General features: G+C 38.8%; 1 protein-coding gene and 1 non-coding gene across 2 annotated transcripts; both read left to right on the top strand.

The window, feature by feature from the left end:
* The first annotated feature begins 32,152 nt into the window (after positions 1-32,152).
* On the top strand, positions 32,153-32,226 carry TRNAI-AAU (transfer RNA isoleucine (anticodon AAU)). The gene has a single exon. It is a non-coding gene; the product is annotated as a tRNA-Ile (tRNA).
* A 3,002-nt stretch (positions 32,227-35,228) lies between these two features.
* Positions 35,229-142,488, top strand: Dip-B (Dipeptidase B). The gene is made up of 13 exons (XM_067151664.2): positions 35,229-35,352; positions 35,726-35,861; positions 51,698-51,843; positions 52,416-52,524; positions 58,049-58,173; positions 68,431-68,606; positions 70,803-70,993; positions 82,974-83,156; positions 97,369-97,464; positions 109,228-109,354; positions 113,843-113,955; positions 118,762-118,912; positions 142,329-142,488. The coding sequence occupies exons 1-12, from the start codon at positions 35,339-35,341 to the stop codon at positions 118,897-118,899; spliced, it is 1,554 nt and encodes a 517-aa protein (XP_067007765.2). The 5' UTR covers positions 35,229-35,338; the 3' UTR covers positions 118,900-118,912; positions 142,329-142,488.
* The last annotated feature ends 1,691 nt before the right edge of the window (positions 142,489-144,179 follow it).

The following is a 144,179-nucleotide window of genomic DNA, read 5'->3' as shown; positions in this document are numbered from 1 at the left end:
TTCTTGCTTCAATGCAAGCATGGCATCGTCGCACAAAGTCCTGTCGTACTCGTTCGAACATCCCCGGTGTCGTCTGAACAGCGTCGCAGGCAGCGAGAATTCTTGCCAAGAGATCCTCTTCAATCTCGATAGGTGTCTCATACACAAGGCTTTTCACATGGGCTCACAAGAAGAAATCAAGTGGAGTGAGATCAGGCGAACGAGCGGGCCGCAGTGGTATAGTGGAAACGGCGTTGGTCTACTAATCCCAAGTTAACGGGTTCAAATCCGACTGAGGTCGGTGGCTTTTAAGGGTGTTTAAAGGAGACAACCCCATGCTGTTGGCTTCCGGCACGTTAAGGAACTACTGCGGGACGAAATTCCGTCACCCTGTTAAGAACGGACGGACGTTAAACAACTTGGACTATTAATAACTTTTGACTCGAACGTTTTCGGAATACGGTTCCTTATCTCAAACTGATCCATTTGCTGTCATCCATCATCCCTGAATGTTTGTAACATCATCACGGATACATCCTGTATAGCCAAAGAGTTTGGCCTTTTAACGCATAACTGTGGCTTTTTTTTTTGTAAAAAAATTAAGTGGTTTCATTTCAAGGCGACATGGTGCATTTCATTTTTCGAAAAGGCTAACCGTTATCCGTTATTTTATTCGTTTCGTCACGGATCACAGCCAAAAACACAAGAAAATTGAATTTTCTCGAAAACTATTAGAGTTACGAAGAAAATGCATATGACGTTTCTTGTAGAAAATTTAGTTTCAAGGCCACACTTTGCACTTCGTTTTTCAATAAGGCCAACCGTTATCCGTTATTTTAGTTGATGTAGTTCAAAAATTGCCCGAATTTGGGACATACCCCTGTACAATCCCCCAGTAGTTCGAAACGGTGAAATATATTACAATCAAAAGTATCGCTTGTGTGACTCAGGATTTTAAGCTATAACCATGTCAAATTTCAGCTCAATTGGTCTAGTAATTTTCTAGTCAATCCGGAACAAACAATCAGACGCCATATCATTTTTATTAATAGAATACAGAAGGAGATTAGAGCATTATTATCTGTTTGTATACTGACAGACTGCTTTCAGACTTCAAATATGGACTTTATTACTTACCCTGTTTCATATCACTTTCTTCATGTCCACGTGGGTAGAAAACTATCGCGTAACATGTAATCGGTGTAAATGTAACGGTTCGATACACGGACACAGAAGATAAGATAAACAGTCGAGATAAGTTAGTTACATATAAGAAGGCTGTGATAATGTTAACGATAGGATGATGGTGGTGTGGGGATTGTATGAGTAGACATCGAACTTATATGCTGTATAAATCACCAATATAAGCGTGCAACTATGCTACAAAAAGTGGTGAAATATGCATTTAAGCATGCACTTATTTTCATACTATTAAACCCTTGTATGAAATGCAGACGTAATACTCTTTTACTACACACTCGCGGTTCACTCACACCAATACATAAAATCATGATCGTGATGAAACAACTGAATAAAAAATAAAAAATCACACTAACAGTTGCGGCTCTTCTACTAGTATAAACAATCCGTGCATAATTTGTGAGATGCATCAGTCTACCAGCGATCACTGTTAAAATACGTCTCCTAGATAAGACATAGTGTGTTAACTAATACACATGATAAATCAATAATTAGTAAGGTTGTAGGAAAACCGTGTAAAAAATACACTTAATACTCTTAAATACGCCCGAATTTTGTTTACGGACATCACGGTATTATGTTTGCAGACGGAGTCCGAGCTTTCCTGGGATACGTGCTTCTAGCTTCTTGATTGATTCTCGTATGATATGGAATGTGTCTTGATAGTTGGTAGCTTCTTTTCAACCGTTTCATTGCCGAAAATGTTCACGGCATTAATTACTGAACATGTTCTTCAAGACTGCTTGTAAAGCACGTTAAAATATGTATAATCAAAGTAGAAAACATGCACAATAAATCTCAACAAGCCGCTTTCGAAGATCTCAAATTAGCCCTGTGTAATGCCCCTGTTCTTGCCATGCCTGATTTCTCGAGGAAATTCATCGTCCAAACCGACGCGTCGTCGTCGGCGGTAGCTGCAGTCCTTCTTCAAGAGACTGAACTAGGGAGGCGACCCATCGCCTATGCGTCTAGAACTTTATCGGCTCAAGAAGCCAAGTATTCTATTTATGAACTTGAAGGTTTGGCAGTCTTATTTGCTCTAGAAAAGTTCCGCCTCTATCTGAAATATGTCAAATTCGACTTGGAGACACATAACCAAGCCTTAAGTTGGGTCTTAGGTAGGCCGCGTCGCACTGGTCGCATAGGCCGCTGGGCCATCAGAATTTCTGCCTTCCAGTTTGATATTAGGCATATAAGAGGCTCTGAAAATGTTGTTGCTGACGGACTAAGCCGTATGTTTTCCAATGAGGTAGAGCCCCTTGAACAGGAAGACAGTTCTTCACTTCCCGAGTCCTTATCTCCTTGTGTAAATGCCATTCTAACAGATGCTCCCATGTTGCTTCGGGATATCGAAAAATATCAACGTGAATATCCGACGCTGGCCCCGATCATGGAAACCCTTTCTTCTGGGGAACATGTAGTCCCTTATGTGCTGAGGAGTGGTGTTTTATGTTGCCCGTCTAGGCATGATGAGAAGATGAAAGCTGTGGTTCCAGCTGTTCTTGTACCTATGATCTTCAAGTATTACCATGAGACCCCATTAGGGGGGAATTTAGGCATCTTCAAAACTCGAGAAAAGATCCGAGAAATGTTCATTTGGAAAGGTATGGACAGTGAAATTCGTGAATTGATAAAAGCTTGTAAAACTTGTTGGCTGAGTAATCCTACCATGTCCACTAAGCTAGGTTTATTGTCTTCTCACCAAGCGTCGTGCCCCATGGAACGTCTTTACATCGACTACGTAGGACCCTTCCCCCAATCTAAGGGGAACACCAACAAATTCATCCTTGTGTGTGTAGATGGTTTCACAAGATTTTCCTGGTTATTTCCGACTAAGCTGGCTACCGCTCAGTCCAGCATTTCGTGTTTAAATTCGCTTCTTTTGGTCCGTGTCAATATATTGTTTCTGACAATGCTAAAGCTTTCACCTCCAATCTCTTCCGTAAATTCTGTTTGGATCTGTCCATCTCTCGTGTGACTACTTCTGCATACTATCCTCAACCATCTCTAGCTGAACGGGTCAATCGTAATCTTAGGTCGGCTCTAATTGCCTATCATCATGATGATCATTCTAGTTGGGACACGTCCTTGCATTGGTTAGCTTTCGCTTTGAATTCGGCGGTTCATGAATCTCATAAGTTTACTCCAGCTTCCTTGATGTTTAAGTTTGTACCCAACACGCCGCTCTCTAACCTTTGGTCTCTTAGTGATATTCTACCTGAGATAATAGATCCTGATAGTATTAGAGATCTTTGGAAGAAGGCTAAGGCCAACCTTAAAATTTCTCATGAAAAGGTTAGGGAAAGATATGATCGTGGACGGAGGCCCACCAATTTAAAGGTAGGAGACCAAGTTATGGTCAAAAACTTTGTTCCCGCGGGCAAGCTTGCCCGCAGATTTCATGGGCCGTGCACCGTTTTGGATTTCTTAACCCCGGTGACATTATTAGTAAGCAATCCAGCCACTGAGAGGATCTTTAGGGTTCACCTGTCTCAGGTGAAACCTGTGTAATGTAATGGCTAACTTGCCATCTGTGTCTTCCAACGGTGTAAAGGTTATATCTTCTATTAATGTTAGGCCTTCTGCCCTTTGTTCCTTCATCTACATTGTATATGTATGTAAAACCTTACCCGCCGGTTATTCTGCTGTCCTTTCCCGTACGGCCATTACCAAGCTCCCGTCTCCTGCTAAACCATACCAGTGGTTTAAATAAATACATTTTCTACGCCGCTGGCCCCTCAGCCTCTCCTCCAAGATACTACTCTAAAGCACTAGTTCCAACAACAATTCTGCCGCCGAGATTTTATTGTTTGAGCGCCCCGCAGCTCTTCGGCGCCTTACCGCCACAGTGGTGGGGTAAGGGCCCACTCCACTACCGTGATGACCTTCTGCGTACGGCGCGCCGGAGTCTATCTCCCGGCACAGGCTGAAGTGCGGCGCACCAACGGCAAGCTTATCTGGGTACTGTAAACAAACTTCACATCTGCAGCGCCCTTCACCACGACTACCCGTCTCATAGTGCGGGAGAGAGGTATCTCAGGGTACTTGAGGGGTCCGGGCGACCTCGACTGGACATTGGCAGCGTCAACTGGTCTGGCCGTCCAAATTAGCAACATGTTCTTGGCAGCATACAACAAGAAAGACACTCTAAGTCTGGAATTTATCTAGTCATCCACTAAATGGACCATAAAAAAAGTTTTCTTTCTTCAAAATTCTTCTTCTATGAAACATTAAGAAACTTTTTCATCTATTAATCTATTAATGTTTCTTCTTCGAACCTACTATCTCCCGAATACTGGATACTGGCCGCACTTAAGCGACTGCAGCCATCGAGCTCGGTGATTGAAAGATTGAGAGCGGGTCAGCTCTTTTGGGTATTTGGAAAGGTGCCTCTGGGAGGCGTGACATTTGATACCTGGGAGCAAGTGCTCCATTGCATTGAGGGAATTTCTGCCCTTTTCTAAAATATGTGTTTGTGAGCTGAGAGATCAGACCTTGCAAAACTTGGGGCTCGGAGCCCAGAACTTGTTAATACCCGAAACTCTTGTTTTCGTTTGTAAAATTAGCCTATACCTTGTACCTGATTAGTGGATAGCTGTTGATCATTCTTGTTAATTTTTTTTTGAATTCTATGTAAAAATTGTTAAGTTTTGAAAATATAACCTTTATTGAAATTTTAATTCATCTTTCGGCCTTGTAGTTGGACCCATTCCAGCCCGCACCTTCTTTCACCTCTGCTGATCCACCAAAATACGGTAACATTTATTATTATTATTATTATTATTATTATTATTATTATTATTATTATTATTATTATTATTATTATTATTATTATTATTATTATTCCTTTATTTCCATGGCATGACTAAGGCTATGAAGCCTACTATTCTGACAAATCATGTCTTATAATGTAGGCTACATACGCTAACAATAGACTACACGCACACACTATAATACTAAACAGTACGCATAGTTATAAAACACATTAAAAGAAAGAAAAAGGAAACGTATATAAAATAACTCAGAATAAAGAAAATTGTCCTGATGCATCAATGAAAACAAATTTGCTAAAACTTGGTGACACACGGAATGAAATAACAAAACAGGAAAACAAAATTCATGTATTTACACTTAACGCTCCAACATTTCTTTTTAAATACCTGTTCAGATAGGGTGTCCCTCAGGCCATTGGGCAACGAATTCCATGTTCGAATTGTACAGACAACAAAATAATTATTGTAGAGAGTGGAACTGTGATTTGGTATTTAGAGGGTTAGGTTAGCTGCAATTCTGGTCGGGATGTTATGAGTGGTTGAGAGCAACTGGAAATAATCTATTAGATAACAGAGTGTCCGCTTGTATATACAATCAATCAATCAATCAATCAATCAATCAATCAATCAATCAATCAATCAATCAATCAATCAATCAATCAATCAATCAATCAATCAATTAATCAATCAATCAATCGATACTAATCTCCATTTAGAAATGTCGCCCAGATGGCATATTCCCTATCTGTTGTTTCCCTAGCCTTTTCTTAAATGATTTCAAAGAAATTGGATATTTATTGAACATCCCCCTAGGTAAGTTGTTCCAATCCCTAACTCCCCTTCCTATAAACGAATATTTGCCCCAGTTTGTCCTCTTGAATTCCAACTTTATCTTCATATTGCGATCTTTCCTACTTTTAAAGACACCACTCAAACTTATTCGTCTACTAATGTCATTCCACGCCATCTCTCCGCTGACAGCTCGGAACATACCACTTAGACGAGCAGCTCGTCTTCTTTCTGCTAAGTCTTCCAACTCAAACTTTGCATCATTTTTTTAACACTACTCTTTAGTCGTAAATCACCCAGAACAAATCGAGCTGATTTTCTATGGATTTTTCTTCCAGTTTTTGAATCAAGTAATCTTGGTGAGGGTCCCATACACCGGAACCATACTCTAGTTGGGGTCTTAGAAAAGACTTATATGCCCTCTCCTTCACATCTTTACTACAACCCCGAAACACCCTCATAACCATGTTCAGAGATCTGTACAATGTATTTACAATCCCATTTATGTGATTACCCCAATGAAGAAGAAGCAACAAATGATAGCTACGACGCTGGTTTAGTTTAAGCCAATTCAGCTCATGGAATGGAGGAGTTAAATGATGGCATTTTCGAATGTTCGTTATAAAAACAGACGCATCCTTCCTAGTGCATCTCATTATGATGCCGTCTTTGGTTTCTGCGGTTTCCCCATGGCCACATAACCATTGGTGGTACTGTTTGAGGATCCAACCAGCCTCAAGGCTGAAGACTTCCCAGACAAATGGAAAAGTTCGTCCTTGAGGTTACTCGGTTGTCAAGTAAGGGATCTGGAATGAAGCTGCTATCAGCAGGGATAAACAATCTAATAATTGTTTGTCAAGTTGAATGTTCCTTTATCAGTAAACCAAGGCAGTAAATATCAACTACGTAACTTCATCCAGTGACACTCTCGTATCTCTAACCAGCAAATATAACATAGACGAACAAGTTATACAGCCGAAATTGGTTATAATGACCCTGAAGAGACCGCCAATCAACGGTCGTTATAAGCGATAGTCGTACTAACCGGTTTATGTTGTTGTAAATGTCATATCTGTAGTTTTAGGCTGCACACTTACATGGTTAATTTTTTCTTTCTTAATCTACTTACCTTCCAAGGTTGGTTTTTCCCTCTGACTCAGCGAGGTATCCCACCTCTACCGCCTCAAGGGCAGTGTCCTGGAGCGTGAGACATTGGGTCAGGGGATACAACTGGGGAGGATGACCAGTATCTCGCCCAGGCGGCCTCACCTGCTATGCTGAACAGGGGCCTTGCGTGGGGATCGGGAGATTGGAAAGGATAGACAAGAAAGAGGAAGGAAACGGCCGTGGCCTTACGATAGGTACCATCCCGGCATTTGCCTGGAGGAGAAGTGGGAAACCACGGAAAACCACTTCCAGGATGGCTGAGGTGGGAATCGAATCCACCTCTACTCATTTGACCTCCCGAGGATGAGTGGACCTCGTTCCAGCCCTCGTACCACTTTTCAAATTTCGTGGCAAAGCCGGGAATCGAACCCGGGCATCCAGGAGTGGCAGCCAATCACACTAACCACTACACCACAGAGGCGGACACATGGTTGATTAACATAATTAATTTAAAACTTCAAGAAACGCCCTGGCAACCGAAATAAGTACTGTATTTACATTTTACAGTACAGTATTAGTGGAGCCTGGAGCGCAACTGCGAAGAATTTCACTGATTTTCGCTTGAAGAATAGGTAGGTCCATTGGTCGGCACATCATTTGTTCTTTGCTGCTTAAACCATATAAGTAAAGATTCTTCAATATCTTTGTGTTCAGATGATTTGGCAATCTTTTCTTAACACAAATCAGAAGAGATAAAACGAGAGAGCAGCACTTCAATGAATGGAGCACCGGCAAATGGAACGGAGAGACCACAAAGAACTAGAAATTTAAAGACTCCCTAAGTCCTGGCGGTGGTGATGATTATTGTTTTAAGTGTCAGTAGAAGTGGGCAACCATCTTGTCTTAATGCTCATCAGAAGAGAAAAAAAAGAGAGAACCGATCTTTCGAAAAATGAAGGTAACGTCAAAAGAAAGACAAGGTTCACGAAGGGTGAGAAAATGAAAGACGACCTAGCCTTCACAAACCTAATACCGTCGGGGTCGGAAGAGAACAAGGGTTGATCAAGGAAGGTCGGATAAGAAGGACGACAGGTTCGGGATACCATGGACGTATAGTGTGGCCCCACGCATAAGGGAGAAACCTAGCGGACCACGACTAAAAATCTCTTCGTACTTCGGGTTATAAAGGCTGCCAAGTAGTTCTGAATGAAGAAAACTATCTACATAGAAATAATGGTACTGAATCGCCCATCTCTCCATCAGGTCCCGGTGAGGTTGCAGATCTGAATCATCTAATATTGGCTTGTAGAAACTAATCATAACAGCAAGAAAATTTGTACCAAGCCCTCACAAAATTACATGTACCCCTCCCCTGCCTTTTAAGTACTGACACTAAAATATACCGTCACATAATTCAGTTTTTTATCGAGGCCAACCTCAACTTGTAAACCGTTTACCCTGTTAGTTTTGTCGAAACCATCCTCAATAATCATTATCTCTCTTCACCGTGGCCTTCCGTCCAGTAGAGAAACTCGCCATGATAGGACCCATGACGTAAGAATCCCACCTTTTCCTGAATTTTTCGACAGAGCTGGCAGCATGTTCCTTCGGACCGAATGACAATTTTAAAAGAAATGGAAACAGTAGACTAAATTTTCTCTCTTGATTTGAAGTTCCTTGTGTGTCTTTCTGTTTGCATACTTTTTTGAAAAGCACCTGACTTGCTGGCGATGAGTTGTTCAGTCGTAATAAATGTTCTGTAATAAACATGGTTACTGCACCATCACTATATTATTTAAACGTTTAATTTCTGTAGTCAATGTTTAGAGCTCACGAAACATTTGCCCCATTTTCTCAAAAAGATTTATAAAGTGCCCATCCTCATCATCAAGTATTCTGCCCAAAGTCTGGTCTGTTGTCACGAGGTGATTCGAGGTCATACGATCACTAACAACCTTCATTACTACAGTAGATAGCCGCTTGCACCGATGTTTTGAAATGCTTGTCTGTAGATGTAGAATGATACCCTCGGTCTGCAGCCAGGCCGTTTGCCGTCAATAGAACCCTCAGCAATAGCTGCCATTATCTGGGAATGACGTAAAACGTGGCCCCATCAAGGGTTTTTTTTTTTTTTTTTTTTTTTTTTTGCTAGGGGCTTTACGTCGCACCGACACAGATAGGTCTTATGGCGACGATGGGATAGGAAAGGCTTAGGAGTTGGAAGGAAGCGGCCGTGGCCTTAATTAAGGTACAGCCCCAGCATTTGCCTGGTGTGAAAATGGGAAACCACGGAAAACCATTTTCAGGGCTGCCGATAGTGGGATTCGAACCTACTATCTCCCGGATGCAAGCTCACAGCCGCGCGCCTCTACGCGCACGGCCAACTCGCCCGGTGCCCCATCAAGTAAGACGTCCTCTATATATTCATTTTCCAAGAGATCTACTATGTTTTACGCGACGTAGAACTTCGGCGTTTGTGTCTTATCTCTCCACGTCACTTCAATCCAGGGCATCTCCAATGCCCAAAATCTCATGCGTGCAAAACTCGGCTCGGTTCGGATCGGACCAGCGTTTTGTCTTGGGGCGACTCGGCTAAGCTCGGCTCAACTCGGCTCCGATTGTTGAGCGCTGCAGAACGAATGAAGAAGGGGGAAACAGGGTGAAAGAGACAGGCGAAGGGAAAGAGAGAGATAGAGCTATTGCTCAAAATCGAGGGGTGGGGGATCTGCACTCTGGTCAACCTAGCGAAGTTGCCTTATGCACATTGCGCCGCGCAATGCACCCGTGTATGCCCCTTGAGAGGCCCTGCTTTAAACTCCACATCTAAACAGCCTCAAAGAATCATTATCAGGCTTTTTGAGGCTTACAGTCAAACAGTCCAACAAATGCATGCATAATTATAAATAAATAAATAAATAAATAAATAAATAAATAAATAAATAAATCACAATATCCTTTCACGTCGCACCGGTAGAGATAGGTCTTAAGGCGACGATGGGTTAGGAAAAGCCTAGGAGTGGGAAGGAAGCGGCCGTGGCTTTGATTAAGGTACAGCCCCAGCATTCATCTGGTGTGAAAATAGGAAACCACGGAAAACCATCTTCAGGGCTGCGACAGTGGGGCTCGACCCCGTTATCTCCTGGATGAAAACTCACAGCTGAGTGCCCCTAACCGCGTCGCCAACTCGCACGGTATGTTTCTTAGCAGCACATCTAAGTCTAAATCTAATTCTAACGCACAGCCCACTCACCTGGTATCAATCAATCAATCACCACTGATCTGCACTTAGGGCAGTCGCCCAGGTGGCAGATTCCCTATCTGTTGTTTACCTAGACTTTTCTTAAATCATTGCAAAGAATTTGTACATTTTTTGACATCTCCCTTGGTAAATTAAGTCAGTCCCTAACTCCCCTTCCTATAAATGAATATTTGCCCCTATTTGTCCTTTTAAATTCCATCATTATCTTCATATTGTGATCTTTCCTACTTTTAAAAACACCACCCAAACTTATTCGTCTACTAATGTCGTTCCACGCCATCTCTCCGCTGACAACTCGGAACATACACTTGGTCGATCTCTTCGCTTCATTTCTCCCGAGTCTTCAGAGCCGAAGCTTTGCAACATTTTCGTAATGCTACTCTTTTGTCGGAAATCAGAAAAAAATGAACTGCTTTTCTTTGTATTCTTTCCTGTTCTATAATCAAGTAGGCCTAATCCTAATGAGGGTCCCATACACTGGACCCTTACTCTAGTTGGGGTCTTATATGTCCTCTCCTTTACGTCAGAGGAACAATCTATAAAAACCCTCATTCTCATACAGAACAAGAGTGGTGGTGATTATTGTTTTAAGAGGAAGTACAACTGGGCAACCATCCTCTATTAATACTAATCAGAAGGTAAAAAGAAGGTTTGACAATTCGAAGAATGAAGGTATCAGCTAAAGAGAGGGAAGGGCCGCGAAGGGCGTCGGGGTCGAAAAAAGAGTTGGCCTAGGCAGATCTGATAGGAAAAGTGAAAGTAAGAAGCCTAGCACAAGTAAGTGGAAGGAATGCTAGACTCAGCTAGGGAACCGGTGGTCGTCAACTCACGCTCCGAAATTCAGAATTCCCCTTCCGGCAGGCGGGAGAATATATTCTACAGCCCCACCTGAGGAAAGATAAAACCAGTCTTAGCTTATGCAATCCTGCTCTTGATTTCAGTTGTGCGTCTTGAAATCCGAGTTCTTTTCTGGCCTTAGTAATACACTAATGTTCACAAAAAACAGAACACCTTGAAAGACAAGAGATAGGAAGTTCATATTCACAGGACATGTTCATTACTATGTTCTGAAGAAACTATTAGCATTCCAGTCACCTAGGTTCAGCATGTGTCCTGTTGTCTAGTAGGCACCTGGTCCTCCATGGATACTGATAACTTGTTCCATGCGTTATGGCATCGACGCCAATGGCAGCAGATAGTGTTTTCTGACGAATCCAGGTTCTGTTTGAAAATGATGGCCGCATTTTGGTTCGCCGCAGACAGAGGGAGAGGCATCACAATGACTGCATTAGTACGAGACATACAGTGAAAACATTATCTGCTGCCATTCCTGTCCCCAGTCACGTCGTTCCATACACCATTGAAGTCTAGCAAGTTTATGCACATTAGTCAAAGGTAGGCAAAGAAGTGGACGACGCGCCGGTAACCCAGGCCGTAATAAACGGCGACGGACTGTTACTCCTGATAGTGTACGATGTGTTACACTGTTTCACTGTTGCGCCAGTACCGAGGAAGACGCAGATCTATCCTGCAATGCAATTCGGACGAGGTGTTGACCTTCTCGGGGGTGGGGGTGGGGTCTGGGTGGTGCGACCAGACCCATCTCGTCATGTTCTACGGCCTTCTGTGAACCATTCTGCACACACCCGTTGCACTGCCGACACACTTCGTCCCATACGAGCAGCAATTTCCCGAATGGATGCATCACGTTCTCTCATGTGAGCCCTCTTTCAAAATCACTCATTTGACGGTCGGTTCTCGCATACGTTTGCGAGGCATCCTGCACGTATGCTCAAGTCACACTGATCCACTACCATCGGTTTACAGCGACAACGAGAGCCGCAGGCACATTTTACCAGTCGGTGGTGATGCGCCGAGACATCGATGTGGACCTTGAACCTGAGGACCGACATAGTTCAAATGCTAATCATTTCTTCAGAACATACTAACGCATATGTTCTGTGAATATGAACTTCCTATCTCTAGTCTTTCAAAGTGTCCTGGTTTTTATGAACATGATTGTAGATAATCTTCTGTTCTACTGTGGAATTATTTATCTTCAAAGAACTTCAAAAGGTATTAAATGTAATTGATGTAATAATCAACAGCTTGCCGATAACATTGTTTTACGCCCTTCCCCTTGCTGGGAGGTATTAAGGTTATTAACTTCGAATAATTTGTTCCTCACATGTTTTCATCTTATGAGTCGTAGGCCTGTGTATGCGGGGCCCAGTTAAGGCAGCATTGCTTTCAATTACTATGGTCGTAATATTGAAAGATGCGTTCTGACAATTCTTAGGGGAAGGTCCATTTACCCCCTGTCTGGTTGGAGACAAGGGAGTAGTGGTTAGGGTTGCCATAGAAACGTGGACGGATCCACTGCGGTTGCCATGGAGATAAACCTGTTGGCAGACCCTGCTGCTTGGAGTTGCCAAACCTCTCACTTCTAAGTTACGTACAACACGGCGGTCTGAACGGAATAAGAAGTGAGCTAGAAGTGGGGGAAATGAGAAAGGAATGTAGGAATGTGACAACACCGTGCTCTGGCACGTGCAATGTTCCTCCCTAAAGCCCTATCTGTCAAAACGCTTCCTTTATATTACGGATATAGTGCCAGATATCTCCCTGCTGTGGTGATCACTGTTGCTTTATGGGGACGTCATAATCTTCTCTGTTTTACCGTCGTTGGTCAAATATTTTCTTGTCTAATTCCGACGGTATTAGATTACCAAGGCCCGGGAACTTCTCATTTTCATATCTTTGTACTTCCTTAGCTGATATCCTTACTCTTTTACAGGCTGGAGCCCTTTCGTTTCCCATCATTAATATGAAAATGATCGACAGTTTGTTCCTGTAGGACTATACAATGTATGTATGTATGTATGTATGTATGTATGTATGTATGTATGTATGTATGTATGTATGTATGTATGTATGTATGTATGTTCAGTCTTCAGCCCTAAGGCTGGTTGGATCCTCAACAGCTCCGCCATCAGCTGTCATAGATGGCCTAGGCATCACTGAAGAGGCGTACTAGGGAAATGAGGAGTGAGGTAGTTTCCCGTTGCTTTCCTCGCCGAACCAGAAGTTGCTATTACATATCAGTCTGCCAAGCCCACTGAAGTGCGTGTACCAACCGACCCTATGAGCAACATTTTCACACCTTTCATAGCAGGGACTGGCTGCAGAAGGAATAGCATTAGCTCATACCTCAGTCGCTTTCATATTGTCAAAGCCAAGTATAAGACAAGAGACAGATCAATGAAAGTAACAAAATTACTCTAGCCCATACCAGAAGACATAGTGCACTGTAAACACTAGGTCCTGCCAGCAAAGGCAAGGCCTAGACAAATACTATTTAAATTAAGTTTTGTGAAACTTGTCTGAAAACCTTTGTTCCTTCTCTTTGCGGATGATAGTAAAATCTTTAAGCAGATCGATTCTCTCACAGACACAATCTACTTGCAAAATGCTTTTGATTCACTGTCAAATTGGTATACTATATGGCGTCTTAAACCTCATCCCTCCAAGTTTTCCACCATGTCGTTCATACTTCGTAAATCCCCCGTATTTCATGAACATCACCTGATGAACCAACCAGTTTCAATTGTTGATAATCAAAAAGACTTGGAGTGCATTTTAACAGTAAATTGTTGTTTGTTTCACACATAAACAGGGTCACCTCACTCTACAAGTTTTCTGGCATCACAAGTATAAATGCCATCAGAGCATTTCACGTTTCCTATATCTTACCGACTGTCGAATACGCCTCTCCAGTCTAGTCAATTTCTTCTTCTTCTTCTTCTTCTTCTTCTTCTTCTTCTTCTTCTTCTTCTTCTTCTTCTTCTTCTTCAAATCTCAGCAACCTTGACTGAGTGCAATCTTTCTTCTGTGCAATCGTCAGAGCCAGGGTGTCTTTCTGTCGCATTTGAGCACGAACCAAGTGCTTAGACACTGTGAAGCTCTTAGGCAGTCCTCAATTTCAAAAGAGGAGGCTAAACATCTGACTCCAAGGGACGCACTGCCACCAAGATTATATAGACTACCAAAAATCCATAAAGAAAACGCTTCCCAAACCAATAGTGCAATAGGTTCTCATACGTATGCTCTGGCTAAATATCTAAGCAAATTGCTTCAGCCACATATAGGACGCACTGAATCATACGTTAGGGACTCTCTGTATTCGTTAATAAGTTGTCAACCATAACCTTTCAACAGAATGCACTTCTGGTGTGTTTTGGTATGGAGTACTTGTTCACTAAAGTGTCGATCGACACGGTCTTGTCTCTCATTGAACATCTGTTCCCTGACGACATTATTAAGCTATTTCACCACTGTATGACTTCCAGCTATTTCTTGTGAGATGGGCGATTTTACGAACAGACGGATGGTGTGGCTATGGGAAGTCCACTTTCACCAGTAGTAGCTAATATCTTTATGAAGGATTCTGAGGAGGAGGGTATTGGTTCGACGCCTGTCAAACCGATGATTTGGTGGAGTTATGTTGACGATACATTTGTGGTCCGGACAGAAGGTCCTGAGAAACTTCACCTATTTCTAAACCACCTAAATCAGCAGCATCCTTCAATTAAATTCATTATGGGGGTGGAGTCAGACGGATGCCTTTTTTCTTGGATGTTCTAGTAAGAGAGAAAATGGACGGATCCTTATGGCACACCATCTATAGTAAGCCTACCCACACAAATCGCTATCTCCATGCAAATTCTCACCACTACTCAGCACAAGAACAAGGAATTCCCACGTCACTCACCACGAGGGTGAAAGAAATCTGTGAGCCGTCAAATATCCAGGAGGAGATGGACACACTCAAAGTCACGTTCAAGGGTAACGGTTACATCGATGTACAGATTCATAGAGGCCTGCATTCCAGAGGGACGACTAAGCAAAATTCACATAATGAAGAAGTGAAAGGAACTGCCTAACTTCCTTTCATACACAAAACCAGGATCGAATTGCCGAGGTCCTCCGCAAACACAATATAAAAACCGTGTTTGGCACCATCACAAACATTGCTCAAAGTTTAGGCAAATACGAGGATAAAATTGGCCCCACTATTACATTCTGGGGTGTAAAAAATTCCCTGTACTTGCGGCAAGGTATACATTGGCCAAACATGTCGGTCCATTGGTACTCACATAAAAGAACACCAACGAATTACCGCCTCAACCAGCCAGAAAAGTGAGCAATAGCTGAGCACGCCTTATCAGTGAGTGGGTCAAGATGCCGTGTTCCAAGACATACGAGCTCTTCCCCGCACTAAACACTACAGGTGGGAAGCTATGGAAGTACGTGAAAATACTAACAATTTCAACAGGGAAATTGGCTATCAATGAAGTAATACGTGGTTGCCAACCATTAGGTTTAGAAAAGGTTATTACACTGAAGCTCAACTTCTAGGATTCCAGCAAATATAGCAGATATCTTGAATTCAGGAGGTCAAATGGACTGTATCGCGATTGACCTGTCTAAAGTATTTGACAGGGTGGATCGTGGGAGACTACTGGCGAAAATGAGTGCAATTGGACTAGACAAAAGAGTGACTGAATGGGTTGCTATATTTCTAGAAAATAGATCTCAGAAAATTAGAGTAGGCGAAGCTTTATCTGACCCAGTAATAACTAAGAGGGGAATTCCTCAAGGCAGTATTATTGGACCATTATGTTTTCTTATATATATAAATGATATTCTGAGAAACAAGTAGAATCAGAGGTAAGGCTTTTTGCGGATGATGTTATTCTGTACAGAGTAATAAATAAGTTACAAGATTGTGAGCAACTGCAGCGTGACCTCGATAATATAGTGAGATGGTCAGCAGGCAATGGTATGTTGATAAACGAGGTTAAAAGTCAGGTTGTGAGTTTCACAAATAGGAAAAGTCCTCTTAGTTTTAATTACTGCGTTGATGAGGTGAAAGTTCCTTTTGCGGATCATTGTAAGTACTTAGGTGTTAATATAAGGAAAGATCTTCATTGGGGTAATCACATAAATGGGAAGGTAAATAAAGAAAGCAGATCTCTGCACATGGTTATGAGGGTGTTTAATGGTTGTAGTAAGGATGTAAAGGAGAGGGCATATAAGTCTCTGGTAAGACCCCAACTAGAGTATGGTTCCAGCGTATGGGACCCTCGCCAGGATTACTTGATTCAAGAACTGGAAAAAATCCAAAGAAAAGCAACTCGATTTGTTCTGGGTGATTTCCGACAAAAGAGTAGCGTTACAAAAATGTTGCATAGTTTGGGCTGGGAAAAACTGAGAGAAAGAAGGCGAGCTGCTCGACTAAGTGGTATGTTCCGAGCTGTCAGCGGAGAGATGGCGTGGAATGACATTAGTAGACGAATGAGTTTGAGTGGCGTCTTTAAAAGTAGGAAAGATCGCAATATGAAGATGAAGTTGGAATTCAAGAGGACAAATTGGGGTAAATATTCATTTAAAGGAAGGGGAGTTAGGGATTGGAATAACTTACCAATGGAGATGTTCAATAAATTTCGAATTTCTTTGAAAAGGCTAGGAAAACAACAGATAGGGAATCTGCCACCTGGGCGACTGCCCTAAATGCAGATCAGTATTGATTGATTGATTGATTGATTGATTGATTGATTGATTGATTGATTGATTAAGAATATACGTAGGTACTTCTCTCCCCTATCCTTTCACTACTGTTATTGCTGTTCGGTGTTATCCAAATGCGTACTCTCCTCATCACGAGTCGGTTCATTCTGCGCCCAGTGAGCCATCTAGTGACGAATGAGAGTACCATTTATTACAGACCAACGGTAAAGCATTCTTAAATTCAAAACTTCAATATTAGAGAAGTCTTGCTCGTGAACAGACGAGCTTTTCTTCTGAAGATGTGGAGCAAAGTTCTCTGCGAAATGTAAAGAATTTTACCTTCTTTTCTGTCACAGCAAAAGGCCAAAAGCTAATTACCATGTCTACATTTCAAGGATGGCTAACGATAGGTTTGGCATTTTGCTCTTTATTTACTACATGCACTGTAACCAATGTCGGAGTGAGTCTCGGCCACAGACATGTGGTCTCGGTCCATAAGTGACCACGGCTGGTCCGTGATCCAACAGCTTTGCACTCTGACCGGCCACCCGAGAAGAGGAGGGGTGGCCACGCCTCTACCGTGGCTCTACGCCTCTGTATTCGGGAGACGGGTTAAGGGCTGGACCTCACGGTTGGTCCCCACCGTCGGCTGTCGTGAGAACAGTTTTCCGTGGTTTTCCGTTCTTCTGCACTAAGGTGAACGCCAGAACGGTTCCTAGAATAGGCCACGGCCACCAACCCCCTCACCTTCAACGAGCATCCCTTCACCGTCACAAATCTCCCGGCATGAGAGACGGCTTTACCGTTCAAAAGGCCCGCCTCCCCCTTCAGGGGAGGAATGAAAACATTTTAGTAGCAGTAGTAGTAATAACCAACGCTGAGCTAGTTTAAACGCGGTGAGCTATCGTGCTCAGTCATTCGCTGTTTTGTAAAACTTGACTAAAGACATCATTTGTATTGTGACCTTATCGGTCATGTACATATTTATTTATTAATTATTTGGCAGTGAAAAACCTTTGTAAAGCTCCCTCGTACTTGTTACAAAAAGTTGCATTAGGTTGCACATGCTTACACAACCTTTGTAACCTGCTAAACACCACTCCGTCTTAACTAAAAGGATACACAGATAGAGAGAGAGGGAAGAAAATCTCAAGCCAGAAAAATCGATAATGATACCGTCACCCGTTGAAAAACTGGCCGAACACGATGTTGCCAGCTCGCGAATCGCATTATTATGATGAGATTTCGAGACATGCATAATATTTAATATGGGAAAACTCGGGATGTGATATGATTTAATTATAGACATCTGCCAAAATTCTAATTCTTTATAATATATTAACGTGTGGAAGAATACGCAATCGTTGCATTATATAACAAGCTAAGCGTCCCTTGTACGCAGCACCTTCATGGAAGACATTGTTGGGGCATTATTTTGATAATTAATTTTGAATAAATGGCCGAACATTTCAGGTTCCGCACATAACCAGACTACTTAAGAATCTGAGTCACACGTTTGAGTGTATTACCGATGTCATACGACACGTGGAACTATTAATTAAAAAAAGTAGTGGGGACTATCCATTGTCTCTTGCATGGAAGGGGGAAAGTTTATAAAAGGAACCGCGATGATGACAACCCATTCCACTTCACGCGAAAGATCCAAAGCAGAACCACGGTTTGATGGTGTTCTGATCTATTTAGTATTTCAGACTGTAAATGTACTGTTTATATCTTCGAGAATATTGTAATTGTCTACAAACAATAGTATTTTAAAAAGGTTGAAGTTATGTGATCGCAAGAACGGTATAATTGTAAATTTTTAAGTGATACAACAAGTATTTTCATTATAGTGTAATAATTGTATGTTTTGTGTTAAAGTGACGCAACAAGTCTTAATCTCATAAAAACTGTTATAAGTGTAGAAGATAACCATTGGAATATGAACGAGCTCAGCGGGAGTAGCAACGGACATGAACCCGTGACCAACGTCAACACCATGGAAGCTTAAAAGGAAAGAATGAGGGTCTTACCCGGGACCCGAACCTTGGATTGTTACGGCATGATGATAAGTACTAAAATGAAATAATTTTTTAATAAATGCGCGGTTATTCATTATGCAGATCACGTAAATTAGGTTAGACATGTAAATTGCATTTATTTCTTTTTAATTAGAAAGAGAACTTGTGAGTGGTCTTCATATTCATTTATGTTCATTTCATGGAATTTATAGTCTACTCCATGGGGTTAAATATATATATAATTAACGTAATGCATGTATTTGACGTGATGATAAAATATTAGTTAGTCAGAGTGCTTAGATTAGGTAAATGTAATAGATAGTGGATTTGTTTTTTGGCACTGAGCCGAGCCGTAATTTTGTATAATTTATTTACGTGATATCCAAGCTTATAATCATAATGCATGGTGATTACGCTTGTAAAAATGGATTATCGACTGTTAACATTAGGATAGCAAGGCACTCTTATTTTCATGTAATTCGCATGATGATATATTTGTAGATGGCTGTATTAATTATATGCGTAACTTGTGACATGCCTTGACATCGAACAGACGCCTTCCTATTGAGATTAGCGTTTTCCTTTAATGTCGAATAATTTCCCTTTCTGAATATGAGAATATCCTTATGGATATGTTTAAAATCCATATTTGATTTTATTGATTTGATTTTAAAATGTAGGAAAAACCTAGGCTGTATTCTGTAATCGGATGGAATCGAAGCTGGCCATTCTGTGTTGATGGATGTGAATATGAGACAATGAACAGTGGATTGATATTGTATTATATAATTGTGGCAGGACAGTGAATTTATAAGCCAGTGGAGCTTTGGAAATATGATATGAGAATATATAATGAAATAAGATTATTTAACAAATATGTGTTCCAAGGGAAACGATTTGCTTTCACCTTGAGATGTTGAAAGGATATTTCTGCCACACCGAGCCATTATTAGCCGGGCTTTGACGTCCAGAGATTTACGATGAGGAGAGAGTGAAAAAGGGCTTGGCTCTTGTAGAGGGTTACTGTATGCTGTATTGTTCGAGCTATTCCACTTAGAATGAAGGCCGTGCGACACTGATTATTGTTTAAAGGGTTCTTTGACTTTTTCATGTATGATCTTATAATAATATTTAACTAACTGGAACGCCAGTATTATCATTTATTTGTTGACCATATGATTAATTAAGAAAGGCAGTTTTATTAGTCCCGTTTGTCGATGCCATCTTGGATATCATTGGTTCGAGTTCTGAGGCAACCATGGATTTTTGTTGTCACATTTTTTTTAATATACAGCCAATTGCATGTGTATATTGTTATTGATTATTTTCATATTGTGTACATATTTTCTTTTTTTTTATACATTCTTTTAGTCGTATTTCACTCTTTATGTGGATGACAAATCGAGTTTTATTTTCGTAATTTTTGTCATTGGATTCATTGGATGTGGGTTCGATTTCTGGACCCGACATCAGTCATTTTATTTTGATTAGGATTATATCGACTAGCATTCATTTATTCTTTGTTTATTTTTGTAATATAATTAATTTAGCTAGGTGACCACTTCAAGTTATCTTCAATTTAATTTGTTGTATAAATAATTGCTTCTTCTGATAGTGAAGAAAGTTATTAATGATAACCGTCGCATTTATAAGGATATTTCTGACTTTTTAAAAAAAATGTATGTTATACAAATTATAATGTAATATTTATCATCATGTCGGGAAGAAGAAAGAGGTAAAGGAGAAATAATTTTTTTTGACACTTTACAATTTGTATTTAGTCCATTGGACATTGCATATTCAACATTGATATACTATAAATATTCAGGATCAACCTTTAATTAATTTGATTTATCAAGGCTCAATAAATAGGTATTTAAATTTTTGTCTGCCTGTCATTTTGCCGAATAACATTGTATCCCAGGTTTCCTTCCGTTCTTTTATGCCTTTAAGCTAGTTATGTGATATTTTCTTTGATCTTCTGCCGCGAACGCACCATGGCCTTGGGAGGTCGGTGGTTTGATTCTTTGGAACGGAAGGGTGCAGTAGACCCTTGCACGGTCGGAAGAGCATTTGCTCACCCATCATTATGAAATTTTTTGTTCCTTCCTGATGAGGTGGCATTTGATTCTAGACTAAAAAGGTCCCTTTCCATCAGGCGCTTTGACGTATGGTGCTATATGGCGGTATCCCGATTTTTTTTAGGGATTATCATGCAGTCATTTGGTTCTATGCGGCAAACGGCGTGGGGTGGAAAGGTAGCATTATGGATGGAAAATTTTAACATATGCAAAAGTAACTGATAAATATTCATCTTGCAGGTGCATTTGGTGAGCCCATCTCTAAAAAAAACCCAGAAAGTAATAATATTATCATACCAATATAATAAGGAATGTCAACAGCTCTTCATTACATCCTGTTTAGACTCAACGACCACGCTAGGGAATAACCACAGTATCACTCTCTCGATATCTGGTCCCCACCGTCGTCGGCTGTCCTGAGAATGGTTTTCAATTCTCCTGCACTAAGGCGAATGCCGGCACAGTTCCTAGTAGGAGAGGTGGCGTTATATAATTTCTAACCACTAGATTGCAAGCCAAAAGCCTGGATTAAATTCCCAACCTGTTGATGGTGATTATTCCGTCGGATGGGGACGTAAAGCATCGAACAGACCCCTTGACGTTTTTCGACAGGAGTAGGCTATTTGCCGGCACCGGGTTTCGCCGTCTCCCTTCGTATCATATATATCACGCCATTCATTTCATCTCATTAACTCCTCGGATGTGGTTGATGTCAGGAAGGGCATCCGGTCGTAAAACTCACTACGAAGATTCATCTCGCTTCATATCCGACCCCGCAGAGAAACGGGCCATGGGTTGGACATACATGCAATCTTTAGGTCTGTGCTATTTCTGGTCTATGTCCACCTACATGGACAAAATAATAATCCTAATTAGACATAGGGCCTAATTATGTTCAGAGATAGTGGTGGTGGTGGTGATGGCGGTGATTACTGTTTTAAGAGGAAGTACAACTGGGCAACGATCCTGTATTAACATTAATCTTAAGAGAAAAGGAAAACATGCGACCTTCGACAAATGAAAGGGAAAGACCACGAAGGACGTGAAATTGATAATAACTTACACTGAATTTGGTGGTGGTGGTGATGATTATTGTTTTAAGAGGAAGTACAACTAAGCAACCATCCTCTATTAACACTAACAAAAGTGAAAATATGAAGGTATCGGCCAAAGAAAGACAAAGGCCAGGAAGGACATAAAAATTAAAAATTCCCTAGGCCTCGGAAACCTAATGCCGCCGGGGTCTGAAGTGGATAAGAGTTGACCAAGGCAGGTCGGATAGGATAGGTTAAATTGAGAAGACTCGCACAAGAAAGATGAAACAATGCCAGATTCAGGTAGGGTCTCGTGGTCGCCAGCCCACCCTCCGTGGTTGAGAGCCACTGAGGCCCCTTTTAGTCTCCTCTTACGACGAGCAGCGGATGCCGCGGATGTATACTACTGTCCCCAATTACAGCGGCATAGTTAAGAGGAGTGTTCATCTCGTATTTCTTAATAAAACAAAAATCTTGATAAACAGATTTTTTGTGGTGGTGATTATTATTGTTTTACTAGGAAGTGCAACTGGGTAATCATCATCCCTTAACTGAGGTTTGAAGGAAGAATGAAGAATCGGCAAAAGAAAGGGAAGAGCCACGAAGGGCGTCCCTAGGCATCACAAACCCAACAACGTCGTGTTCGGAAGAGGACGAGAGTTGACCAAGGCAGGTCGGATAGGAAAAACTGGGGAGTCATGCGGAAGTTAGGGGATGTAATGCCAGACTCAGCTAGAGGACCATGGTTGTCAATCACGCCCCTAGATCAAAGTCCCTACGAATTAACCTTTTTAGTCGCTTAATGCGACAGATAGGGGATACCGGTTTTCCGGCGTGTAAGGCTACTCTGATGACTGTAACAGCAGCTGAAACTAAACATATTAAAATTCCCTTCATATTTCAAATATGGTTGTAATCCGCGAAGTGGTCTGAGTTTTGCACGCAAATAGGTAGCGACGATTTCTTTTTTCAGGCTGTGAAATAACTGGACTCTCTTATATAACCTACACGTAACGAAGAATTCTTGTTTAGTTAGACTTCAGGATCATCTTCTACTATGCTGAATTAGTGCTCACTCATGTTAGTTATAAACCCATTAATAGGCGAAGAGGTTAATGAAGACAATTGAAGGTCGCGGGTTGCGAAATATGACTCAAGACTGGAGTAACGTACAGTAGTGCATTATCAGTCACCGACATTAGAAACTAGCATTGGCACTTAGGCTACATTCTGGGATAAATTACTGGATGACACGCATTATGAAGTCAATTACAATTAAAAATAGTTAGTCATAAATTATAATGCTATTGTTTTCACGCCCCACTAACTGCTTTCGACGGTTTTCGAAGACGCCGAGGTGCCGGAATTTTGTCCCGCAGGAGTTCTTTTACGTGCCATTAAATCTACTGAAACGAGACTGACGTGTTGAACACCTTCAAATACCACCTGACTGAGCCAAGATCGAACCTGCCAAGTTAGGGTCAGAGGGTCAGAAAGCCAGCGCTTCAATCGGCAAATAATTACTAAGCATGCGTAAGGAAGAGGGACTGCCGAGCCGATGCGAAAAATGCTTGCTCGGTTCACTCGGAAGCACTTGGGTTCGAGTTCCCATGAGCAACTGGTAAATTTAGAAACGAAATTTCAATTTTTAGAAAGGTACATGCCCCTGAGGTTCACTCAACCTTCATGTAAAATAAGTACCAGCAGTGACGACCGGTCCCAGTGGAGCAAGGAGTGTTCGTGGCAGGTGTTTACAATTTTATAGCGCTGAAGACGCACATTGGCGTTCTCTTACCAATATGTGCGTTTAGGAACACTAGTTGATATATTTAGTTTCAGTACTGTTTAATTTTACCCAGATTTGCAGCCCTACCATTTTGCAAGTTGCTTTACGTCGCACCGACACAGATAGGTCTTATGGCGACGATGGGATAGGAAAGACCTAGGAGTCGGAAGGAAGCGGCTGTGGCCTTAATTAAGGTACAATCCCAGCATTTGCCTGGATTGAAAATGGGAAACCACGGAAAACCATCTTCAGGGTTACCGACAGTGGGATTCGAACCCACTATCCCCCGGATGCAAGCTAGCAGCCGCGCGCTCCTAACCGCACGGCCAACTCTACCGGTGGGGCATAGAGCTACCAGCTAACCACTCTTTCCCACTTACCCGAGGTTACGGATAATGGAAGCCTTTCCTTTGCCTTCTACTCCTCCAAGGTCCTCCATGTTCTGTATAGAGAAAGTTTTGCTGCATATGGGGAATAATGTTCTATGTGTGCTAATGATGTTGATGGTTACTCGAAATATATCTTCCCGATTTGAATTGGTAAGAGGAGAACGATTTGGCTAAATTTGACGAGAAGAAGAGAGAGAATTATAGGACACATCTCAAGACACCCAGGACTTGTTCAGTTGGTTTTTGAATGATGTGTAGGTGGTAAGAACGGTAGGGGTAGACCAAGGTATGACAAGCAGATTAGAGGATTCAAGTAGATGTATGATGCAGTAGTTACGTAGAAATGAAAAGGTTAGCACAGGATAGGGTGGCATGGAGCACTGCATCAAACCAGTCTATAGACTGATGACTCAAACAATAACAATCTCTTCATTTGTGATTCGATCTACCCATCTCACCTTCAGCGTAACACCACGTTTTAAAAGCTTCTATTCTCTTTCTCAGCTAGTTATCGTCCATGTTTCACTACCATACAACGCCACGCTCCAGACGAAAGTCCTCATAACATCTAATTCCTATGTCAATGTTCGAAGTGAGCAAATTTTTTTTCTTAAGTAGGTAAGACCTTCCTTGCTTTTCTAGTCTGCATTTTATGTCCTCCTTACTTCTGTCATCGTTAGTTATTTTACTATCCAAGAAATAATTTTCATGCGCGCGGCTGTGAACTTGCATCCGGGAGACAGTGGGTTCGAATCCCACTGTCGGCAGCCCTGAAGATTGTTTTCCGTGGTTTCCCATTTTCATACCAGGCAAATGCTGGGACTGTACCTTAATTAAGGCCACGGCCGCTTCCTTCCAACTCCTAGGCCTTTCCTATCGCATCCTCGCCATAAGACCTATCTGTGTCGGTGCGACGTAAAGCAAATAGCAAAAAAAAAAAAAAAAAATATTCATCTACTATAAGACTTAACTTCCTAATCTAATATTTTCTGCATCTTCTGACTTCGTTCGACTGCACTCCATTACTTTTGTTTCGGACTTATTATCGGCACACTTTTTCTGGATAGATTTACACCACATTTATACCCTAGCGCTGAATCGGTCGACCTCGGCAATCTTCGAGATTCGTACTGGCAAGCTTTGAAACACAAACTATGAATCGCGTATGCATCGCTGTGCGACATCTGGCGGACACTTTACGTACTAGTACTGTAGTTGTTTATACAGCAAAGCCAAACTGTAGAATTCATGCTAGGAATAAGATTCGCATCGAGAAATGTTATATAATGTGTGTGTGACACAGTCGTTGGCTTAAGACAATAACGGTTAAGAAACTTCATACCGATCGATCATATTATCGATTCAATTCAGATTTCATTTCCATTCAATTGGCAGCACTACCGGAACCGGGAGAGCTCCCTCCTTACTCCTCAAAACCGTTCACAAATCTATCCAGAAAAAGTGTGCCGATAATACTTATCTTGATCTTGTAAACCTTCCCCAAAGTTATGTCCATATAATTCAGCAATATCTCCAGATTTTTTGCAAACTCAGGTAAGGCAAATCTCAACGTTTTGATTTCCTGCCCTTGGCTTGTGGTTCCCTTTCCAAATTCATCGTTGATTTCCTTTACCGCCTGTTCTGTACAAACATAGAAAAGGAGGGAGAGGGGACAAACTGCAGCCTTGCTTCACTCCTTCCTGGATTGCTGCTTATTTTTCAAAGCCCTCGATTCTTACCACTGCAGGTCGATTTTTGTACAATTGTAGATAACAGATTCTTCTTTGTCGGTATCTGATCTCGATCACCTTCAGAATCTCAACATTATCGAATGCTTTTTCTATATCTACGAACGCCATGTACGTCCTTCTTAATTCGGTTCTCTAAGATCAGACGTACCTACCGAGCTCGATTGCTGCAGTTGCTAAAGTGCGGCCAGTATCCAGTATTCGGGAGATGGTGGGTTCGATTCGAACCCCACTGTCGGCACCCTGAAGATGGTTTTCCGTAGTTTCCCATTTTCACACACACCAGGCTGTGCCGTAATTAAGGCCACGGTCGCTTCCTTCCCGCTCCTAGCCCTTTACTGTCCCATCGTCGCCATAAGACCTATCTGTGTCGGTACGTCGTAAAGCAACTTGTAAAAAAAAAAAAAAAAAAAAAAAAAAAAAAAAAAAAAAAAAAGAAAGAAGGATTAGACGTTAAGTCAGGATTGTTTTACGTGTTCTTACATTTCTTCTGAATCCAAATATCTTCTCCCAACTCAACTTCAACTTGTCTTCCCATTCTTCTGTAAATAATGTGTTAAAATTTTGTAAGCGTGAGATACTAAACTAACGGTGCGGTAGTTGTAGTAGTTTACTTGTAGTACAGGAAAATCTGTTAAGCTTTATCTTCTAGAAGAAGAGGATAATGAGATGTAGTTGTTAGTGTGATCACTGCCTTCGTAATATATACAGGCCGTACTGTAGAAAGCGCGCCAAGCCCATCAACTGATCAATTGAGGCAAGCTAAGCGAATGGTACTTGTGAATGTAATCCATAAGGAATGGAGGCATTTTTTGGATAATTGTTACTGTGGAGAGACAGAAATTTATATTTAAGTATATTGCATGTTTTTTTCTTTAAATTTCTCCCATCAAGATTTACGTAAACAGCTGTTATTAAGATAATGAGACCTCAAACAATAACAATCTCTTCATTAGTTACCGGTATGGTATCTTTACACGGTGAGTAATGTACACTGACTGACAGAGCAAATGCAACACCAAGAAGGAGTGGTCAGAACTTTATGCCAATTGCAGGGTAGACTGACGTCACTGAGGTACGCTCATGATGTGAAATGCGCCGCTGTGCTGCGCACGTAGCGAACGATAAATGGGACACGGCGTTGGCGAATGGCCCACTTCGTACCGTGATTTCTCAGCCGACAGTCATTGTAGAACGTGTTGTCGTGTGCCACAGGACACGTGTATAGCTAAGAATGCCAGGCCGCCGTCAACGGAGGCATTTCCAGCAGACAGACGACTTTACGAGGGGTATGGTGATCGGGCTGAGAAGGGCAGGTTGGTCGCTTCGTCAAATCGCAGCCGATATCCATAGGGATGTGTCCACGGTGCAGCGCCTGTGGCGAAGATGGTTGGCGCAGGGACATGTGGCACGTGCGAGGGGTCCAGGCGCAGCCCGAGTGACGTCAGCACGCGAGGATCGGCGCATCCGCCGCCAAGCGGTGGCAGCCCCGCACGCCACGTCAACCGCCATTCTTCAGCATGTGCAAGACACCCTGGCTGTTCCAATATCGACCAGAACAATTTCCCGTCGATTGGTTGAAGGAGGCCTGCACTCCCGGCGTCCGCTCAGAAGACTACCATTGACTCCACAGCATAGACGTGCACGCCTGGCATGGTGCCGGGCTAGAGCGACTGGGATGAGGGAATGGCGGAACGTCGTGTTCTCCGATGAGTCACGCATCTGTTCTGTCAGTGACAGTCACCGCAGACGAGTGTGGCGTCGGCGTGGAGAAAGGTCAAATCCGGCAGTAACTGTGGAGCGCCCTACCGCTAGACAACGCGGCATCATGGTTTGGGGCGCTATTGCGTATGATTCCACGTCACCTCTAGTGCGTATTCAAGGCACGTTAAATGCCCACCGCTACGTGCAGCATGTGCTGCGGCCGGTGGCACTCCCGTACCTTCAGGGGCTGCCCAATGCTCTGTTTCAGCAGGATAATGCCCGCCCACACACTGCTCGCATCTCCCAACAGGCTCTACGAGGTGTACAGATGCTTCCGTGGCCAGCGTACTCTCCGGATCTCTCACCAATCGAACACGTGTGGGATCTCATTGGACGCCGTTTGCAAACTCTGCCCCAGTCTCGTACGGACGACCAACTGTGGCAAATGGTTGACAGAGAATGGAGAACCATCCCTCAGGACACCATCCGCACTCTTATTGACTCTGTACCTCGACGTGTTTCTGCGTGCATCGCCGCTCGCGGTGGTCCTACATCCTACTGAGTCGATGCCGTGCGCATTGTGTAACCTGCATATCGGTTTGAAATAAACATCAATTATTCATCCGTGCCGTCTCTGTTTTTTCCCCAACTTTCATCCCTTTCGAACCACTCCTTCTTGGTGTTGCATTTGCTCTGTCAGTCAGTGTAAATTCGGGCCGGTGACCTTAGATGTTAGGCCCCTTTAAGCAACAAGCATCAAGCAGTAATGTAAATTCAAGGGACGTAATACGTTACTTCTCGTGGAATGTATTCGTGTAACTGTTATCGTATAACACGTTTTTGTGGAAATATATAATATGCTACAAATTTAAAAACAGTGTGTGCAAGTTCGCAGTTGCCACAGTGATAAGAACTTGTGCGTACCACGGCGAAAATACAACTACACAAGTAAATATACGTTAATATTTTCATTTTCGTATGAGGGCAGGTTACCTTTATGAAAAACGAACATCCCAACCGAAAGAATACCTGTTACGAAGAATGAAGGAGTAGGCCCTATGTTTCACTCATTTTCCTGAACTGATGATGTGTTCTGCTTTTGACTTTCTTGTTACACAGATTTACAGCAGACCGTTTTATTGTTGTTACAGAACAAGCATAAAAGTGGACAGACCAATTGAACCTACATATGGTTATTTCTTTCTTTCTTAATCTGCTTACACTCCAGGGTTGGTTTTACCCTCGGATTCGGCGAGGATCCTACCTCTAGCGCCTCAAGGACAGTGTCCTGGAGCGTGAGACATTGGGTCTGGGGATACAACTGGGGAGGATGACCAGTACCTCGCCCAGGTGGCCTCACCAGCTATGCTGAACAGGGGCCTTGGTGGGGGATGGGAAGATTGGAAGGGATAGACAAGGAAGAGGGAAGGAAGCGGCCGTAGCCGTAAGTTAGGTACCATCACGGCATTTGCCTGGAGGAGAAGTGGTAAACCACGGAACCACTTTCAGGATGGCTGAGGTGGGAATTGAACCCACATCTACTCAGTTGACCTCCCGAGCCTGAGTGGACCCCTTTCCAGCTCTCGTACCACTTTTCAAATTTCGTGGCAGAGCCGGGAATCGAACCCGGGCCTCCGGGGGTGGCAGCTAATCACACTAACCACTACTCCGCAGAGGCAGCATATAGTTATTTCCTGGGTTTGTAATGTTGAGCTGCCTTTTCTCTCCAAAATGAATGCGAGTAAAAACAATTCCTCGGCAATTTCCGTGAATGTGGGAAGTAACTAATAGATCTTGCTGGTCACTGCATTAATATCTTGGAAAACATGGGTTATTCCGAAACAAAAAATGATACAAATGTTTGTGTGGAAGGAAGGGCCTCAAGAAAGTCCTCGAAGGATAGTATCAGGAGTGTAAAGGAAAAACCCCAACATCTAGAGGTATGGTAGTAAAGTTTATTATTATTATTATTATTATTATTATTATTATTATTATTATTATTATTATTATTATTATTATTGTACGTTTGTTGTCTCCATATTTGTATGAATGCATAATAATTATTTGTTGGGTGTAGGCCCTATTGCATAGATCGCACTTCAAACCTACTTCTCCTAAAATTGCATAGACCTGACTTCCGAGTTGAGATGCGTTTACAGATGTTAGTGATCTCACATGTAATATTAATACAATATTTGTGAACATTTCATAATTACAATGTACAGACGTATCATGTCCTAGCACTACACGAGTTGGACGGAGGAAACAGTTCGCCTCTTTGCGTGACGAGATCGGAGCTATAGTACGGCCAGTACATCAAGAAGGCAGTGTGTGATTAGCTGCTATCTCTGGAGCTGATTGCTCGGAACAGGGCAATGCTTGTGGTCTATGTTCGACGACGACCTTCGACGTAAATAAACCAAGACTTTTACGAAAATCCACTAATAATCCAAACATCGCAACCAAGACAAAACATTGAATGAATAATCGCTATTTCATGCCATGTAATCTATCATCTATATATTAAAAAGATTTATGAAAACTAAAGTCAGTCAGTCCAGCCATTCTATCCGGTCGATTTCCTTCATTTTTTTAACTGAAAGGTATTTATGCACAGATTTGTCATCAGTTACTATAAATCACTTAACTTCCGCCTTCCTCAAATTATTTGATTTTTTTCAATTTTTTGTCTCTTTGAAGCAATCATATCTTTGGTTCCAATTGAGGTACGGAGTTCGTTTCGGCCCAAGAACACTCAGTGGATTAAGCTCTTTCATTTCTGCTCTTAACTATTCAAATTGGTTGATTCTGAGGAAAGTTATGAGTGCACATTCTATCTGACATCTCATTTCTTCAACATTTTTTCCTCATTGAAGCAATCATATCTTTTGTTCTAATTGAGGTACGCAGTTCGTTTTGGTCTAAAAACACTCAGCGAATCAAGCGCTTTCTTTTGAGGTAAAGATCACCGAGGCTTATCCTGTGCGGAATGGAGAGAGGCCATCAAGATGACAGCGAATGTGTGCGCCGTTCGCTCCGTGCCAGGAAGGTCCCACGACAACACCCTCTGTCGGCGTTGCCACAGACAGCACGAAACTCTTGCCCACGTCCTGGGAGCCTGCCCTCACGGGGAGGTATTGAGAAATTCCCGCCATCATACAATACGACACATGATTGCGACCTCGCTGTGGGATCACGGTTTCACGGTGCACGAAGAGGTCTCTGGCCTAGCTACCGACGGGAGTAACAGTTGTATTGACATGATAGCCTTTCAGCCAGCTAGCAAGCAAGGACTAATCTTAGATCCCACAATACGCTTCGAGTCGCACGTTGGCCAGGCCGAAGAGGTGGACGCCGAAAAGAAGTCAATTTACCAGCCAACTGTAAACTACTATAAAGATAAATATCACCTAGACAATACTTCCGTCCATGGACTCATGATCGGAGCTCGAGGCACAATCCCTAATTTATTGTACAACTATGGAATTCTCTCGGCCTCAGCCGGACACGACTTCACGACATCGCTATCGCCGCAATACGAGATTCAGTGACCATACTCCGCAATCACCTATATAACATTTGAAGAACCATATTGCAAATTCATTTCTGAGATTTGTGGCGATTTTTCTACCTGGCACACTCGCAAAGTCAACAGTAACTTAGAAGACAAAATAGGTACTGTGTAGTCGACATACTTTGTCCTTGTGGCAGCCTCCGCATGGGGGAAGTTGTAATAATAATAATAATAATAATAATAATAATAATAATAATAATAATAATAATAATAATAATAATAATAATAAAAGTCCGCCTCTGTGGTGTAGTGATTAGCTGCCACCCCCGGAGGCCCGGGTTCGATTCCCGGCTCTGCCACGAAATTTGAAAAGTGGTATGAGGGCTGGAACGGGGTCCACTCAGCCTCGGGAGGTCAACTGAGTAGATGTGGGTTCGATTCCCACCTCAGCCATCCTGGAAGTGGTTTTCCGTGGTTTCCCACTTCTCCTCCAGGCGAATGCCGTGATGGTACCTAACATAAGGCCACGGCCGCTTCCTTCCCTCTTCCTTGCCTATCCGTTCCAATCTTCCCATCCCTCCACAAGGCCCCTGTTCAGCATAGCAGGTGAGGCCGCCTGGGCGAGGTACTGGTCATTCTCCCCAGTTGTATCCCCAGTCTGAAGCTCCAGGACACTGCCCTTGAGGCGGTAGAGGTGGGATCCCTCGCTGTGTCCGAGGGAAAAGCCGACCCTGGAGGGTAAACAGATGAATAATAATAATAATAATAATAATAATAATAATAATAATAATAATAATAATAATAATAACGACTTAAATTGGTAGATACGGTACTAAGAAAAATTATGAGTACATTACTTGTCTCAATGACGAAGATCTTTGAAGGACTTTTTAACAGTTCGGCGCGTAGTGTTGTTCCAAGGAACGTTTAATTCAATTTTTGTGTCTGATGTATTTTCAAGTGTTTTGTTGACATAATATTACATTCTATTACAGCAGATCATGTGCTTCTTTTTTCATTAACTCGAAAATTTGCAAATACATCCGTGAGGATTGTAACAAACAACACCATACTTTGTACATTGCGGGCGGAGCCAGCGGGAACCTGCTAGTATGGATTTTAAAATCTGGACTTACCGAGTTTTGGTTGTTCGTATGAACAGTTGTCAAATACTCTTTGCAAAACAGCGCGCAATATCGGCCCGTTAGCTCAGTTGGTTAGAGCGTCGTGCTAATAACGCGAAGGTCGTGGGTTCGATCCCCCCACGGGCCATACTTTTTTATCTCATTTTCTCCTTGACTGGAGAGAGAGAGAGAGAGAGAGAGAGTGTGTGTGTGTGCGTGTGCGTGCGCGCTTTGAAACTTTATGAGTTCTGCTAACAAACCGTAAATGTGCATCTGATATCATTTTCAGACACATAACTCCAATTCAAAGTAAGTCCATTCCACAGCCTAGGGATGAAGATCTGTTCATATTCTACCATCGGCTATGTCATTCAAACAATCTCATGTACACCTTACGACGAAATCGCTGCTACTTCGGGCATGTATTAGTGAGGGACGTTATCAATGTCATCACACCAATGCAGAAGGCATAAGATTTTGAATTCGATTGCCTAGGTCTCATAGTTAATTTCTAGTGGGAGTATAATGTTCATTTAATAGTAAATAATGGAAAGATCCGGTATTGATTGGTCCCTCACAACACAGCGCATGATTTGACATGATACTTCATTACTTCGAGGTTGTTATACCCAGGCTCAGTCCACTGTCCAACTGAGTTTCTGCTGTCGACAGCTGTAATAAAGAAACGGAATAGTTATGGATGCGGAAAAGTGAAAGGTTGCCTAGGTCTTGAAAACAATATATTATCTGAATAGAAAGAGTTGATCAAGGGAGGCCAGAAAGAATAACTAAAAGAGAAGAATCTGAATCAAGCAGGCCTAAGTGGAAACACTGCAAGGTATGGGCGCCCGCAGACAATTTTCTTGAATATAAAAACCAATATAACGTCAGCAACATTAAATTGTTTACAGCAATTTCCGATTATAACAGATGCTAGATGACTGTCAGAAAGTTCAGTTTATGAAATAATCTGGTATGATATTAAACAATATATTGAACATCAACCTTTTTAGAATTTCATGGGGAACGGGGGGGGCTTGTCCCCGTTGCGGGCGCCAATGCTGCACGGCTCAACTAGGGTCCCGGTTCTTACATAGATTTTGAACTCAGTAATAGGGAACAGAATATAGGGCTACAATGTTTCAGTTTGTTCGGTTTCGGAGGAGGAAGTGACACTGGAAAAGAGCGGGACGAATCAGACCGAAACTATGGTTGAGTTAACACCATTTAATTATTGTTTCGGACAACACGATTCTGTCCTACACGATCATAAATTAGTAAGAGCGAATTTTAATGAGCGACTCGTTTATAATCTCTGTGCAACTGATCATAAATTTGATGCTTGTTGTTTAAAGAGTGTAATGATCATAAATTTGTAAGAGAGAATTTTAATGAGCGACTGGTTTATAATCTGTATCCAACCGAGTGACTGTTTTTAAATGTCTTGAGTTCTAACAAAGAATGATAGACAGGAACTGATGGCCTTAACACAGGTAATAACAGCGAGGAACATTATCCAATCAATCAATCAATCAATCAATCAATCAATCAATCAATCAATCAATCAATCAATCAATCAATCAATCAATCAATCAATCAATCAATCAATCAATCAATCAATCAATCAATCAATCAATCAATCAATCAATCAATCAATCAATCAATCAATCAATCAATCAACCTGCAGTTAGGGCTGTCACCCAGGTAGCAGATTCCCTATCAGCTGTTTATCTAGTCTTTTCTTAAATGATTTCACAGAAGTTGGAAATGTATCGAACATCACCCTTGGTAATTTATTCCAGTCCCTAATTCTTCTTTCCATAAACGAATATCTGCCTCAATTTGTCCTCTTTAATTCCAACTTTATCCTCTTCACATTGTGATCTTTCCTACTTTTAAAAACTCCATTCAAGCTTATCTGTCCACTACTGTCATTCCGCGCCATCTCTCCACTGACAGCTCGGACATAGCGCGTAGTCGAGCTGTTTGTCTCCTTACTCGCAACTCTTCCCAGTCCGAATTTTGCCACATTTTCGTAACTCTATTCTTTTGTCGGAAATCACCCAGAACAAATTGTGGTGCGTTCCTTTGGATCTATTCCAGTTCTCGAATCAAGTACCTCGGTAATCTTGGTGTAGGTCCCTTACATTGGAACCATACTCTAACTGGGATCTTACCAGTGACTTATATGCCCTCTCTTTTGCATCCATACTACAACCTCTAAATACCGTCATAACCATATGAAGAGATTTGTAATCTTTATTTAGGCCTACAATTCCGTTTTTGTGATTACCCCAATGAAGATCTTTCCTTCTGTTAACACCTAGGTACCGGTACCGCTACTTAGTGTTCCACGAGATACCGTACTTCCACGTCATCAACACTGTAATTGAATCTGAGTCGACTTTTCCTATTAGTGAAACTTACAACCTGACTTTTCACCCCGTCTACCTTCATACCATTTTTTGCTGTCTATCTCACAACATTGTCGAGGCCCTTTTGTGGTCACTCACAAATCTGTATCGGTTCAAATACTGGCCAGTGCATGCAGGATTTTTGGAGGGCAACGTTACGACCTAACGCTTTCTATACCGATAAATAATAAAGAAAAGTTGCGGACAATGTACACGGATATAGTTGACATTCAGGCCAACGTCTCACTTCATAAAACTGTCACATATACTGTAGTTGATTTTTTGTTTGCTTTTCATTATTTGTAATTATGATACCTACCGTATTAAATGATTCTTCACGTAGTTTAAGCTTCATACGCACTGTTCGTCTGGTTGGTGTCTTTGCAGACTCTGTAGCAAATTTCGTGGACCGCAGAACGTGCCATATACTGCATGCCTTAGTTCGTAGCCATATTTCCTCCTCTTTTCCTGTAATTCTTGACCAGTTCAATGTTCTTGACTTCTTGTATAGTAGCGCATCTCGACAAGCTTCTAGTGTTAACAGGGACAATTCCTATCTTTCTATTAGACCTAATGAAGATTGAAAATGGGTTGAAAACTCATCTTGAGTAAATAATTTTCCTACAGCTCGCCGCTGAACATATTTTATCCTGAAAATGAAGTGTGGGTCATCAGACTCAATAACGTATGTAATTACACTTTTCAATGTTGGTCATGCTAGAGCTCCTTGCTGTACGCACTTTGTTGTGGTGGTAACTTATCTACTGTCATGATGTGCTGTACTGCCTCCTGGTATTGCCCGCGTGGTAGTTAGTCATTTAGTCGTACGCCCACAGTCCGGTAAGCATGTCAAACGAAACGTAAGTTCCAATGTTACGTAGCTTGGCCCCTTTGCCTTTTACCTTCCGTGTTTAGATTGCAGTAGGGATGTACTCTACGTTATTGTAGCGCATAAAGGTTATGAATGTCAAAAAATAAGTAGGCAACAAACCAATCACTTGACGATATTGTATACAACTCCTTTTTGCCATTCAGAATTCATTTTCTTTTCTCTGTCAGGAGTTATTTAAAATAATTGTGAAATAGGTTCACTTATTCCAGCATTTTTGAGGTTAACATGTTAATTTACCGTATTTTTTCCAGTTTGCCCGCATTTTTTGTTGAAATCATGTGAAGTTGTATAAAGATCATTCCTTACCTTAATGACACTTCAGTTTCTTTGATTTGCTTCAGGTTACCTTGTACTGTGAAGAGTGAATCAACCTTAAGTAGCAATGCCTATGATGGTATAGTGTTGGTGTCAAGTTCCCCTCCAAGCAGTGATAGGCATGAAGAACCTCTTAGATCATCTTTGAAGAGAGCTGCAAAGGTATGTGAAAGGGATTGATATACCATAATTGTATCATTAGACTCTAGCACTAAGCAAGTAAATAGTATGATCATTCACTGAATTTGGAAGATCCATCCGACCAGCTACGGTATTGTATGACAGGTGTATGTAAGCTGTATTAGACGAGCTCATTTGCTTCTGTGTTGTTGAGTAATGTCTGTGAAATTTAATTAAGAATTGGTGATATAATGAACAAGTATTAACAAAGACTGGTAATGATTGTTGTAGTAGTAGTACTGTAGTAGTAGTAGTAGTAGTAGTAGTCAACCGTCACCTTATTAACTTACAGAAATGTTTCTGTACTTATCTAAGCTGCTAATGAATAGTCTGTCATCTTCAACAACTTCAACAACTGTATTTATTAATATTTGTTTATAATATTACCAACTCTGGATCATGCAATGTAAAAAATAGTGTACATATATGTGCATGATTTGAAGTGATTTGATAGAATCTGAGGATGTTCTTGTAGAATGAAACATGTCATTTTTTTGTTTAAAAGTGTGAATTTTTACAGGTATGTTATAGTGTTATATGTGTTATAATTAGTATTTTCGGCAGACTGAAAAATTTTAAAGTTACATTAACTAAATTGACACTCGAAAATGTGGCTTCCTTCTTTACAACCCTGCATTCTTTTGAGAAAGTGTAGGGGCTTTTCCTTTTAGTATATGGCTTTTAGTGCTGGGAGTGTCTGAGGACATGTTTGGCTTGCCAGTTCTGTAGCTGCTTTTCTTGGTACATCATGGGGTAAGCCATATGTACTGCTGTGCGAGGGTGTTGTCTGTGGATGTAGGTGTAATTGTACAGGTTAGGAATGGGTAGGAAGCAGTTGTGGCCTTGAGAAAGGTACCACCCCTCCTTTTGCCTGGGGGTGAAATGGGAAACTATGTAAAACCACTTCGAGGACAGCCAATGGGGATTCGAACCCACTTGTCTGCCGAGTACAGAGGTAGCAGTCGTAATTGGCTGTGCTACATCGCACCGAACTAACCTGTTTGGTAGAAAGTGTAGTTATACCCTCATATTACTTGTGGTTCCTATACTGCAAAATACTAAAAATATATTATAACCTGTGTGTACATACAAACAAGCATCTGTTTACTTGGTACACGTCCTGCTCTTTCACACAGGAGAATGTTGCTGCTCTACGACATACAGTGGTAACCACAGTTTATGAATCTCATTTTCACAGTGGTCTGTATTGACGATGTATAATACACAAAATTCCTTTGAAAACGGAGAAAAAATTTTAAAATCCACTTTAGTTCACTATAGCCTATATTAGAAAACACTTAAAAGGTAATGATTATTTTATAACTTTACATAAACTTACCAATTATTGATATGTGTTGAAATGTCTGATGATAGATTTGATTCATCCAGCCTCACAATGGAATGCAGAATGGAATTTAAATTATTTTTTAACTTTACACCATACTTTTTCCATTCATTGTTTTATATGTGGCTGAAGAAGCCCTAGGTATTTGGCCGTAACATGTACCAAAGTTTTTAATCATGTCCTAAGTGTTTTCTAATATAGGCCAGGCCATGATAAATGTTTTTAAATCGAGGAGCCGGCATTCAAACCTAGGAGCCAGGTAATTTTTCTTGTACTCTAATCATTAAGACACTGGCGTCTAGCCTTCTGCCAAATAAAACATGGTAGTAATAGCAATACTCTAGGTATTGTGATTTTATAGTTTTATACACTACAACAGATTACTACAAAATGTAAAGACAGCAGGACACCAAGCTAAACAAGACGTGCCACTATGTATACAAATTTATGAAACTAGGCAATTGTTGCATACTTATATTTTAGCACTGTTCAAAGAAACTTTTAATTGTAAAATGTAAATAGCAAACTGAATATCTTCGCCAACAACACCAAATTGTGCAATTCCTTTGTATTTATTAGTCTGACATATTAAAGGATTAATAACATAAGGCTTAAACATTATATACCTATCTAAAAAAATATATATATATACAAAGAACAATGCATACTTTATAAGACATAATTATTGTGCTTTTTGTGTCCATGTTCAATATGCGGTTTATAATAGTTCAGTGGCACCAAACCGGGAATTAAATATATAAAGGGGGAGATTATATTCAGGTAAAAAAAGAAGGCGTCAAAGAAATAATTTTAGAAGCTATAGCGACCTGGCGACCAGTATTTGTCGTGCTCTATTTTGAATTATATTGATTGTCGATTTTTAAATTTTTCTCCTTTTTCAAAGGAATTTTGTATACTATACAGCAGTAATGCCAGTGAGCACTTTTGCTTCAGATTTATTAAGAAATTCATGTGAAATTCTGATATTCAAAACTTTGGTTTCTGACTGCATGAACTAGACTCTGTTATACAGCAGTTAGTATCAAATCATGTAATCCACAGGTGCTTAAAATTTGTGGGTGGAAAGAATGGCAGATTTTGTAATGAACATGGGTCACATTATTCAGGTTTTCATTCCTTCCCATTAACACTCAAATACATCAACACGCTTAGCACGAGTTGAGGGACTGCGATTGTGTGTCTGAACTGATGCAGGCTGGTCTTCCCCTCTCTTTGGGTACATGCCCTCTGCCCCTGGCCCCCCACCGTTTTCGTCTACGTTTTTCTTGACCCTTCCTGTTTTCCACACCAAAAATGTTATCTTACTAAATGAGGTTGTAGGGGTATTTCTGTAAGTCAGGGTACCGGTATTTAGATCACGAAGTCATATTACCCACTTCCCCCTTCTTCAGTAACCAATCAACCAACCGAACTTGCACACAGCTTTTCGGCAGTACAGACAATAACCTGACACAATACAGAACAAACTGAAAAAAGTAAACGATACTTTGTAAATTTAGATAAACCTACCAATTAGTGAGATGCCTGGGCCTTCACTTGAAGTGACAGTGTTGAAATGTCTGATGATAGATTTCACATATCCACCCTCAGAATGGAATGTTGTTCATCAGGGATGCAAGAATATTGTTTTGATTTTATAATCCTCATTCTTGAAAATGTTTGTTCACAAATGTGGGTACTGTACTTGCAAATGTACTCAAGCATTTTCTTGCAAATTTGATTAAAATCTGAAGCATTTCATTATTAAGTGCCTTGTGAAAGTGAATAAGATATATATATAATTTCGTGTGGCTATTTCTAGCTGGGTGCAGCCCTTGTAAGGCAGACCCTCCGATGAGGGTGGGCGGCATCTGCCATTTGTAGGTAACTGCGTGTTATTGTGGTGGAGGATAGTGTTATGTGTGGTGTGTGAGTTGCAGGGATGTTGGGGACAGCACAAACACCCAGTCCCCGAGCCATTGGAATTAACCAATTAAGGTTAAAATCCCCGACCCAGCCGGGAATCGAACCCGGGACCCTCTGAACCGAAGGCCAGTACGCTCACCATTCAGCCAATGAGTCGGACAGTGAATAAGATGTCTCTCTGTGACTTTGTCTTGTAACTGGGAACAACACTGAATATCAATTAATTTCAGCTGTAGTTGCGTAGGTGCATCACTGAAATCAACTGGAAATGGATATTCGAACAAACAAGTTTTCTTTACAATCACAGAAAAGTCTTTAAATCTTTTCCAAACTCGTTCTTCAGTCAGTTAACTTTATTAATTGGCACTGGACTCTTTGAGTTAGCCTCTTCATGCTCAGTACAACATAAAGTGTGTGGGAACTCTCCCTTCTGTAATAGCTTTCGAAATAATTTCAGTTGTTTTGGAACGGTAACACACAACTGTACACTAACATGTTAAAGCCTGTTTTTCCCCTGTAATCCCTTATTCAAAATATTTAAATGATGTGTAAAATATGTGAGTATTGCTAAATCCCTCATCCAAGTATTGTCTCCCAATTTTGCCACTTCTTTCTTTCATGGAATTAAAAAGAAGCATTTCAAAATATTACAATGACTAAGCTATGATAAATTAAGGCTACATCACCATATTCATAATCAATTTCAGCCAGAAATAATTGAAACGGCTGATGGTTGAGTCCATATGATCGAATATTATTAAATGTAGATCTCACTGTGCATCACATGTTGTAAATTCAATACTTTTTACACGTAGCACTTGTTGATGAATAATGCAGTGTAATTCAAGAGGCATATCAGTATTTTTGTTAGTATGTTTATTATTCTTCCAATAAATAATAATAATAATAATAATAATAATAATAATAATAATAATAATAATAATGGTAATAATAATAATTGTAGGGCCTCAGCTACCGTGTGCAGACATTTCAATTTGACACCATCTGGCTGTCTGCTCGTCAATTTCAACGTTCCGTTTTACTCTAGGCCCACTAGATGGCAGACTGAGTAAACCGAAACTCTTGGGCGTCTATGGCTGAGATTTAATGAATTTTGTCGGGTAAACACCAAATGTGTCACCAAAGATCTTTTACATGCCGACATCGTACGACATGGAATGTTGAATGGAGTTTTTTCCGCCCTTCAAAAATCCGACTACCTCTGCTGGGTTTGAACCCGCTATCTTGGGATTCGGAGGCCGACACTCTACCACTGATCCACAGAGGCAGCTATTCTTCCAATTATCTAATTGAATGAAAATGAAAACCTACAACCTGTTTTCCGGTCATTGACCGGGTCAGGGATGGAATGAATGAAGCAGATATAGGCTATTAGTACGATGGGGTCGCCACTCCCAAAGTGATTTATTAATGACTGATAAATGCTATGGGCCGGCCCCCGTGGTGTAGGGGTAGCGTGCCTGCTTCTTACCCGGAGGCCCCGGGTTCGATTCCCGACCAGGTCAAGGATTTTTACCTGGACCTGAGGGCTGGTTCGAGGTCCACTCAGCCTACGTGATTAGAATTGAGGAGCCATCTGACGGTGAGATGGCGGCCCCGGTCTAGAAAGCCAAGAATAACGGCAGAGAGGATTCGTCGTGCTGACCACATGACACCTCGTAATCTGCAGGCCTTCGGGCTGAGCAGCGGTCGCTTGGTAGGCCAAAGCCCTTCAAGGGCTGTAGTGCCATGGGGTTTGGTTTGGTTTTGATAGATGCTGTGAAATAAGAATGGAGAGTGTTGCTGGAATGAAAGATGACAGGGAAAACCGGAGTACCCGGAGAAAAACCTGTCCCGCCTCCGCTTTGTCCAGCACAAATCTCGCATGGAGTGACCGGGATTTGAACCACGGTATCCAGCGGTGAGAGGCTGACGTGCTGCCATCTGAGCCACGGAGGCTTCTATCTAATTGAATAATGCAGTGTAATTCAAGAGGAGTATCAGTATTTTTGTTAGTATGTGAATAAACTTGAAATAATTATTTTAGTATTGTGAAGTGGACTGTATTGCCATGAGGCTGGTTCTCTCACAGGATGCAAGAAGGGATAATATAAACAACGGTAAACTTCAGTAACTATATTAAACATTGTCATGTGAACAATCAATACATGCTGTAGGCCTATAGGTAGTTAATACACTGGTGCAGGATTAAGCTGCACAATGCAGGGCTACGCTGCCACTAACACTCAAGTAAACATAATGTCTCCGTCCCTTATGTCCAGGCCACGTCCACTCACCCTCCCTCTCCCTCTCACACCGAGCTGCCAGGGGACATCCGAAGGCCATCTGGTAGCGCCAGAGAGAAGTGCATCACACCAAAGGGAAGTGGTGCTACCTACAGGCTCCTGACATATATACATCACTCTAATATTACCCATCCTCCGCCCCGTTGAACCTGTTCAAAACATAATTATATGACAATGCACAGAGTTAAGGAGGAGGCAGAGGCACCAGCTTCGTGATAGCACGCCTTAAGATATTGGCATTGCATCTTACGTCGGCAACTCTTATTAAATTGTCCCTTCCTGGAAACACCTGCTCAATAATGCCCATCTTCCACTGCAAAGGTGGAAGATGATCTTCCTTCAGCAGAACAAGCGTGCCTGCTTGAAGATTCGGATGCGACGTGGACCATTTCTTCCTCTGTTGCAAAGTGTGAAGATAATCCTTGGACCATCGACGCCACCAGTGCTGCTGCATCTGCTGAAGGTGTTGCCAGCGTGACAGTCTGTTAGGATGAGACTCAGTCATATCAGGGTCAGGAATGGACATGAGTGGAGCTCCAATGAGAAAGTGACCAGGTGTGAGAATAGAAGGATCGCTAGGGTCATCGGATAATGCACACAATGGTCTAGAATTGAGGCAAGCTTCAATTTGCGTGAGTATGGTAACCAACTCTTCGTAGGTTAAAACTGTTTGACCCACAACCCGACGGAAGTGGAACTTCATCGCCTTCACTGCGGACTCCCATATTCCGCCAAAGTGTGGGGAACGTGCCGGAATGAAGTGCCATTTGAATTTTGATGCTGCAGCATGATTGCTCATTTCCTTGTTGAATTGTTCGTCCTTCAGCATTTGCTGCAGTTCCTTATTAGCCCCAACGAATGTTGTAGAATTATCACTGTAGAGATCTTGAATATGTCCACGACGGGAAACGAATCTTCTGAGGGCTGCGATGAATGCCTGAGATGTCAAACCTGTGACAGGTTCGATATGTACAGCTCTCGTGCTGAAGCAAACGAATATCGCAACATAGCATTTGTAGATCGATTTACCCTTCCTGGATCCTATTTTAACATCAACTGGCCCTGCAAAGTCAACACCTGAGGACAGGAATGGACGAGACATCTGGATGCGAGCCTTTGGCAGTTGGCCCATGAGTTGACTTGCATTCTTTGCCTTAAGCCTGAAGCACTGCATACATTTGTGGACGACTGATCGAATGGTTTGTCTTGCTCTAGGAATCCAGTACCTAGATCGTAAGGATGTGAGCAGTAGCTGAATCTCAGCGTGGAGAAGTCTGTGGTGCTCATATTGAATGAGTAGACGAGTGAAATGGTGATTAGGAGGGAGGATTATTTGATGCTTCCTATCGTAGTCTAGGTCTGAGTTGACAAGTCTTCCTCCAACTCTCAAAATTTGTATTTCATCCAGAAAAGGGCTTAGACATAAAATCTTGCTCTTATGGGAAATAGGCTGCCCCTTGCTTAAGGCTTCGATCTCACGTGGGTAGCTGACCTGCTGAATCAGTCTAATACAGGTCAGGCTTGCCTCTTCAAGCTCCGTTGAAGAGAGTGGTGTGATGTGTTTGTGTTGAGGGTTGCGGCAGTTTAGGACGAAGCGTTTGCAATAAGCAACTATTCGGACTAGTTTACTGTAAGAGGAGTATCTTTCAATTACATCTTCGGAGGCTCCTGAAGTGGTTAGCAGTGAGGTGACTGGTCGTACTTCGGGCAAGTCTTGAGGAAGGTCTCTGGGAGTTGAATTTAACCAGAATTCATTCTGTTCTTCGAGCCACTTCGGGCCCTTCCACCACAATGGCGTTGACTGAAGTGCTGCGGGATCTGTGCCCCTAGAGATTAGATCTGCTGGATTGTCGTGCGTGGATACATGTCTCCAGGATTCCATGTTGGTCTGCTGCTGAATCTGAGACACTCTGTTAGCTACAAAGGTCTTCCAGCGGGTGGGTGTGCCCATTATCCAGGCGAGCACAATCATAGAATCAGAGTATAAATGAATGCTATGGATGTCGAGTCCAACAACAGGAACTACCCTTTCAATTAATCTTGCGAGTAATGCTGCTCCACAGAGTTCCAGTCTGGGCAGAGTGATCCGTTTCACTGGAGCCACTCTTGATTTGGCGCATAATAGTTTGCTTGTGATTGTGCCGTGAACATCCATGGCACGAATGTAGAGGCAAGCTCCATATGCTCTTTCACTAGCGTCACAAAATCCATGAAGTTGTATATTGGAAGCGAGGTGAGGAACCACAAGCCGCTCAATTCTAATGTAGTTCAAGTGTTGTAGAAGGTTGACTAGGCTGAGCCACTTATCCTGCAATTCGTCTGAGAAAGGATCATCCCAGCCCAAACCAGAGCTCCATAAGTCTTGCAAGAACACCTTATATGTAATAACAACTGGGCTTATGAGTCCCAACGGATCAAATGTAGAAGCAACTATGGACGCGACCTCACGCTTAGTTATAAAGTGTCTTGCAGGGATCTTGTTATCCATCGTTCTTGAAATGCTTCTTATCAGGAAATGGTCTGTTGACGGGTTCCAAAGTAAGCCGAGGGTGTTGACACTATCATGTGTATCGAGTGAAATCAAATCTTGAGTTTCCTTACAGGTGGGTGGAATTCTTTCCAGAAGCTCGCTACGGTTGGCTGAAAACTTTCGAAGCTCAAACCCTCCCCTTTCGAGCAAGGCGATTAAATCATCTTGTAGTTGTACAGCTTCTTCAACCGTTCCAGTCGCGGTGATTAAGTCATCGACATAGAAGTCCCTCTTCAGGATTTGAGATGCTAATGGAAATTGTTTCATTTCGTCATCGGCTAGTTGTTGTAGAACACGTGTTGCAAGAAATGGTGCACAACTTGTACCGTACGTTACCGTTGTCAATTCATAGATTTTAATATTCTGATCTGGGCGTGATCTCCAGAGGATGCGCTGGAGTGGAGAGTCTAGCTGGTGCACGTAAACCTGTCTGTACATTTTGCAAATGTCAGCAGAAAATGCTACAGGCTGCATCCGGAAACGCAAACTAATGGAGTAAAGATCCTGTTGTATGTTGGGGCCCACCATTAATGTGTCGTTCAGTGAAAGTCCGTTGCTAGATCGCGCAGAACCATCGAACACTACTCGGGTTTTCGTGGTGCTACTTGTATCCTTGAAGACGGGGTGGTGCGGCAAGTAGAACACTTCTCTTTCGGAACTGCCATTGTCTGGAACTTCTGTCATGTGACCTAGTTGCTCATATTCCGACATGAATTCATTGTAGGCACGCCGAACATCTGGTTGTCTATGCAAACGACGTTCTAACTGTAGCAACCTCTGTTTTGCGTGTGAGCATGAGTCTCCCACCGGACCCACTTCTGAGCGACGAGGAAGGCGGACAATGTAGCGACCTGTAGAATCTCTCGTTGTGTTGTGAGTGAAGTGTTCTTCACATCTCATCTCTTCAATCGTTCGAGGTTTGTTTGGGAGGTCTTCTAGTTCCCAGAACCGTTGAAGCTGGTCATCCAATGAGGTTTCTCCGCGGATGAAGAATGAACGTTGCGGCTGTACAGTTGAAGACGGTGTGCTCGATGCATTTATTGTTCCGGACAGTATCCATCCAAGCTCTGTTTCTTGCAACACTGGATAGTTCCCTGGTTTGGTCATCTTCCCACGACGCAAAATTTCGAAAAAGATTTCGGCACCTAGAAGTAAATCTATTCCTCCTGGCTGATGGAAGTTAGGATCCGCGAGTTGGATGTCATCTGGGAGATTCCAATCATCATAGCAAAGCTTCACAGATGGCATGTCTCCCGTAATACGTGGTAGTACAGCGCAAGTGACTGTTACCTTGTAATTGCTTGCAGTAGACTCTAAGTGCAGACATACTGAGTGTTTCGACTCGGACATGACCTCATTAATCCCTTGGATTGGAAAAGATATGCGAGACTTCTTCAACCGGAGCTTCTGAACTAAGGATTCTGTGATGAAATTAGTTTGTGATGCAGAGTCTAGAAGAGCTCTGCATTTTTGAAGTTGTCCCAACTGATTACGGACCATGACAACGGCTGTAGCAAGCAATACATGAGCCGAAGCCTTAGGTTTAAAGGAACAATAGGAACCGAATCCTTCGTGTGAGTCTTGTGCCGAATCCGACTCCGTACTATTCTCGGCACTTACTGGCATGGCAGACTGTGTATGGTGCTGATGGACAAGTGTATGATGTGCCTTGCCACACTGACGACACACATTACCTGATGGACAATTAACAGCATTGTGCCCACTAGCCAAGCAATTGAAACACAGTTGATGTTCCTTAACAATGTCTAACCTTTCTTGAACACTAATGTCCCTAAATCTTCCACATTTATAGATAGGATGAGAGAGCTTACAGGCTACACATGCATTGTTAGTTGAAACGTAGCTGTGTTTAGTATCTCTGTTTAATTTAGGTTTTGTTTTCTCTTGTTGGATAGTGCTAGGCATGTTAGATTTAATTAATTCTAAGGCATGACACCTTTTTTCTAAGAATTGTAGAAATTCGTCGAGTGATGGAGATTGTTTTGCTGATAGCATGAGTTCCCAGTCCTTCCTAGTATTGGCATCAACCTTATCTAAATACAGCTGTGAAATGATTAGTTCATGTAGTGGAGTTGACAATTTTAGTGCTTCAATGGCATGTAAATGACCCTTACAATGACTTAATAAAATGCGTAGGGAATGTGGGCAATCCTTATTTGTTGCTGGCGGAGATAACAATGCCTTTATATGTGTACTGGCTACTAGGCGTGGATTGTCATATCTCTCACAGATCAGATTCCAGGCAATATCGAAATTGTCAGCAGTGACCGGCAAGTTCTCAATTAATTTATGTGCTTCACCTGATACTGCTGACAATAAATAATAATATTTCTGAATCTTATCTATAGTGTCATTATTGATCACCAAGGAATTGAATGTGTCATAAAAATGTCTGAAGTCAATAATATTGTTATTAAACACAGGCACCTTTATAGGCGGCAGTTTTACATTAGCCCTGCCTGAGCCCACAGAATGTAAACTTGGTGGAAAATTACTGCCCTCTTGATCTTCGATTAATCTCGTCATATGAGCCTGCAGATCATAATACACCTCTGAGAATTGTTCCCTATCCCTCTCATGATGTTGGGAGTCGTCATCTTCTATTTCTAGTTGATCTTGCACGACAGTATAGTCCTGCCACGCTTGTTGTAAAGCATCAAGTCTAACCTTGACACTGAATTTATCAATATGACCAGTTAAAGAATCGGTATATTTCTTTATGTTGGTTACCTTCGATTTCGCGATTCCACGCTTCTTTATTAATGACTTTCTAATATCGGGATCCATTGTGTGCAAGGATTTGACAAATGAAAGGAAGTATATGAACTGAGCTTACCAATTGTTGATTCTGCTGATGAACTCGCAATGGTGCTGGATCCAGTGTCAGCGCAATGAATGTGACGTCACGCCGCAAGATGGCTGCTTACAACACACGTTCGAACGACTGGCCGATATGCACAAGCGTATATTGTATCACAGTCACAACACTCTCGAAACTACATTTAGTTCACAGTATGCACAATCCGTTAATTTTAAAGTACACCTTCTATGCATCCGGCCCGTGATGGCCATGAATAAACTTGAAATAATTATTTTAGTATTGTGAAGTGGACTGTATTGCCATGAGGCTGGTTCTCTCACAGGATGCAAGAAGGGATAATATAAACAACGGTAAACTTCAGTAACTATATTAAACATTGTCATGTGAACAATCAATACATGCTGTAGGCCTATAGGTAGTTAATACACTGGTGCAGGATTAAGCTGCACAATGCAGGGCTACGCTGCCACTAACACTCAAGTAAACATAATGTCTCCGTCCCTTATGTCCAGGCCACGTCCACTCACCCTCCCTCTCCCTCTCACACCGAGCTGCCAGGGGACATCCGAAGGCCATCTGGTAGCGCCAGAGAGAAGTGCATCACACCAAAGGGAAGTGGTGCTACCTACAGGCTCCTGACATATATACATCACTCTAATATTACCCAGTATGTTTTCTTATTCTTCTAATTATCCATTTTTGCACCACTCATATTCTTTGCTTCATGTGTTGTAGATTCTTCACTGTTTCACTCAGTTGCAGAAATAAATCCTTGCTTGTTTTAGTTTCATGGATGCTTCTTACAGATGACAGCTCCTCAGAAATTTCACACACTTTGTTAATGCCACAAATAAAAATTAAAAGTTTTGCTGTATAGCAAACGTCATTAATTTCGTCCAAAGCCAACGAAAAGCACTCAAATGATTTTGATATTCTTGTACAGTTTTTAGCACAAATTGGCCATAGGTTTTTCTGGTCATTGTGCTTCATGATAAGTTGACCGAATTTATGGGTGTTTCTTTTCAGAATACATTTCTTCTATTACAGAAAACATACAGGTTTTTGCAAACTCATTAGAAAATGGTTTTCTATCATGGCTAATAAATGTGCAACTGTAGCTGTATTTTCCTCTGTATGCTTCATGAACATTTATTTTTGAGCAGTGAGACCTTTCATTAAATGTGAAATATTTTCCTTCTAACATAATATATTTGATATTGCTTTGGGATACTTCTTGGAGGAAAAAAGAAAGGAACTGTAAGTTCCAAGCTGTACGGTATATCTCTGGTAATTGAATATGAACAGTAATTTTGTCCCTTAATTAACAGCATTTAAGAGCGTCTACAGATAAGTCAATATAAATGGTCCGTTATTGGACATTATAAATTTTCCAGCTAGCTCATTCTTGGTTGCCAGCGTTTCGCCCTCGTGTGCTAGGGTGGGCTCATCAGTTGGTACCTAGCACACCTACCAGTACGCTGGCTAGTGCATACCGCGGAGGCCACTGCGTAGGCTAACTGGAGCCACCGGCAGTGCCAGTGCACTAAGAGACTTTGTCTCATCACTAAAAATTGATGCCTGCTTGGCCATCAGATGATATAGATGTTGATTCCCATAGGGAATCTGAAATATTTGTCCTGAATGAGCAAATTTATAATACCAATATAAATGGTCCGTTATTGGACATTATAAATTTTCCAGCTAGCTCATTCTTGGTTGCCAGCGTTTCGCCCTCGTGTGCTAGGGTGGGCTCATCAGTTGGTACCTAGCACACCTTCCAATACGCTGGCTAGTGCATACCGTGGAGGCCACTGCGTAGGCTAACTGGAGCCACCGGCAGTGCCAATGCTCTAAGAGACTTTGTCTCATCACTAAACATTGATGCCTGCTTGGCCATCAGATGATATAGACGTTGATTCCCATAGGGAATCTGAAATATTTGTCCTGAATGAGCAAATTTATAATACCAATATAAATGGTCCGTTATTGGACATTATAAATTTTCCAGCTAGCTCATTCTTGGTTGCCAGCGTTTCGCCCTCGTGTGCTAGGGTGGGCTCATCAGTTGGTACCTAGCACACCTACCAATTAGCCTACGCGGTATGCACTAGCCAGCGTATTGGTAGGTGTGCTAGGTACCAACTGATGAGCCCACCCTAGCACACGAGGGTGAAACGCTGGCAACCAAGAATGAGCTAGCTGGAAAATTTATAATGTCCAATAACGGACCATTTATATTGGTATTATAAATTTGCTCATTCAGGACAAATATTTCAGATTCCCTATGGGAATCAACATCTATATCATACAGATAAGTCGTCAAAAGTTTTTACCAATACCAAACCTTCTCCATAGGCCATGCGGTGAGCTTGTATTCGGGAGATAGTGGATTCAAACCCAACTATTGGTGGCCCTGAAGAAGGTTTCTTTTGTTTCCCATTTTTCACACTAGGCAAATGCTGGGGCTGTATCTTAAGGCCGTAGCCGCTTCCTTCCCACTCCTAGCCCTTTCCTTTCCCATCATCGCAGTAAGACCTATCTGTGTCGGTGCGATGTAAAGCAAATAGTAAAAAAACATTGCGTACCGTAGTAATTGATTACATTGTATTATTGATTTGCAAGAAAAATAGCAAATATGTTGTCACAGGTCATTCAGATAAGAGAGAAAGAAAATTTAATAAGGGGAAAAATCTACTCCATACCAATTTGAACTTTAACATTCATATCATCATGAACCCAGTGTACCATCAAAAAGTTTTTCCTAAATCCATTAGGCCACAAAGATAGCTAATTCTGAATAAGAGTTTTTAACTCAATTGAAAAGAAAACTAAAGATGGTATGACATTCATTCAGACAGATAGAACGCAAAGGTCTTCAGCTGAATGGATGGTGGCACAGACCACCTTGGCTGTTACAAGAGTTGTCTCAATGGAAACGCAGCAACATTGACATCACTTCTTGAGGCTAGAAACTTCACTCAGCAAGTCGTGCATGTAGATTCCCTGGATCCTTTAAATGATGCTTAAAAATTCAGCTCATATGTGAAACTGCTATATGTTATGGCTTGGATTCTTCATTTGAATTTGAAACACTTCTTCATAGACATCATCCCACAGGTGAACTTCAGGGAGTGGAAATAACAGAAGCTTGTGACTACTGGATAAAAGCAGTTCAGATTTTTTTTCCTAGTGGCTTTACGTCGCACCGACACTGAACTGACACTGATAGGTTTTATGACGACGACAGTTCAGATTTAATGCTTCTGCACATAGCTTAAGGCTTTCATGTTAAACACTGCATTACCTGATGGGTTGAAAATCAAATATTTCAATCCGCTCCTGGATGAGGGACTACTAAGCCTGGGCGGCTGTTGATAATTTGTTGAACTGACTACCAACCAGTGCCACTCAGTTTTTGAGGATGGAGGTCATCACTTCACAAGGTTGTTGATGCAGTGTTTATTTCCATCACCTGGGAGTTTGAATTGTCCTTTCCCAACCATTTTGGATATTGCATGCACATCAGTCAATCAAGTAAAGTACTATATCACTGCTTCCATGTAAACAGCAAATTCTCATGGACAAGAAATAGAGGCTCCACTACCATTGCGGTGTGCAGTGTCCCCAAAACCATTCATTGTTGACTGTGCTGGGTCCTGCAATGAACAAGTGATACATCACCCTTTTCACCTGTGCAGCATAGCTGCCTGTACATTTATAATTGTGGTGATATGACAGCAGACACACTACTCCTGTCATTACAGAGGTTCATTGGTAGATGTGATATACCACACACAATCTGTAGTGACAACGTACAGCCATTCCATTCTGTGAACAGAGTGTTGGCAGACTTATGGACAGCTCTCTCAGCGATGAAGACAGACCAGTACCTGTCCCAGCAGCGAGGAAGTTCAATACACCACGTGCGGCTTAGTGGGGAGGATGGTTGGCTCTACAAAGCTATGTCTCTGGAATGTACTTGGGTATTCCACCATTGACAAGGAAGGATTACAGTCACACTAAACTCCTGGCCGGTGATGCGAGACGAAGACGGTGGTGGCAACTTACTGGCTCAGGCATATTTCCTGGTTGTCGATTGACTCACCACAATACTCAGTGGATCAGAACAAGCGAGGAGTGACCCTGTACAAAACTTCAGATTTTATGGCAACAACTGACTTGACGACTTATGGAAACACTGGAGTAAGGAGTACTTATTGCTGGTAGGGATTTTCCACCAGCTTCAACAGTCCTGAAAAGGTGGTACAAGGCTTAGTGTGACCTGGTGTTTCTACAAGAGGTCGTCTGATGGAATAAATTGGAATGTTAAAATTGACACGAAGGCAGCCTAAATGGCATCGAATAAAAATACCTGCACAATGTTGTTATTATTATTATTATTATTATTATTATTATTATTATTATTATTATTATTATAATAGACCTCCTATCTCCAACAGTGAAAGCACTACAGTGGATTGATAAGTTGGACATTCAGATATAAGAGATAACACTAATGCCTGAAGTGAATCAATGTTTTTTTGTTATTGTGTATATATTGTATATTATGTATATAATTTCCTTGCCATACGCTAATAATAATAATAATAAAATAATAAAATAATAATAATAATAATAATAATAATAATAATAATAATTATTATTATTATTATTATTATTTTGCAAACATAGAAATGAAAAATGTTTATTGAGGGAGACTTCATATAGAGATTATCTTGCGCTGTTCATTTTTATTAACTAATTATATTTTCACTGTACTCATTCATATGTTGTTTTATGTTTTCCTGTGTACTTTTCATCTCGTCTGATCATTGATTGTGATTTGTTGGGATTCATTTCTTTCCACAGCTTGATAATTCATTTGAAAGTGATGGAGGTGTTCTAGAAGTTCCACTTCCTGCTGGTCGTTTAATTTATGCACCTACAGGGCCTGTCAATAGAGATTATGATGATGTACGCAACTTTGGTGATGCTGCAAAGAAGGGCATTCAGAGGTAAGCAAGATAGTGAATAAATGCGATAATGTCTTTGTTATATAAAGGTTCGTAATAATAATAATAATAATAATAATAATAATAATAATAATAATAATAATAATAATAATAATAATAATAATAATAATAATATTGGTTTTATGTCTTGCTAACTACTTTTATGGTTTTTGGAGATGCTGAGGTGCCAGGATTTTGTCCCTCAGGAGTTCTTTTATGTGCTGGGAAAATGTACCGACACAAGGCTGTTACTCTTCAATTGCCTTCCTGTGTACCATTTGAATCATTTACCTTAATAACTATGAGGTCCATTCATATGGACATTCTGCAACTTTTTAGAAATCTGATGTCTTGTAGTGCAGATGAGGGTATTGACTCTGGTAGTAGTACCTCATTTTAAAATATTTTTACCTCTTACTGTTGCAGCTTCTGATCCCATAATTGGTTTTCATCAGCTTATCTGAGATATTTCTGGGATTTATGGAGCTGTCCTGGCTCATTTGCCCCCCGCCCCCAATTTAAGAACTAGCCTTTTGATGATAGAAAGTTCATTCTATGTTTTTTCGTTTTTGCAGGGCATTAAAGGCTGGTGTAGTAGCTCCACTCTTGGTAGTAACATCACATCCTCAGTATCCTCAGGCTGAATTGGTGACACTTCTGGGAGCATTAGAAGCCCTCTATGTAGTAAGTCTATTAAATTCAATTGAGTTGGGAAACTTACGTCTAACTGTACTCTCTTGCTTTTTATGGTCTGCCTATCCCTGTAATCCTTAAGAAGACCTGAAATATTATTTATTTTTCTGTATACAGGAAATGGTCTGTTGGTCAAAGAAGTAGAGAAAACAAAATCCAGTGAATGAAAGTTTGAAATTTTAATCATTCATTTATACAACCATGCAGCACCTGATTTAGTCCTGAAATTTCAAAAGGTCATTCAGACGATAAGAGATAAAAAAAATTTAATAAGGAGAAAAAAAAAATCTACTCCATACCAATTTGATATGGGTATAAATATATAATAACCTATATTCATTATCTATTTAATTTTTTTGTTAATAAGTTAAAGTATTTATTACCGGGCGAGTTGGCCGTGCGCGTAGAGGCGCGCGGCTGTGAGCTTGCATCCGGGAGATAGTAGGTTCGAATCCCACTATCGGCAGCCCTGAAAATGGTTTTCCGTGGTTTCCCATTTTCACACCAGGCAAATGCTGGGGCTGTACCTTAATTAAGGCCACGGCCGCTTCCTTCCAACTCCTAGGCCTTTCCTATCCCATCGTCGCCATAAGACCTATCTGTGTCGGTGCGACGTAAAGCCCCTAGCAAAAAAAATAAAGTATTTATTTTAAATATACATTTATATTAAATACACCTATTTAAGTGTATATTTCAAGATATATACCTAAAAATAAAAAAAATTCATTCTTGTACTTTCTTTCTTGTTACATTATTATTACTGTGCTTGCTCATGTATCGTATACAGTGAAACCTCGTTAGTGCATTCCTCATTAACATGTTTTCCCGCTTAGCTCGTCGTAAATTTTAAGCCGCGATTCTCGTCATATTAAATCTATACAAAAATACCTCTCTTATCGTGTCACGAATTTTCGCTATTGCCGCTTAGTAGATCACATTTTCCCTAACCCTGAAAATTGTATTTGTCATTCCTTGTGTAACAAACGTGATTTCCAAGTTGAGTAAGATCCGTCGCCACAGTTGCGTGATTATGAGAAAAGGCCTTAAATTCCTGAACTTCACAGGATAAGTTGCATGTTAGGGGAGCAAGGTGCTGGCCTCAGGAATGTTCAGTTTTGCTTGCTGGTTAGCAGCACGATTGCTGAATAACACAGTGAGTCTATTTGTGCTTTTATTTCGCATTCCATTCATAAGTTAGAAATTTATTTTGTGTTGAGTGGTACAGTGAAGTGTAGCGAATGTTTGTTGCGTGCTACGGTAGCCTATATCAGGATTAGGAATATATAAACATACATAATGCATCATGAATTTCTGCTATTACCGCTTACTATGAGTACGATCATATTTTTCCTAGCCCTGAAAATGTTATTTGTCACCCTTGTGAACGAAACGTGATTTACAACTCAGGTAAGAGCCGTCGCCATAGTTGCATGATTACGGAAAAAGTGAGCCTATTTGTGCTTGTGTCCCAGTCCAGGTTTCTTTCTCTAATACTGCATTGGATTGTGTCCTTCCAACTCAATCGTGGTCGTCCATGCCCTCTCATTCCTTGCATTTGCATTTCCATCACCTTTTCTTGGCATGCGCCCAAACCATCTTAATCGGCTCTTCTCTATTCTATCATTCATTTTTTCCACTACAATTTCTTCCCGGATTTTCTCATTCCTTATTTTGTCTCTTTTACTCTTCTGCCTATTTGTGCTTCTGCATCCTACTCCTCAAGACCTTCATTTCGGCTGCCTGTATTAGACTCTCATCCTTCTTTGTCATTGTCCAAGTTTTTTCTCCGTAAGTTATTGGTGCATAATAAATCTTGTACATAGTTTCCTTTGCTTCCATTGGCACATCTTTGTCCCATAACATGTTTCTTACACTATGATAGAAACCGCTTCCAGCTTGAATCCTCTTACTAATTTCAACATCCAGTTGAGCATTCTCCATTAATTCACTCCCCAGGTATTTGAACGTCTCCACTACTTCCAGGGCCTTGTCTGCAAGTCTAATCTGACCTTTCCCTTCTTTTCCCCCCTCTAGTCATAACAAGAGTTTTAGTCTTTTCTACACCTATTTTCAATCCACATTCTTCGAACTTCCATTCACCACATCAAACTGTTCTTGAACATTAATGTTCTCTTCTCCCCAAATCACAATATCATCTGCAAACAACATGTTCATTTCTCTTTCTCCATATGTTGCTTTTGCTGTTCTCATGATGTCATCCATTACTATTGTAAACAGGATTGGCAATAGAACACTTCCCTGCCTCAGCCCACTAGTGATTTTGAACCAACTTGTCCTGCCAACTTGTGTTTGCATGAAACAGCAACATTCCTTGTACATTGCCATGATCATTTTTATGCTAATGAACAATTGCACAGTAATTTAGGAATCCCTCAGGCATGTCAAATTCTTCTTCCAAGTTTATCAGCTAGACACACTGCGAATTCTTCAAATCAGGCATTTGACAATATAAATTCTTAGTGTCCACACTGTGGATGTCATTACTCCAGTTCCCGAGGGGTCAAAATACACATCAGCAGAGCTCATCCTGATATTCACCGTCAAAGTTTAGTTTCTAGAAATCGACAAGGGGTTGATTCCTCTCAAAATGTTAAACCAGTTGCTCAAGAAAGTGACCCTCATGCTAACATAGAAACTAATGGTGTCAACACTTTACCGCATGGATTTAAGCAGAAAATAATGCAGTGGCAAAGCAGATTTTTAAATAATTTGACAGACGAGCAATTTAACCATGAGATTAACATTTGGTGTGAGTTCTTGGCTTCTGCAATTGATCTATTCCCTGGCCCCAAACATCCATCACGGAAATACCAGTATAGGAAAAACAAACCAACCACAGACAACCAAAAGGAAATATAGACAGACAACCAATTCTGAACGGGCAACAAAAGTGGACCGAATAAAACACAGTGAAAGATACAAATATTAGCTTACCCAGTACCACTGTCACAGTCAGCACAGAAAGGCTATTAGGTCTGTTTTAAATTCCATTGCTGAAAATTGTAAAATTCCATCGGAATGAAATATTCCATTATTTCTCTGAAATTCTCAGGCAACCTAATGACATGATTTGATCCTAATATCCACCTCATACAAGTGATGTTGATGGGGAACAAATTGACATTTTATTTAATGACACTATAAGCCCAGATGAAATCAACGTTTTGTTATCAAAGACAGTATTACAGTCGACATAATATCTCGCATTGCTACATGTATGTTGAAAATTGGGGTTCCATAAAGGTGGAAATACACTCAGTATTAAGAACTGGAGACCTATCACAATCTGTTCAGTAATAAGAATAATAATTGAGCGGGTCCTTGACAGGCGTCTCCGTGAGCATGTTGTCTTAAACTCCAATCAACGAGGATTTACCAACTCCTCTGGAATGCATGTCAACACTGTGTTACTAGACTCTCTTCTCCGTCAAACAAGCCAATCTGACTACTATATTCTTAGATATACAGAAAGCCTTTGACAATGTTGGTCATACCCATTTAAATGAGACACTAAAGTCGTTACCAATTCCAACCAAACTTGCGAATTTAATCATGAATCTGCAAACAGGAAATGCCACACAAATTCAGACGCAGGGAGGCAAACCTCTCTTTATAAGCATGGGAGCTATGCAAGATTCTCCTGTCTCCAGTTCTGTTTAATCTCGCCATCGATCATATTCTGGATGACCTTAGCGAAACGTCGATATCTACCCAATATGGCTTTCAGTTGAGTCCAGATCGTGAAGCTCTAACACAGGGCCTCTCAGGAGGTGCATGCACTGTGCAAAAGACAACTTCCCTTGGTTGACCAGAGTGTAGACCCCATGCCTCGATTTGCAGCAAGAGCGCTCTCTCTCTTTCCCCACGCCTGTCTCGCTTGCTCCCCCTGCCTCCCTCTTCCTCACTTGCTTCGTAGCGCTCCAAATCCGAGCCGAGTTGAGCCGAGCTTAGCCGAGTAGTCTAAAGACGAAGCGTTGGTCCGAGCCGAGCAGGACCGATGCACAGTGCACGGAGCTCCTGCGCCTCGATTTTCATGCGTGAGATTTTGGTTTGAGAGGTCCTGCTCTAACAGTATTAAGTTTTGCTGATGTAGTTATTGTTGGAAAAGATTCTGAGTCAGCTTTATTACTTGCTCATGTGGCCATACATCAATTACAAGAAATTGGACGTAACATCAATATTGGAAAATATAAAGGAATATGCATCAATATGATCACCTATCAGAAGAAAGACCATTCACGGCAGATGAAAAACAGATACTATGTCTGAAAAAAAGGAGAATATGTTAAGTATTTGGGTGTAAATTTCTCCAATGACATTACTTTGCAGTCCGTCAAGGTCCTAAATAAGCTCAAAACCACCCTAGAGCTCCACATTTCTTCACCGCTTTTGCATTCTGATCAATAATTTGTAATCATGAATTCAGTCTGTCTCAGTTTGGTTTATAAATTTCAGACAGTACCACCACAGAAGATTCCAGTCAAATTTATAAATGATGCCGATAGTATGGTTAGGGAAGCATTAAAGGAAATTTTGCAACTTCCCATGGATGTCCCGAATGATATATATACGCTGAAATGAAATTTGAAGGCCTGGGTTTATTTTATGCATCATGGGAAATATATCTGCAACATCTTAATGCATGCAAAATTTTGAAATCTTCCAATAACGTTTTTTTACACTCAACGAGAAATGTCAAGAAATCAGCACGAGCCTTGCCGTATTGAATGTAGCAGAAACAAGAATCTATTCAAGACAAGAGAGATCAATGACAGTACCAATGGCGTTTGTCATGTTAGTGGAAGGCAGCAAGCAGATCAGGAGGAAGACCTAGGAACAGATGGCTGAAAGGAGTGGTGGAGTGGGTGAAGAAAATAGAGGAAGACTGGATCAAAGTGATTACAGAGTGAGTGGCTGGAAGCTGTGCAAGATGATGAGGATGATGATGATGATGATGATGATGATGATGATGATGATGATGATGATGTCAGATGCACCAAATTTAAAACTAAATAGAGTATGTGCAGTTTTATTATCTAAAACTAGCTGCTGTATGTGTTGTTGATGGGACAATCAGTTAACATGTGCATTTTCGTAAATTTTTGTAGATTGTTTATTGAGCATTTTATACAGAACTGAGACTTTGAAATATCCAGATTTTTTTAAATCTTCGTATTTCGAATGATGTTGTTGTGAATATGCTGCCTAGGCTATTATGTGTACATCAGAATTATATGGATAACATTTACTCACACAATGCTGAACAAAACTCTAAAGTATCTTCCCCTCATTTTGACTGAGATGCACAGATTATGTGATAGTGTAGGTTACTCAAGTAAGTAGGGTGCTTTTGTGGCTGTATTTTAAAACTTGCAGAGAACATAATGATGGTGACCAGGAAGTATTTCCTTAGTTAGATTATTTATTAAAGTTTGCTCATTAATGTACACAGAGCCTTTGTGCTATTGTTTTGATGTGTAAATATTATTTTTAGCCTCTTCAGTTACGTGAGGATGTGCCCTCCAAGAAGCGCAAGGTGGAGGTCCTTGGAGTGTGGTGTTCAGATGATGCAGTACTCGAACGAATCATTCCCTTGGCTCTTGCCTTGGAAAGTGGCAGGTATATATAACAAATATAGCTATGGATGAGATACAACACCACATAATTTGATATTGCTTTAATTGTCTTTGTTACGGGGTTACCCGTGGACCAGCAGAGGTGAAAGAAGGTGCCGGGGTGAATGGGTCTAACTACAATATCAAAGTAGATTTAAACTTTAACAAGGTTATATTTTCTTTTTTAGAAATTCATAATCAACAATTAACAATGTAACAGGTGCCGGTAGCAATAAACCGGTCTAGTAGAGACAAGATCCATGGTATAAACAGAACTGGGCTTCAAGCCCTCACTTTACAATTCCTGAGCTACACGCTCAAAATTACAAAGGTCACAACTTTACTTAAGGGCAGAAAACCCCTCAAAATATGGAGCACTTGCTCCCAACTAATAATATCAAGCCTCCCAGAGGCACTTTTACAACACTTAGAAGAGCTGACGCGCTCTCAGTTCTCCAAGCCTCTTCAAGGCAACATCAAATTACAAATTCCGGCCTCTGAAGGCACAACTTACAATGGGAAAAATGATTATACAGGGGTATTTACTACCCAACCTACGGGGCCTTCGTGTAAACAAAAAACTGTTAAATAAATGGCCCGAACACAAAATGAATGGAGGCGAAATCTTGCACTCCTAGATGAGAATTCTTAAGACCTAAGGGGCACTAGGCCGATGAAACAGGGGCTATTCCCAAACTATAGAGGTGACTTGTATAAGTATAAATTAAGACATTATTAAAGGGAAGAAAACCAGTTACAAAACGTAGTCAGCTCAAACCAATATGAAGGTGAGCTGGAGAGGGTAAATCACTCTCTATCCCTGGTTTACAGTTAAAGATTTGTGAAATTTTATGTGAGCTGAAAGGAGATTTACATTTTAGAGAAGTTAGTTACATAGTTAAGGTTTCAAACCTTTCCCTCGGGTTAAACTACAGAGCAAACTAGAAGTAAAGATGTTAATTGGCCATTACCTTGCTGAAGAACTGCTGCCTGATGAGAGGCACCTCCCGCCCCCTGCTAGACACACACACTTAGTTAGATGACGATGAAATGGCCAAGAGACATGAAAATCTGCAGTTTATAAACCCTCGGGGAAAGTTCGAGACCTTTCACGAATAAAACAGCCACACCCTCACAATTTTATTGGTGGATGAAAAAGTTACACTCAAAATCGAAGAAGAAATATGGGATTGGTTGAAAATTAATTACAGAAATTCTTGATTGGCTAAATTCAGAACTGGCGGAAAGAAAAGATAAATATGGTGAACCCAAAAATGAATGAACAAAATTTAGTAAAGAAAAAACATATGAATACCAAATTTCTTCAAAAAGGTTCTTTCACCGCACCAGGGTGCATGATCATAGTGTTTTGGCAGTGACATCTATGAGAGAATGTCCAAACTTCTTGATGAATGGAAACAAAAACAAGTAGAAATCCACACAGTACTGGAAACTTCAAAATAACAAAATTCCATCAAATTACTGTAGTGACATCTTCTGAGTAAATTTATAAGTTGGTCCAGTTTCAAATTCACTGTTCCTCCAGTAGAGGAGTTCTATTAGGCTTAAGATTTAAATGTGCGGCATAGAGGTGTACCTCCTGGTACAGTCTTCAAGAAGGAAAGTTTTTAAAATTTGAGGTTTAAGGAGGATTTCTCCTTGATATTTATATACAGTGGTACAGTTACCTGTTACATCTACCCTGTTTACATTTAAGTATTAAAAAAACCTTTTGTGAAGTAATATCTGTTTGTTATGGAATTCTTCATCCTTGTGCCAGCCAGCAAGTTTTGTAGGAAGATATAATAATAATAATAATAATAATAATAATAATAATAATAATAATAATAATAAACTTTTTACCACAATTTGGGTAGATTTGTTATCTTATAATTTATAAGTTCTTTGCAGTATAAAAATGGTCATAATATTTAAAGGATTGTTATAATTCCCCACACCCTGGAATCAGAGGCACTGTGCAATTATGTGATCTTGAGCTTGAGATTAGAATGGAAGATTTTGGTTATTCTGTAATGTTAAGCTGATATACTAACATTATCATATATTTTTCGAATATGCACATGTGGTTTCTAATAAGGATGTGAAGTGTTGTGTGTTAACTATTATTCCAGAGGCAGATTTAATCCTCAAATAGCACCACTGAAGGTTCATCCTCATTATATTCATCATCAATTCCCCTTCCAGCTGACACTGGGTGGGGGCAAATATGGTTCCTTTTAACTTCGCCCCGTCTCTCTACCATTCCTCATCCATCACTGTGTTCCCTTCCAGGTTATGTTGTCCTACACTTGATCTGGGGAAAGGATAAGGAGGTAAAACAACAGCTGAATGCACTTAATAGGAGTGAACAATTGTTGTCTTCACACAGCTGTAACAGTTATCCTATGTGTCAGGCTTTCCCAGAGTCCGTCCATCGTAATCTTTGTCGTCCTTGTCCTCTCTTCGCTGTCATCTGTCTTTCCAGTGCTTGTCTTGACAGTCTTTCATCCGCTTGACATGTCCAAACCACCTCAATGTGTTCTGTTCCAGTTTGTCATTTAGTTTTTGCACATTTGGTTCTTTTCATATGTCTTCATTTCTCGCTCTATTCCTCCTTGTCTTTTGTACCATACTCCTCAGGAATTTCATTTCAGCTACCTGTATTCTATTCTTATGTCTCTTGAGTCATTGTCCAGGTTTCTACTGCATATGTCATAATAGGTAAGTAATATCCCTTGTAAATTACTTCTTTAACCTTCATTGGTACATCTTTATTCCATATTAACCCCTCAGCGCCGACCTCTATACGTGGTATAGACCCATACATGGTTTCGCATTTACGGCTATAGCGCAGAGAGTTTTGGTGTTATGGATATGCAAATTGTTTTGTTTCCAAGAAGACATTTTTGGGTTTATCAGTGTTGTAAATAAGAATTGAAAATCGTTAAAGTGTAGTTGCTTTTGCAAGGATAAGTATTTGTCAATTATGTCTGAGCACCAATCCCTGCTTTTTTAATAGTCCGTTTGCTTCATTCTTTCCCACAGAATAAAATAAAGAAATGATGATCTGAGAAGTTTGTCTTTTCGTGTGATGTTCTTTGCTCTAATTCTGTATTAAGAGTGCGGTTTATTTATTATATTTGTCTTAATTTCTCAGCTTGTGGTCTTTTCGTAACTCTCCACGAGTGCTCTGTGTAGGCATCAGTTAGTGCTGCTTTCTGTCATAAGACACGAGAAGCAGTTGTGCATGGTATATATCTCGTTTGAAAGACGATGTATCGACCTTTTAATATGAAATATGTATCGAGTTGGCTAAATTCGTCATAAATGTTATTCCCCTCATTCAGTTTCGTCCTGCCGCTTTCGGTCCCGCTGCAGCTTCATCAGCTTGTGTGACGCACCGCGCTCAATGGCTAGCTCCTGCTGAGAGCAACGTGCTTGAAATATTGTATAATTCAAATGAAAGTTTAGTCGGAAGTAGTAGTGGCAGTATTGGCAGTAGTGATAATGAAATAGATGATGTGGCTGTGGCCGATGCAGTGGTAAATGATGAGAGTGACGATGAGGAGGAACCAGTACTTGGAAATTTCGTGTAGGAGACTATAGATACGCATACAGGTCAAAGGGAAGTTTTCAACAGTGAATTATGATTCCTAGATTCTCCAATAATATTTAGACAAGTCACAGGGACAAACATTGAGCAGTTATCTTATCAGTTTCAGCTGATGGAAGGTTTGTTTACGTAGTACAAAATACGCTTCTCGGGCGGGAAACGAAATATTCAAGGCCGGAGCGCATCAGATAATACAGTTCCAAGGTTGCAGGAAATACGTTTTATCAGGAAATTAGCACACAAGAGTGAGAAATCCAAACCTCAGACGTATCGCGTGTTCAAAACACGGTGAAAAGAAGACATCGGTGTACTGCTGCCAGGAGTGTGCCTTCGGTCTCTGTCTCGAAGAGTGCTTCGAACTCTATCACACGGAACAATTATGTAATTATCTTCATATACATAGTTCTACCATAAGGAATTCCAAATTTCGTGAATATCGGGCTACTTTTATACTAGTAGTAACGCTTTAGGTGAATCAATGTATTTCAGTCGCGCGTAGTTGAAATCTCATCCGGCCGTGGGGTAGGAAGCTCTTTAAACGGCTGCGACGCTGAGGGGTTAATCTCCGTAACTGGTGCTAAAAGGTACTCTTCAATTTTTTTTTATTAATTTTTTTTACGTCACACCGACACAGGTAGGTCTTATAGTGACGATGGGATGGGAAAAGCTTAGGAGTGGGAAGGAAGCGGCTTAGGCCTGGACAATGACTCAAGAGAGATAAGAATAGAATACAGGCAGCTGAAATGAAATTCCTGAGGAGTATGGTACAGAAGACAAGGAGGAATAGAGCGAGAAATGAAGACATATGAAAAGAACCAAATGTGCAAAAACTAAATGACAAACTGGAACAGAACACATTGTCTGGTGTGAAAATGGGAAACCACAGAAAACTATCTTCAGGGCTGCCGACAGTGGGGCTCGAACTTCCTATCTCCCGGATGCAAGTTCACATCTGCGCGCCCCTAACCGCACGGCCAGCTCGCCCGGTACTCTCGAGTTGTGCCCTACTAATTTCCATATCGAGTCTTCCATTTTCTGTCAGTTCACTTTCCAAGTACAGTATTTGAACTGTTCTACTATTTCCAGTTCCTTGTCTCCAATTTTGATATCTCCTTTTCTATTTTTACTTCCCCTTCTCATCACCACATTGATTCTCAAACCCATTGTTCAATCCTTCTATTCAGTACATTTTTATTTTTTATTTTTTATGCAAGTTGCTTTACGTCGCACCGACACAGATAGGTCTTATTGCGACGATGGGACAGGAAAGGGCTAGGAGTAGGAAGAAAGTGGCCGTGGCCTTAATTAAGGTACAGCCCCAGCATTTGCCTGGTGTGAAAATGGGAAACCACAGGAAATGATCTTCAGGGCTGCCGGCAGTGGGGTTCGAACCCACTATCTCCCGGCAATCAGCTTCATTTTCCGTATCAAATTCTAATCGCAGAGAGTTACAATAATTGAAAATCTTCCACCTTTTTGATACTGTACTTTTTGATACTGTATCAAAAAGGTGGAAGATTTTCAATTATTATAACTCTCTGTACTGGATACTGGCCGCATTTAAGCGACTGCAACTATTGAGCTCGGTATTCAGTACATTCAGCTGTTGTTTTGCCTCCTTATCTTTTCCCCAGATCACATCATCATCCGCAAACATCATTACATTCATTGTTTCTCCCTCTAATCTTCCCTTGCTGCCTTTACGATGTCATCCATCGTCATTATGAACAGTAAAGGTGACATCACACTCCCTTGTTTTAGCCCATTGTCGGTTCCAAACCATTCTGTTCTCTCCACTGTTGTCTTCACACAGCTGTAACAGAATTGATTATTTTCACCATGTTGGTCTGTATTGACTTATATTCAAATTTCTGTAAAATACTTTCACCGCCTTGTCAGTACTTATACATTTTATTTTATTTAATTACCGTACATGTACATGTTTCGAGAGCCACAGTCTCTTCTTCAGCGGTGCCAAACATTAATTGATCCTTGGACTATGGTACAATGGTATAATATAACAAGTATATATGAATTTTGAAAATTGTTACAAAATTTCTCTTAGTTTCACGTTTCCTATTTACTATGTCATTTGTTGCAGATTTTACTGGAAATTTCCTAACTAATGTAATCTATTAAATTAATCTCTATATGTTAATTTATGTCCTTATTTACATCTGAAAGAATAATTATTTCTTCTTGTCTAAATTTAACATTTACTTGTCATTTAGTGGAAATCCTTAAATAAATCAATTTGTAAAATAATAGATAACATCTATAAATAGTCTTTATCCTAAAATCGTAAAAACGTAAATAATAAATATCAATTCGTGACATAATAAATAACATCTATAAAATTAGTTATCCTTTAAAATGTTTCTGCTCTCTTCTTTCTTCTTAAAGTCTGCTATAATTTTCTAGACCTCTCATATCAGAATATCTTCTCTTAATCTCGTCCAATTCCTTAAATAAATAAACCAAAACAAACCAACTTTAGAGACCTTTTGCGAAAAAGACGGTTACTCAGATGTCTGGAGAAATTATTTAGGCCTACTTACTTCATTCCATCTAATTTATCCAAAAATTAAAATGTGATATTGGTCTGAACCCAAACAATATGTCCTCCTTCCTTCCTTCCTTCCTTCCTTCCTTGTTGTCAATCTGCTACTGTTACTGGTTACACGATGACCATGCTGGTCGCTTTCTAACCGTCAAACTCCTTTAAATAATAAACCAAAAACTAATCTTTAGCGACGTGTTTATAAAAGAACGATATCTCAGATATTTAGAGAAATTTGTATTTACTTACTTCAGCTCGACTGCTTGCCAAAATTTAACCTTGACCGAAGTATTCTTGTACTAGTTTGAATAAACAAACGTGTTCTGCTCTCTGCTGTCAATGACCTTGTTAGGCTCGCTGCTACCTGTCATTGTGCTACCGGTTATGTAATGTAGGGGATGGAGGGGGCGCGTACTTGTGACCGGAACTATTTCTTTCGCTCCTTCTTTCTCTCCCTTCTTATATGATTGTATGCCAATCGGTACATTGCATTTTCTTCATTCAGTGGTTCGTTTAAGTTATTTTCATTATCGTTTCTCTGATCAATATATATATTTATTTTCTCTAAAGCGTCCATTAATTTTCCTTTCGTTGTCGTGTGCAGTATTTCCATATCTTTGTCTATTTCCGTAAAATTATGTTTGTGTTCTTCCATGTGTTCTCCCATTGCTGAGAATCTCCTGTGTCTCACCGCATTCACGTGCTCCTTGTATCTCCTCTCTAAACTCCTCCCTGATTGTCCAATGTATTTTTTCCACAATTTTGGCATTTGATGCAATATACTCCTGATTTATTAAACCTGTTGGATCTATTAACCTTATGCAAATTAAATAAAATTCTCTTACTATTTTTTGTCTTAAACACCACGTCAATGCCCTTTTTATTAAATATCTTTTTTATTCCGTATGAGTGTCTATTATAAAATGTTATTGCCACTACATTCTTCCTTTCTTTTCCTTTCCAACGTTGATTTCTGTTTATTAATTTGTCCTTTATTTTATCTACGTATTTCTTCGTATATTCAGGGATTTTTACCTGGACCTGAGGGCTGGTTCGAGGTCCACTCAGCCTACGTGATTAGAATTGAGGAGCTATCTGACGGTGAGATAGCGGCCCCGGTCTAGAAAGCCAAGAATAACGGCCGAGAGGATCCGTCGTGCTAACCACACGACACCTTGTAATCTGCAGGCCTTCAGGCTGAGCAGCGGTCGCTTGGCAGGCCAAGGCCCTTCAAGGGCTGTAGGGCCATGGGGTTTGGTTTGGTTTGGTATTTCTTCGTATATCCATTTCTCTTCGCGATCTCATATATGGTGGTCATGTCTTTTTCGAACGCTTGTCTTTTTAAGGGAAATTTAAGTGCCCTGCTGATCATACTATAAAATGTTGCCTTCTTCTGTTGGCCTGGGTGATTGGAGTTCTTCCTAATAATAGTACTAGTGGTCGTTTCTTTCCTATAAACCTGATACTCTTAATTCTCTATCATTTCTCGATACTTTGACGTCCAGGTAGTTCAGTGAACCTCCTTCGTCTGATTCCATTGTGAATTTGATATCTTTGTCTATTTCATTCACCCTTCTTAATACTTCTATCGGGCTTAATTCTTTCTCATCTATGATAATGAACTCATCATCCACAAATCTCAATCATTTAATTAATCCTTTAATTTTCTCAATTATTTTATTTGTTTCCACATAGTCCATGTAAATATTCGCTAGAATACCTGACGCCGGGGAACCCATAGCCAATCCCTTTTCCTGTTTGTATATTTTGTTATTGTTTATTCATTAGACAAGAAGAAATAATTATTCTTTCAGATGTAAATAAGGACATAAATTAACATATAGAGATTAATTTAATAGATTACATTAGTTAGGAAATTTCCAGTAAAATCTGCAACAAATGACATAGTAAATAGGAAAGGTGAAACTAAGAGAAATCGTTGTAACAATTTTCAAAATTCATATATACTTGTTATATTATACCATTGTACCATAGTCCAAGGATCAATTAATGTTTGGCACCGCTGAAGCTCTCGAAACATGTACATGTACGGTAATTAAATAAAATAAAATGTATAAGTATTGACAAGGCGGTGAAAATATTTTACAGAAACAGCTGTAACAGTTATCATTTATTGCTTTTATCATTGTAATGCTCCTATGTGTCAGGCCTTCCCAAACTTTTGATCTAGGGATGTTGTCAAATGCTTCTTCTATTCTATAAAAGTCTTTCCCGTATTCCCAGCTCTTTTCCATGATCTGTCTCAGAATGAAAATGGTTTCTGCTATAGACCTTCCACTTCTGAATCCAAATTGTTTTCTTGTAATTGCCTTACCAGTTTTTCTCTATTCCTTCTTTTCAAATATCCTTTTCGTTATCTTGGAAACATCGGGGGTGATGGTGATTTCTCAGAAGTTGCTGCACATCCTCTTGTCTCCTTTCTTGAATATTGGTATTATAACCCCTTTTTCCCAGTCCTCGGTCACTTTTTCCTCTCTCCATACCCACTTGAGTATTCTATAAATCCACTGGTGTCCTGGTAGTCCTGCAGCCTTGATCATTTCTATGGCTAGTTAATCTCTTGTTGGCCGTGCGGTTAGGGGCGTGCAGCTGTGAGCTTGCATCCAGGAGATAGTGGATTCGAATCCCACTGTTGGCAGCCCCGAAGATGGTTTTCCGTGGTTTTCCATTTTTACACCAGGCAAATGCTGGGGCTGTACCCTAATTAAGGCAACGACCGCTTCCTTCCCACTCCTAGCCCTTTCCTATCCCATTGTCACCATAAGACTGTCTGTGTCAGTGCGACGTAAAGCCACTAGCAAAGAAGAAAAAGTTTCTCTTCCTACAACTTTTCCCCTCTTCATCTTTTTTAACTGCCCATTCCACCTCTTGTCATTGTAATGTCTGATTCCTTCTATGTTACTTCTTCTATTCCTGCTGCCTGGATACCTTTTCTACATGTCTGGTTTCTCAGATTCAGCAGTTCACTAAAATATTCTTTTAATCTGTCCATTATCTCTTCTGGTCTTGTCAGTATTACTTCTTTATTCTTTGCATATTTTGTGTTCATCATTTCATTCCTGCAGTTTCTTATAATTCCAAATAATATTATTTTCCCCCACAGTTCGGATATTCCTTTTCATCCTGGGTGAATGTTTCCCAACCTTTCTTTGGCCATGAGACTTAATTTTTCAGCTTTCATTTGGTTCACACCCCACTGTTAGCAGGCCAACAACAGCAACAGCAACAACAACAACAACATGTCTGCTCCCAGATCCAGGATCCCTTGGACCAAAGGCCAGCACAATAACTATTTAACCATGGAGCCAGATATATACAGTAATGGGATAAACACTGATAAGTCAGTGTGAGAAGAGAGAGGAACAGAAAGAGGAGGTGAGGATGAACATGAAAACACGAAAGGACAAGTACAATTTGCATATCTTCACATAGATGTGCGTTTCCTCATCAATTCAGTTTTTTAAAATCCATTTCTTTCAGTCCTCGACAAGCTCATACCTGCTTCTGAGCTTCATCAGGAGAACGGACTTGAAAACCCATTGAGGGGTCATTCTGACAGATCGTCGGTTTTATTGTAAGATGTGTAGGATAGTGAAAAGGCTAGATATAGTAAATACATGAAAATAAAACGCCACTTGTTTGTTCCTTTTGATAACTCTGTGTTTATTCCTATCTGCCTTCTTAACTTCATGTCTTTCATTGCAGATTTTTACATTTGTTTGTTACATTATACATACTGTATTAAAGAGCTGAATATTACAATGAAGCAAATTGAAAATAGAGAAGAAAAAAGGATTCTCAAGAACAAACAAATAAGATTGTCATTAAAAACTGTACAACACAAACAATATGTCATATCTGATGAAGAAAGGGCAGCCAGGTCAGCCAGAATGAAGAGGTTTTGGGAAAGGAAGATGATGATGATGCAAGCTAAATCTTCAGTTAATTCTTTAACATAAATGTATTTGGGTTTGATTTAAGTGCTCCTATGTGGGCGTAAACTATGTAAATAAATAAATAAATATTGTATTTAAGTGTGCAGTTATTGTTTATTATTTTGTTTAAAGGTTCGTGGCCCGGGACATTGGCGGTGGTGATCCAGAACGGATGACTCCTATTAAAGTAGAAGAATATGTTCGTAAATTGTTCGGTAATTCAAATATTGAAATGGAGGTGATTAGTGATCAGTTTCTTCTTGAGAGGGATTATCCACTATATTCAGCAGTGAATAGGGCAGCTAGTGGTGAGTTACTGATTTTCCATCTGTTAGAATAATTGAACTTCAAAGCAATTTAAATATGATCTCTTTTCATCTCCCCCCCAATCCCCATATTTTACTATTTTCAAGGGTCTAATGGGGAAAAAACAAATTTGCTAAAAAATGTATTCTGTGTGTTTTTACTCCCTATGTCCTTTAGCTAGTAGAATCTTGGTTACAGATGTGATGGAAGTGTACAAACTTATGTTTAAATACTGGAAACTAGAAACAAGTACAGGAACACTTATGATAAAACACAATGAGAGATTAGTGCTGGTAAAAGAAAAGAAAACCGGGGAACGAGGGTAAATTCATTTTCAAACTCCATGTGCATCTTCATAGGCACCATGAAGGGTGTGTAATTCACTTGAAATTAAGATGTTTTCTTTGTTTCTTCTTCCTAAGAATAAGCAAAAAATTGGGATATCATGAATTAACTGGATGAGAATGTGAAATACTTTGTTTAGGTACAAAAATTAACTGGAGCATAACTATACATTTGAGGAGGTTCCCCTTCCTTCTACTTTCTTTACCCTCTTCGTGACAGCAAGGTTGGATATCAGCTTGTACTAGAAAGTGCCCAGCCTCAATAAGAGATAATTGCTCTATCCATCAACATTTAGGTACTTAATAACTGGGAGGATCTGCTCTGCCAGTGATCATTATAATGTATATTTTGTACCTGTTTTGCAGTGTTTAATAACTTTAAATTAGTAAAGTTTCCTCTCTTAATTTTCCTTATTAAGTTATTTTATTTTTTATTCCATTACTTTGCCTTTGGTAATTGTGATTTTGATTTTGCCTATAGATTGATTTATATATTTATCAGGATTAATATAAACTATATTCATACTAAAGTTATATCGGTACAGAAGAAACCTAAGACTGGATGGTAGTGGTAACGATGATGATGATGATGATTGAAGATAAACAGGATATGGCTGAGCTGGGTATCACAAGAAACAAGATACTCAATAGAGCCATTTTCAGAAAAAGGATTAAGGAGAATTTTTTTTACAATTGGATTTACATCACACAGACATAGATAGGTCATAACAGACATTAAAGTAGTGGGAATGATTGCTGGTTGAAACAGGTGGAAACAATGCAGGAAGTTCCTTTGAATGAGGAGATAAAGCCTATGTTAGGAATGAGCTTGACTGTTGAAAGTGTGTGCGTAAACCTTTCATCGCCATGAGACCTATCTGTGTCGGTGCGACGTTAAGCCAATTTAAAAAAATCCTGCTTTGGTGATGGGGTCATGTGAGACGAATAGAAGAGGATAGTTTACCAAGGAGAATAATGGACCAAGGCAGTGATGATTAGTCAGCATTAGTGATTAAATAAGGCCATAAAGCTAGTTATAAATAATGGATTGTGGAGACATTTAGTTAATTTTCAGAGGCTTGTGTAAGAAGATGTACAATATTAGAAGGATCCACCTTTTCAATACTCCGTTGTAAGTTGAACTAAAAAGAAGTCACAACTTGTTTATTGGGACCGGTTTCGACACATTACAAGCGTCATCATCAGCAAAATAGTAAAATAGGGCAAGATATAAAGATCTCAAAACAACTAATACATTGAACACAGGCAAAAATTAACATTGATTCATATCGTAGCAATTCAGTGAATGTCCAAAACACAATGATCGCAGTCAAGAGAGTAAACAGAACATCGTCTTGCGCCGAAAACAAATATAGTTGAAGTTCACAAGCATACTTGACCTGCTTGTGAACGTCAACTATACAGTATTTGTTTTCGGCGCAAGACAATGATATTCTGTTTACTCTCTTGACTGCGATCATTGTGTTTTGGACATTCACTGAATTGCTACGATATGAATCAATGTTAATTTTTTGCCTGTGTTCAATGTATTAGTTGTTTTGAGATCTTTATATCTTGCCCTATTTTACTATTTTGCTGATGACGCTTGTAATGTGTCGAAACCGGTCCCAATAAACAAGTTGTGACTTCTTTTTAGTTCAACTTACAACGGAGTATTGAAAAGGTGGATCCTTCTAATATTGTACATCTTCTTATTTCTCTATTCAATACGGAACGATCATGAAGTTTTTAACTTTAAATGAGGCTTGTGTACTGAATGTTGAAAGGCATAACAGTTTATAATGAAGATGTACAGTGTATTGTACTTACTAATGTTGGTATTTTATGTTCTAGTGATTGAACGTCATAAGGGTCGCATCATTTACCTGACATATGGTGCTGCTGCACCTGTGGATAAGACATTATTTCTGGTGGGAAAAGGAGTGACTTACGACACGGGTGGTGCTGATATCAAGGCAGGTGGAGTTATGGCTGGTATGTCCAGAGATAAATGTGGTGCTGCAGCTGTAGCTGGCTTTATGCAGGTATATTGCTTATTTTCAGTTCCCTTTCTGAAAATGAAAATATTTACCATGTTGTTTACTTATGAATACCTAATGTTCATCCAGTAAGTTTCCAAATGTTCAAGGGGTATTTTATTTTTCAGGAAAAGTTTACTTTTGTTACAAAGCTGTTGCATCATCATCATCATCATCATCATCATCATCATTACAATAATTATAACTTCCTCTGTGAAGCAATCGTAGTGTTGGCCTCTATATCCTAAGATCGCGGGTTCAAACCTGGCAGATTCAGTCTGAGTTTTTAAAGGCAGAAGAATGTCCATTCAACACTGTCGTACAACGTTGGCATGTTAAAGATCTCTGGTGACACATTTGGTGTTTTCCTGGCAATATTAATTAAAATTCTGCTATAGATGCCCAAGAGAGGTTTGGTTTATTCGGTTTACTCTGCCATCTGTTAGGCCTAGAGAAAAATGGAACATCGAAATTGACAAGCAGGCAGCCGGATGGTGTCAGATAAAAATCCCTGCACACAGTAGCTGAGGCCGTATAATTATTTATTATATTTATCATCATCAAAATCAATTTCCCTTTCCCAGCTCCAGCCAGGACAGGTTGTTAATGGCACTCTCTTCTATACAACAACCATTGCTACTCCTCAGCAGTATTCCAATCAAAGTTCTTTTTTTTTATTATGCTGTTCTCGCTGGAGTCCAACAATGTTAGTCTGGGTGTTATCTTGTTCTTTTTCCATCAATCTTAGCCTCCTTCATCAGCTTTGGTATCCTTCCCTCTTCCATCCTCTTACAGTAACATGTCCAAACCATCTGTTTATTTCTTCTCCCCGAGTGTTCTAAAAGCATTTCTATTCTAATTTCCTTCCTGACATCCGCATTTCATACCCTGTCTTGCCTTATCTTTCCTATCATACTTATTATGGTCCCAAAGTTTGACATGTCATATTTTTAAATTTCTAAGTTTTGTTTGAAAACCTAAAACAAGCACATTTTAGTTAATTCTGATTAAAATAAAGGGGTATTTATCGGTCACATAGCATATTTTGACCTGTTTTTTTTAAAGGCTCTCGCTATACTTCCATAATTTTATAACATATTACAGAGGTGCCAACTATTACGGGTTGTCCGTAATTATTACGAATTTCACCTCACGATTACGGCATTATGGTCAAAGGGAAAATTATTACGGAAAAAGAGACATTATCACGAAAAAATACCGTATTTGCCCGAATAATCTCCGCCGTAGCATAATGCCCGCACCCTCATTTTGAAAAAAATTGGAATAAACTAAAATTTCTTCCATCGAAAGAGTAATGTAGGCATAAACAAACATTTCGTATCACTCCGCAAGGTCCACGTGGTCTTTACGCAAATATGAACATGTAAATTTACGGATATAGCTGCTTTGCCTGAGGTGATAAAATACATTATCACTGCCAGGAAATATATTTTCCAGACAGAGACAGAAGTATGACGTGCGGTGGTGCCAATTTGGCTACTCATACATCACGAAAGTTTAAACATTTTTTCTTCCAGTTATATCTTTAATTCCAAAGCGATGACCTACATTTTTCGTCGGCTTTAAAGTTTCCTGAAAGTCCAAATTAATTTTTAACATTAAACCCCGAGAAAGTGTTGAGGGAAATTTTCGAGATATTGAGGAAGGATGGGCCAGTTTCAATGCCGTAGAATATTCCCCGTTTTAATATATATCAAATATTGTTGTACGCAGACATTTTTATTGAAATCGAGGTCCGTCACTGGCTTCTTCCTCTTAGGGTTCTTCCCTGACGACCGGAACATTGCATTATTTTTATTTCCGTAGCTTGTTTTATCCTCTGTACAGTTCGCAGGCCGATACCACACGCGAGTGCTGTCTTGGTGAGGGGTGGGAACATGGCGTTCCTCACCTCCCCACCGCTGATCGCCTGCTGCTGCATGCTTACAAAATACACTCTAAATACTATTTCCCTCGCCTGTCGATGCAATACTTGTCTTTTTGCTCTTCCTGGATCCATCGTACAAACGCAAATAATTCCTAAATTCGTTGATTATGATATTTGCAAGTAAAACTCGAAACATTCACACGTGACCCGCACAAACAGGCACTTCTTACTGAAATGATTCTATTGGCTCAGCGGAAACACGTCATACTACAAAGCGCGCAAATATTAGTGCGCAACCCTCTTCAAACCGCCTACCCGGCTGCGTTCTACTCTATAGAATCCTCTCCTAAATTAAAAGTTTGTCACACTCCACGTTTAAAACACTTCTCCCATGCGGTCTCTTGTGCAGTGTAAACACTTGAAATAGACATACCGGCGAAATCTGATGTTAGTTTTGCGATACAGTAAAACCTTGTAAATTCAAAGTCTTTGTAATACAGAAATCGGACTTCCAATTATGTGATTTCAAATTAACAGCCATCTTGTAATTTAGAAATGCCAACCATCGCCAGTTTTCGCGGATTCTGCTCTTCTGCGTACTGCCTGCTACGTGATATTGTGGCATTCCTTAATACGCTGAATACAAAAGAATTACGATTTCACTCTATTTTCAACTATGAAACACACTATAGACACACCCAACTGAAACGGAAGTGCGGAAAGCTACCCCTGCACGTTCCAGAAGACACGTTCTATCGTGACGCGGAGAAATTTTCAATTTAAATTACTCTGTAAAATACGGTACTATTTAAAAAATGTAAAGTCAGTTTAGAATTAAAAGTCTGAATTGTTTTCCATTTAAATATGACATGGGGACAGTTCTCTTCCATCTACGGTTGCACAAAGCATAACTGTACACTCACCATCGAAAATTAGGTGAGCCAGGAGGGTATTGGCAACCTTGATGCAAATAAAACCCGCACCCCAATTTCGTGCCTCAAAATTTTTTTAAAATTATTCGCGTAAATACGGTAATTTTCTATGGAAAAAAAAAAGAAAGAAGGAAAGATGTTCAATCCTTTCCAGCATTTCTGATCAACCCTCCTTGTTTCAGTGTTTGTGAGTTGGCAACAGTACTTATTCGATCATCACTTCCTTTTGCTACCCATAAGCATTGTGAAATTTATTGTGTGAATGAAGGAGTTACTCTACTTTTCTTAAGTAATGTTCTATTTACAGAATTGAGAGCCACATTAAGCACATGTACACTAGAATCGTGTATGGTTCAGAGGACAAAAATGTCATCAGTCACAGGAGGAAGGATGTTTCGCAAATACCTACACTGAAAAGCATCTGCTCGATGCGAAACAAGTTACAAAGAATGTTTTATCACTGAATTAACAGGTAGTGTGCATATGTTGTTGTGTAATATGATGTACTTTAGAATAGATTGCTGTCAGGAAGGGTAAAAGGGGTATCATTATCGAGAAGTCCGCCTCCGTGGCGTAACGGTTAGGGTTATTAGCTGCCGTCCTCGGAGGCCCGGGGTTCGATTCCCAGTACTGTCAGAAATTTAAGACTAGCAGGAGGGCTGGTGTGTGGTTGAAATGGTACATGCAACTCATCTCGATTGGGGGCCCTGAAAAGAGCTGCACCACCTCGGGATGAGGACAAGTGTTTACCTTTTTTTTATTATCGAGAAGGGAGGAAGGCATGTTTGGACTTGACTCAAAACTTTTCTGAGGGGCGGAGGGTGATTACTTATAACCCACTTCAAAGGTTGGCACCTCTGTATTAGCAATACTTTATTCGTTTCTGAAGTATTTACCTTACCAGTTATCACACATGCCTGAAATTTTTCCTGAAGCTTCTCAGAATTATCCTTTAAATGAAAGAAGTTAACAAGGTTTCTGAAGTTTGAAGGAGGTGTAATAAATCTCCCTTTGTATTCTTAAATCTTAGAGGGCATAATTTAATACGAGGGGGTACCCAAAAATAACCGGAAAAACATTGCCGTGGGCCAAGCTTGTGCAGTACGCATTTCTGATGCTAGACTTGTATAGCGCAACTCATTGCCAGTTCAGTGCCGCCTGTGATGTTGACCTGGTTTGTTCTGTTCATCTGCAGTGATTGTTTTTGATAGCGCTGTTTTCTTGTTTCGTTAATGATGGCAAGTTTAAGTGAACAACATGCAAACCTTTTATTGGGAAGTTTTAAGAAGATTGCGGAACAGTGTTCGTCAAAAAAGACCCGTTTTGTGGCAGACAGGAGACTGGTTTGTGCACCTCGACAACGCACCGACACACACAGCCATCTCTGTTAGCTTCCGGCTAAAAATGGCATGGTTCCGCTGCCCCACACCTGACGTGGCTCTATGCGACTTTTTCGTATTTCCATGCATGAAAAAGGGCATGAATTGGACACAGATTTGACAACATTGAAGAGGTCAAGAAAAAAAACGAGGGAGGAGCTGAGTACACTAGCGTAAATGCAAGCAGGAGTAGAAGGGAGATGTCAACAGACTTACGTAAAATTTGATGAAGTTACCACTTGCTTATCACCAAAACTTGACTGTCACCATTTGACTGAGTCCTTGCTTACGTCTGTAGAATTACCCTACACTGGTAAAATCTACAAGCAATTCATGAATTCGAAAAAATTGGACGTTAAATATTTAAAGTACAACAAAATTCATAACCTATAATCAACAGTGTGCATCATTTTTGTCATTTTACGGACAAATGCACTATAATATGCACTATAATATTCACGCCTAAACTCATCTGTTTTGAGAGTGTGTTAAGATTTCATTTCCACATGGTACAACGTGTGGAAAAGCTCATGCCAATTGTAACAAAATGTTTTAATGTGTATTTCAACAAATAATTTTAAGACATTCAGCAATTTTAACAGATTGTAAATGTATTTATACAGAGACTAACTAATGGCATTGTATTTTAAATATTAGAATAAGGTTTTAAAGTTTCAAACTCAACAAATAGTCATATTGTTTTGAGTAAGACGATGTGATATATAAACGCTTTATATTCAAGAGGTTTTTTAATGTTTATTATGGATAAGTTTCTTAACGGCAAACCATAAGTGTAAGTTCTAGAATAATGTTACCGGTTTAACCTTGTAAGAATATTTATAGCTGAAGATGTTCAAAATATGAATGAAACATGTCCTTTGTTTTAACAATTAAAGCAATAAAATAAGGATGAGATCATAATTTTATAATTGCTTTTAATGCATTGAATAGGTAGAAATCAAAGTTTTATTGTTCTCCTTTAATTATCCGTTTTCCTGTGTTGTACGTTTTTTTTCGTGGTCCCTCCAAAAGCGGAGAACCCAGGTTCCACTGTACTAGGTATTATATACGCTGTTTACATTGTTATCAGTAGAGCCCGGATTTCCATGCACTGTCAAATCTCAAAATATGCATGCATTCATGCACTATAATATGGCAAAAATTGCACAATAAACTGGAAAATATGCACTATCATAATTCAGTTTCTTTTGAAATATTGTACAACTACTACCATAATTCCTCCCAATCATCAATTTAAGGTCATTCGTTTAACTGTAAGCATATTCTTAAACACAGGAAATGATCTTTCTACGTCACAAGAAGTGACAGGTGCACACTTAAATGAAGACATTTGGGACAAATTGAGGTCAAATTGTAGGTCTTTTGCATTTTTGCAACAATCCGTCTTGCATAAGCTTGACGAATTCAAAGTCATTATTTGAATGGATCATTTTGTTCGACCTACAATATCTCCAGCTGCCACAGCTACTTCTCCGTGCGATGACTGCACACACTTTTGAATGTGCTCAATAACTGGTAAGGATTGCCTGCTACGATAACAAAGACGTGTGACGATTAGAGAGTCCCAGGTAGGAAACTCCAGGATAACAACAGAAGAGGGTTCGGTGCAAAACCAAGGTTTGTAAGATGCTATCTCAGTAACGCGGCATCACAGAAGTGTGATACAAGAGGTACAACAAATGAGCCGTCAATGAGTAATGCACAATTTAAGGTTCAACTTATAGCAATGTATAACTGGGACACCTTATTCCTCAGAATTACAGAGATCGACATGGGGACTTCCGGCTTACGTCATTGTTTACTCAGGCAACAGATAAGAAAGTGCTAGGTTAATTGGATTATAGGACCTCTGCTGTATGTACTAACTTTGGTTGTCAGATAGGATGCCAGAAATACATTCTCTCTGTCTCTCGGTAAGATACGTACTGTATAACATGGAAAATGGTCCCAAATTCTGCACACCAGCGTTCATAAAAGGCACTATCATGCAAATTAACATTATATATGCACCGAAGTCAGAAGAAAAGTCATGTTATGCAATATAAACGTCCAAATATTCGCTATTAAATCCAAAATCTTCAAAATATGCATTATGTATGCATTCTCTCCTAAAAAGGTCAAAACATGCAAACATGCACGGAAAAAGAACGGTTATTTCGAATCGTTAAGCCATAAAAAGAATATCTGCAAAGTTTGAGAAGTGTAACTAGCTTATATAAAAACATGCATTTGCATGGAAATCCAGGCTCTAGTTATCAGTATTTACTATATGTACAAAAATTCATCCCTGTTTTCTCTCTTTCTTTTCAAAATTTCACCTCAGTGGCCTGGATTTTGTTCTGTATTTTCGTCAATGTCCAGGTCTCTACTGCATATGTCATGTAGGGCTGTAATATATATCACCTCTTTATAGTTCCTTGGTACTTCATTGTTCCAGATCAAATTAAAAAGCATTATCAATGTTGTAGCCTTTTACTGACCTAAGTCCAATCCAGCATCAGTTCACTTCCCGAATATTTGAAAGTTTCCACTGTTTCATGATCTTGGCCCCCAATTTTTACAGTACCTTTCTCTTCGTTCTCTTCTATTCAAATAATTGTATTGCTATTGTCCACACATATCATTATTTCATAATTACCACTACTCTCTCTTAGTAGTATGAGGAGTTATTTGCTTGCTGTCTCCATTGTTGGCAGTCTGAACATTCAAGAAGCTGGTGTTTGTTATTTGTAGTAATAAATAATATCCCTCTGTCTTCATCATTATCTCTACAATCTCTTACCTGGAGGCTCCAGGTTTGATTCCCAGCTGAGCTAGGAATTTTTCCTAGATCTGAGGGCTGGTTTGAGGTCCACTCAGCCTACATGTGAACAATTGAGAAGCATTCTGATGGTGAGATAGCGGCGGCAGGGTGGAAAGTCAAGAATAACAGCTGAGAGGATTCCGCACGCTGACGTGTCGCCTCGTAATTTGCGAGCGTTTAGGCTGATCAGCAGTTGTTTGGCAGACCAAGGCCTGGTGGGTCTGTAGTATCGCAGGTATTTTTTTTCCTTTAATTTCTGGATATTGGTGTCAACATCTTTCTCCCTGGGGATAGAATGCATTCAAAGTATTCCCTAACAGTTGTAACAAACTTCTACCAGGCGAGTTGGCCATGTGGTCAGGAGAGCGCAGCTGTGAGCTCGCATCCGGGAGATAGTGGGTTCGAATCCCACTCTCGGCAGCCCTGAAGATGGTTTTCCGTGGTTTCCCATTTTCACACCAGGCAAATGCTGGGGCTGTACCTTAATTAAGGCCATGGCCGCTTCCTTCCCATTCCTAGGCCTTTCCCTTCCCATCGTCGCCATAAAACCTATCTGTGTCGGTGCGATGTAAAGCAAATAGCTAAAACAAGCTTCTAAAAGGGGTGGTCTCTCCCTGGGGCTCTCAGCTTGCTGGTTTCACTTACATCTGCCAGGCATCTTGCTTTCTGATTTCCTAACAGACTTCGCTTTGCCAACTTTTGTTTTCTTCGAAGGATCAGATCTCTTCCAGTTAGAGTTAAAATGGGACAATTATATTTCCCTTAAAATAATAATTGCCACTGCTTTGTATATTTCACCTGTGTGTGGATGTATAATTGGAGCATACGACCTTTGTAATATGCTACTGTATTTACGCGTGTAAGTTGCACGCTCATTTTTTACTAACAACTTAGGAAAAAAATCAAGTTGCATAAATTATTCGTGTAATTCTGTTGCACAGAAAATTTATTTACAAAGAAAGGAAATAAATGTAAAAAAATTAAATATTTGAAATTAAAACATATAAACATATAAAATTAAAACATATAAATTGTTAATCATTTGGAGTAAAATTATTGCAATATTTGAAGCCATTTCTTTTCATTTTTACTCAGTTACAAAAATTATTGCATCTGTTTTCTTCTGAGCAGTTAGGAACATAAGCTTACATCTGGCAAGTTGAACATACGAATTTGAAGTAGGCTGTAGGTACTGGGAAGATGTTCTTCCAGTTTCAAGCTGGCAATACCACCTGAAGCAAAATAAATACAAATTAGCTAAGGATCAATCACATCAGTATATAATGACTAGAGCATGGATTATATGTAATATAAAAATGAGAAATATGTACATAAATATGTAGCTAAAATTGACAAAATATATAGTTAAATATGTAATAAATTAAAAAATGTGCAATTTAATACTAAGCTTTTTTGATGTATTCTTGTACACACAAAAAAAGGAAACAAAACCAAAAAAAGTTAAAAGTGCAGATGTTATTCAACCTCTAATTTTCATTTGGAGGTTCAATTAATAACTAAATATTTTTCAAATTTTCTGCAGTCATCGAATGCCTTCTGTCTGTTAGGATGTTCTTGTATATAGGAAAAACCTTTCAACTTCACATGAAGTTACTGGCGCGTATTTCAAATGATGAATGATACTGGTAGATACATTTTCATTCTAAGGGAGCTGCACAGACATACAGTATTTCCCTAGCCTCGCTCAATTCTCAATTTCCTTTTTAAATTTAAGCCTTCTTATATGAACGTCGTCTCCTTTACATGTTAATATGTTGTTCTGCTCTGGTTGAGTTGGTTTCTCCTGGAATTATTTTTGTAATAATAAATTTGTAACAATCTTGTATCTTTCATTCTTTTTCACCGCCTTCTTGATGTTATTTCTCGGCTTATCCCTGATGAAAATACAATCTGTTCAACATTTATGGTTAGATTTGCGTCTTGTTTCTAATGTTCCCGCGGCATATCATCCATTTTTGTTCCCCACGAACCTGCTACGCAGGCGTAGCAGGGGGAGAGGTGATACTCCCACGTGGCGCGTCCCAGGTGGCGGATAGGGGGGTCCTAACCGGCTTGCCGGCGGACTTGAGGGAAATAAAATACCTCTCGCGGACCAAACACACTACCCCCTGCGGGTGGGGGACGCACATGTAGAATACACCCACGGTATCCCCTGCCTGTCGTAAGAGGCGACTAAAAGGGGCGACCAAGGGCTGACTGAATTAGAACCATGAAACTAATTCTGAATCGTACCATCACGCGGGGAACACCATAGGTTGCCTGTACTTGCGAGTAGTACCACTAAATTCGGTACGAAATAGGTTTGTGATTAGTAGCAGTTAAAGCCTGGCCTGGTGGATTCCAGTACCCGTGCGTCGTACCCATGTGTGCAACTCCGCGGGTCTGGGCGTAGCCTGTGAGTTGTACCACTATATGAGCAGCACCGTGGGTCTGCGTTGCCTGTGATTAGTACCCACTATGTGAGGAACACCACGGGAATACCGGCGCCCGTGTTTAGTACACCTAGGTGGGGTACCTTCTCGGTTTGCGTTGACTCTGAGTTGGGCCATTGTGTGAGACACACCATAGGTCTGCGTTACTTGTACGTATTGCAATACTTGTGAGTAGTACCATTTTTGTGGAATACCGTGAGTCTTCGCTACTTCTGATTAATACCCCAACATGACACATACCATGGTTCTATTTTACTCGCGACATGTACCATTCTGTGGGGCCTTAGACGTGGATTTAACACCCCCTTTAGACACCAAGCATCATTGTGCTTTATAAGTGGTTCCTTGGTCGGTAATAATGTTATTTTCAATCTGTATTGAGTCTGATCCACTGGTTTTTGTTTGTTTGTTTTGTGTTTTGTTGAGTTCCTGTCCATCCATTCATTCTTCATGCCGTATTTTATTTTTATTTTGGTCAGTGGATGCCTTTGCAATTTTTGTTCTTTCATTTCGTACCATTAGGGGCCGATGACCTTCGATGTTAAGCCCCTTAAAACAACAATCAACATCATCATTTTTGTTCCAAGATGTTCATTACTAACATTGAAATGGCACACATGGTATGTTTTCAGTGGCCATTGCCATGGACAAATCTTTATAAATTCACTGGTAGAAGACGAAGAAGGTGCCAGTGCCCTTTGTGTAAGAACAACTTGTTTCTTCAATGGAGCACATTTTTTATTTCTCTCATGAAAATAAATTTTTAAATGCTGTTCTAATTGTGACTTCATCGAGCACCCGATACATTTATCACATACTCTGCTTAGCACGATTTTACCCTCACTTTTAAAGGCTTCATCAATTGAAATCCAATCATTTAACTTTGATGCTAGTTGGGATGCAACTGGTGCCATAGCGATTCACTAACTGTGACTCAGTACATGGTTCGAGCAAGTGTTTTCATTCATGGGTTTTTGTCAAGCGGTCATCCCTGCCACAGGGTAACTTTTACTTTGTGTCTTTCTCCGTAGTAGTAGCAGCAACATGTCATTGACCCACCCTTCACACTGTACCGTTAATTCTTAAGGGATGTACAGACCATCAACGTAGCTAAGGGATGCGATTCTTTGACAGAATACTTCACTTTAAATTATTAAATTATTTTTAGATGTTAGAGACGTACAGTCTTTTTAAACTGTTTTCCAGTGTTTAATTTAAAACTTAAATCAATGTAAAATTAGAGAAAAAGAATTGTTGTCTTTCATATGTGCAATATCCTTCAAAATATTTAAAATATGTAATATTTATCAAAATATGTAACTTTAAACTCATGGAATAATGGCTCTTTTAGTGTGATTTGCTGACATTTGAGCTTTTCTGAAGGTACATGTATGGGAACAGAATAAGTAATTACATATAATCCGGGCTGTAATAATGACATACCAGTAAAATAGAAGAAAATCTGTACCTTTGTATGCTGTGTGTCATTTATACTACAGGAAGAACTATTGTTGGCATCACCGCTTCCATCTTTCCAGAGCAAATAATCTTCACTCCCATCTAGTGTGTTCGAGATTCCAGTCTTCTTAAAACTGTTTTCAATTATCTGTGAAGAAGTAAGGTCCCAAATGTGTAGAAGTTCCACAGATCATTTCTGTTTTGACACTTGTTGGTACTTTGAAGTGCATTTTTCTATTTCCACCAGTACCTCACATTACACTTGGACGTTGAAAACTTACAACTTGCTGCCCTATTCCTATGAACCTCCGTGTGATTGATTGTGAGTTTATACAATGTAGTATTACTTGCATATTTGTTCATTGTGGATTTAATAACAAATAGTCGCAAGATCTCAGAACACATGCAAAGCACTCGTATAGAATATATATTTTCCTAACAGACTGCACAGAGCATTACTGCATCAGGTTAGCATTGACTCACACTGAAGTAGTTGAGCGTCACTGTTTGGAAATACCATGTTTCAAAATACAAAGTCTGCTACTAGCCACCTATATTTTGCAATGCTTATGGAACTGTACAGTAAATGTCTGAGAAAACAGTGTGTCTAATACGCAAAATAAAACTTTCCCCCATTTTGACCTTAAAATATTAGGGTGTGTAAATTTTGCAATAGTGAGAATTACACGAGTAAATATGGTATTACTGTGACGTTAGATCATTTTTAATACCATCTGTTATTAGATGAAGAAAATGAAACCGTGGATCCCTAGTGAAAATTTTTAGAGTTACACCACTACATTACCTTATACAGATACAGCTGGGTCAGAGCAAATATTATTCCTCCCCATTAACTTTCTCTCGGCCATTTCTTAACCTATCACAGTACTTCAAGTTCTGTTGTGTTAAAGTTCTTCTTAACCAAGTCTGTTCATCTGAACATTTCTCATCCTCTTTCATTCCATATTGTACTATTTCCATAATTTGTCTTATCATTCGTTCTTCGTTCATAGTTTAATTTTCACTCTTGCTCTTGTTCTGTTTTATTTTAGGTGCTGAATAAATTGAAACCAAAAGGTATAAAAGTGGTTGGAGCACTGAGCATGGTTCGCAATAGTGTTGGTGAGAATTCCTATGTTGCTGATGAAGTGATCACTGCTCGCAGTAAAGCCCGAGTGAGGGTTGGAAACACTGATGCAGAAGGAAGAATGATTATGGCAGATGTGCTTTGCAAGGTATGGTACTTAGTTGTATTTGAATATGGAGAGTAAAACAACAAATAAAGTTAAACCTCGTAATAAATTTACTTATTATTCGCAAAGGGAAAAGTTTCTTTTTTAATTTTATTAACCGTAGAGAGAACATATTATCCCCACTCAGTCCCTCGGGGCTTACCCTAGGCACTCGAGTGTATACTATTGAAAATAAAGTTCTTGGTTTCTTAGCTTAAATATCATTATTAGGTGTAGATAATTGTTTGTAATTGCATCTAACAGATGAGTGACAGTAGAAGAGAGAAAGCACACCTCAACTATCAGTAGTCAGTGTACTGTTACTGTAATTAGTATAGTGGAACTTCGATTCTCCGTTTTTGGAGGGATCACAGGAAAAAAAGCATACAACACGGGAAAACGGAAAATCCAGGAACGAATGAACCATCAACAATTTGACTAAACATCACAAAAATAAAATATGTATACTTATAATCTTACAAACACCCCTAAACCAAACCAAACCAAACTACAGCCCCAGTGGGCCTTCTGCCTACGAAGCGACCGCTGCTCAGTCCGAAGGCCTGCAGATTACGAGGTGACAGATGGTCAGTGTGACGAATCCTCTCGGCCGTTATTCCTGGCTCTCTTGACTGCGGGGCTGGCTTCAAACATTAATTACCGGTACGCGACTTAAAAATCTCAAAATTTAAGATTCAGTTTTACCCGGAAAAATTTGTCAGTTTCCTCTGAAAACTTCTTTCAGTTCAGCAACTTTGATCAGGCAAACTCTTCGAATAATCTAATACCTGTAATGCCAAGCCAAACCAAACAACAATTGACCACAATAGTTTTTAATTCTCTAACCTAATAATACAAAGCACATTAGATACCAAAGCGCCCAACATGATGGCGAAATCCCTTGATTTTTAAATCTTCCGTTGTAATTTGGTATACTGTTCGTAGTCAGTTTATGGAAATCTTGTACCGCGTAAATTAGGCCTACATCGACTTTTAAAGGTTATGTTGAACTCAAGGATATGGTTTCAAATGTAAGTATCGATCCTAAAGTTCTCGAATGCATTATACTCAGTTCTGCCTGTCACTAATCACAGTCAAATTGGAAAGAGAAAATAGCATTAACACTTCTGAAATGACGGTTATTCATGACCTTGAGCTCAGCTGGAAAGCACGCTCGCTGTACAAGTCGGTACAACTGCGAAATAATACATAGTTTCTAAATGTAACGTGCGCAAATAAAACGACTGCAGTTTTTATAACATTTTAACACAAAAACGTGAAATTCCTGGTCTTATATTAGGACGAAAACAATAATAGGCAATCCCAAAACCTCCCATGGCTTTATGTATATAAGGTACAACATTTGTTCTGGTACTATAATCTATCAGCTTCATTGTCCGTATTGGTGAATTAAGAATGCAAGTATGAAGAATGAGATTTCCACCTAATCAGTACTTTATTACAAAACTAGCTGATGTACCCGTGCTTCGCTACAGGATTCTCAGAAAGACTGACTTTGTGGTTTTCCTAACCGAAATCAACATAGGTCATTACAAAAACGTAAGTATGAATGTAGCGATTAAAAACAATGCTATCATATTAAATACTCGATCAAATGGAAAGCCGCACGTTTTATCACTTTTAACGAACAGTGCTGCGGTTAGATTGCGGTGCCAATCTAATAGTCCAAAGTTCCAGAGCTGGGATGACCAGGCCTCAGATTGCCATGAACACTCATCTGCCATTATTCCGTTAAGTATGCACACTGTTCATTCGAATCAGTGCCTCAGAGTAGGGATTGAATAGCCCGAATGCTATGATGATCCAGTGTGTTACGTACCAGTAGTATCAGAAAATTTATAAACCAGGGGAATGGCATGCTAAAGAAGAAAGTTATCTTACTCCCCAGCTACTTCCCATCAATATTCAGGCAGGCTGTTACACTCTGTACGACTGGGCGAGTTGACCGTGTGGTTAGCAGTGCGCAGCTGTGAGCTTGCATCCGAGAGATAGTGGATTCGAACCCCATTGTCGGCAGTGCTGAAGATGGTATTCTGTGGTTTCCCACTTTCACACCAGTCAAATGCTGGGCCTGTACCTTAATTAAGGCCTAAGACACTCCTAGCCCTTTCCTATCCCATCGTCGCCATAAAACCTATCTATGTTGGTGCGACGTAAATCAAATAAAAATACTCTGTACGCAGCAGTAATCCTATCTACCGGAGATGAGGGGCAACAGAAGACACAAAGCACGTCACGACAAACAATGGTCAATGAAATGGTATTGTTGATCAATGTTATGAGCTTTCTATATTGTAGGCCTTCACATTTAGTTTTCTTTCAACTCTGTGATTTGTAAAATATTTGATACCCTAAACTGTAGTTTCTTATTCTCTGACTTTACACACCGATTTTCATTAAATACTGTTTACCAATTATCTCGTTACTCAGTGCTGATATGGACTTAGTGACAAAATTCCAAATTCATGAATATCTTTGTGATCATAGCCAGTACGGTAACAATGTATAAGACATGAATAATAGGAAATTTAATATTATATAACCTTAGTTATGTAGCATTCATCGATTACACCTCTAATAAGAAATATTTGAGAATTACATTTTAGGCCTTCTCCTAAACTACCATTTCACTTAGCGTGAATAAAATAATTTACAGCCTAGACTATAGCGACTTATTTCCTGACTTTACATACCGATTTTCATCAGGATAGGACTACTAATAACAATATTTGAGAATTAAATTTTAGGCCTTCCCCTAAACTACCATTTTTCTCAGCGTGAATACAATTATTGATAGCCTAGATTGTAGCAGCTTATTCCCCAACTTTGAATACCCATTTTCTTTAAAGTACAACCCCTAATAACATAATTGTTGAGAATTCAATTTTAGGCCTTCCCCTAAACTACCATTTCACTCAGCGTGAGTAAAATTATTTATAGCCTAGATTGTAGAGGCTCATTCTCCAACTTCACATACCGATTTTCATTAGACCACTAATAACATAAATAGTTGAGAATTCAATTTTAGGCCTTCCCCTAAACTACCATTTCACTCAGTGTGAGTAAAATGATTTATAGCTTAGATTGTAGAGGCTCATCCCCCGACTTCACATACCGATTTTCATTAAATTCTCTTCAACCGTTTTCTCGTGATGCGTGTACATACATACATACAGACAGACAGACAGAAATTATGGAAAAGCAAAAAGTGCATTTTCTTGTTACTATGGACATGTCCGATACAGAAATACCATTATTTTCAAATTCAAAGCAATGTACAGACAAAACTCTTATTTTATATATATAGATGTTTAAAGTTATCTACATTAAAACAGTACCGGTTTCGACCTGTAAAAAGGACATCATCAGCTGTTGGTGTACCTGCTTAATAGGGATTGTACATAAAACATTACTAAAACTAATTTAACAAGAATGCCTCATTCTAATATAATATTACTATTAAGATATATACTTATGGTACAATATGGGGCTTAGACTCGTTGGAGTTCCATTCAAAAATCTGTGCTGTTGCCAACATTATGTCAAACAATATACATATATACATATGGTGCAATAAAGGGCTTTGGCTTGCTGGAGTCCCTTGAATGCCACACACTCCAAAAATTGTATAAAAGAGGTTGAAAATAAAGTTCCTATAGAATAGAGGATCACTGAGGTTTCGGTGTCAAGTTGAAACGTCTATGCAGCATGTCGGCACTGAGGCCAACCGTTGTGAATACACAATCAAGGTGCTTTGTTGGGCTGCAATTCGACTGAGGTTCTGTAGCTTGTTCATTCTTAGTGTATGATGTTGCTGATAAATACTAGTTTCCAGGTTCCTTGTTGAGGCATGTCATGCTATGGATGAAATTTTGAAATTAAAGAAAGGTTGATAGAGTTCCCCTCTTCACACTTGCATTTGTGCTCAGCTAAATTCAAAAATCTGAGAAAGAAAAAGGAAGTGGAATTAGAATAACTGATAGAGAGTGCCTGCTAAATGGAAGTAGGAATTAGAATAACTGATAGAGAGTGCCTGCTGAATGGTTTGTGTGCTATAGAGTGTGTGTTACTTACGTGTGGGCTGGATATGTCAAGTGTAGTCGGGAGTATGCTGCACCTTGTTGCGTGTGTGTCGTGTGGCTGTCGTAGTGTTCAGATTGAGAGGTGGTGGGGAGGGGGAAGCAGCTTCTGGAGGGGGTGGGGTGGAGTGGGTTGTGTCTTTTGGGTTTTGTGTGGGTTTGTGTCTGCTGATTCTTTTTAAATGTGTCTTTTAGAATGGGAATGGCTGTGTTGAAGAGGGTGTTAGTTTTATCTGTGATTTCATTTAAGTTGAGGTTGGGATTAGCGTATTGGTCCATATTGATATAAAAAACTTCCATTATGTTGAGCAGTGGGCCTGTGGGGCTCATATTTAAAATTTCCATATCGTTCTCGATATTAGTGAACTTCTGCTTGTGTTCTTCGACATGTTGCCCTATGGATGAAAAGCGGTTATATTTAATGGCATTGACGTGTTCGCTGTAGCGAATGGAAAAGCATCTGCCAGTTCGTCCGATGTAGCTGGCTTCAAAATCATTGCATTTCATGCGGTACACTCCTGAGTGGCTGTATTTGTTGTTTTCATTGACAGATTTAGTGTTATGTAAAATGGAAGCATTATTACGTGTGGTTCTGTAAGCTATTCTTAGATTGTCTTTTTTGAAAATATTAGTTATGGGGTGGATGTGGGTGTTGTTAAAGGTAAAAAGTGCGTAGTCTTTCTTAGGTTTGTTGTTTCTACTTAATTTGGATTTCGGTTGGTGTTTTATTTTGTGAATGATATTGTTTATCATGTTTCTACTGTATCCGTTATGCTCCGCCATTTCGTGAATTAGGTTTAGTTCCTTATTTAATTCTTCCTGGGACAGGGGAATGTTGAAAGCTCTGTATATCATACTGTAGTATGCTGCCTTCTTGTGTGCATTGGGGTGAGTGGAATCTAATTTTATGGTATTGGTATTGGAGGTTTGTGTAGGTTTTCTATAGATTTTGTATGTCAAGTGGTCTTCTGTTTTAGTGATGGATAAATCAAGATAATTCAGAGTGTGATTTTTCTCAGTTTCCATCGTAAATTTTATGTGTGGATCTATTTTGTTTAGCTGTTCGAATATGTTGTTTTCGTTTGTAAACCTGCAGTCTATAACAACGAAGATATCATCTACAAACTTATAATACCAATATAAATGGTCTGTTATTGGACATTATAAATTTTCCAGCTAACTCATTCTTGGTTGCCAGCGTTTCGCCCTCGTGTGCTAGGGTGGGCTCATCAGTTGGTACCTAGCACACCTACCAATACGCTGGCTAGTGCATACCGTGGAGGCCACTGCGTAGGCTAACTGGAGCCACCGGCAGTGCCAATGCACCAAGAGACTTTGTCTCATTATCAAAAATTGATGCCTGCTTGGCCATCAGATGATATAGATGTTGATTCCCATTCAGGACAAATATTTCAGATTCCCTATGGGAATCAACATCTATATCATCTACAAACTTGCACCAGAATGATATATTGTCAATTTTGCTAATTTCTGAGTGTTCTAAGTGGTCTATGTAGGATCTCGGCTAGTATTCCTGAAGCAGGTGAACCCATGGGAAGGCCTTGTTGTTTGTAGATAGTGTCGTGGAATCTAAAGTAATTATTAAATTGTTAGAAACCGAGTCTAACCATCGTCGTCTTGGTCTCCCTTTACTTCTCTAACCCTCTATAACAGAGTCCATTATTCTCCTAGGTAACCTATCCTCCTCCATTCCCCTCACATGACCCCACCACCAAAGCTGGTTTATGCGTACAGCTTCATCCATCAAGTTCATTCCTAAATTAGCCTTTATCTCCTCATTCCGAGTACCCACCTGCCGTTGTTCCCACCTGTTTGTACCAGCAATCATTCTCGCTACTTTCATGTCTGCTACTTCTAACTTATGAATAAGATATCCTGAGTCCACCCAGCTTTTGCCACCGTAAAGCAAAGTTGGTCTGAAAACAGACCGATGTAAAGATAGTTTCGTCTGGGAGCTGACTTCCTTCTTACAGAATACTGTTGATCGCAACTGCGAGCTCACTGCATTAGCTTTACTACACCTTGATTCAATCTCATTTACTATATTACCATCCTGGGAGAACACACAACCTAAATACTTGAAATTATCTAACTGTTCTAGTTTTGTATCACCAATCTGACATTCAGTTCAGTTGAATTTCTTACCTACTGACATCAATTTAGTCTTCAAGAGGCTAATTTTCATACCATACTCATTGCACCTATTTTCAAGTTCCAAGATATTAGACTGCAGGCTTTCGGCACAATCTGCCATTAAGACAAAGTCGTCAGCATAGGCCAAACTGCTTACTACATTTCCACCTAAGTGAATCCCTCCCTGCCACTTTATACCTTTCAGCAGATGATCCATGTAAACTACGAACAGCAAAGTTGAAAGATTACAGCCTTGTCTAACCCCTGTAAGTACCCTGAACCAAGAACTCATTCTACCATCAGTTCTCACTGAAGCCCAATTGTCAACATAAATGCGTTACTGTGTAAATAATATATGATGGTACAATTTATGTTAATACTGGCAAAGATCTCTGGAAAAGGTGTGCTTCCTACTGAAACCTCGATTTAAGGTAAACCCCCATTTAGGTTTAAAAAAATCAGGTCCCTGTAAAAACATTAAATAGGGGTGCTACTGTACATACTTCTCACTATTTAAGCCGCGTTTTGGATTCACTAAGGTTCGTTGCAGTTTTTATATTTTTGAGCACTGTCATATAAACTAGTAGGAAACACGTCTGACATAATGTGAAAGGATGACCTTGCTTTGTGTCCCAACAACCTATGGCTTATCAGTCTTGAATAGCTAAATCTGTCGTCAAGATCCGTCTTGTTACTTGTCAGTCTTGCTACAATATAAGACATTAATCTAAGATGCTACAGTTAATTGTTCAACTGCTTGATGATGGTTTTTGTTTGCTGTTTTTTTTTTTTTCCTATTTGTTTTACATTGCATAAACACAGATAGGTCTTATGGCGGCAATGGGATAGGAAATACCTAGGAATGGGAAGGAAGTGGCTGTGGCCTTAATTAAGGTACAGCCCCAGCATTTGCCTGGTGTGAATGAAATGTGGTATGGCTTTTTGTGCCGGGATATCCCAGGACGGGTTCGGCTCGCCAGGTGCAGGTCTTTCTATTTGACTCCTGTAGGCGACCTGCGCGTCGTGATGAGGATGAAATGATGATGGAAGAGAATACATACACCCAGCCCCCGTGCCATTGGAATTAACCAATTAAGGTTAAAATCCCCGACCCGGCCGGGAATCGAACCCGGGACCCTCTGAACCGAAGGCCAGTACGCTGACTGTTCAGCCAACGAGTCGGACACCTGGTGTGAAAATGGGTAACCATGGAAAACCATCATCAGGGCTGCCGACAGTGGGGTTCGAACCCACTATCTCCCGGATGCAAGCTCACAACTGCACGCCCCTAACCACATGGCCAACTCGCACGGTTTGTTTGCTGTTGGATCTGGGGAGGTTTTAATTCAGTATTTACAAAACACATAATTTTATGTGAAAGTCAATGGGAACCCATTGAGTGCTGAAAAGCTGTGGTGCGCTGAATCGTTGCCATCATAAGGAAATTGTTGTCATGCATCACTGACAGGGTCATGTTTTCTGAAGATACACAGGTTTTGGCACATGATAAGAGGTGGATGATTTGCTAGGTAATGTTGAATTGGATTGTATAAATATGGAAGCAAAGACCTCTGGGAGTATTTCTCAAAAGGTCCTGCCTTGTCTGAACCGTTTTGTGGACATTGTATCAAAGTGCGAAGTTGTGTCTTTGAGGAAGCAAAGACAAATTTTTCTGTAATTCTTGTTTAGCTCACTCCAATGTTGTCCATTTAATATATGCAGGGATCGTGACTTTTCAGTAAATGAAATCTTGAGATATCAAGTATTTCTACACTTGGTTGTTCCCATTTTTTGGTATATATAAAATATGACAACAGTGTAAAGAAGTGATGGATTAAGGTTTACAGTTGCAAATAATACTGGCATAATTCCCCTCCCCCCCTGCCCTCTTTTTTTTTCTTTCTCTTGAAATGAAGAGGACAAAAATTGAGGCTGAGAGTGTGTTAATTACACTTGTGATAAATAAGGTCAAACACTTCATTTGTCACTTTAACCCTTTGAGTGCCAAGGAACATGACTGAGCTGCTCCTGATTTGCTAAAATTGCTGGGAGTGTGATCACACTCTTCTTGCAAATAACCTAGTTAATCACTTGTTATGGAGTATTCTTTCACTGAGGGGTGTCAAGAGTAGTAGGACAAGAAAGGGGTGCGATTTCCATTATGTATTGTTTGTCACTATGATTTGTTCTGGAATTATCAGTGTTTGAAATTGACATATATACTTCACAAAATCTCTTTCTTGCTCATGAAATAGCAACAGAATATATGTTTATGAGTTAGTAGAGTATTTGAAAGCTTTAGACTTTACTGAGTGTGATTTGTGGGTGGAATGTTACAATAAGTATCAGTGGAATAACAGTGGTGAGGTTATGCTGGAAATGACTCCTGAAACTGCTCTGGTTTTATCTGTTATGTGTTACTGACTGAGGAAGTGTAAGTATGTATTTCCTGTGTAGATAGTGATATGAAATTTTCTTCAAATATACCTGGCTGAAAATTCCGGCTTTAGTTATAACCTTTTGCACTCCTATGTCGAGTGAGGCTCGACCTTAAAATATTAGACTTGTGCTCCGATGTCGAGATCAGTCCCACTTGACATGACAATAGCTTGTACTTGCAGTGTTCGTATGAAAACTGTGTTCTGTTTCAGTATTGTAGAGCTATCTAATGGTCTCTGAGAGAACATTTTCCCCTAATTACTAGGGCCCGGATGTTCATGACATGTCATATTTTGTTTCTTTATATTACTTCCATGGAAAATATAAGTTAAGCATGATTTTATCTATGGTGACTAAAATTATGCAATTTTTACAGATCATATAGTCATATTTTGGCTCTTTAAATGTTTTATGTCATTTTCCGGTAATTTTTCATATTATGGTCATATTTCCCCATGAATTTTCCTTTTTTGTCATATTTTTGGCTTTTTATTTCATTTTCACATTTCAAGTAGTCTCAAATGTGGATTTTTCACATCTCCTAATTGTGTCTATAATTTCTAACATTATCTTTCTTGGAAATATATATTTATGTGAATTAGTAGAGTAAGCTGTTTAGAAAGAGACAGATGCATATAAAACAACAGAATAGTGCGCCTCAATTGAACTCTAAATGATTTGACATATTTCAAATATGGCCCAGTGAAGTTCTGCGATGTTAAGCGGTCTTTTTCCTGTTACAAGTCAATGTTGCGTGTAAAGAGAAGATTGTTCCTTTTTGAACACTTTAAAATATATATAATTTGCTATTATAATTCTTTCTGATCGCCCATCAAAATGTGACATTTATTTCATTCTGTGCAGAGTTGAGAGACCTCTGGCATGAGTAATTAAATAAATCCAAAATATAATAATAAAATTAATATTATTACTTATTTATTATTATTGAATGTTCTAGATTTTAAAAGTATATTTTCAATATAATGTTAAATTTTGAAGATTTTACAAATGTGACCAAAATGTTTTAAAGTCATATTTATTGTTATATTTTAATACATGTTTAGGGCATAAATGCTTGCATATTTCTCACATTTTTATGTCATAAACATCTGGGCCCTACTTATTACTAAAGTTCGTGGGAATCGGTATGACTTTGTAACCTCTGTTATTCTCGAATGTTTACGAAAGTTTACTGATGATAAAGATTGAATGTAAACATGGCTTCTGCTTCGTCTCTTGCTTACAGAAGTTGATATTTTAGAAGAGTTAGTGGGCAATGATACTGGCATTCATGAAGCAACAACTGACTTGGATGAATTATTAGTGAATAATATAACTCAACGTGAACAGAGTGATAATGAAAGTGTAACTGGAGGTGGTGATATTTCTCTGAATCGATGGCACGATTGGAGAGCTGGTGATCCTGATTTACCTGCATTCTTATTGAGTGAAACAGTTTGTGGATATAAGACATCATATAGCAGCAATCCTTCTACATTGCAACTGTAAATATATTTCACATAACATAATTATATTTGTGTTCGACTGTTTTGCAGTGTCCACTTCCTATAGCTGTTCATAGTGCAGAAATTAATTAGAAGTGGAGCAGGAAGCATACGCTAAGAGTAATGGAGTTCATAAGTTTTCATCTCATTACAAATAACAAATCTTTCTTAGGTCAGTAATGAAATTTATTAGGTAACTTTTACAGGTCCAAATCTGAATAATTCTAATCTACTTCAGGTTAAATTTCTAGAAAATTTGTTTCCTTCGTCAAATTGTATTTTAGTTGACATCATTCGTTATCAGTATGACAGCCATCCTTTATAAACAATTTGGTGCTATCGTCAAATACCTGGCCTTTTAATCAGGGGAATTATGATTCTTCTTTTTGAGCCTTTCAAATTGGGCTGTACAATGGGTGGCATTCTTAGCATCGTCACTGTAAATGGGCAAGGCACTAAGAGGGTTAATATTTAATACCAAATAACTAAAATAACAAATTTAGAGCAGATTGTATTCACTTTCAGAAGCGGCAGCAAGAGGTTGGCAGTGGTGTTGATTATTGCTTTAAGAGGAGATACAACTAGGTAAACATCCCCTAAGATGGAAAATGGAAGAGGTCAGACACTTCGAAGACTGAGGTATCGACAAAGGAAAGGGAAGGGCTATGCAGGGCATGAAAACTAAAGACTCCCTAAGCCTTGCAAACCTGATACTAATGGGGTTGGAAGAGAAAAAGAGTTTACCAAAAGAGGTCGAACAGGATAAATGAAAGTGAAGAGCCTGGCAAAAGTAAGTGGAAGCAATGACAGGACTCAGCTAAGGGCCCTATGGTTGCCAACCCAACCCTCAGTTAAGGGCCCCTGCGGCATGCGGTGGTGAAACTGATAAGCCAATCCTAGCAACAAAACCGTTTGCAGACTTAAATGTCACACATACAGTGTGTGTATCAAAAGTAGCTCATTAATTGTGTAAATAAAAATCAGCACATTTGTATATTACTCGACAGCTTTCATCGAAATATGCATCAGTAAACAGATCATCTTCATTAGTAAAATCGTTGTTTGCATCCATGGCATCGTCCCATGCAACTCTCATCATCCGAGCCATCCACCGCATTAGATATCAAAAAGCTTTGTGATAATTATTTCCATAATCAGAGCCCATGCCCAAATAATCAAAAGAGCATACTTGTTCTATGCCAGGTCTCTCAATGGTGCCTCCTTTTGGTTGATCGTAGGAACCATATGCCATCCGTTCCCCATAAAATTGACAGACATAATTTTTGAATGGTTTATTAACTGAGATGTATTACTACTGTAAAACAGATGTAAGTCCGTCTGATGTTATGAATGGAACAGTGTTGGGATGGGACAGTTTATTTTTCACCGGATCTGCTTAATGGCCACAAAAACTGTTGAGAACAATCATAGCTCATTTACAAAGTAAAGCTGCAGGGCATTGATCCCTTACAAATTTCAGTCACTCTTTCATTAAATCAGCTGACCTATACCCTTTTTTCATGTACTCGCACAACACCAGCAGGAAGACTGCACTTTGGCAGAGTTTTCCTTTTAAAAATGACAAAGGTTTGTAGCATTTTACCATCTGCCATAGTTGCCAACTTTTTATGGTGTTTTTTTTTTTTTGCCCCTGCTGTTTTAATTAATACATTGGATGCATTCTTTGTACGCATTGTCATACTTTGTGATGTATAAAATAAACATTGGAGATTAGTCCATGTTTCCAGTTTGAGATTGAAGAAAATCCTTTTCTCAAACAAAACAGTAGCATTTCATACAATACAGCAATGTTGCCATATCTCTGTTCAACTATACAGTCAATCACCTCATTTCCATTCTACGAGCTAGGAATCGATCATCTCGTAGAATTTGCTTCCTGAATCCTTCAATAGCAAATTCATTTTAGTTCTGCTACAAACTCTCTTCTTGTGCATTTGACTCCTTTTATCTGAAGAATAAAAAACTTCCAAGTATAAACAGCACAGTATTACCCCCATTTTGCACTTCACTTTACATCACACTTCTATTGCTGTTTTGAGGGACTGAGTGCCGCTACTTGTTTCCTTATCTCTGGTCCTGCCTGGAGGGAGGAAGCGGTAGCAGGTAATTGGAAGGAATGGTTAATGACCTTGGATTTTCTGTGCTGAATGGTGTTTGTAGAGCCTCCGTGGCTCAAGTGGCAGCGTGCCAGCCTCTCACCGCTAGGTTGCGTGGTTCAGATCCCGGTCACTCCATGCGAGATTTGTGTTGTACAAAGTGGAGGTAGGACAGGTTTTTTTCTCCGGGTACTCCGGTTTTCCCTGTCATATTTAATTCCAGCAACACTCACCAATATCATTTCATTTAATCAGTTATTCATTAATCATTGCCCCAGAGGAGTGCGACAGGCTTCGGCAACCAGCACAATTCATATCCTCACCGCTAGATGGCGGCTTCAATCATTTCATTCCTTACCCGGTTGAATGACTGGAAACAGGCTGTGGGTTTTCATTTTCAATGGTATTTGTATAATTGTACAGTTCTTGGGATTGACAAACTATGATTTTTATGTGAAAAAGATGTCGAGGTTCTTGATGTAAGATGTGAGAAAAATATGATACAGAATTTGCCGTATCTTTATCCTAAAATCGAATGAGGGAAATTTAGGGAAGTGGGAAATTTCACATAAAAATTATATGGTGTAATGAAAGAATGAAATCTCAGGTCTGAGATCACTATCAACATTGATTGCATAAACAGTGGAACCTCGGATTGCGAGTAACTTGGTCTACGAGTGTTTTGCAAGACAAGCAATATTTTAAATAAATTGTAACTTGATAAGCGAGTGAGGTTTCGCAATACGAACGTCACGTGTACGTACGTTTCCACCTCTCCTGTGCCTTTTTTTTCCCCTCCCCCTGCCACTCTCTTTCCTGGGAAAGTGTGTGAAATCATTTCCCGCACTGGACTTCAGTTGGCGTGCCGCGCTCGCATAGTCAACACCATACGAGTGTACATGTTTTGTTTCTGTCATCTGTGATATAACTGTTCTGCAACGATGGGCCCTGTGAACAAAAAGAAGGCTAAAAAGGAATTCGGTCGGAAGAAGGAGATGATTACAGTGGATGAATCTGTTCAATGACAATGCAGTGTCACATTTTCGTGAAATCCTCAAAGAGAGGCAAAAGCAACAGTCATTGGACAGGTTCCTCGTTAAAGTTGCACGAAAAGAAAACACTTCCAATGAGCCAACCGATAGCAGTGATTCCGTTAGTGAAATTCGTGCTACACAGTAACTCTTCTCATGTCATCTCTAGTCTCCCCCACACCAACAATGGTTCTATTGTAAGGTAAAGTGCAGTTTAATTGTTTTATGTTATATTTTGTTTTAGAAATGTTATGCAAATAAATGTTTTTGTGTTGTGGACGAATCATCCGAGTTTCAATAGTTTCTTATGGGAAAATTTGCTTTGATATACGAGCGATTTGGATTACGAGCATGTTGCCGGAAGGAATTATGCTCGCGATCCAAGGTTCCACTGTATATATATGTGGATGTTCAGCATGCAGCATGCATGCAGGAGCCCACAGTCTTCATTATGCCTTACACTTTCTGTAACAAGATCGCGAGGAAACTTTCCTAGAATTTGAATTCAGGTGGTGGAGTGCTGGCCTTCTGAGCCCAAGTTTGTGGGTTCAGTTCCAGCTCAGTCCAATGGTGTTTGAATGTGCTCAGATTTTCCTGTCTCGTATCATTTGACTTACTGGCATGTCCTTAGGGACAAAATTCTCGTACCTTGGCATCTCTAAAATCCATTCCTATACTGGAAGATTCAGAATTTGTTCTTGTTCCTTTTATATTTTCATGGTAGTCCCTTGTCTCTTTCTGCTGTTTCTTCTCACATTAGCTCATCAATTTTTTTTCTCTCTCTTTCTCTCTCTTCATGAACAAGTGTTGATAGTGTCATTTGAATAACATGTTGTTATATAATGGTCCTAATATCTATCTTTTTACAGATGAAGGAATTGGCTTCTGATGCAGTGAATCCACAGTTGATGACTATTGCTACCTTAACAGGCCACGCTGCCCTCACAGTTGGTCCAGGATATTCTGTAAGTTACCATGTCACTTGATACTTCTCAAATTATTGAAGTTAATTTATTTTGGTTCTATGAATTGATGTGTTTTCTTATATGTTGACTGCTAATGATAATGAGACTTCTTTTATTCATTTTATGTTGTAATTCATTTTATGCTGTGAGTGATGAATGTTCAAGATGCCATTCATTATCATGAGAACCGGGTAAAGTTATATCAAGAGAGACTTATTATGAAAATTCATGGCTAGGCTTACCTGTCTGTTAGATGTATGTTTTTATCTTTATAAGCTTCTATTTCTTTAACATATGTCTTGATTTCACCCCCTCCCCCTATGACGTCTTAAACACAATTCTCAGATATTTTTCCTACAATGCTTGCACCAAAAATTCTCTCATTCTCATCTTGGGCCATGTCGCAGCTCCTTATGTCTCATTATAGACGAGTAATTTATTTGCAGCGTGCAGTATATCATTTATCCTTCTTTTGATACAGAATATCTTTGTTCTATAGGAGTTGCAAACTCTGTGACTGAAGACACACATTGTCTTCTCTAGTTTATCTCCATGTTTTCTATCTATCTATCTATGGATGAGGGGGATCAAATATAAACAGGATTTTATTTTTTATTGAAATTCGTCTATTGAAAAACACAAGGCAATTACAATTTATTTTTCTATATAGTTTCCTGCTTTGGAAATGCATTTGTCCCAGTGTATGGGCAACTTTTTGATGCCCTCATCATAAAAAGAGCAGGGTCTTGTCACCAGCCAGTTGCGCACGAAGTCTTCCACACTCTCGTCATCTTCAAATCGTTGCCCTCCTAGAGCTTCTTTAAGCGGTCCGAACAAATGGAAATCGTAGGGTGATAAGTCCGGGCTCTAAGGAGGATGATAAAGTGTAGTCCAGTTCATTTCCCATAGCTTGGAGACAGAGCTGCAGGATGGGGCCGTGCATTGTTGTGGAGGAGGATGACCTGTTGAATCGGTTGGTCTTGTCTTTTGTGGCGATATGCAACCCTCGCCTTGTTCAACAACTCGCAGTAGTAAGCAGCATTGATTGTGCATCGTTCTGTGGCATACCAACAACCGAATGAATACAAGGACGACGAAACAACTGACGGCACAAGACCATCAAAAGCCTGTTTTGGTTGCCAGTACTACCACAGAAGAGACAAGAGGCCATCCCAGTGCAGAATCATGCCAACTACTTACGGCAGGCCTCGATAAAAACACAGAGACAGGACTGGGAAGCGATGGAACCTGGGCAGAACCAAAGGTCAAAAGGAACCTCAACAGAGGGTGAATCCAGGGGAACAGGAGGATGATAAAGTGTAGTCCAGTTCATTTCCCATAGCTTGGAGACAGAGCTGCAGTATGGGGCCGTGCATTGTTGTGGAGGAGGATGACCTGTTGAATCGGTTGGTCTTGTCTCTTGTGGCGATGTGCAACCCTTGCCTTGTTCAACAACTCGCAGTAGTAAGCAGCATTGATTGTGCATCGCTCTGTGGCATACCAACAGCCGAATGAATACAAGGACGACGAAACAACTGACGGCACAAGACCATCAAAAGTCTGTTTTGGTTGCCAGTACTACCACAGAAGAGACAAGAGGCCATCCCAGCGCAGAATCACGCCAACTACTTACGGCAGGCCTCGATAAAAACACAGAGACAGGACTGGGAAGCGATGGAACCTGGGCAGAACCAAAGGTCAAAAGGAACCTCAACAGAGGGTGAATCCAGGGGAACAGGATAGAGCAATTCATGTGAAATATTCAGAAACACTAAATTGTTTTAACCACATCCAAATTTAATAAATAAGAATATTTAAAAAAAAGGAGAGTAACACCCATAAATAATTAATAAAATTAACAAAATAAATTAAATTAAGAATAAGAAGAAATCAATTCATTCACTGGAACCATATTAAATCACAAACTTTTATTTTTTATTTTTAAGTTTGCACGGAAACTGCAGTTCCTTTTTTGTTAAGATGAAAACCTTTAAATCGATGGTCATATGACTATGCTGGGTTGAGAGCTCTCAATTAACTTTTTTTTTTTTTTTTTTTTTTTAAAGAACGGAGTACCTTTTTTAGTAGACAAAATTTGTCTACTAGAATATTGAAGAGCATTGAAAATAACACCACCATTTAAAGCTCACACATGAAATAAAATTAAGACGATAAACCAGAAGGGAAGAAGACACATCCCAACCAATTCAAAATACCACAAGTGGTAGAAGGCGAAGTAGGAAACTAGATTATATACAAGTCGCCACGTGTCAAAACAAGACATATTCACACCAAAAATAATTAATCTCACAAAATCACATCACACATTAAACCGAAGAAAAATCGTAGAGATAACATTCCTTAAATCACATCGCCAATGTTATTTAATATGAGGTACAATATACCATAGTCATCATCAATTAGGTCTTGACCTCTACACCACACAAGCATCTGATCCACAGCGCTTCTCGAAAGACAATCAACTCGTAACGGTGACGCAATGCTTATCAAATTATATCGTATCTTATACCCATCATCTTGACATAACAATGACATCACCGTTGTAAGATGGAGCAACAACAACAATAGCAAGAATTAAGGTTACAAGAAACAGAATAAATCCGTAATGTTAAAGCAAATAAAGCTCCAAAAGGATAATAGCACCTTCAAAATTATATAGAAAATGAGTTCCAAGAAAACCTATTAATAATAATAATAATAATAATAATAATAATAATAATAATAATAATAATAATAATAATAATAATAATAATAATAATATACGCCTTTCCTTCGTCCAGGTAGGTCTACGTAAAAGAATTTCCCAACCAGCTTCTCAGGGGTTCTTGCAGTTGCGATGTAATTAAAATATTAAAATATTTTTTTATCGTGGGATCCGAAGAGAACTTCGATGCGTTGACACAGCTACTCATTTTCAACCTAGCGCTTTGTTTATTACCTTTCCTTTTAACCTCCTCGATGGGCATCTCCATCCCACTCATCTGTGATGGCATTCAGTCATTGAAAATCTTGGCTACAGTACCTTATTCTACTATGATACTTATAATCATCACGTGAGATTTTCTTAAACAAATATTATTTATTAACAAATAAATATCTATAGAAATGCATAAACATTAAAACCAGAAGAGAAAAATAATGGCGATATTTCCAAATGGTTATCCTACAAGTACGTACTGCTGATCAGCTGATCCTACATTAATCCAAGAGCGAAAAAAAACCTTTCTTACCGTCATCTTCAGCGTATGGTTATTCAAATCAAACTTTACTTTTCTTACATCTCATAAGTAATGTCTCAGCATAGTCTACCCTTTTAAACACATCTCTTACTTGAAATTAGAAATATTTCTGTGATATTTACATTGACTTTGAGTCATACATGTTCCAACATAAGTGCTTTATAAATGATCTAACTTCAAATATACAATCTTCCTGAACTGGATTTCAACTAGCATTCATTCTTAAATATCAATCTAATCTGAATCGGGATATCATCATGGACTTTATTATTAATGCTTCAGAAAATGGGATAAGTTTCTTGTAACGTGCAGCTCAAATCATGCTGCTAAAAATCTGCTGTGTTTAATTGCAATATTATATCTACATTTCATACTTTCAATATATGCATAACATTAACAAACTAAAATGTGTCACATCTACCTCATTTACTGCCTGTGTGCCGTTAAGATGCATTACAACTTTCAATAACCTAAGATATATTACATTACAACATCTCATATTCTCTCTTGTATGCCGCTAGCCTAAGTCATATCATAGCTCTCAACTCTGATTTGGTTCATCATGAATATTACAGCTCCGTACAAGGTGATTAACCATCATCATAACCTAGTATAACATCATTTATTTACAGTATTGAGGTTACCAGGTGACTACAATCCAATATATTAACTCATATTTCATCTTGAGTACGTTGGAATTGCGATGGGATCCCTATTCTCTAAGACAATAACCTTTCTGATATATTCTTGGGTAAGTATGATCCTATTTGACCTGTATTACTCCTTTACATATTCCATTTCTTCTTAATTACGACGACATATGTCTCTTGATGTACTTCATATTCCATATTTCACTTCATTCAATTCTTCTACCTTAGAATATTGCACTTTATATCGTATTTCTTCTTAACATCGACTCCACGTATCAAAAATATTTCCCTCGACGTATCATTTGCTTCTATTTCCCTTCATAACAACATAGGATCCATCTCTTCTTGATAGCTTATATCCTTTACCCTATCTGATATCGTTACCCTTACATAAACAGCCATATTTAATACAACATATAACCTCTATGAAACTCTTTACTGACATCAGTATTAACCTAGGCTATGATTTGGGAACTACAGCCGTTCTCACAATACTCTTCTACGTTATCTATACTACGGTCACTTCTTACTTCATTATACGTGGACTACCACATATGTTAATCGTGAGAGCTAGGCATGTCATAGGAGTTGATTTAGTTGATCACAACAGGCGCACAGATTATTTCACACTTTCAAAAGAAACATAATTAACTCTAATAAACTACATAAATATCCTAAAATAACAAGGAACTTACCTCATTTCTTCAGCGGTGTTGGGATGGACTAGACTGCATCATTACTGCCAGCGAATCTCGAGACTGGCAGCGGCTCAGCTATTGTCATCTGGGTTCTCGGCTCATCCTAGGTTATGTTGGGCAGCTCCGAGTAATCCATTCCCTATTAAAATTATTAGGTTGTTAATAAAAGAATTTTATAATTTTAATATATTATCCTCAATACGGTTCCATTATGAGATTAGTTACATGTAATTACATGTAATCCATTCCCCCCATGCAGTTAGAAGTTCTCCATGACTCTTGGCTTGTTCATGCAAATACAATAGATGATTTGGATCAGACAATACATCTTAAAGAAATCTTCTCTATAGCAATCTTTCAATTGATAATAAGTATTAGCCCTGTATAATTTAATCTGGCCAATAATTTCTTTTATGATTATCTTCTCAACTAGCTTCGTAATTAACTAACAACAGTATAGATTTATTTCCTTTCTACAGGCTATTTTATAGTTGATCTTTAATTTTTCTCTTTCGCTTCTCCGTGCGGCGATTGCGTAGGCGTAAAATGTTCTACTCTTCTCCCAGTTTTATTTTTCGTCGGAAAGCGTGTTCTTACTTCTTCTGTTACTGGATATTGCTAATTTGGCTAACTCCGCTTCTTAATATGTTTCCAGATTTGTATTTCCTCTTCTTTCTGCTGTATTATAAGATATTTTTATTATCTGGGCTGAGTTAGGTGTGAACATTTGGATTGCTGAAAAAGTAGTAGTTCAGTTTTTTTGTCCGTCTTAACAATCGCCAATGTTTTTGTGTTACTCTATCCTGCTAATCTGGATTTGTATGACCTTGCATGCTTATTTACTCTGTTTGATGCCACCGCCGGCCATTGTATTTAATGCGATCTGACTAATATTTATATTTTAGGGATAGCGTCATGGTACAAATAATAATAATAATAATAATAATAATAATAATAATAATAATAATGATGATGATGATGATGATGATGATGATGATGATAATAACGGGCACGATTTTACGGTCATCTGAAAAAATATGGACGGAAGAAAGTTAACTAAAGAAATCTTTCACTTTTTTGATTCAAACCCCAAAACCACAATTCCCTGGTTTAGAAATACCAAACAAGACCTGCAAATGCTACATATCTCAGCTGAAGATGCCTTTAACAGAGATCGCTTCCGCAAGAAAATATTGACGAACGGGCTAAACCGAGACGAGCAACCGAAGAGAAGACACGGTGCCCCTTGGACAGAGGAGCGTAAGCAGGCCCACTCACAAAGAATGAGGGAAATTTGGGCTCTAAAGAAGGCCAAGTTCAGTGTCAAATGCAACAAGACTTAACGTGGTCCTTGGTGGCTGCAGCAAATTATATATATAATGATAATAACCGAGGAAAATTAAGTTAAGTAGAACACATCTGAGAACAACAAGTTTAAATATTAACAATGATAATAATATGCTAGTAGGCCTTGGCAGAACCTAGAATAGTCTTTAAATATAATATTGAAGGAACACTTAATTACGGAGACCACAGGTTCTTTGTTTTTAAGGCCGTCAAGGTACATATTGGATAATACCTTGAAATTTCGCGGGGAACACTTTTAAACTGTTTCATATATTATTTTGACTGATGAATACCAAATTTGAGGCATTTTCACACAATACCACAGGAAGTATCAACACATCGCCATTAGCACAGTATAGCAAATATTTCAGTCAGATACATTTAAATTCGTGGAAACTCGTGCTAACGCAGTCATGGTAGACGAGCTACCTTGTCCAAAGTATGAAGTTTACTAAACGTACCGACGAAGAGGTCCGTGATAATCCTTTTTGGCACATATTATAAAATAGTATTGCGACACACTGTTAGTTTACAGAAAGAATTGATATTACACAACACTAATCAGCCACCTTAAGAGTAAATTAAAACAACCAGATGACTTATCATGGTAGGTTTTGATAAATCAAAGGCTCCACAGCCACTTTGGTCTCTTAACTACAGTGGACGGTAATCATTTCCCTTAGCCATAATGGCTAGACAGAGTCTCTCTTCAAACACAGCCATCTTGGAGACGATCAGATGCCGACTCCCTGTTCACAGAGTAGGACCACAAGTCAACGCACGTCGACAATTGACTAAACACCCCGCGGAGTCAAGGAATAAAAGCCATAGAAATTACTCCGCGTCATTCCAATCAAGATATTAGATGTATCACAATTATCAAATTGCAGCCAATTGCTAGCAGTTCATTGGGCATTGTTAAATGATACATTTTAAATTCCACACATACAGTCATAGATGGCAGTAGATATACCAGTCCCCTTTAAATGATACTGCCACAGCTCATGCAAAAAATCAATCAGCAAAATACCTCACCGATCAAAAAAACCTGTTGGAAGAACCTTGCCAGCTGACAGTTGAATCTTAGCTTTCACTGGTGCTGCCTCCCCTTTCCTCCGCTACTCCTTACTGGCTTGTTTGGATTTGGGAGTGTAGTGGTGGACATATGTTTCGTCGCAGGTGACGATCCGACTCAAAAATGCATCACCTTCCGCAAACCTTGCTGCAAGCCTCTGACAGAACTCCAAACATTTCAACTTCAGATTTTCGGTCAAAAGGCGAGGGACCCATCTGGAACACACTTTACGGAACTGTAGGTCATTTGTGATGATTGCTTGACAGCTCGTATAACTGATTCAGACTTGTTCTGCAATTTCTGATACTGTTGCCCATCGATCATTGTCAATAATGTCTTTAACAGCACATATGTTTGTCTGTAATGCTGGTCCTAGGATGGCGATGATGTTGCTGATTTTCTACATGTTCTCGTCCTTCCTTGAACTTGCCAGGTAAACACATGCGTCCTTGACAATGTTTGATCACCGAACTGTGCAGTCAATCTCTTGCAAATTTGTCGCTGTAACTCCTTCACAGCAAGAATTTTTATAATAATATGCGTTCCGCAGTGGAGGGTTGCATCCGTTGCTCCGATGTTGTGAACGTTACTGACGAAACGTCAGGAATTATCTAACAGCAGGCTCTCCTCCCTCCTAACGGTCCCGCCTAAGCATAGCAGAAGCGCGGGGCCAGTCATACCAACTGTTGATGTTCAAGAACAAAAATCATGTTTATATTTGATCGACCTTTGTATCTATCTATCTATCTATCTATCTATCTATCTATCTATCTATCTATCTATCTATCTATCTATCTAATTTGAAAACCTGTGATGTGAAAGGTCTCAATTGAAAGCTGACAATGCTGTGATTGTGGGAGAAATCACATCTTACAAATTTGGGATGTTCAGTTATTTAAAAACTGAAGAAATGATTTATACTCATCTGGCAAGGATCTTGGGTGTTGCCATATTGAAATTGGTATAGCTGCTTTTTTTTTTTTTTTTTTGTACCTAGTGAGGCGACCACACAGTTCAGGTCGCGTGACAATTAGCTTGCACCACTGAAAGTTACTGTTAAAAATCTTAAGTCTGCCTTTTTGATACCGGTACTATAAAAGTTATTTAATGTATATCAATAAAATGCTGTGCATGTTTTGAGAACCTTTCTTGTTCTCTTCCTCAGCAGCCAAACATTTCACCAAATAATTTTCGGACTTGATATCTAACCTCCTCACAATATATTCTAATTGTGTTACGATTGAAATACAAGAAGTGTCATCTACATAAAATATTTATAATTATGTTACTCTAAATAATTTATAATTAAAATATAAAACTTATCAACTAAATGAAATGTTTAAAAATGCATAAAATTCAAAAATCATAAAATAATTTATAATTAAAATACCAGACTTTTCAACTAAATAAAATATCTGAAATTACATAAACAATTTTTTTTCCTAAAATAAGCATCTCTTTCTTCTTTAAATACTAATGATGTCACTAAAAAACGAAGTTTGCATATTCAATTTAATTTTTTGTTTCAGCTTTGTTTGATTGAAAACTTCTTCCACCGAATAATCTATTTCTGGTTGGGTGTGATTTCACTTTCGGTGTATTATAAAACAAAAAGAAATCTAAGTCTTATGTGCAAGAACTAAGAGAAAGAAATTTAAATTAAAGATTAAAGTTGAATTAATAAGAGAGCTTAGTGATTTAGGCTGCTTGTATATTTATCAGTTCACAGTGAGTGGTTTGTCACAATACTTTATAAAATAAAAGCTTATTTGGGAACTCTAGGAGTTGAGAGTAATTCGGAGTTATTATGAAATCATATGTAATATAGCTATAAAATTTTAGTTAAATATGTTGAATTGTTTTAATGTTATGAGCAATTACTGTTCAACTCTATATCTGGTCTTCCTAATAGGCTAAAATAATAAGGTGAGGAGTGAGGATAGCAAGTCCAGAAATAAGGTAGGAAAAAGATTAAGGCTGCACATGTGTTTGAAATAACTAGCCATGGCCTAATAAATCATTTTGTTTCTTGATCCACAAGCAGTGGTTGATCTATATCAGTTTCAAATCAAACTGTGGCATCTATTTGGAAGCCTGATCACATTTTCTCTATCGATTGCCAGGACGTAAATTCTAAAATTACTTTCATTGGTTATAGTGTGGTGGACTTCCTTGTAGACCTCAAAGTTTTTGATGGCCAGGGTTTGACACCATCTTGTTCCTGATCAGGTGGTGTCTAGCTATACATGCAGGACCCAAGAACATGTGCAAGAGTGTCAGTCTTGTTGCAGTGTCTGCAGTGGGTGCTACAGAGAGCCCTCATAGGGCTCCAGAGTGTTGCAGTGTTAATTCCTTGATGAGCTCAGAGATGACAATTGGACTAAAATAGATTAACCACTATCTATCTCCTTTTTTGATTGTACAGGTGTTTGGCAGTTTCTATCATATACAGTGACTGAACATTACCAATCAACCAATCAGTGAGTCAATCAAATTGCCACTGATCTACATTTAGGGCTATCACTGAAGTGGCAGATTCCCTATAATTTGTTTACCTATTCTTTCCTTGAATGATTTCAAAGAAGTTGAAAATTTATCGAAGATCTCCCGTGGTAAATTATTTCCCTGATTATTCTTCCTCCCTTCTTCCTCATTCCCTGTTTCCAGTCTTCTGGGTCAGGTTGTGAATCAAGGACCTCCATAGTTCTTTATCTCTCAACCACTCCCTTCCTTGCTTCCTCCTTCCAATATTTCTTCTACTTTTACTCTTCTCTTCTCCGTACTCTCCTTCACCGTATCCATTCACCTCTTTCTGGGCCTTCCCCATTTTCTTCCTCCTATTATTTTCTGTATAAATACTCACTTTGGAACTCTGTCCTCTTACATTCTCATCATGTGTCCATACCATTTAAGCTTACTGGTCTCTATCTTGTCTTGCAGTTTAGGGAATCCAGTTTTCTCTCTGAATTCTATGTTTCTGATTTTATCCCCTCATGTCTTCCCAATTACTCTTCTAAGGAATTTCATCTTGGCTGCTTGGATTCTGCTTTAATCACGTTTTGTTGTTGTCTTTGTGCCTGCCACTAATTTCAAAACTGTTGTGCAATACATTGAGTACAGAAGTTTTTTTTGCATTTCTCTGGGACGTCCCAGTTCCACACTATACCTCTCACACATTGGTAAAACCCACTGGCTTGTTGAATTCTCTTTGCGATTTCTTCATTTATTTTTCCATTTCTGCCAGTATACTCCCCAATTTGAAGCTTTTTACAACTTCTAATTGTCTTCAATATTCCCTCTCTATTACCTCTCATAATCACTACTGTCTCACTCTTCTCCACACTGATTTTCACTCCATATTCCTCCATCTCCTGATTCCATACAGTAACCTGTTCTTGTACTTCCATTTCATCTTCTCCCCATATTACTATGTCATCTGCAAAGAGGCTGCAGGCTATCCCATGCCTTGTACAGTTCTCATTACCAGAGTCTGACAGATGTTCCAGTAGGATGCCAGGCTGAGTGGCTCAGACGGTTGAGGAGCTGGCCTTCCAACCCCAAAATTGCAGGTTTGATCCTGGCTCAGTCTGGTGGTATTTGAAGGTGCTCATATATGTCGGCCTCATGTTGGTAGATTTACTGGCTTATAACAGAAGTCCTGCGAGACTAAATTCCGGCTCCTCTTCATCTCTGAAAACAGAAAAAATATTTAGTGGGACGTAAAGCCAAAATCATCATCATTATTATTATTATTATTATTATTATTATTATTATTATTATTATTATTATTATTTTATTATTATTTTCCAATAGGATGTAAATGTCAATGGGCCCTTCAACAGTAGGTGTATAAGGAATACAGTGGCATGAGAAGATCATTATGTAAGTCTCATTGCCAGAAAATGCTGTGAAAGTAGAGCACATAATGTTGCTAATGTCCTGCGAGCAGTGCAAGACGCGGGCATTCACAGGTTTTTTGTACATCAATGCTTACATGTATTCCTGGAGGCCTGTGGTATGTTCCCTTTCATCAAAATTCTAAAAGCTACCTGATCAGCGTGGTGTGGAAGGTATTTGTGTCATCTTCCAACAGTAATTTGGGCTTTTTCAAGGGTGCAACAAGGCCTCAGTTTCTATTCATTGATGCTGACTCCTGTTATCACCAGACTGCATTAATGGGCAAGTATGAGCTGGCTTCTCCTGAAGTCTTGCTTGGGACTCATTCGGACATTGTATTGTTGGATGTCAGGTGCCATTGAAGAGTATTGGTAGCTTTAGTGCTTGAATGGAACTTCGTGATGCGCTACTGCTGGACAGTTTTGTCATTGGTATAGGACTTCGTACTGCAGATTTTGCTGTCTGGGGTGACCATGCCAGGTTGACTTTCTAACACACTACCCCATCTATATTATGTGGTGTTTTATCACTAGATGGCTGTTTGGGAAAATTCCTGTTATGAATGTTTTCATTTGTACTGCTGAATGAAACTGGCATGGTTTCTTGTTCTTTACGTCTGTGAAAATCTGCCTACACCACATTATCCATATTTTTGCACATGTGTGTTTAATGATGCCCAAGGAACAGGTACAGTAGCATATCATATTGGTGATAAGACTTCTTTTAATTATAATAATGCAGCTGTTACCTTTTAGCTGTTGAATCTTGAATAATTTAGTTGTGTATAATCTCTTTTAAAGAATAATTATTATGGATTATGTTTACTTTCATTTTAGATTATTATGGATAATGGACCAGCTAAAGCTGTTAAAAATGCACAAAACATACAAGAATCTGGAGAACACTTGGGAGATATGTTTGAGATAAGCACTCTGCGTCGAGAGGATTACAAGTTTCACAAGGGTAAGTATAGGGATGGAGGGAGGGGTGTGTGTGTGTGTGTGTGTGTGTGTGTGTGTGTGTGTGTGTGTGTGTGTGTGTGTGTGTGTGTGTGTGTGTGTGTGTGTGTGTGTGTGTGTGTGTGTGTGTGTGTGTGTGTGTGTGTGTGTGTGTGTGTGTGTGTGTGTGTGTGTGTGTGTGTGTGTGTGTGTGTGTGTGTGTGTGTGTGTGTGTGTGTGTGTGTGTGTGTGTGTGTGTGTGTGTGTGTGTGTGTGTGTGTGTGTGTGTGTGTGTGTGTGTGTGTGTAAAGAAACATGAAACAAAGTACAAGGAAGTTCATGTATGTCCTCATTAGTAACAGAATTGTTCACCATGTGAGGGTGCAATTAATGAAGTTAATAGGTTTTAGGAAGCACAGTGACATTGTAGTCAGGGTCAACTGCAGGGATAGGATACTGCTCATGGATGTTTTCAATGCGAGAATTGGAAATAGAACTGAAGGATATTGATTGATTGATTTATTATTTTTCTCCAGATCTACAGTAAGAATACCTATTTGATCCGTTAAAAGAGAAAAATAACCATGTCCAGCCTAAGCCAAAATTCACACTATGTACTGTACAGAAGAAAAAGAAAATAATACACGAGATGAACAGAAAATGAATAGAACAATTTAGTAAAATAATGATACTTCTTGGACATGGCATGAATCGCCTCGCATACTCCGGAAACGTGACGCCCCAAATGAGGGTCACCACGGTAGTCATCCTCGGCCTCTTCATGTCACGTCCAACTTCTCTCCTGAATATTTCTATTGTTTTCCCAGAATATGCAATTTAAGCTGTATTATAAATGTCACAGACCTTCGTGCCCCTGCTGAGTAAACACGCAAACATTTGCACATTCCATTCCTCCTACATTTCCTCTACTTGACTCCCTCTGGGTTGCTGATTCCATACTTCCGTTGCACTCACATTCTGCTACTACGTACTCTGCTCACGTTGCAACTTTATCACTGCACTACTTATCTGTTCCTACTCGTCTTATTCAACCATGCTTAATCTAATTTAAATAATCATAGACACCATCACTTGAATAAATACCATACAATTACAATACACTTAAAAACACCTTATCACCTCGTTACCTCTCTTATCCTTCATCCATCATCAATACCATTTAAACTTCACTACCTCTCTTATCATCCATCCCTCATCACCACCTTTCATTCTTTTGAGCTTCACTACCTCTCTTGTCATCTAAACTTCGCTACCTCTCTTATCATCCATCTATCGAACTCCACAATCCAGCCATCTTATATCTAAAAACACAAATAATCATCTACAACCAACTTTGCTTACCGATCTACCATTAACTAATAAATCACTTACCAATACCATTTAAACTTCGCTGCCTCTCTTATCATCCATCCATCATCACCTTTCATACTTAACACTCAATTCCAGTCTTCAATTACTTTACATTTATAATACACATTAAGATTCTTTCACTTCAATAAATGCCATCTAAACTTCACTACTTCTCTTATCATCCATCTATCGAACTCCACAAACCATCCATCTTATTCTAGGCCACATTTACTTTAGCAATTAGAATACACATACAGACACCACCTCTTGAATAAATACCATATACAATACGCATACAGACACCATTCCTTAATTACAATACACATACAGACGCCATCACTTGAATAAATACCATCTAAACTTCGCTACCTCTCTTATCACCAAAATCATTTAAACTTCACTACCTCTCTTAACATCGATCCATCATCATCACCTATTCATACTTAACACTTCAATTCCAGTCCTCGTTTACTTTACCATTACAATCATCTAAACTTCGCTACTGCTCTTATCATCCATCCCTCGAACTCCACAATCCATCCATCTTATTCCAGGCCACATTTACTTCAACAATTACAATACACATATAGACACCATCATTTGAATAAATACCATTTAAACTTCGTTACCTCTCCTCATTTCCATCCATCGAACTCCAATTTCGCTACCTCTCTTATCATCCATCCATAATCCATCCATCTTATACCTAAAGACACCATCACTTCAATAACAATTATACTACACATACAGGCACCATTACATTAGTAAATACCATCTGAACTTCGCTACCTCTCTCATTCTAGGCCACATTTACTTCAACAATTACAATACACATACAGACACCACCATTTGAATAAATACCACTTCAATAACAATTATACTACACTACTTCAACAATTACAATACACATACAGACACCACCATTTGAATAAATACCACTTCAATAACAATTATACTACACATGCAGACACCATTATTTGAGTAAATACCATCTAAACTTCCCTCTCTCATTCTAGGCTACATTTACTTCAACAATTACAATACACATACAGACACCACCATTTGAATAAATACCATTTAAACTTCGTTACTTCTCCTCATTTCCATCCATCGAACTCAAACTTCGCTACCTCTCTTATCATCCATCCATAGGCAAACCATGTTACTTACTACTGTTACTTGACTTTTTACTTCTCGTAATTACTCCTTCTTCCATTTTTCCCTTTTTACCCCATAGCTCCTTCAAACTCAAGCTTCTCCCTTTAATCACGACACTTCTTACTTCTGCTTCCTCCCTCAAACCATTATTCTCGCTCCGATTCTGTCCACTTGTCTTCCCCTGTGATTCTTCTTCCATCATCTCTTCCTGCATCCTGCTTTCTTCCCTCGCACAGACCTCCGACACTAGTTCGTTCATTAATTTCCTGGCTACTTCCATCCTCCTTGCATTTCCTTTTTCTTCAGCTCTTTTTACGATCTCTTCCCAGGAACCCCATCTACTCAGTGTTCCTCCCTTTACAGTATGTACATCAGCCCTGGTAGTTTCTTCTTTCCTCGAGCTCTCAGCCCTGCTTTTTTCTTCTTGCCTCACATCATCCCTGGTAGTTTCTTCTTGCCTCGAGCTCTCAGCCCTGCTTTTTTCTTCTTGTCTCAAACTCTCTTGCCTCAAACTCTCAGCCCTGCTAGTTTCTTCTTTCCTCAAACTCTCATCCATTGATTTCAGTTTCGATGTTGTCCACTTTCGGGTCCAATTCCTGTCGCTCACCACAAGTATCTGACCACTAATATACGCTCTCAATCCCTGAATTTTTGCTTTCACTAAATGTTTCTTAAGAATTTTAAAATTCCCACTCTCTTCTCTTCCGAAATCTCTCTTAACTCTAATGTTCTCACACTGTAGATTACCAGCGTTCCTTATCACTATATCTGCCATCAGTGAAGATAGCAGCGACACTTTTATGGGCCTGTGCCCTCCCACCTTGCCAACTCTCTCCACATTGTCTATATCTACCTCACTGAAATTTATTTTCATTTTCTTTTGTATGACATCTACCACTTTGTAAATAATGTCCACTTTAGATTCTGCCTTTTCTTCCTCCACCCCATAAATAAATATGGATTTCTTCTTACGCTCCCGTCTGCAGACTTCAATTTCTTTCTTTAGGTTTACCATCTCTTCTTCCATATTTTTTATTTTCTCTCTTAGTGACACCAGTTCTTTCTCGCTGCCTTCTATCATTGCCTTCGTATTTTTCATATAATCCTGGATCCACTGTCTCGTCTTTTCTTGCTCCTGGACTTGTTCTTGAAGCATCTTCTTTAATTGCTCAAACGGACATACCTCCTGTATTACTTCTTTTACTACTTTCCTCATAGCCTCTACGTCTACCCAACTCATCCTATCTATCTCCTTGCCGACCGCTTGACCCTACCGCTTCCCCACTCCTACTCCAACTGAAGGATATGAGAAGGGTAAGGATAAATGTGGGGAAGATATGAAGGCTAATATGAATGATAAACATTTGCTAAACTTCGGTCCTCCTCGAAGCCAGCATGCCTTGGTTACAGGTGCATTTTGAATACGTAAATACACATTGCCTCGTATGCACAAGATATATAATTAGTACTTTTTAAGAAGTATTTCCAAACTTGAGAAAACTGTCTACACATTTTAATTGGTTTATTGATTTATCATATGGCTTTTTGTGCTGGGAGTGTCCAAGGTCATGTTTGACTTGTCTGGTGCAGGTCTTTCTGTATTAAAATTAGTAATAAAACAAATTTTGTCCATTTAATTTAATGTCATGTGTAACAATTCAAAGGCCTCACTCATCCTTGTCTGGTTAACCTCCAAACAAATGCTTTTAAACTATATAATATGAAGTACATCACAGTATTCTATGTATGGAAGACTTTTTTTGTGTATCTGTTTCTCTCATGGGATCTGTGAACTCTAGTCTTCTGTTCAGTGGCTAATCCTGTGAAAAGCCTGTAATAAGCACATCACTGAACTTCTCTTTTAATTCTTTGTTGTGCCAGTGGGTGAAATTAGTATACTCTCATTGATGACAATTATGAATATTATTTTTCTTCTTATTTGTGGACCTTCAGGAAATATCAGGAATTATTTGTTTTGTTGCAGGACAGTCTGAAGGAGATGACATCCATCAGTGTAATAATTTACCATCATCGCGAACACCTCGTGGGCATCAGGGACCCGGAGCTTTCCTAGTTCTTGCTTCAGGACTTGACAAGGTAAGCAGTATAACTTTTAATACTACAATCTGCTGTAGGAAGTAAAGATTAAGAAAGAAATTAATTAGCGGCTTATTGCTGACCGGATACTTGAGCTTGTCACATACCCTGTGGACCGGACATCTTTCTACTAAGCATACTAGGGTGCACTTGATTATAAAAATGTACGTAAATATTAAACCAGTCAAGATTTTATCTTGGTATGAGTACTCAACCAATGCCCCTAGTAGTACTTCAACATGTCTAAGATAAGCAAGCAAATGGTGTTAATTCAACAACACATCATTAATGTTTACATCGTTGTTGTCGTCTGAGTCACGTGATTAAATAAGCACACTAGGTAAATTACGGCGTGTAGAGGCTTGAATATCACTTCCACTATCACTCTCGCATTCAGTTTCCACTAATTCATTATCACTATATCCATTTGAACGATCATCGGCATATAATTCTTATCGTCGTCAGCTAACACCGTATTCCGCGGGCACTCCATCTTGTCATTGACTGAACCGGCAGAAAGAAAGTCGACATTTCGAAACTAAATCAAAGAATAAAAGAGGCCGTGAATAAAAGAAAAGTGGCAGATATACATCTACGATTTATTCTACTCAATGTGAAAGTTCGAAATAGTTCAATATATGGTCAAGAGATGTCACAGGAAGACCGAAAACGTCGTGAATAAAACCGAGATTTCTCGGGGCCCGTCACCTACCGCTGGCGAGCGTACTCGGGGCCCGTCATCCATGTGTTAAAATTCCTTCATTAGCCAGTACTGAAATACTATACTTGAATAAGTTACTATAGCAACCATCAGTGCAGTATAAAGTAACAAATTCATTAGAAAATTACATCACCATGACTTGTTCTACGTCTTCTAACAAGCTTTTAACAAATTTTAGTGAGAATTATAACTTGTATGGTTTATTTTGAATCGGAGTAAAGAAATGGTAAATGTTGAGAGTAGGACTTGAAAAACTACAGTAGCTCCTTGTACATCACCTTGTGAAATTTTTGCAGCTATATAACAACAGTAAGTTTTATGTAATAATTAAGGATAGTACATTGGCACCTGATTAGCACATATTTGTGTGGACTGAAGAATCAATATAAAGAGGAAAAAGGTCTGTGACATTGTCGTTAGAGTTGAACAATTCATTTGACATTCAAGCGAGCGAACAAGTTGGACTGGCTATTGATGATAGGTTGAACACGTGCTCACTCCTTACAAGGTCAAGAACTATGAGCGCGCCTCCCATACAGCTGCTTAACTCTCGAAGAGTAGAGACGCCGCTGGACGGTCTGGGTTTATAAGAGAGACCCCGTATATCTACTCTTTTCATATTTCCGTTGACACTGCTTTTCTCATTTTTGTCATACTTTCCTGTCTTGCACATATTTTCTCTAAGGGTACAGGTAACCAAATTGGAGTTAATACAGATGTGTGAAGCCCAGATTGTGATGGTAAGTTTGCATGAATCAAATGGGAGTTCTATATGTGCAAAAAAAAGATATCCTTTGTGGATAGTGCTCTCAGTTGAAAAACCTTGGCAGTGAGTTTTGCAATCTGCTTCTGTGAGAGATATTTGCAATCAGTTTTTTCGACGCATGTTTGATAGGACTGGGAAAATTGACCCACTAACCAGTTAGTCTCCATTCAACCTTCTGAAATTATAGTTAACCAAGCGAGTTGGCCCTGCGTTTACGAGTGTGCAACTGTGAGCTTGGATTCGGGAGACATTTGGTTCGATCCCCACTGTCGGCAGCCCTGAAGATGGTTTTCCATGGTTTCCCATTTTCACACCAGGCAAATGCTGGGGCTGTACTTTAATTAAGGCCATGGCTGCTTTCTTCCCACTTCTAGCTCTTTCCTATCCCATTGTCGCTATAAGACCTTTCTGTGTCGGTGCGACGTGAAGCAACTTGTAAAAAAGAAATTAGTTACGGTACTTGATTTGGGAATGAAAGTATTGGAAAGGAACAAACCAGTGTTAAATCAAGTCATCTTTTACCACCTGTATTACGTTTCTCTTATATTTCTTCCCTTTTCCTGTATTTACTTGGCTTTCTTCTTATCCTACACTTTCCAAAACAAGACTGAGGATCTGTTAGGATGGCCCCTCAGTGAGTGTTGATACCCATCCTTCTGATGAAGCAGGGTAGCAGAGAAACAATGGATGTAGAACAGCTGGGATTGATGAGGAGGGAGCCTGCTATTACTAAATGTTTTCATTCCTACCCTGAAGTGGGAGGCGGGCCTCCTAGACGGTGATGCTGGCTCTCATTCCGGGAGATTTGTACTGGAGAAGACGTGTGGTGAAGGTGAAAGGGTTGGCGTCCGTGGCCTGTACTAGGAACTGTCCCAGCATGGTAAACCATTCTCAGGACAGCCGACGGTGGGAACCGGCCCCTCTCCATCTCTCGAATACAGAGGAATAGAGCCACGATAGAACCGTGGCTACCGCTCCTCTGCTCGTTTGACCGGTTGGAGTGCAAAGTTGTTGGACCATGGACCAGCCATGGCTACTTGTGGGCGAAGGCCCACTCTGCGTTTGCTGAATGAGAGAGGTGGTGATTATTGTTTTAAGAGGAAGTACAACTGGGCAACAGTCCTCTATTAACACTAAACAGAGAGAAAAAATTGAAGGGATTCGAGGCATGGGCCACAAAGGGCATGTAAACGAAAGACTCCCTAGGCATCCACGTGTAATACCATCGGGGTTGGAAAAGAACGAGAGTTGACCAAGGGGATCGAATAGGATAGATGAAAGTGAGGAGCCTGACACAATAAGTGGAAGCAGTATCAGGACTTGGCTAAGGGCCCCGCGGTTGCCAAGCCACTCTCCCAAGTTAAGAGTTCCTGGGCCTCTTTTAGTTGCCTCTTACGATAGGCAGGGGATACCTACACTTGGTTCATAAAGGTCCATTCAAGTATATTGAAGACTAGCTTAAGCTTGGGACTTCTCACGTATGGAAATTTTGTTATCCTTTATAGAACGAATTAACATTGGAATTATATCAAAATGACTATAAAGACTAATGGGGGAACTTTGGAATGAACTATCAGGGACATTTTCTTAACTTGGCTTTTAAAATTTCTTTTTGTATGGAATGACTACGCTGGATTCTTATGGGGGGGGAACTTCATTAATCATAGTCTGTCTCTACATGAACCTGAACAATGAAAAATAACATTTTCTGTACATTTAAGAATGAATTTACACATTGACGTATCAGAAGCACTGATAAATTGTCGTATCACCCACGTCTCTGCAAAGATGACTCTTGTTGTGTACAAACGCGTTCAACTGTTTCGTCTTCTTTATTCCTTTCATTGTCATATGTGGCACTGGCGTGATTTTCTATGATTTCTTCTATTTGAAGAATTTTTTAAGCAAGTGCAACACTAATTTTAATCACACATTTCAATACACCTAGGACAACATGAAACTGACAAGCAAAATTTTCCAGAACTAAGGAATCAGAATGTGTGTGAGAGGAGGAGTAACAACGCAGCAGTCAAATTTTTTTTTTTTTTTTTTGTATGAGCGTATAGGTGTGAAGAGCACAGGTAATGGAAGCAGTACGTAACAAAACCACAAAGTAAAGGATGGAGTGTTTTGCAGATTGACACTAGCCTCAACAGGTAATGAAGATTTTTCTTCCAAGCATTGCTGAAAATGAATTGAAAATGTTCCACAAATGAAGCGTATTACGTGGAATTTGAGTGCAGTATATGGGGCAATTTTCAAAGGTTTTTAAAAAAATTTGAGGTATGCAAGGACCTGAGGGCTGTAAATAAAGTAGTGGCAACGTAGTCCAGTCACTCACAGGAGATTGGGCATGCGCAAATAGGATATGGGAGCAGTCAGATGGCGCTGCTGTCAATGTGTAGTGTGCATTTGAGGGGTACCCAGTGGGAGTGTTGTTGCTGTGTGGCGTTGAAGTAATGAGTGTCTATTTTACCACACTAAAGCATGTTTTCAAATGGTGATCAGCGTTTGTGGATTAAAATTGAGGTTGCCAGTGGCTAAAATGCATCAGAATATTATCAAGGATTACGTGAAGCCTGTGGCAAGAATGTATTACTGTATAGGACGGTTGCACGATGGGTCAAGGTGTTTCGTGCGGGTTGGAAAGAGGTCTTGGAACACCCTTTGTATTCGCCAGACTTGAGTCCTGGTGACTACGACCTGTTTCTGAAGTTGAAGGAACGCCTCCGAGGCGGCCAATTTCCTGACATGGCATTTGTACTCCGCGCAGTAGGGTGCTCCATCACTGTCATCAATAGAGAATGCCTTGCCAGCGGTCCCCAACGCCTTCCCGATTTGGCAAAATGTAATAGACTTAGCGGGTGACTACATTAAAGGAATGTAATGAAATTGTACTTGTTAGTTCATTAAATATTGCATTTTATCAATATTGCCATTACTTTATTTATAGCCCTTGTATAAGGGATAGTGTATTAAGTGGGTGTGTTATTGGGATTTCACTGTGGTTTTTCTTTGTTTTCTCATTCATTTCTTCAGTAATTGGTCATTACGTTGCCTGTCAGTAGTGCATATTTTTTCTTCTAAATGAAATGCGTTGGTTGTTCTCAGTATGTAGTCTCCACAGACTCTCCCTATTAGTATTGATTTAATTTCATTTCAAAATATTTTGGGAATTAATATAATATTGTGAGTGAATGCTGTGAAATTGACATATTTAGTAAGCAAAAGAATCTTGCTTTTTGTGAAGATCCCAAGGTCACTGCTTTTCACTGATCAACTTTCAGTTAATTGCTATTCTGATTTCTTTTTCTTTTAGCATGGTATAGATTCAACCAAACCTATACCATACTCTCATCTGGACATTGCTGCTTCTGGTGGAGACCTCCCAGCTGAACCGACAGGAGCACCAATTCTCGGACTGGCTTCACATTTTATCTTGGGACGTGCTGGTTAAAAGAGAATCAGTGGTAAATATTAATTAATAATATGTTTCCTTTTCTTTACCTGTGAGAGGTTACGTCATGTCTTTTAGATCGAGAGCACACATTTTTTATGCTTTCAAAATAGTTTCACAGTGTAAAGCTTCCTCCTCTCCCGTACCTTTCAGTGGACTCGTCCACTGCTCGTGTTTGTGTTTGCTGTTCACGCTTCCATCACCAGTCAGTCAGTGGGGAGTTTTTTCTATAAGACTGGTCGCTTTCACCGTGCACGATTCCTGGCATTGGCTTACTACCCAGTCCTTTACACTGTGCATGACTCTTGACGTTCGTCGTCCGCGGTCTTTATTGTCGGTATGTAAGTGTTTTGTTTTAAGGTTTATTTAAAAAAAGGATTATTGTTGTGTTAATTTGTACGTAGTATGGTGTGTAGTTGAATATACTGTAAATAAAATTGTATATAGTTGACTATGGAGCAGAGAGAACAAGATGGAATTTTACGACTCGTTAAGAGCATAGAGGAAGTAAGACTCATTGAGAGTGTAGAGAAAGAAAAACGAGAAGACAGACCTGTGAACCCAGGAGCAATAAAGCGGCAGTTATTCTATGACAAAAGTGTAGGATGATGTGGCTTCAGATGATGTGAGAGATAATAATTTAGAAGTAGAATTAAACATGGATAGTAAGCAATCCACTGAAGTATTAGTAAAAAAATATGTGAAGAAGTGCAAGGTGCAGCAAATGTTACAAGTCCTCAGTATGTTAGGAAAGATGAAAAAACTGTGGAATATTCATTGTCCTTCGCGAAACAGAAGAAAGTCTGCTAAGAACATATTCCGACATATTTCGTGTGCAAAAGTAGGCATCCCATTGCATTGATTCACTAATTCAGCCTTGGAGACTTTTTTTCCACGGTAACAGCACAGTGTGTTTTGCAAGAAAACTGGTACAGTGGAACCTCGATTCTCCGTTTTTGGAGGGACCACCGAAAAAAAAAAAAAGAACAACACGTGAAAACGGAAAATCCGGGAATGAATGAACCATGAACAATTTGGCTAAACATCATAAAAAAGAAATATGTATACTTAAAATCTTACAAACGCCCCTAAATCAAACCAAACTACAGCCCCAATGGGCCTTCCGCCTACCAAGCGACTGCTGCTCGGTCCAAATGCCTGCAGATTAAGAGGTGACGCATGGTCAGTGTGACGAATCCTCTCGGCCGTTATTCCTGGCTCTCTAGATCGGGGTCGCCATCTCACCATTAAATAGCGCCTCAATTAAAGGTAATCTTAGAATGAGTGAACCTGGAACCAGCCCTCATATCTAGGTAAAAATTCCTGACCTGGCCGGGAATCAAACCTGGTTCCTCCCGGTGAGAGACAGGCAAGTTCGACCGCGGGGGCTTCAAAAATTAATTAGCGGTACGCGACTTAAGTCTCGAAATTTTACATTTAGTTTTACCGGGGAAACTTCGTCGGTTTCCTCTGAAAACTTCTTTCAGTTCAGCAATTTTGATCGGTCAAACTGTTCGAAAAATCTAATAACATGAAGCCAAACAATCGACCACAAGTATTTTTTAATTCTCTAATCTAATAAAATAAAGCACATTGGATACAAAGCGCCCAACATGATACAAAATCCGTTTTTCTTAAATCTTCCATTGTAATTTGGTCACCGGTATACTGTTCGTAGTCAGTTTGTGGAAATCTTGTACCGCGCAAATTAGGGCTACGGCCTACATCGACTTTTAAAGGTTATGTTGAACTTGAGAATATTGTTTCAAATGTAAGTATAGATTCTCAAGTTTTCGAATGCATTATATTCGATTATGTCCATCACTAATCACGATTAAATTGGAAAGAGAAAAAATATCATCAAAACTTCAGAATTTACGGTTATTCGTGACCTTGACCTCAGCTGGAAAACGCGCTCGCTGTCCAAGTCGATACGAGTGCGAAATGATGCAAAGGTTTTTTACATGTAACGTGCGCAAATAAAACGACTGCGGTTTTAACATTTTAACACAATAACATGAAATTCCTAGTGATTTAATTGGGATGCTCGCAGGACCACGTAATTTGAACGGATAATAGGGAAAACGTAGCTTCCGGGAACGTATAATTGAGGTTCTGCTGTATTTAGTTTCATGGATATATCTTCCTTTAATAATAATAATAATAATAATAATAATACAATGTGTTTTGCTATAAAAACTGATATTTTGTTCCATGGATATGCTTTTCTTGAATAATACAACTTGTTTTGCTATAAAGGGAGAAAAGGATGTACAAAGGAGACTGGACATTTGAAATGAAAATCTGAAGGAGTTTGGAATGGTAATTAGTAAAAAGAAAACTATAGTCATGCACTGTGGAAAAGATAAAAAGAGAAGCCAAGTGAACATAGACGCAGAACGGTTGGAGAATGTAGAACAGTTTACATATCTGGGTAGCATTATTAATGGAAGTAATGAAATCAACACTGAAATTAATAACAGACTAAGTAAATATACAACATTTTATCAAGTCAAAGAGCTTTTATGGGATGACGAAGTACCCAAGAGAACGAAATTAACGTTATATAAACAGTATTTCATACCAATTGTAACATATGGACAAAAAACGCTGGTAACTAATAAGAGACAAGATAGTAAGATCCAAGCAGTAGAAATGAAGTTTTTAAGAACATTGGTTAAAAAGACAAGAGATAGAATTCAAAATATTAAAATCAGAGAAGAGCTAAATATCGAACCGTTAGTACAGAAGGTACAGAAAGCAAGACTGTAATGGTTCGGACATGTAAAAAGAATGGGAAAGGAACGGGTAGCAAGAAGGGAATGGGAAAGAGAGGTTGAGGGAAAGAGACCAGTTGGAAGACTGAGAAGAAGGTGGATGGATCAGATTTGGAAGGACATTAGAGAAGCTGGAATGGATGTGGCAGAATAATGGAGCAGAAAAAATGGAAGGACAGAAAGGAGTGGAGGAGGCTTGTTAACCACACCCGGTCGACTGGAGTAGGACATTGATGATGATGATGATGATGATGATTTTGCTATAAAAATTTGTACTGTACTTTGTTTCATGGACGTATTTTTCCTTAATACAACTTTTTTGGCTACATAAACTGGTATTTTATACTCCCCGGTCAAATCGACCATGCTCAGTCCATCACGCAACTCTTTCAACACGACCCCTCGCGGGTTACATTTTTTAATAGCTCTTACTGTGTGTTTTAACCATGGAGGATTAATTTTCAATTCCTTAAAATTGAAGAAAGATTTTTAATTGCATGTGAAATAAAATGTTAACAGCTTTATGAATGTACCCAAATTTTTCAGAAACATTCAAGAAAAGGCTAGGTAAACAATCTGCCATGTGGACGACAGCCTTAAATGAAGATAATTGATGATTGGTTGATTTTTAACTACAAAATGTGACACCGGTATAGAAAGTGAATATTCCACGGGATAATTAAATAGAATTATTTCATAGTAAAGTTGAAATGAACAAATTTTTTTTAAAATTTTTTTTTAAATTTTTTTTTTAATGGAGTTCATCACATTTAACCCCTCAAGCATGACATTGTTGAACTCCAGGTTGCACCCACAGCATGCTTTATTTCTAGCCTACCCCTGGTACTTATTGTGGTATCGTGTGAATTTTGTTATAATTTCCAAACAGGCAGGCAAAACAATATCAGGAAAACTCGCAATAACATATTAGATAAATTTTAAACATATGCTAACCTGGACAGCAACACGTCAGTAATATGACTTTGTGTAGTAGTCACCCCATGCATTTGCATTTCTTGGTGTATTATATTGAATCACATAATAAATAATAATCACATAATTGTTAATTACAGAGGCATCTCTCTTCTGCAAATTGCATACAAGGTATTCTCAAAAATATTGCTGAATAGAGTAGAAACATCACTTGACAAGCAACTGGGTGAGTATCAAGTTGGATTTTGAAAAGGTAGATTTTGTTCAGAACAAATATTTAACTTAAAATCCATAATTCGCCATAGGATATTGAATTCAAAAGACATTGTTGTGTTTTGTAGATTTTAAAAAGGCCTTTGACTCGGTTGATAGAGAAACCATAAATAAAACAATTCGTGAATTTGGAGTGAAAACTAAATTGGCAAACCTAATACGTGAAACCCTTACTGACACAATTTCAGAGGTGAAATTTATGGGTGAGATATCCAAACCTATTAAGATAAATACAGGGGTATGGCAAGGTGACGGTCTGTCACTCCTTCTATTAAACTGTGTTCTAGAGAAAATTGTAAGAATTTGGGACGTAAAGCTTAAAGAGCATAACATTTTGCTGGTAACTTTGGGGAGAAAAAACAAAGGCATTGAAGTAAATTGCCTAGCATTTGCAGACGATTTTTCTATATTGTCAGAAAACCTAACAAGTGCAACAACACAAATCAATCTCTTGGAAGAAATAGCCAACAAAACAGGTATGAGAATCTCAGTAGAAAAACCAAAATTTATTACAAACATCATGAATGCTCCAAAATTTTTGGCAACAGATATTGGTCCAGTAGAAAGAGTAACAAAATTCAAATATCTGGGAGAAATAATTCAAGAAAATGGTTTAGACAAATCTGCAGTAGAAGAAAGGGTACACAAGATGGAAAGAGCATATGGTATCACAAAGAATTTTTATAACAAAAAGTGTGTATCTAAAAATCTTAAAATAAGGCACTACACTACAGTGGTGAAATTGGAATGCTTATCTGAAAGTGAATGCCTGGTACTAAACTATAGATTAGATAAACTTGAGGTACTAGAAAGGAGAATCATGAGAAAAATCTTAGACCTTGTGAAAACAACAGAAGTATGGAAATTAAGATCTAATGATAAAATATACAGGAACATAGAAAACATAACAGAAATGATAAGAAAAAGGAGATTGCAATTTTTTGGACATATTTATAGAATGGATGATTCCAGATTAACAAAAAAGATTTTCAAGTACCTTTGGGACAAAAAGGCAACAACTAGCCAGATTCAAGAAGTAAGGAAAGATTTAGAAAGAAATAATATAAGAGAAGAAGAAACTGTGGACAGATAAATTTTTAGAAAGAGGGTAGTAAGTATGGAAGGATTCCAAGGAAGATTGAACAAGAAGCCTGGTGCGAAATGGTCAGAGGACAGAAGGAAACAGCATAGTGAAAGGATGAAAGAATATTGGAAGGAACGGAAGAGAAAACAACACAGTATGAAGAACTGAATTGCAATGGCACGTGGTCCTTAGCAGGCCTCATCGGAAAGAAGAAGAAGAATCACATTATCAGCGTCACTATCATTACTGGAAGCTATAGCAAACTCATCCTCTGTATTGCTCTCATCCTCTGAATTACTTTCCCCGCCATTTATAATGAGTAAATCAGCTCGTTCAGCGTCGCCAACAATGCGAGGAAAGGTTATTCCGCTGAAGCTCAACTTGTAGGATTCCAGCAAGATATTACAGATATCTTGGATTCAGGAGGTCAAATTAACTGTATCGCGATTGACCTATCTAAGGCATTTGATAGGGAGACTACTGACGAAAATGAGTGCAATTAGACTAGACAAAGGAGGGACTGAATGGGTGCCCATATTTCTAGAAAATAGAACTCAGAGAATTAGAGTAGGCGAAGCTTTATCTGACCCTGTAATAATTAAGAGAGGAATTCCTCAAGGCAGTAATATTGGACATTTATATTTTCTTATATAATATATAATATATAATATAATATATTGCGCCGTTCCCGCGTCCAGGCATGGACACAAGAGATCCTGACTAGCTCTAACTTCAATAAATCTGGTAACTAAGTTCTACGGGTGTGAGTTCCGAAACAGAAAAACATCCAGGTCGATCAACGGTGGTCTCTAACTAACGCAGAAAGACGTCTCTTACTCGTATCTAGTTAGGTACCATTCTCATTAACTCTTATGGAAATTGTTGTCGCTTGTTACTACTACAGTGTTACAACTAATTCTTATTCTAAGAACACAGAAAAAGAGTGTTTAGGTTTCACTATTCCATATTTATTTAAATATTAAATCAAATATTCAAGAAATTATCTCAAATTTTTACTAATGAAGTAGCTCTTTTAATGAGTGACTCATTGTCAACCTAATAATTCATGTCCGTCAACAACTTTTAGCGAAATCACATCTCCCGACTTCAGCCTAAATTAATGCCTTCTCGGCTTAAATTGCTTCCTTTCATAAACTCATTAATCTCTGAAATCATCAATTATTAGCATAAATTACATGTAACATCTGGGAAATTCTTGAAAAAGTTACGTTTTCCTCCGTATATAATTCACCTACAGAGCTGGGTGATGACCAAATAAATTAAATTGAACACAGATAATGGTATTTACAAGTGCCTTCTTGGCAAGAAAATAAACATTAAAATTAAGTACATTAAGAATATAGGATGCATCCACAAAGAAGAAAATAAAAATCCTATTAACTATTATTTACAGTCTTTCTAGTGGTACTCTCTCGAGAAAATAAAGAAACGCTAATGGAATTTCTGAGTTAATGCTCAGTCAAGAAATGGAGTTCAAGTTGTTTGAGTCAATTATTCTTGGGATCCGCATTAGATTCTGTTAATTAACATCTAATACCTACTCTAAAAACTGTCACATTACTTAAATTTTCGCTGACTGATTGTCTGGCTGCAGTTTTAAGACTATCAATAAGGCTATTATAAAGCTCTTCTTGCATTGTTTTGACAAGTACACTCGTATATGTTTTACATTTTAAACATTCCTTTCTGCCTACTTATTTGTTTCTTAGACGCTCATATTTCCTGGTGTCACACATCATGAGCTAAGCTACGTCCATTGTAAGCCGTAATCACCCTACAAGCAACATTCTCGCAAGATTTAATTTATGAACTTAAGGTAATATGACCTTAGCTTATTGACATTAGACTACGTGCGTACGAAGTAGCAAGAAACGTCACCACACTTATCATACAGAGTTATCATAGCACATGCTACCAATGGAAAATCTACTTGATCATATGACACTATTTCCAACTAAAAGAAAAATGATTCTCCTTTGAAAATCTAGGTCACCAGTGATCAGCCTATAGGTTGAAATTTATCCAGAAATGTAATTATATACAGTGAGAGTTTTCAAGATCATCCTAAGTAAATCAGTGAAGGCTCAAATCTTATCTAGAGTACATATATGCTTCTCTAGGTAACCTAATATGGATAAAAACATTGCACTACACGTCTCGAGTTCATATCCTAAGCTAGATAAAATGCGTAGGCTCCAGAATTATTGCATGGAATCGGCGAGAATTCAGTGACCTACTCAGATACATCATTTGAAGTCACGAGATCTTACTTCGTACAACTATGACTATCTCTCTCGAAGAAAACAATAACTACAACCATCATACATCATTAACAACTCTATATCATATCCATGACGCGTCAATTACAACTCATATTTCATATAAAGCCACTCTATCACTTCATCATACGTAGATCATTACCTTGACTTGCACATCAACGTGCCGTGACATTCCTAAAATGCCTACTTTACTTACTACTGTCATAGTGCCAAATTTAACGTGAACGTGGAGTAGTCTACTGCCATATTCCTTCATAAAACACATCCTATGTATGATCTCGAACTGATTGACGTTGCTTAAATTTAGGACACGCAGGTATTAATGCCAACTTCACTCTTTACACTTCACTGATAATAATAATAACTCTAGCTATCTCTCCTCACATATCACTGGAAAACATTGCGATCGGAAAATCACTTGGTGACCACGCCTACAAATGGAATTGACGTTTCATATGGATGAGTACCTACTTCCAATCATCTCAGCTAGACGTTTATCTACGCACTGTCTTCGCACAAAACAAACATCAACGTGCAATAAAAGAAATAATATACTCTTACTTACGAAAACGACTTGGATAATGGACTTAGCTTTGCTCAAGATGGTCTCGGTGTTTCCTCATCTCCGGTCATCTGAGATTAGGGTCTCGTCATCTGGTTCCTCCACAAGTGGTCGGGTACATCGTAGCTTCTCAACATTGATCACTGGTCATCCGGGACAGCCAACATCGTCTCGCCTCGTCAGGATCCAAGCAGCATCGCCTTGCTTCCTTACAGACCCATGGTGAAGACTCGTGCGTATGAAACAGAACAATGATAGAATATTTGACTCATTGCTGACATCTTCCAATTAATATAGCTCTTGCGTTGCTCAGATTGCATAGTTTTTACTGGGGTACAGTTGATCCAAATAAATAGTTCAAAATCGTCTAAGACAGATGTTCTGTATATTCTGATTTGAAAATAAATTTCTTTCCGCTATCTTTTTATTAGCCTAAATGCATTCAATCACTGGTCCGTAGGTGTCTTTCAATGTTAAACGGTATCGGGAAGATTTTACTGAGGGCTTGCGCCACTGCGTGACGTAGTTCTACTGTAATATATTTTATCTCTTCTTTTACGTCTTTAATCTCCCGCGCGGCGTTTAAATCTTGATCTCCGCAGATTAGCGTGTAGTCGCGAATTAATTTTCGTCTTCCAGTTCCTAGTATTTAGCTCCGCTGGATAATCCCTTTTTAAATCGAGTCTTGCGTCTTCTTAACACATCGAAGTCAGATTATATAATAATGATGAGCATTGTTTTTTCTTGAATAATGGTTTCAAATAATGTCCATATGTCATTTTTTTCTGCGCCTTCTATACGCGGCCATTGCCGTAACCGATCGACGAAAAGACTTGCAATTCGGCCCGTACTGACGTTAAATGTATTTTATTTGACATTTTGATCGCAGAGACTCCATCTTTGTTACTACAGCTCTTATAAAGAACTGTGAAACGGCACAATATAATATATAATATATAATATATAATATATAATATATAATATATAATATATAAATGATATGAGTAAAGATTTGGAATCAGAGATAAGGCTTTTTGCAGATGATATTATTGTGTATAGAGTAATAAATAAGTTACAAGATTGTGAGAAACTGCAAAATGACCTCGATAATGTTGTGAGATGGACAGTAGGCAATGGTATGATGATAAACGGGGTTAAAAATCAGGTTGCGAGTTTCATAAATAGAAGTCCTCTCAGTTTTAATTACAGCGTTGATGGGGTGAAAGTTCCTTTTGGGGATCTTTTTAAGTACTTAGGTGTTTATATAAGGAAAGATTTTCATTGGGGTAATCACACAAATGGGATTGTAAATAAAGGGTACAGATCTCTGCACATGGTTATGAGGGTATTTAGGGGTTGTAGTAAGGATGTAAAGGAAAGGGCATATAAGTCTTTGGTAAAACTCAAACTAGGGTATGGTTCCAGTGAATGGGACCATCGCCAGGATAACTTGAATCAAGAACTGGAAAAAATCCAAAGAAAAGCAGCTCGATTTTGTTCTGGGTGATTTCAGACAAAAGAGTAGCGTTACAAAAATGTTGCAAAGTTTGGGCTGGGAAGACTTGGGAGAAAGGAGATGAGCTGCTCGAGTAAATAGTATGTGAAGAATCCAAAGGCTGGGTGTCACCACTCAGATATCTAACCAGATTTAAAAACGCACACATGTAAAAACAAGTAACAGCAAGGATGGCCGTTGTGGGTGAGAGGGGACCTTTGTCTATATGACGCGAGGTATCGCCGCATTTGACATCTTTTTACTAACAGTTTTCTCAAGCCTTGCCTTTGAGAGGTCCCTGCTCTCGCGTATAGTTAAAACTTCACCTGTATTTTAGCATGAATTTTTAATGCAACAAATGCTATGCAATAAGTTTTTACTCTCATTGAACTACAAGATTTTGGAAGAACTTTCTTAAACGGAAAATAGATGAAATTTAAATCTGTACTGTTTTTTTAGTTGATAAAATTATTTTATTGTAGCAGTTACATGTTTTCTTTCTTTATGTTTGTTGATTTTTATCTCTAGCCAGGCTGTGGCTGAAGATGTCCTGCACTTCGGGACGAAACATACCCCGTGTGTTAATGTGACTTACTAATCAAATAAATAAAGTGTAGTTTGTATTGAGTACGTGGACTCTCAAATGCCTTTAAATTCTTCAGTTATTGAGTCTCAGTACAGATTAAATAATGAATTTTGTAAAGGTAAATGGTATGTTCCGAGCGGTCCAACGTTGAGGTGACCTCAACATCATGGTTTATTGTAACTGGTTCAACGTCGAGGTCACTTCGACATTGTGTTTTGTTCTACTTGAGAAGTTATTTATTGAAGTTCTTTGACCTGATTGAGGTCGATTGATATCCCTAGAGTTTCTACAGCAAATTTTTGTGCACAAATGAAGCTGTTCTGTTATCTCCATGAAAATAATAAGAGGTATATGTAGCCGTGTACCGTCATGGTTACGTGCGGCCTGTCAGCTGTGTTTACATCGAGTAGTGCTGCACACGTGTAGTACTAGGTGTGTTTATCTGTGAATGCAAATTATTTAATTAAATTTGCGATATAAAAGCGGCAAATATGAATGAAGAAGAAATATGAATGTTCGTTTATTTTGACAGCAGTTACGATGATTATTTATTTCAATTAGACAAAGAGTTTAGAGAACTGTCAAGTGAAGATGAAGGTGTAGTGAACTCCAGCATTGCAAGTTGTCAATTTTCTGTGGTAAGGCACAAAGGATACAATGTATCCACAAAGAGAGTCCGCAAAAACATACACTTGGAGCCCCCACTTAGTAGGTTTCTTGGAGTTGTAGGTTATAAAGGATATTCTTCTCTAGAAACCAAGAATAGATTTGTCAAGTTTGGCCCAGGTATATAATTAATATTCTCTAGAGTTACTTTCAACATATTTTAGAAAATTACTGACTTCAGTTCTGGTTCTAAGGCTGGTACCTTGATTTTGAGTGTTTTCTAAATGGAGCATCCAAAATACTGTATTTGTAAAAAAGTTTCCTAGTGAAAGTTTCACTGAAGAAAGGCACACAGCAAACAAATTCTTTAGACCAGTAATCTTTCATATCTGGCAAATGAGAAGTTAGACTTTTGTGTAAGTCTGTGTAAATAACTCACTAGACTCATGTTTATAGAATATAATAATCAGAAAGATCTGCAGGAGATTGGGATCTCATTTGAAGATATCCAGGAGCGTGTCCCACTTAAGAAAAAACTTCAAGAACATCAGAGTTTCCTACCAAAGCCGAAGATGAAAACTGGAAAGGCATGGACGGAAGAACGAAAGGAGCAACACCGTATACGAATGAAGGAGTACTGGACCAACATTAAAGCTCAAGGGAAACAGTTGAAATGACATGGTCCTTAGTTGGCCGAAACGAAACAAGAATAATAATAATAATATAATTGTAGTTACTAATAAAAGTTCTGAGTTTAATCTGACTAGGTAAAAATGTGCAAAATTAATTTGGACCAGTCTGTTCGAACATGTGACAGAAAATTGGACTGCAAAGGGTTAAAAGTAGGAAAGATCACAATATGAAGATAAAGTTGGAATTCAAGAGGACAAATTGGGGCAAATATTCATTCATAGGAAGGGGAGTTAGGGATTGGAATAACTTACCAAAGGAGATGTTCAATAAATTTCCAATTTCTTTGCAATCATTTAAGAAGAGGCTAGGAAAACAACAGGTAGGGAATCTGCCACCTGGGTGACAGCCCTAAATGCAAATCAGTAGGGATTGGTTGATCTCTTGGCAATAATACTGTACATAGCTTGAAGTATAGTCAAAAATTGCCTCTTCCTGCCATCTTAAGCTAAAGATAAAGCAATTAAGTATTACGAAATCTACATTGCGGGAGTTTCAAATGTCACGGCGCACCATTGCCCTTTGCCCCTTATGCATTGTGAACGTAGCAGACCAGTGGGTGCACCATTGTGCTGCACATACTAGTGGGTCATAAGCTATAATTTTCATAGTGGTCTGTATTGAAGATGATTACAATTCAAATGAAGAGTGTGTTCCACCTTTTCAATACCTATTTATTATAAGTAACTCTAGGTTAAAACAGCATGGTACTAGTTTCGACTTTTCTTGGAAGTCATCTTCAGCCATGAATCTTAAAAACTGACATGACAGTGACACAATGATATACAATAAAAGACAATAAAATCTGATGATATTTTAAAATTTAGATGAAAATACATATTCCTGGTTTATGGTTCACGGTATAAAAGTATTCAAAAATGTCAAGAATTCAATATTAAAACTTGAAGATAACACATGTAGTTAGTCATATGATAACAAAATTGTCTAGAGATGTTACATGATAGGTTATTTTTATAATGTGAAGCTGTTTGTGTTCTAGAAGGTGCCAAGTACTTAATGATCGGTTAGAAGGGATGGGAGAATTGAGTCGGGGTAACATAGATGCGTAAATGTGTGTCTGATTTTATTTGACTTTCATCTATCATAAAACAGTATGATGTAATCAAATAAGATAGTAGATCTCTCGGATATCTCATTGAGATTAAAAAGGAGATTGTATTACTGCTCCAAATGTATAAAAAAAAATTTGATTATATTTATTAAAGTGCCCTTATCAGCTGTTCTAAGAATCATCATATCCTGCTCAAGAAACCTGAACTTGTGATTACACTCCTCCCTATGTTGTCCCATTGCCGAAAATTTATTATATTTAATAGTGTTAACATGCTCAGAATACCTTATGGTGAAACTTCTACCTGTCTGGCCTACAGTTGTTTATAGTTTTAGTTTATATGAACCCGATTTGGAAAAGTTACTTTTTGGTTGACAGAGTGAGTGTTGTAAATAATGGATGCATTATTATTATTATTATTATTATTATTATTATTATTATTATTATTATTATTATTATTATTATTATTATTGTTGTTGTTGTTGTTGTTGTTATTATTATTGTTATTATTGATTCTGTAGGCTATTTTGTGATTGTGTTTTCTAAAAATACTATATATCTGGTAAAGGTTCTCATTATTAAACGTAGAAGTGGAAATTGTAGATTTTGACATTTCTCTGGATAAGGTGTCGATGGACAATGTTTGATTTTATTAATTATCTTTTCAATGAAATACCTGCCAATAGCTGCCATAGCCATTATTTTTAGCAGTGTTACTTATAAGATCTAACTCATTTTTAAGATCTTTCTTGGGCAATGGGATATTAAAGGCACGATGTACCATACTGTAGTAGGCTGCTTTCTTATGGGATAAGGGATATAACAAATCTTGATCTATGTTGTTAATTTGTATTGGCTGTCTATAAATCCGCTAGCTGAGAAAGTTTGAATTTCTAATGATAGTTAAATGTAAAATGTTTAGAGCTTGGTTAGATTCACACTTTCACAGAGTTCGATAGCGGCAGTCTCTTAAGTGCGGCCAGTATCCAGTATTCGGGAGATAGTGGGTTTGAATCCCACTGTCGGCAGTGCTGAAGATGGTTTTCCGTGGTTTCCCATTTTCATACTGGGCAAATTCTGGGGCTGTACCTTAATTAAAGCCATGGTCGCTTCCTTCCCACTCCTAGCTCTTTCCTGTCCTGTCATCACCAAAGGACCTATCTGTGCTGGTGCAACGTAAAACAACGTGTAAAAAAAAAAAAAAAAGAAAAAAGATTCAGACCCTTAACGTGAATTTTATATGTGGATTAAGGGCGTTCAAATCAGTTAAAGTGGAAGCTGCATCTTCAATACTATCATCTATTATGGCTAAAATGTCATCCACATCCTGGCCCAAAAGCTAATATTTTTGAACTTTTGTATTATTAATAATTTTGTTGTATTCTAAATTGTTGAAATAAATCTCTGCTAAAATTCTAGAAGCCGATGATCCCATGATGATTATACTAACAAAACTAAAATAGTTATTGTGTAGAACAATGTCGAATATAGAAAGAAACTCCAGAATTTCCTGTTGACTTAATTTACTGTGGGTTTTAAAATTCTTTTTAATGATGTCACAAAGTTCATTAATGGGTATGCTCAGACACGCATTGTTTATATTGCACCCGCTCACCTCCTGAGTCCCAGACTAGATTTAATCTCAGGGGTGGTCAGTTCATAAAAGATGTTAAAATTTTTATAAATAAAAATTTAAAAAAGATATAGGCGCCCAAATGAACACAGGGATAAACGGGGCATGCAAATTAAGGTAGGGGGACGGCTCATTCATAGATACTAATTGTAGGACTCCACAATAGGACTGGGAAGTGACAACTTAAATTCCATGGGCATACTGGACTAACTACAATAAAAAGATATGAAAACTGTTTCCTATTGAATTTGCAATAAGGAGCAATTTATTAACTTAATTCACAAACTGCAAGTGATGACAATTATTACACTTAGAAATTTCCATCCTGAAAAAGTATAGATAAATTTGGATTCACCTTACTACTCTGGTAGTGTGAAATATTTGGTGAATTCGCCCCATTGGTCACTGGGGATCGAATTTACGTCCGTATGAGTGGACATTTCACTGCTGGAAATCTTCTTTCGGAGACGTGGGCATGAGAGTAAACTATTTACTGTCATCTCTACGTTCCGTTGGATATGAGTCACTTACTGGGTAATTACATTCTAGTAGGCCGGATTCCCACTGTGGAAATGTTATCGTATCTAAAATGGGAACTAATTGTACGGATGAACTCTAGCCTAATATAACCAGATTTACAAACGTGCCAGAGGTAGCTTGTCAGCTCAAAGCTTATCTCAGTATTTACATTTGTCAATACGACAAAGACGTATGGAAGGGTTCCTTATTATACTCGCACAATTAAGACTTGCCATCCGTGGGTTATTTCGCACATACTGCCAACGATCTCCCATACGAAACACATTTGGTTCCTACCAATTCGACACATGACGACTGTCCCTATCGTATCTTCCTATGATTATTATATCATTATTTATCTGATCATTATCATATTTTGTGATTACCAGTAATTATTTTATTATTATCATTTATTTCAATTATCATCCTATATTTGATTATCATCATTTATCATCCGGGATGATTATATGCTAACCTTTGCCGACGTTTCAAACGAAGGGTCGTGTTTCCTCGTACGGTAATTAATCCGCACACATTAATGATCAGGTTCATAATAAATTATTATTAATATTATTATTAGAGATTATCATATTCGTAACACTGAATCATTGTCCATTAAATATTTTAATTTCCTTTCATCATTATTATTATTCTCAGGCATAATATTGCAAATTCTTCTTCTAATTATAGTAATTGTTGTTGTTATTATTACTTATTATTATTTTCATCATTGGAGATTATCATTATCGTATCACTTATTCATCATTGATTTAATATTTTAAACTTATTTCACCATTATTATTATTCTCAGAAATACTCTAATAAATTCTTCCTAATAGGTATTCCTCTTCAAATTATTTTTATTATTATGATAACTTAATTTCACATGTTACACTGCCGTTAACTATATTTATGGTTAATGCATAAGATTTTACAATTTCGGTCTAGTTTGGCACTAAGCAATCAGTTAAGACAAGATTTACTTGGATTATTATTATTATTATTATTATTATTATTATTATTATTATTATTATTATTATTATTATTATGAAAGTTTTATATTTTAATTTCCACTCTTTAGAATTTTGTCACATATGTTAAATCCCATTATGAACCACCAAGATCCGACTTGCATCGGTCGGTACACCACGGTATTCGGAACCGCAACCTTCATTTTCGTACTGCCGTTAATTTTATGGGAACACCATGTCCTCCCAAGACAAATCTCAAATCCCATGGCAACTTGCATTTGGGAAAATACACTCAACACCTGCGATTGCTAAACTATTCCTTCCTTTTCATTTGAAGTCCATTTATTCCACTGGAACTCTTCAAACATTTAATTCAATAATTAATCCTCGGTGTGTGGATTCTGCCACTCATAACACCGGAATTGGCATAATATATTGTCTTAGGCCTCGAAATTTATCTATCTCTTCATCAAAATCAGTACGGCTCAATTTTCACCTCATGCCGGATTTTTGTCCTACACAAATTCCAACATCAAAAATGGGCTCAAACCACTCTGGGCTTTCAACATATTGTGACCATCCTATACACGTGCCTCTATCGCTTCTAAACAAATTTTTATGGTTATTATAGTGTCCAAAAACGTGAAATCAATGATTTACGTAAAAATCAAATTTACTGCCCGAATTAAAGTCTATTATGCCACATGTTATCTCGACATTGATTATTACTTTCACCTGCAACTCACAAAGTATTATTATTATTATTATTATTATTATTATTATTATTATTATTATTATTATTATTTTTCATAACCTTCCGTACGCAAACACATAATTTACACACCCTGGCACTTTCATACATCTGGATGTCTGGTAACAAATATGCCTAACTAAGGTACAAATAATTACCACAGTGATTGAGAAATCAAAGTTACTGGGTTAGCATAAAAGAAAAGTCTGACACTTGAAATGAACTTTAATCAAAGTATTTACAAACAGCATGCATTAATTGAAAGAATATAACCCAAATTAAATTATATACAACAAACAATTAATTAATTAGTCTAACCCATAATTACGTTAATGTAAATTAGTTTGTCCGTCTATCTTAAATAAATCATGGATTCAGGAAGCGATCCATGCGTTACGTTAAGTAACCATGATTAATTTACACTTATCCCCGTCTTATCGCGATAACATCCCCAAATATATCAATTTTGTGATTCCTGTGTAGAATTCCATTGTCTCGTAGCGGTTTAGAAGCTTCATGGCCCCATATTTGTTTACTCGTTCATCTTGCGGAACTTTAGAACACTTACAAAAAAAACACTCCTGGGCAATTACCCATTATTAATACCTAAATTATGAATTTACAATGATTTATACAATAAAACACTTATAGATGCCTAAAGACCCATGACACTTTCACAAATCTTTTCTTCACTTGCGCCCGAACCACAAGCTGTGACACTTTACGACGACTTGTCGTTTCATTCGACCCGGCGCGTATTGCAGTAGTCAACCGGCACTTCCTGACGTATTCCTAGGCCGCCTAGTGATCGCCACGCTCCTACAGTTCCCTGCTCCAGATAATTGTTTCACTGTCTGTCTTGAACTTATTACTTCAGGCTCCTCACACTGCCTTCATAAAGTACTATCGGCATTCCCTTAATTATTTACTGTAGTTTCAATTACATGAAACCTTTATACATGTATTAACTTCAACATACAGTTATACTGATTATTAACACTCGGTACTATGAATAATCTCGCTGTTCGTCTTCTCTTTCATAACGACTCGCGTACTTTCAGCTTTAACTGACTTAGAATGCGTCCTGCGGTACTGACTTGCAGAGTCAATGTGTCAGAGTATCAAACTATTTCAAACGACTGTCCTTGTGAGGTTCCACTCCTAGTATTTATGGACGATATGGTTTCCCGCGTGGGTCATCCGCGGTCACACCAGAGGGAGGGGGGTTGGTTATCCTAAATCGGCACGTGCAGGTGGATTTGGATCTCTTATTTTATCCCACTTAATAAACTGGCGATACACATTCACGTGTCATATTCCGATCTCGTATCGTTCGGAGATCACGAAGATATTACTTGATATCTGTCTTCCACTTTTTCACGCGCTAAGTTGGCGTCTATGCTGGTGTGATCTTTCTGACAAATAGCGATACAGCGTGGGTCTATTCCTAGAATTCTATATTTTAATTCATCAAACTTGCAATTAATCAACATGGGGGTGATATCTAAAAAATCCCATCTGTTCAATTGGGTGGTTGGAAAATTTTTAATTATGCGAGAAGATAACTGGAGTTCATATTGTATTCTGTCATGTTGGTGCATCTGTGAGCCCTTTAGAAATTTTATCATTGGCTGAAATTGCAACGGTTAGTTTAAATATCTCCCCTTGACAACTTGACAACAATATGCCTAGAGGCACGGGAAACTTTATTGCGATATTTTCTCTGTATTGGTAATGCACAGGTTGCACCCTTGTTCAGGAATAAATGCTCCCTCACTTCTTTGTAGCAATCAGCACTGTTGTTCTGAGTGCTTGATTTAATCCTCTTAACTTTCGACTAGGAAATAAATCACCCATTATGACGGGCTTAAAACTTGGTGACGGATTGTCGCGAGCACGCCTGCCAATGTTGAAATCTTTCCGTCTACACAAGACTGACAATGTGTATTTCAATATTCTCATATGCCTGAATTTATTTTACAATATCAAATCATGATACCTATGGTCCATCTCATCCGGGTAGAATATCAAATGAATGAATAGATAGGTTTGGATGGATTTTTATGGCTTTGACTTCATTTACTAATTCAGTAGTGTTTCTATGGATTTTTTTTAGACCGGGCGAGTTAGCCTTGCGGTTAGGGGCATGGAGCGGTGAGCTTGCATCCGGGAAATAGTGGGTTTGAACCCCACTGCCAGCAGTCGTGAAGATGGTTTTCCATGATTTCCCATTTTCACACCAGGCAAATGCTGAAGCTGTACCTTAATTAAGTCTACAGTCTCTTCCTTCCCATTCCTAGGCCTTACCTATCCCGTATCCTTAAAATTAACATAAGATTGACAACATTAGGACACATCCTCTGAAGCATTACTTTGTCAATTTATGTATTTTTCATCTAAACAGTGTTATGTGGCTGAAGATGTTGATAATATACAAAAGATGTACCACTTTTAACCATTAAATTACCTTAAGCAATCATTGTATTGACTAGGTGGAAAATAAATACTTAGTTGTGAATCTCAATAGCTGCAGTTGCCCAAGTGCGGCCAGTATCCAGTATTCGGAAGGTAGTGGGTTCGAACCCCACTGTCTGCAGCCCTGAAGATGGTTTTCTGTGGTTTTCCATTTCCACACCAGGCAAATGCTGGGACTGTACTCCTAGCCCTTCCTGTCCCTTCGTCGCTATAAGACCTATCTGTGTCAGTGCGACATAAAGCAACTTGCAAAAAATTAAAAAAATAAATAAATTGTATGTATACATCCTGTCTCTTCTGTGTAAAGGAAGATATGTTTTGCCTGTGCAACACATTGGTTCAAAGCACTAAGTTCCACAGCCCGCACACTGCCCACCAAATTCAGTTTATGAACCCAGCACTGTGTGTGTACCAACCCTTCTGAAACTAAAACCCTAACTGTGTTTATGCATTTGCCTATCTAACATGCTGAATCTGAAGTTATAGAAACTACGTTCTATTACTGAATTTCAAGTTTGTGAACTACATTCATAATTCTGTGTGAAGATGCTGTAGCATTAGTATTTGCAATAACTGTCACTCCCCCTACAAATAACTTCTGAACTGTTCTATCGCCACAACTAAGCACTTTTACCAGAACCATAAATACACATTGCCCTTTTTTTATCAGTCGTTTCATCACACAGAATTGAAACTCCCCTCATCTTTCACAGCTTCTTTTAATCTTTCCTCGTCCTCTTTCATGATTCGAGGTACAGAATCTTCCTGCAGTCTTCCAGCTGTGGGCAAATCTCCTGCACCTTAAAAAATCAATAGGCCTAATATTAGAGGGCTCTTTAACATCATTTGAATGAATTGATTCATTTATAATTTTAAGTAAATGAGGGATCCAACATGCATTATCTAGGCCTACATGATATTAAACGAGAAAACTAACATAATCGCACAAAATTATTAGAAAAACATAACCTCAAATTTATTCCTCAGAATTCTTTTATAGTATTGCACAAACCTGGTATATATTTCTCCATCCACCCCTCTCATCTTCAGATGATCAACATTTTCCAGTGGAATATTTGCCTCCATAAAAACTTGAGTTGTAGATAAAATGAATTCATCTTTATCGTATATCTCTCGTTTTGCTGCTGAACTAGTGTCTGTGAGACTAGCATGTCTTCTGATGCCTGTCGTCGTTAGCACCTTTTCCTTGTTCTTCTTATGTGAAACTGTGCCACTCAATTCGCACTTTACAGTATTTGTATATAAGTATCTTTCTAGTTTTGTCAAACATGTAAAATCCTTCCAATGCAAATTCTTTTTCTCGATCAAAAACTGTCGCAACCATTTTAATAAACTGAGCAAAAAATAGGAAATTAAACGCACCGATCAGCAGCGATTTTCAACAGGCAAGAGGACACCCTCACTTTGTCACGTACTTATGAATACGATAAATTTCTCACTTCACAGGAAGCTAATTTAACGATAATCGATATACTATATCTTAGCTTTCGATATATATATCGAGCAGGTATAAAGTCGATTGTGGCATCGATTATCGAATTTTATTGCCACAACTCCTCTTGAATCTCTGTCGTTAACTTCAAATGATGCAGTTCCGAATAATTTTGTAAATTATTTTGCAATTTTGCTTTAACGAAAATAGTTTTGCGTTTTCGATCCAAATATGTAAAATTTTGCAAAAACTTTGAGATTTCGTGCTTTGCGAAAGACAGGTACCTCTACCAATAACATATACAACAAACTCTCGATTATCCATGCTAATCATCGGACAAATCAGCACGGATAACTGAAAATACAGATAATGTTTTAGTACATTGTAATGCACAACAAAACATTTAATAATACAGGGCATACAATATGTTAGAAAATGCAGTAATGTCAAACAGTCAACACATTCAGTAACCACTTTTATTAGTAAAGTAGGCCAATATGAAAATTATTTACACGTATTGTTGGTAAAACACTTGAGGTAAAAAAAAAGTATACAAAATGTCTGTTTTTGACGTTTGACAAAAAAAAAAAAATCAGTAATGTTCTTTTACTTTTGAGATTTATTTTAGTTTGTTCGTATACAAGTATGAACGTTCAAAGCGAAACAACATCACTATAATTAAAATCTCCCTGTTCAACATAAGTTTTAAAGTTAAAAGCACTTGCTTTCGCTCCGTAGCCGTGACTACTATCCCAGAACACCAAGGAACTACTATGCAATACAATGTTTAGTGTTTGGTTCTCGACAAAGCATGCCGATAACTAGTTTGCAGTCAATCAATCAATGATCTATTTAGGGCTATCGCCCAGGTGGCAGATTCCCTATCCATGTTTACCTAACCTTTTCTTACAGTTTAGAGTGCACTTTAATTTCAAGCATGCAGTTCATACGTATTCAAAACACCGTGACAAAAATAAAGGAAATGAATTTTTAAAAAATACCATAAACATTGAGGGTGCACGGATAACCCATAAACCGGATAATCCGCACCCAGATAAACGGGAGTTTGCTGTATAACAGTAATTTTTGTGACAGTGTTTACTTATGCACTGTGTAGGTTCATGTACCTAAAATAAGTGAACTATGAAATACTGTAAGTAAAAAATGGGACATTTATGTCCCTTGTACCTCGAAGGGTTAAGTTGGCGTATTTTTGATGTGGGGCCCATTTTAATAGTGGAAAAGGAACTGTCTGTAAAAAGTTTAGTTTTGTAGATACAATCTTCTCTATTCATGATAACGGTGGAGTTGCCTTTGTCAGCCTTTGATAGACCTACGACCTTCATCTTTAATTTTCTTCTTGAATTCACAAATTCATTAATAAGAAATATAGTTTCTGTTATCAGATATAGTGGTTTTTTGTAAATTAATAATATTGTTTTTTTTTTTCCTTTTGTTTTATACCTAATTTTGTTCTGTATATCAATGGGAGTTTACTAATAGCCAATTCTGTTTCTATAGTGGTGGTCACAATGTTTTCTATTTTGTTAGGATTGGGTCAGTTATGTTTGACTTTTGTTCAAAGTAGTTTTAGTACCATTTAGAGTACTGTTGGACAAATTAATATTAGGGGGTTGACATTATAGAGATATCATTGGTGGTATTGTGTCAAATTTCTAAACTTGTGAATAAGTGCAGAATTTTTTAGTTCATTTAATTTTCTATCTACAACTAATTTGCTTTTGGGATAAAGTGATTTCTAATTTCTTATTGTTATGTAATTGGAAAAGGTCCCTTTGGACATTAGACAGTTTACTAAAACCTTCCAGGTGTGTCTCATATAAGTTGCTATTGAAAGCAGTATTTTCCTTCTGAGCCACACCTTGTTAGTAAGGGCCTGAGTTTTCATGGTATGAAATGAATGTCCGTTTCTTTCAGTTTGCTTTCAAGAACTTAGTAATTAGATTATATGCCATACATTGCTTCAAAAAGTTGATGTCCTTGCCAATTTTAGCTATTTTGGTTTTTGGACATAATGAAAGGGGGAAAGATGACTACCTTTAGATTGGATGCCCTATTATCACTGTAAAAGAAAACTAGGTGTGGAAGGGCTACAATATCAGAACCTGATACAAAACAGTATGAAACTGCAAAGGGCCACAGAGAGCAAGGAAGAGAGTATGTTATGACAAGCTGCTGACAGGGAGAGGCATGTCTGCTTCTGCACCACAGAATATGGGGAACTACATGAGGGTTGGGCAAAAAATATAATCATGCACATACTCAGTAATTATCTTAAAGACTGGTACTAGTCTAAAACCGAGCTTGATAGCTGCAGTCGCTTAAGTGCGGCCAGTATCCAGTATTTGGGAGATAGTGGGTTCGAACCCCACTGTCGCCAGCCCTGAAGATGGTTTTGCGTGGTTTCCCATTTTCACACCAAGCAAATGCTGGGCTGTACCTTCATTAAGGCCACGGCCGCTTCCTTCCCACTCCTAGCCCTTTCCTGTCCCATCGTTGCCATAAGATCTATCTGTGTCGATGAGACTAAAGCAACTAGAAAAAAAAACTAGTCTAAAATAATGATAAATATTTGATTTTTTTTTGTAATCACTCATGTACAGTGCTATTGGTAAAACTTAAAGCAAGGACTGAAACAGAGTGCAGGATTTTCAGGACACTTACGACAGCAATAAATGAAATCAGTCTCCTTTTCGTAGCACAACTTAAGCTTTCTTAGTTCTTTGCCTTTCATATTTACAGCTTGTTTTGCACACAGTCCGCTAACCAGGTGATGCACACATGCACTGGGCAGCAGTGAATGGGTCAAGGGGAAAGACAAGGGGATTATCAGCCCAGAGGAAAAACGGAATATTTCAGACTTTTTGGTATTGGCTATGAAGCAAGAGAAATAGGAGCATGATAGCTGAGTGGTACTGTCAGTTGCTTCTCACCAAGGTGACCTAGATTCAGATCCAAACCAATGCATGTGAGATTCTTGAAATGAAAAGTTACCTCTCTTTAGTTTAGATTCTGTATAAAACTGTAAGTTCTGTGGTTACGATCACAACATCAACAGTCTTGTCTATTATAATGCTTACTTTTTTCAAAATATTTATGAAGAGAAGTGAACCCTTTTATTACTGCCGTGACTTGGTATTGTTGAACCATTTCTCTGGTGCCTAATTCAATGTGAAGCCCTCAGAAAATGTTTCAATCTTTTAATTGTATTAAAATATGTTGTTACAGACTTGTTGCTGTGAATTTCATCATGACCATCTACGTGTGCCAAGTTCGAAGAATCATCATCAGAAATATCAGTTGAGTGTGATATTGCTATGTCTATATAAAATTTTAATTGGCTATTCTGTAAAACTATTAATGGCAGAAATTATTATTATTATTATTATTATTATTATTATTATTCTAGTGTGGAAATTGGATTGTCAGTCTTAAATGACATTATTCTCAGGGTCAGAGGTACTTAATGATAAAATCTTGCGTACTTTTGTAGGTAATAGAAGAAAAATGTCATTTTTATGAAATCTAGTCCCTCTGAATTACACATTTAAAATTTGAGCTATACGAGACATAATGTTGCTGCAAGTATGTTTATATTTGATTTTGATTTTAAGAATAACAAAGATTCCATAATTCCCTTTGATGAAACAACATTTAGTTCAGAGGTATTCAACAGACATAAAGTTTTAGGAATGGCCTATTTTTAGCTTGCTGGTTCAAGAAAATCTGGAGTTCATATTTTATTTTTCTGTTTATTAATATTATTGGTGATTAAGAACACGATTATTATGGTTTGCGACTTAAGTGTTAAATTATCTCTGTACAACTTGACTAGAATATCATATTGTCATGAGCCATTTCTAGAGGAGTTTTATTTTGCTGTATCTCTTTAAATTTTGACAAGATTATGTAATAAGAAAATTGCATATATGGTGTTTGAATTACAATTTTAAATTCTAGATTGTATTTCTGTGATCATGTAAATTGTGATTTGATTTGGTTCTGACATCAATTATTCTAGTTTTACTCCTATATTAGGAATATTTGTACTGTGATTTATCTAATAAGGAAAATTTCTCTATTAGAGAGTAAAATTGTACTTATGTGAAAGTCTCTTTTCTTCTAATTTTCTACATGTTATGAGCCCTTATTTCTTCAAAATGTTAAGGGAAAATGAAGGAGATGCTTTTGGTGCAGGGGAAGTACATTAATATTAATTAGAAGAAAGAATGACTCTTTTTGTTTTTGTAGTCCTGTTTTGAATGCAGGATTGATCTCATTATGAATGCTCCTTAAACTGAATCATTGATTAATCTTTGTTTTCAGATGTCACAATTGTGGAATTAATATTACAATTCTGAAGAATAAGTCTTATAATTAAAAATAAACATTTTTTATTATACTACTGAGATTTCAAGACAAATTTTGATTCTTGAAGCAAAACTGAAAATGTTATCTTATATGGGGCTTTTAATTAATTAAAGTTGTTTGTGAAAAGCAGGCGCTTTAGTTCAAGAAAGCTTGCAGTATAATGCGACTGTTGATATTCAAATCATAGTCACAGGATCTTCAGCTTTACATGAAATCTGAACTACAGGGATGAGACTTTATTTTAAAAATAATACCTTTACTGACCAGGATTTGCACTGCAGGAATTGTTATTGTATTAATTTTGATTGTGTAACTTCTTGTAGTGTTGGGTAAGAGGAGCATATTTTGAAGAAAGTTTCTGAATTTGATGAAAGAAAGAACTCAAGACTACTGTACTTATTACTGAGTGATATTTTCATTCCATATTTTTATGAATATTGATGGTCACAGTGAATAAATGCAGGATGTTTTATCAGCTATTTCAGTGTATTTTGAAATATATGTTATGGTATTAATAATTTGTCTGCTGTTTTATTTAAGTACTCTGATCAGTTATTTGGCTGCATTTTAAATAATGCAATTTTTATATATTTCATGACCTTTAGAAACATTTCTGGAGATATTTAAATGAAGGAGCAATTTTGTACAACAGTGAAGTTGCTGAAATATTTTAACCAATGGAAAGCACGAACTAGTCCAAATTAAGTC

Source organism: Anabrus simplex, chromosome 7 (assembly GCF_040414725.1).
Source record: "Anabrus simplex isolate iqAnaSimp1 chromosome 7, ASM4041472v1, whole genome shotgun sequence".
Taxonomy (NCBI): domain Eukaryota; kingdom Metazoa; phylum Arthropoda; class Insecta; order Orthoptera; family Tettigoniidae; genus Anabrus; species Anabrus simplex.
This window is presented reverse-complemented; position numbering and strand designations above follow the sequence as displayed.

What these genes read in the sequence shown, in the direction of transcription:
- Dip-B (XM_067151664.2), top strand. An exon ending in CTTTGAAGAGAGCTGCAAAG is followed by an intron (nt 35,862 to 51,697) that starts GTATGTGAAAGG and finishes TTCTTTCCACAG; the next exon opens with CTTGATAATTCATTTGAAAG. An exon ending in CATTAGAAGCCCTCTATGTA is followed by an intron (nt 52,525 to 58,048) that starts GTAAGTCTATTA and finishes TATTATTTTTAG; the next exon opens with CCTCTTCAGTTACGTGAGGA.